The sequence below is a fragment of the Patella vulgata genome, chromosome 4 (assembly GCF_932274485.2).
Source record: "Patella vulgata chromosome 4, xgPatVulg1.2, whole genome shotgun sequence".
Taxonomy (NCBI): Eukaryota; Metazoa; Mollusca; class Gastropoda; family Patellidae; genus Patella; species Patella vulgata.
Window position 1 is genome coordinate 79,129,687 of NC_065882.2, and position 144,179 is coordinate 79,273,865.

Below are 144,179 nucleotides of genomic sequence, written 5' to 3' on the forward strand. Positions count from 1 at the left end.
CCTCTTATTGTCTCAGCCAGGTTAAAAAAAATAAAGTATTTTCATCCCGTATGAATACAGTTCTTACTTTATAGCTTTTTATACGTACTTATGGCTTTATACACTTCCTCCCATTGACGCTATAAACTTACTTACGTTATGGCTTTATAAACTTTCTTGTGGCTTTATAAATTTCTTTCTTGTGGCCTTATAACTTCTTGCTTGTGGCGTTATAAATTTCTTACTTATGACTTTATAAACTTACTTATGACTTTATAAACCTCTTCCCTAAGGCGTTATAAACTTCTCACTTATGACTTTATAAACTTACTTATGATTTTATAAACTTCTCACTTATGACTTTATAAACTTACTTATGACTTTATAAACTTACGTATGACTTTATAAACTTCTTACTGATGGCTTTCTAAACATCTTACTTATGACTTTATACACTTCGTCCCAATGGCGTTATAAATTCCCGGCCAACACAGGTATAGCAACAGGGAACCTCCAGATTAGCGAGCCAACGTCTTACTCGCTGACCATAACGCTGACCATTTCGTTTCGTTTTTCTCATCCTTTTGATGGTCTACACTACATGAAGATCTGATCGGTTGTAGACAAAGGTCGCGTCAGCGGTCGTTCGAACGGCTTTTGACCAGTGACATCAGACATTGCTTAATCAATCAGCGTTGACGTTTCTAGTGGATTATCCACAGTTCAATGCATCGCACGCCAAGAAGTCGCCGTAACAGATGGTTTCATTGGCTAATCCCTCACGCCATCCAGAACGCAGGTTATATAACAACTCTTCCAGATCCTAGTGTAGTACAGACAAATAAAACGAAATATTGAACTATAAAAAACGAAACGAAATAGGGTCTGTGTTTTAATCAGATTGGGAAAAACTCTACTCCTTGACAGACCTTAAGATTTGATGCGCACGTGTTTAACCACTAGACCCCGCCCCCTTCAATATGAACAAAGACTCGATATTGTCCAATGTCATCTGGTATTTGTGTGTGTTTTTTACGAGAATAATTAACTAAAGTGGAGATAAGAACAATAGTAAGAGATAAAATACAGACAAAAACCGTATTGTAAATATTAACAGGGAAATATCGGCACGATTCAAGCTATATGGTTGTTTTAGACGCTTGGATAAATATGGAGAAAAATCGATTATTAGTACATTGTCTGTCACGATCATCAACTCGGTAAGTCTTAAATGATGTATCGTAGGTAAATATCGCCTCTTTTAGTTTTCACCGGACATCAATTGTATTTACACGGTATATTATTTCAAGGTAAGATCTAGTATTCAAGGTATCAAGTTTCATACCATTAGTTAAAAAAACACGGCATCTTTGATTTGGGTAAAATAGGAAATAGACGACCTCATTAAATTCGATATGCTGATTAGTTTCTTGGGGTTGTTTTCAAATTTGTCATTCCGTGCACTTTTATTAAAATTGTTCTGGAATTTACAACAAATATATTAGCTTTGTGATATTTTAATGTTTTATTTATTATAATTATGTATAGTATGTCAATATAATATTGACTCAGGACACCTGTGTAGTTTTTCGAATGAGACGTAAAATCGAGGTCCCCTGTAGACATGCGTGCACGTATATAATAAAAAAAAAACCTTGGCAGTTGGAATTCGGCATAAGATTAGGTGGTAGGGCCGCAGCCTGGGTAAAATTTCCGTCATATCACAGAATATGCCGTATGCCCGTCTTCATTAGCCCAGTTGGTGCAGAAAAGTAAGACGTTAAACCCTATTTCATTTCATTTGTACAGCGCCTTACAGGTTTAAGAAGACGCATGTTGTCTGACAAATACTTACCACAGGAAATATGACAAAATGAGTGATATACATCTATTCAGTTCCAGTCTCTAATTTCAGATTGTAATTCTATATACATGTATATAATATATTTAATCTGAACTTAGAGATTACGATTTAATATCAACATGTCGCTCTTATTGTCATATATCATATCACTAGATGGAATAGATACGCCCCTCGGCGTATATATAATATTTATAATCTGAAATTAGAGATTCCTATTTTATATCTTTATATAAACATATCGTCCATATTGTCATACGTCACTAGATTGAATAGATACGCCGCTTGGACTTTATTTAAAATATCATATAATACTAGAAGACTTATTATGGATACAATCACTTGGTTTATTATATTGCAACGTTTCAATAAGATTTCACAAGTCGTTTTCAAGTAAATACCTAATGTACAAATGAGAAACATCATGGGTGATATAAATAAAATTAATAAATAGACAAAAAAATTCGTCCAGGTAAAAACGTCTCCACTTTATTTTATTCTTAAATACATAAAATCATATAAGCTAGCTGTCTGCCTTCTACAGACGTCTTCAGATATTCAAGTCTCAATACCACTCTTATTGTAACTGAATAATATGTCCCAATCTTTATTCTGGTCAACAAATTGTACTATTTTACAATATTCCAATTAATTGATGATACACATTTCATCTTAACACACCTAATTTAAAAAATTGGAAAAATTCAACTAAATGATTTGAAAAGCCTGACGTAAAGCTTTTCAAATATGACTTGGATTTAAAAATATATTTGAACCCTCTGGACAAGTAAAATAGGATTTAATGGATAGTTTACAAAACAGGTAAGACACTAACACATCTAGTACTTAGAATAAGGCTATTTTTGTTATTTTCTGGAGCTGTCAAGCCAGCAAGAATGTTATTGTCCCTTTAATAATGTATGCAAAATAATATATTCTTAATAATACAGTATATACATGTACAATCAACAATATCGTTAATTTAATGAGCTGTATAGACAGGTGACAAAGATTACTTTACAGGTTTAATAAGATTATAAGTCTACTTGGAATTCCTGCTAATAACTGAATTGGTGATCATAACCCTTAAACCTTTTGTTATAATATTAGTGGGCGTGTCTACATCTCATTAGTTACTAAATGCCTGTCAAGAATTAAATTATCATCCCTACTTTCTTTTACAATATGGTTTGTTGCCTGCACTGTAGATCATAAGGTTTGTCATTGATTCAAATGACATGTTTTTCACAGCTTGTACGCGCCCCCTACGTGCTAGTGGATTATTGAACTAAAACTGAACCATGTGTTCCTCCCGAAATGACCTAGTTTATGACAAGTGGACGTTAAAACCCATTTCTCTCTCCCTCTCTCCACCACCGACGCTGCAGAGGCTAGTTTGTGGGAACATGCGGTAAAAGAAAGACAATCTGCAAATCGGCTAATCTTTGCAATAATTAATATTTTTCAATTAATTAGGTATTATGGGGGATTAGATAAAGAGTTGACTGTTTTCGCTATAGTATAGTTAAAAACTAGATATCGTTAATAGAATATGCTGAAAATCTCTGCCAAATTGCTCCACTCTGAACCGAGATATTAGCTTTTGAATTTTAAGCTCAGGCTCGATCATCTTGTTTGGATTTAATCAAAATTGGGCGTTGGGCAGCAGATCGGATTCAATTCTAGTGAAAATCCGACACATAAGATGATATCGATAGTTGACGGGATTTATTCATCTATCGACATGTCAATTTTAATTACAATATTACTTTTAATACTTGATTTTTCACAAATGTAAAGAAATTGTCCATTTATAAAGAAAAATGTTCATAGGATCCCTTCCTATGTGCCGTAGCTGGCTTGCCAGTAGGCCTAGTGCATGACGATATGTATATTCATGTTTCGGTATATTAAAGAATACTCCGAAGTCAGGTAGATTTGAAGATAATATAAAGCTTTATTTTATAATCAGTAGTGGAATACCGCGTTTTATCAGTGAAATAAAAGTGTTAATGTTCTGGCTAAAGTAGTCCATGTTGTTTTTACCTAAAATGATTGTAAAATCATAACATAAATAGAACATTTGTCGTTTTGTCGTGAATAACATATTTTATTTCATCTCTAAGCAAGAAAACGTTTATATTTTCACTCATGCTAAGCATTCGTGAAAATATAAGTTTTCTTGCTTCTCGATGAAATAAAATATGTTATTCACTCTAAAATGACAAATATCCTCTATATAAGATACGGTGAGCTTTATGAAACAGAAATAATGACGTCACAGAATGTTTCAACGTTCATTCAATATTATCCACTTTAGAGTTGCCGTAAGAAATTACAAAATGGTTCAAATTAACTAATTGACACGCCGCTGCACCCCCACCCCCCACACACGTCTCAAAACTTACATATCCGCCATTATATATGATGAGGTCAATTTGTATGGAGAAGGTTAATTGATATAAAATTGTCCTTTGTAAATAATAAGCATTTCTAAGTGTAAAAAAGTTATTATGAATTATTGATGGGAGTTTAATCCCTATTTCATTACAGCATTGAAAGCTCACGTGGTTTTAATTACTACTGAACAATCAACAGGTTATTCTATTTCACTATAATATGTTACTTACATCCGCAACTGGATATCAAATGAAATGAAATCCGGGTTAAAGATCCTACTGTTCTGCTCCTACTGGGCTAATGAAGACCGGCATACGCCATACATTGTGCTATGAGGGAAAATGTGCCCGAGCAGCGGCATTGTGACCTACTCTTGTGTCGAATTCCATCTGCCAAGGACTCTTTAACGTGCACGCCAATGTATTCACGGGTCCTCGATTTTTCGTTCCATCCAAACGACTAGGCCCTCCGTTCAGCACCACAGACAAGTGGAAAGCACGCTGGAAAATTCCGATGAACTTTCTCGGCCAATGCAAGGATAGAACACGCAACCTCTGGACTAGCGAGCCAGCGTCTTACCAACTATGTCACGCAACCGTAATCTTATCCTTATATATATACATTGTTCCGTCTTCATTAGCCCAGTCGTAGCCGAACAGTAGGACGTTAAACCCAATTTCATTTCATTTATTTCATATAGTCAGCCATTAAATTGACGGGGTGTTGAATGGCCGAATGGTTAGCACGTGCGCGCTGTATCATAAATATAACACCTGTCACTGAGTCAAATGGCGTGGTTTCGAATCCCCGGTTGTACGTAACAAGGAGTTGGGTCACCTGTCCAACCTCGCGGGTTTTCTCCGGGTTCTCCGTTTTCCCCCCACTGCAAAAAACCCCTACGCGCAAGCGAATTATTGAAATAAAATTAAACCATATGTTAATCCAGAAATGACCTAGCTTGTGTCGAGTGGGCGTTATCTCTCTCTCTCTCTCCCTCTCTCTCTCTCACTTTAAATTGACCGTCCTAAATGTCGAGTGGGCGTTATCTCTCTCTCTCTCTCTCTTTCTCTCTCTCTCTCTCCCTCTCTCTCTTTCTCTCTCTCTCACTTTAAATTGACCATCCTAAATGATACGCATTAATTGTTAAGAGTCAAAATGATATTCTGAATTATAGACGAGAGCCCACATTGTTCAAACACACGGGGTATTTTATTTCAATATAATATTGTGTTACTTGCTTTCAACATTCTTTATTTGTATTTCAGAACACAGCTACATTTACAGTGTTTAGGTCAAAGGTCATAGTCGATTTATCAACAATCAAAACGTCATAGATTTAGACAGTCGACCTTTGAGAATACCGTAAGAAAGACGTTATGGTAGAAGGAAGGAAAGAGTGTATCTATGAATAAGTCATTTAACAGGCCGCACTGTTCATTAACAGGTGCATACATATATATACTCGTCAGCGTGATAAACTCGGTGAACAAGGAAAGGGGACGTAATTATGTTGTGAAATAGTGTCGTATTGTTACAAGGCTGTATATATATATCGGAATGTGAGATTTCAACATACATGTAATGCAGTATACATATCACTGAATTGATAACTGTGTGTATTGCGAAATATAAGGTGTATAATTAGCTGTATAGGGCAGTTAGCAAACAGTTAGTGTTGTATACTAGCAAAGACTGTTATTTGATCGATCAACGTAAACAGTATAAAACTACTAAACCTACCAACATGGGAAAGTTAAATATATTTGAAATAACGTTCGCTAACCCCCAGGGGGTTTTCTATGGGGGACAACTAATACAAGGTCATGTGACAGTGGAATTAAATGCTGAAATTAAAATGAGAGGTAAGCTCGACGATATTTAGTAGAATTTCAACACCTTTTCTTTATTAGATAGACCATTCATCGTGTTATTTTATGTCTATTTGTGAAGTGTAAAGGTCGTAAAGGGATATCGGAAAACATCCTAGAAAAATGGGTATAGCTCTTTCAACCAAGGAAATGTTGACTGTTAATAGTCGGTGTCTTGTCAAGCAAAATGGTTAATATCATTAGAGACGCAGTGAAGCCGTGAATGTAATAATCTATCGTGTGATATTAGTATACGCATGTGTAGTTAAGACCGTGGGAGTCTAATTAAGTATTTTTGATTTAACTTATTGCATGGAATTATCCTTGTGGGGGAACATGCAGTATTAAATATAGATATATTCCTGAACAAAGCATTGTAATAACAATTGTTAAAATTCTAACAAAGTGTGTAATACATGAAATAGGGTTTAACGTTCTAATTTCCTGCACCGACAGTCTCATACTAAGTCCCGTACTTAAATCTTGGGGTCATACAATAAGAAAGTTTTCCTCGGGCATCACCAATCCTCTGCTGACAAGGACAGCAGCTGTCTATAATCGTTCGGATGGGCCGAACAATAGAGGTCCTGTGTACCATTGGCGTGCTCGTAAAAGCTCCCTTGGCAGTTGGAATTCGATACAAGAGTAGGCTGTAGCGCCGCTGTATGGCGTATGCCGGCTGTGCCCGTCTTCATGAACACAGTAAAGACCCCTACGAGCTAGAGAATCATTGAAATAAAATTGAACCATACGTAGTTAGCCCTGAAATGACATAGTTTGACATAGTGGACGTTAAAGCCCATCTCTCTCTTTATCTCTTATTAGTCCAGTCGGAGCAGAACAGTAGGACGTTAAACCCCATTTCATTTCGTTTCCCAGACCTCTGCACTACACTGTATCTGTTCCAGATATAGACATATATATTACTAAACATTCTGCACGCAGAGAACTATCTACTTCATACTTCGAGAAAAGATCCCTGCCCTAATATAAATGGCCGCCATATCCAAAAATTAGCATACTGTTTTGTAATGTCATACACACAATTAGCATACTGTTTTGTAATGTCATACACACAATTAGTATACTGTTTTGTAATGTCATACACACAATTAGTATACTGTTTTGTAATGTCATACACACAATTAGTATACTGCTTTGTAATGTCATACACACAATTAGTATACTGTTTTGCAACGCAGCCCTAAAATCATTAGTGATCTGTGGCCTTATGGCCGACACTCGTAACCATCTTTCAGTGTATTATTTATAGATGGTTAAATGGTCATAGTTTATTACTACTCGGGTTCACATCAGTTATACGCATAAAGACTAATTAAACCTTTTTAATTTTATTAAATGGAAGCAGAATATATAATTTTAATATTCGCAAAATATACTTAGTGTTTTCGACTAAAATGTAAAATGAAATGAAATGGGGTTTAACGTCCTACTGTTCTGCTTCTAACCTGGGCTAATGAAGACGGGCATACGCCATACAGTGTGCTATGAGGGAAATTTTGCCCGGGCAGCGGCACTATCGCCTACTCTTATATCGAATTCCAACTGCCAAGGGATATTTTACGTGCATTCCAATGTATACACGTGACCTCGGTTTTTCGTCTCATCCGAAGGACTAGACAGCTGTCCTTGCCAGGCCCTCCATCCTGCATCACTGACAAGGGGGAACAAATTAAAATGTCGGTCAAGTAGCTTAGTGTCTGTTCTCAAGCGGGGCTAATTGTTGACAGGCTGCGTAAGTTTAGTATGATTAATATATGTGTATATAGAAATATATTAGCCATGTGTTTGTCTGATAAACAAAACAATTGGGATAAAATATAAAACGCTATATATAAATCTTTGTACAGGGTCATGGCTCGGGGAAGTGAGTAGACCGTCTACAATAACCTACTTACGGGATTTGTATAAAAGATCTGTTTACGTTGAACATAGGAATGCCAAATATCTCAGACATACTCTATACTATCATCAGCTTCGTCCTGGACAATATCAATCATGAATGAAAACAATCATAAGAAAGGCTCTTCACATAAGTTTGTATAAACATCCTAGACATCAAACAACATATCAAACATTTTTCTTTATCGACCCACATTGAAATGTGCTCGTATACTGCCGTCGCCCCGTCCGTCGGTCCGTCGTCGATAATAGCTTGGGGGCGCTCTAGACGCTACAGCTACTAGACTTTAATTGATACACAGGGTTAACGGCCATGAGACGAAGAAGCCTGGATTTTCAACGATGTCCGATAATTACTGCCAGAGTTATGGCCCTTGATCATTTTGAACAATCTTGCGGACGCTCTTGAGGCTAGAGTTAATATCCAAGCGACTGTCAATTTATACACATTGTTACAGGCCATGAGTAGAAGAAGACTAGTGATTTTCAACGATTTTCGATAATTACTGCCCTTGATCACCCTGAAAAATTTTGTGGACGCTCTGGAAGCTAAAGTTAATAACTGATTACTTCCAAAGTTGTGACCCTTGATAAAAAATCTTTTGTTTACTTAACGTTAGTACAGGACATTATAAGCCGAACAAATTCTAATGATTTCTGATAGTTATACTTAATGGGTTGCTACTCAGAGTATTGTATTGTAAATGTTTTCATCACTGACAAAAGACAAAAATATGCGACAACCGTTGTTGACTGCTGCGGGGGGTATGTTTGGTTGCCTGACAACCTATTGTTTTATAAATGAAATATTAAAGATGTATAATGTAAGATTTAGATAAAAGAGCTGACCGTTCTTGCTATTATAGATCAAAATTAGATCCCTGCATTGGCCGAGAAAGTTCATCCAGATTTTCCGGCGTGGTTCTCCCTTGTCAGTGATGCAGGACGGAGGGGCTGACACGGAAAGCTGTCTAGTCGTTCGGATGGGACGAAAAACCGAGGTCCCGTGTACAAATTGGCGTGCACGTAAAAGATCCCTTGGCAGTTGGAATTCGATATAAGAGTAGGCCGTAGTGCCGGTGTCCGGGCAAAATTTCCCTCGTAGCACACTGTATGGCGTATGCCCGTCTTCATTAGCCCAGGTTAGGAGCAGAACAGTAGGACATTAAACTCCATTTCATTTCATTTCATTTCAGATCAAAATTATACAATGAAAAATGAATATATTGAAGTTTTCATTCAAATTACTTTATTTCCGATGGAAGTTATAACACTGTTTGAAGATATATTGTAAATCGTAGCAACGGTACTTGACAACTGAGATTAAACCTTGATTGTCAACGTTATCTTTAAATTTGCAAATCTCGCACGTGTTCAAATCCATTTGCACTTCGACCTCTCTATGTCCAGAGATTTGATTATATAATAATTTAATATAACATTTGAAGCCAGAAGAATTGAAGACCTACAATAGGCAGGGTTAGCTCTCCAATTGCATCTTTAAGTAGAATGTGCCAACGCTTAATCAAATTATGCTGGTTACTCTACTAAATAATAGTCGGTATGATTAGGGCCAATTATATCATTACGCACAAATTATGATGTGATCTTATTACTAATCCATTAATCTAAATTTCCGCTTAAAGTAGATAAATCTCTAATTCAGTATTATCTATAATCTTCGACGTTACAAAAACACGAATTAATATTGGCCCATTTCAAGCAATAGGACCCATTGGTGTTGTTATCGTACCGTAAAGATATGGGCCCCCGATATCCAATATTTAAGACATAATACACATCTGCGACGTAATTTTTGAGTGCTCTGGAGCGCCAATTGTAATGACCGGGCCCCTTGATGCGTTAATGAAATGTCAAACCGTGCTCCCGGTGTAGATTGGACTAACCAACCGCAAGCGACAGTCATTCAATTTGGACTGCTCGCGTATTGCGACAAACATAACTCATTAGAAATTACAATAAAAATATTTTAAGAATGAATGTAATTCAGTTTATATACACACTATTTACAACAATGTGTGCCCTTTGACCCATTTTCGGGAATTTTAGGTTCAAAAGAATAGAGATTTTGTTCCTTTAACATGACACTGAAATATAATACTACAATTGTCATGATCTATTTGTACGACACCAATATTTTGTGCATTGGCTATGTTAACATTTAACATTTGAGTGCTCGGGTAATTATTATATTATTACAAGCAAACATTTTCCATGTTACTAACATTACACATTTGATTGTTCGGGGAATTATATTATTGCAAGCAAACATTTAAAACCATTGTCAAATACTTCACTTTATGTCAAAACTAACCAGAATTACATATTTATGTACATGGGTATGGGTGTGTGGGTGTGGGTGTGTGGATGGTGGTGGTGGTGGTGTGTGTGTGTGTGTGTGTGGGGGGGGGGGGGGTCACGGTGGCTAAGTGACATTTGATTGCTTGAGGAATTATTAGATTATTGTAAACACACATTTGAAACCATTGCCAAATACTTTACTCCATGTTTAAAACTAACCATCATTACATGTAAATGGGCATCACTGTATGAGATATCACTGTATCGGGGATGGGGTCCAACGCGTGCGTTTTATATCACACGGTCTGTAAGAGTAGGGTCGCCTGCCTAATATCGTATGTTTTCTTTTACTGCTAAAGAGTCTTGCTCACAAGAGAATTATTAAAATCAAATTGTTTCAAAATGACTTATTTTTAGTCGAGGAGATATCTAAAATCTTTTGTGTATTAATGTTTTTCTCACGTTAATGTCATGTCTGGGTATTAGGATATGTTTCTAAAAGCATTTTCTTATATTGCTTTCAGGAATAAGACTGCATTTTGAAGGTGGAGCACGAGTTCACTGGTCAGAACAACACAGTACAGGTAGCGGTAAAAATAGAAGAACAGTCACCAGACATTATTCATCCAGTGAAACATATTTTAATCATATACTCGTTTTATTTGGTAAAGGTAAGTAATAGAGGTTTCGAAACCTTACATTTAAACTTACATTTACATTTAGCCATTAAACGTCATCGGTTTTTGTGAAGTATGACGTGAAGCCTACGCCATAAAACGTGTGTCCGACGGATAGCAGCTTCCATAACTGTAAGTTCACAACACTTAGCTAATTCTTGTTTAATTTCTATAATCCAGTCCATAATTTTCCCCTGAATCCTGGTTTTCATGAACTAATTCCACAGAGAAGACTTTCTCCTTCATGTAGACAAAATAAGAAGAGGCTGAGACAAAACACGTGCGTGCTTTAGTAATTTCATCTTTAACAATCTATCCATGATGAAAATTAATCGAGATCATGGACACGTTTGTGTCGCCACCTACTAAGTGTGAATTTTGCGAAACGTCATAATGTACAGTTTCCATTTACAATTATTTAAATGTAAATGTAAGTGTAACTGTTAAGTTGCCAAACCTCTGTATTAGCTTTTTGGGAGCGGTATTTGTCATTATAGGTTTGCACAGTGTGTGTTAAAGAAAACATCATATTTAACTGAATATAATTTGAATATTTCTTGCAATTGCTTTATGTTATCAGGTCCAGGGCAGAGGGGAGACGACCCAGTTTTACAAGCAGGGAGATATGTGTATCCATTTAGTTTCCAGTTGCCCACAGGAATACCATCATCTTATGAAAGTTTTACTGGGCGGGTTCGATATTCAGTAGCCGGTGTCATCGATCGTCCCTGGAAGTTTGATCATACAACGAGACGAGCGTTTACAATAGTCGATCCTCTAGATCTGAACCTTGAACCACAAGCCATGGTAAATATGTTAGAGTCTTTTACATTTGATATTCCTCTTGATCTTAAAGGGACATAAGGTGAGATTGGATAAAGAGCTGACAGTTCTCTTATAATAGTTAGAAAATAAATAGATAATGAAAACAAAATATGCTGAAAATTTCAGTCAAAATGCTTTACTCTCACCCGAGATATTAGTCACAGAATTTTAGACTAGTCTCGGTCTTCATTACTGACGTTGGTATATGATAACAAACAAAGTCTCGATTATCCATTTTTACGTTAAATTGTATCTATCACAAATATATATTCAAATTCAGCAAATACCCCAGGCTGATGATGGCATCGAGCGTTAAATACGGTCTGGATAAGTTAATTAATGTCTAATTAATAATTTAGATAACATTTCAGGGCAACAGACAAGACCTGTAATAGGCAAATTTAGCTCTTGCATAATACATGCTTAATCTAGAATCAGTTTAAAGTTCTGTTTTAGCTCCGCACGAGTTGTCTTTAGTTTTTGAAAGTAGATATTTAATCACGAAAACGGTAGCAGAATTTGTGGCAATGAAATGACGTTAAGCGGCTTATGGGTCTGCATCAACTTGAATAATGAAAACTGACATGCATCATGTAATGCGCTATAAGGGTAATAATTTCTGTTCACACCAAATTGAGCAAACATTTCTTTAGTAGAAAGAATTAAAGCACAAAGATTAAGGCTATCAACGACAACGAAACGTGTGGATGACTGACCACTATCTATCTATCTATATATTGAAATAAAATTGAACCATGTGTTAGTCCCGAAAGGACCTAGTATGTGTCGAGTCAACGTTAAACCCCATTTCTCTCTCTCTCTCTCTCTCTCTTCTCTCTCTCTCTCTTATATATATAATTTTATTTCAATAATTCGCTTGCGCGTAGGGGTCTTTAGCAGTGGGAGGAAACCGAAGGACCTGGTGAAAACCCATGGGATTGGACAGGCGACCCTGCTCCTTGTTACGTACAACCGGGGAATCGAAATCCCGCCAGTTGACTCAATGACAGACCGTATGATACAGCGCGCGCGTGCTAACCATTCGGCCATCCAACCCCCTATCTATATAGAGAATTATTAATGGCATTTGTCGTCAAATGAATATATAGTTACCATTAATCCTTGTATTTTTCAGCAAGGTGCCACAGGAAATGGCCAGAAGACATTATGCTGTCTATGCTGTGAGTCCGGACCAATTAGTGCAGTGTTGCGGCTTGACAGATTAGGTTATGTACCTGGAGAGGCCATCGCCATTAGTGGTGAAATAAATAATGGCAGTCGAAGAAAAATGACCAGTTCGTTCGCTGACATTAGAATGGTAAGTATTGACCAAGATCTTGATATTAGGGTCCTAATTGCTGTTCGGTTAAAGATAAACCTTATCAAATTCCACTGAATTGCCAAGAACTTAAAATTGAGGTGACAGCTTCCATTGATTGTACATGATCAAGGATTACCTATCTGAATATGCGACTGCTCATCCAAAAGCGAAATATTAAGATAACGACCAACCCTTATGTTAGTGTAGAGGATGGGCTAAATTAACTGGAATTGATATTATATATGGACACTTTGTAGATATACCAAACAATGAAAGGATGATCCCAAAAATTTCGAGACAAGATTTACTAGTTTATAAAATTACAGCACAAAGTTATGCTCATTCATAAAACTTTGGATCATGGCTGCCGGTCTTTGGAGTAGGGTTTCTCTTAAACATTGGCGACTTGATGCTTGTCTGAAGTTGTACAATGTGAAGGGAAATGACAAAAATAGCATTTATCTCACAATTTGGGACTTTCCAGTACCACCCCCCCTCCCAATCTGATTAAAACACAGATCCTATTTCGTTTCGTTTTTTTATAGTTCGTTTTATTTGGCTTTACTACACTAGGATCTGGAATAGTTGTTATAATACCGGCGTTCTGGTTGAAGTGAGGGATAAGCCAATGACACAGTCTGTTACGGCGACTTCTTGGTGTGCCATGCACAGAACTGTGGGTATACCACTACAAACGCCAACGTTGATTGATTAATCAATGTCTGACGTTATAGGGTCAAAATCCGCTTGTATGACCCGTGATACGACCTTCGAGAACAACTTGTCTGATCTTCATGTAGTGTGGGTCATCGAAAGTATAAAAAAACGAAACGAAATATAGATCTGTATTTTAATCAGATTGCAGTACTTTGTTTTAATGATGTCATTCAGTACATCCAACACCACCAGAAGCCATCATAAAAACTTTTCTTGCGAGGTTTTGGGTGTTGACATTGTTTTTTCAAATATCGCCCAGTTTCAATCAGGCGATATCCTGGCGGTATTATCATACATTTCGAAAATCATGTACTATAATCGTTTTCTTCCAGACCATTCAATATCACGCTACAACAAAGACTAAAACAGTTTGTAATACTGTGTCTAAAATCAGCCATGGGCCCATTCTACCCGGTGATGGTGATATTTGGAACGGCGATCAACTACATATACCCCCGTTACCGCCTTCTCGTTTACGTGGATGTCGTATTATAGATATAACTTATACAGTAACGGTAAGATAAATATGTTTAATTTTTTCCCCATTATTTTCTCTAATATTATATATGGCTGTACATCTATTCATGATCATATATGAACCATGTCGTCAGTAGTAAGGGAATCACTTACAAAAGGGCTACTAGTAAGAGGGACAACAACAGCTGATCTCCGTGGTGAAATGAAATGACATGGGGTTTGACGTCCTACTGGTCTGGCCCGACTGGGCTAATGAAGACGAGCATACGCCAGACAGCGGCGATAGGCGTACTCTTATATCGAATGCCAACTGCCAAGGAATCGTTAACGTACACGTCAATTTGTACACGGGATCTCGGTTTGTCGTTCCATCCGGACGACTAGACAGCTGTCCTTCCTTGTCAGACCCTCCGTCTTGCACCACTGACTAGGGAAAACCTCTTCGGAAAATCCCAATGAACTTTCTCGGCCAACAACGAGATCTAACATGCGTCCTACAGTCAAGCGAGCCATAGTGTCTTAGCCACCATGGCTCCAGATCCCCATGGTGCATCTGCGATAACATTAATGCCATTTGTTTTCCCCATTACTCTGAATTCTGATATTTGTGCTATGTAAATTTTCAGTTAAACGTTGACCCGTCTGGAATAGGATTTGACTTGGTGGTACCAATAAATATTTTAATAGGCTCCATACCTCTCCAGTCAGTAGCAAGACAGTATGGTCCACCACCACCTCTCCCTCTGCCTCCGACAGATTATACTAACACGGGACCTAATGATATTCAACTTCAACCTACCATGCCATCAGCGCCTTCCAATATGGATATGCGTAAGTAAATCAAGATCAGATATTTAAACTAATATATTATTCACACCTATACTTACACAAACACGTTTGTGCGTACGATCGACACCTCTGTCGTATGTTTTACATATCTTTTAACGTCAACATAAATTCGGTTGTTGCACATCCAACCTCGTGGGATTTCTCCGGGCTCCCCCCCCCCCATCCCGGTTTCCTCCCACTGCTAAAGACCCCTACGCGCAAGCAAATTATTGAATTAAAACCATATGTTAGTGCCGAAATGACCTAGTTTGTGTCGAGTGGACGTTACCCCTCTCTCTCTCTCTCTCTCTCTCTCTCTCTCTCTCTCTCTCGGTTGTACCACCAGGCAAATTACATGCCAGTATGACGGGCTGTTTTTTTTAGACTTGTTTTATTATTATTATTATTATTACAGCATATTTATAGTGCACCCTTTCATATAACATGTTCAGAGGCACTTTACAAAGTGACAATGTAAATCACACATAAACAACAAGATTATGGGCATGTTAACGATTGTACTGAAATACAAATCATTCATGGTGTCAAACCAACGGAAATTCCAATTGTTCTAGATCGAGTTATACGTATTTTGTTTATTTAAGTGTCGTTGAAAAATATTTATAGATGAAGTTAATCCACCTTTGACTTGTAGCAATCTGAAATCGATTTGTCGGTTGAGAAGGGAGATAACTGCGTATATATTTCAATTTTTTGTAAATTATCGACTAGTCGTTTCAGTAATTATAGAAATATGGTGTTATTTGGAGATATTAGGTTGTTAATTGATACCAGTGTGTAGTATTTGATACGTGTTTGGTAGTATTGGGTTATTATGTTATGTGCTAGTTTTAGATGATATAAGGAGGCAAATTGAACAGTCAGGCATCGGCAATCGCATTTGAAGTAATTTTCCCACGATATTACATACTACTTTTGAAAAACTTCAAGTAATATGCACATTTTGCATTATTATGTTGTAGTATTGGGTAGTATGTGGTGATATTGGGGTGGTATTGGAGTGGTATTGGGTGGTATTGGGTAAATCCTCCTACCCTTTTACAATAGATTTTTATCTTCTTGGAAAGTTTCCCTGGCAACGTTATCTATAGTATTTATATACAATATGGTAGCTTTGTTTCGGGACACCTACATTTTTATTTTTTAAAAATACAAAATCTACATTTTTTGGTTTTCAATTTTTCAGCTCCACCATCCTATGCTGAATGTGTTTTTGGTAAAGTTAATATACGTGAAGAGAATGATAATGAACACATACGAGGCAATATGGATTATGCCCCTGTTTATACCTATTATAACTGGAATCAACATAACGCTAATACATTTGTGCCTGTAGCTGAACAACAATAAAACAGACTATAATATCTTCGTGTCTGTATACGAACGGAAAAATACCCCTACAACATTCCATCTAAATCCGTATACTATACAGGATTAATGCAACACATTTAAAGACAACCCTGCCTTAGCTGAACGAATATCAATATTGTTATTTGGACCTAAAATTTAAAAACTTGTTATTGGTGTGATAGTTTGTTTAAAGTCCATATTGTACATTGAAATTTTTCAAGAAGTAAAACCTTCTCTACTCTAGCCTAGAGTCCGGAAATCAACATCGTACACAGTATAGACTTTTGGCAAGCGTAAATTCCTGGTCCGCATTGTGTATCCGTATTTATTTTGCGTGTGACGTCATCAATGTGTGTGTGTATTGTTCACACGTGATACGGCACACGGCATACGGTATCATGTATCGAACAGCTTTCATACGGAAACGATCCATATACCTTTGTCGTCTTTTACAATTTTTTTTTGCTCCGTTTAGACGCTGAAATATTGCATCATGGCGTTTTTATGAATCTAAGTGTATCCTAGAACACGATGATGTATATTTGATGCGATTTTAACCATGATAAAGACTAGAATTTAATCATTATTTTTGATGGGTTTTTCTCGGAATTTTCATACTTTTCCAGTCTGTCTGTGTGCATGCTGGTTGATCTACGTGCTAAATTTATTGAGGTGAGGCCTTGCAAATCTGTAAATGATTTTAGTTTATGATAAAGGGGTATGAACTTTCTGAAATAATACATTAGTGAATCCATTAATTGCTGTCGAGTCAAGTCGAAGATTTTTTGATAAGATTGGACATTATTTTTAATAGCCCAGCCACTGTCGAGCGACCTCAACCCCTCCGGGAAATTGTAGACTAGGAATTTGACGAGTACTGACGGTGAACTTGGTAGATATCTGCCATCATGCTGTAATAGAACAAAGCTCAGCTCAATGATGCATACGTACGCGACACGAAAATCAGTCAAAACTCAAACACTTCATTGACGCAAAGTATCACATATACGATACGGATACGTGATACGGATGGGGAAAATTCCATTTGCCAAAAATCTCTAGCCTGTCTTAAAATATACGGCTTATATGAACGGCGTATTCCCCGGGTGGTCAGAGTATTTGGTCCGTTGATAAAAGCCTTCTTGTCCGAAATTCAACAACCCATACAGTCTGTCTTGGTGCTCATACTTAGAGATTTGAGATACGAGCTCATACACAAATTCATTTATGGTGTTGCATCATTACAAAAAATGTATTTTCTTCATTGGTTAGAATGTAAGAAAACATGGTCTATACCTGACCTTTCTGTGTGAAATATTTTATAACATCTCATTTTGATGTATATATAACATAGTACATTTTACAACAAAGAGCAGTTCGTTCATAAGATCAAGTCTAAAATGGATATGGTATTATGTTGTTGTTATTGTTATTTATGATGATATTTGATTAACCAGTCCATTATGTCATTTATGTATTTAGTATATATGGCTATCATTCCTTCACTGATCTGCCTATAAAACTATGATGATTTTTGATTAACCAGTCTATTATGTCATTTATGTATTTAGTATATATGGCTACCACGCCTTCACTGATCTGCCTTAAAAACTATTTTTGGAAAATAGCCAAATATAAATATTCACTTTCACTTATAGTTTTAGTGTCAATTATTTTCGTATAATTGATATTAGATATTTATCCAGCCATCCTGAAGTGCCTGTACAAATAACGATAATACTATATTAGTTTATTTATACTGTTTTTTAAAAGAATGTATTGGCATAACATGATGTTATTATTTGTTATATTTGTATTAATTTGTTTTGCAATGAATTATATATTATTACAGAACGATCGTCAAACGTTTTATATTTGGATTTCTGCACCACAATCCTCGTTCCTCGGCCCGCTACCGCCAAGCTACCTATTGAAGACACTCGACATTTTATTGGCCTCAAATCGCAATAAAGCTGTCGGTCATACAGTCATTTGAATTAAAAATGGTAGCAGACCCCATGGGCAAATTGTTGTGTCGGCAAAGCAATCCCCCGAGTGCGGTGCCTCCAATAGGCTCTGTAAAGCTGGTGAATTGGAAAACCCATAGGGCATAATGTGGACACTAACAGATTTCCCAATTATGTTGTCCATGAACAAGTAAACATCTCCCCTTCCCCTAATTGCAAACAACTGGACGTGTCCATCGTTAATCTCTTGAAAGATGTTGGTGCATTGACTAACCCAAAAGGTTTAACGTCGACACTAAACGATTCCACAATTATATCATCCACGAAAATATATATGGACATAGCTGTTTTCCCCATAAGTCTATAATATGTACCATTACCCAGGACGATGATGTGGTGGTCATTTCTAGTGTTTCTGCACGTCTACCTCAAAGATTCTGCTGTTCATATTATTATGTTGTCGCTAAGAATTACATCGCGGTCACCATAGTTGATTTAAAGTATCGTGGTTGTGCCACACTGCTCCAACGGAAAGCCTCTTCATTCCGGTGTGGTTTTTGACAAGGGTGTCGTATTTTTCTATCGGCGGTTATACAAAATAAGCAAACGCTACACGCACTATTCTTATGTAGATGATCTGGAAAACTCCCTCGGGATCATTGTTGCCAAGGATAAATTGGCGCTTTGGGCAAGCGTTAATATTAATTCCTTCGGGATCATTGTTGCCAAGGATAAATTGGCGCTTTGGGCAAGCGTTAATATTATCGACAGAGGTGACGATTGTATCGTGTTGTTGTCATTGCCTTTAGTCAAGACGGACAAGCCTTAAACGTCGTTATGGTTCACCCCCAAACCTAATAATGAAAGAAATGGCGATCTTTCCCTGGTTCTGCACAGTTCTGAAATAGGTATTCTTTACAATCTGAGGTATCGTCATTGGAGTCTTTTCTCTCGTTTATTGGGATGTTTTTTTTTTAAAAATAATTTCATTTGTCCAAGGCTAACATAACAGCCCCGCGGACTTGACAAATCATAGCGCTGCGCTATCGATACTGATCGGACTGTACTGGGCGAACATACGTAGGTCAAGTAGACAAAATAATGTCAAAAACTGTTTGAAAAAATAAAAAAAATTGCAAGTTGAAAACTCAGTAAGCAGATATAAAAAAAATATGTGACTCGCCACACTTTTCAAAGGAGGGCAACTGCTGCGGGATGACCTGGCGCCTGGTACGTTCGGGCATTTTTATGCGCGAACTCTTAGGTTATTTTTTACTGGCATGCGCACAGGTACTATTTCTTTTTCTTTTAACAAGTACCCAAATCGGGGATTTCGTGCGGAGGTAGTTCGGAGGTAAACAGTCTGTGAAGTACAACACTTGCCACTGTACCTGTGTATCGCTAATTATAAACCGAATGTGTGAAGACAGTTCATACATATCACTCAAAAATTTTTCAGTACAAACTCAGTTGATTCACGCTCGATTTGCTACTAAACAAACCCATCGGTTTATTTTCTCAACAGTGTGACCCGAAGAGACCGCGGATTTATTGACCTTGTATGAACTTATCCATAGCTATATCCTTACACCGAGAGAAATTATCTAGTCTCGGTGAAAAGAACCATGGTCATCTGGTAGAAAATTACTTTTGTATTTTTTGGAACGGAAAACAGTGTTTGTAGAAGCAAACTAACCTGCCGCACATGAGGAAGTCATTATACTAATAATAAAAGGCGAGACCTCTTTTTGCGGCGCAGGCTTATCACTGAGTAGTAAACCGTCCACAAACAATAATAAAGGAAGCCTAGTGACGAGTGTAGTAAGTAGGCTATAGACTATAGGTTTGAGTCGAGATTACTCGCTTTCAGTATACTCTGTTTTTGCGATAACCAATTATGTGAGAAATACCATACTGACATTCGGTTTTTAAAAGTTGTACGCGAACTAAATGCGCTTGTTAGATACTGACAGAGCAGCCCCGAGTCGAACAATCGCCGCCCGAGCTGTCTTCGTCAGCTAGTTTCACAATATTGTGCAATAGGTGTATTAATGTGATTTTTAGGTTTAACCCCGCAAACAATGCCAAAATAGTGTTTTCACTGCTTACAGAAAACTGAAATTTAAAAAAAAATTTTTTATGAGGGTGACCCTCCCACACACTCCCTATCGAGCTGCCGCTCGGTCTGCGCAGCCTCATGCCTGGCACATACTGTCAACATTGTATATTTTTCCGTTTCCGCCCTCCCCCCCCCCACAATATATATTTCACGGCTACGTTGCGACGGTACCAGCATACCCAGTTGTTGACACCCATTACATCACTCCTGTCTAACAAATCATAAAGCTGTGGTGTTACGGTGGCGGCATAGTATTTCACCGTAACACCACAGCCACTCTAACCATTCATAATACATCTAACTATCCCTTTACAGCACTTCACTCCCTACACATTTCCCCTCGTCCTACTTTCCCAAACGTCAACAACACATCTCATACATCCAGTTCGCTGATTAACCCTTGTACCACGTCTACTGGATATTGGGTTGCTAGTTTTTATCGTTTATAAAGGTAGTAGTATATTACTGTTTTATTGACCTTCCTAAATAATAAGTTAATCCTTCTATTCCCGCATAGAAAGCCAACATAGTAATACATTCTACCGTATGATAAGGTACTCATCTATAGCATTATTTTTCTTTATTTGAGAAGAAAACTTGATTTATAAAGGTGTGTGTTTAGATAGTCGGGGTCAAAGTTATAAACGATTAATCAACAAACAAAATGTTGTCCTGGGTTACTGTAGGGCCTTCACAATATCATTAGAAAAAAAGTCATAGTATTTTACCCATAAAGGGCAAGGAAGTGTGTTCATAAATGTACATTTAATTGTTTATTACAATATGCAGCTATTGTAAGACTTGCAATAAGGAAATAGTGGCGAAGGAAAGACGACACAAGTGTGTGGTTAAAAGTGGCGTGTTCTTAATATACTGTGTATCTAAGTGGTATGATTTCAACGTGGGTGTAATATAGCCTCTGTATATAACTTATACCTCAATGGATTGCGAAATAAAAAGGTGTCCATTAGCTGTATAGGCCAGTTATCAAAAATTAAATACAGTTATTGGTTTAAACTACACGTGGTATAGACTGTTATTTCATTGATCATCGTAAACAGTATAAAACTACTAAACCTATCAATATGGGAAAGTTAAATATATTTGAAATAACATTCTCTAACCCCCAGGCGGTGTACTATGGAGGGCAATTAATACAAGGCCATGTTACAGTGGAATTAAATGATGAAATAAAAATGAGAGGTAATTTCTGTTTTATGTTTCTCTATGTTTATTGGGTTTGGGGGCCACGGTTGATGAGTGAGTTAGGCGCTGGTTCTGGCGTGATTTCCTAATGTCAGTGGAAAGGTGTTAACAAGAGAGAGAGAGAGAGAGAGGGGGGGGTTAAAGTCCACTCGACACAAACTAGGTCATTTCGGGACTAACACTTGGTTTAATTTTATTTCAATAATTCGCTTGTGCGTAGGGGTCTTTTCTTTACCAGTGGGAGGAAACCGGATGACCCGGAGAAAACCCACGAGGTTGGACAGGTAACCCTACTCCTTGTCACGTACAACCGGCGATTCGAAACCCCGCCAGTTGACTCAGTGACACGCCTTATGATGCAGCGCGCCCGTGCTAACCATTCGTCCACCCAACCCCAAGGTCCCGTGTACACGTTGGCGTAACAAAGTACCTTGGAAATCTTATAATTCGAAGAGCCGGCGGAAACGGATGTCCGGGCAAACGTTTCCTCATTGGACATTACATGGTATGTGTTACTTTTCATTAGCCTGATTGGTGAAGAAAAGTTGGACCTTAAACCCAATTTCATTAAATTTCATGTTTTTCATAGCGTATAGGATGACGTTCAATAATATTTCAAGGCTTTTCCTTGTTAATCACCTGTCATATTTTATGCCAGTGTTGTCAACCATAAAGATCATAGAGGGTCTCGTTCTTTAAAAAGATACATTATATAAGGTTAGATAAAGAGCTGGCAGTTCTCACTATAATAGTTAAAAACTAGATAATGTAAAGGGAATTTGCTGAAAATTTCAGTCAAATTAATCCACTCTGAAACAGGAATTAAGCAATTGAATTTTGGGTCTAGCCTCGATCATCATTACTAAAGTCGGTACGATAAAATACATAGTCTCGATTATCTACTTCCTGATTTCGAAATGAGAGTTGAGCAGCAGATCGGATTCTAATCCAGTACATATCGCAGTCTAGTAATAACACCGAGAGTTAATTATGGTCTGGATAAGTTAATCAATGTCTAATTAATAATTTAAATCGTTCGTTTGTTCCTAAAGCCTAAAGTGTTACATCCACTTCTACCATAGGTGATATCGTAGACAAGTAATCTAGATAACATTTTCAGACCTAAATAGGCAGATTTAGCTCTTGCATAATCTATGTTTAAATAAAAAATTTGCTGACTCCATCTCTGCTTAGTTTACCAGAACCTAATTTACACCGGTTCTAACACGTTCCAACATTGATATCCGTAGACCTGCGCAGTAAAGCCCTGGATACAATGTAACAGATATCTATCGTGTTGACTGAACTAGATAATGGTCTACATATTAGTAAAATCGTGTGTAGTCAAGACCCAATAAACCCCATTATGTTCTTCTGATTGAATACATTGTACGTAAATCACATTGGGGAGTACACATTATTATAGTATTTATATTTCTGAACATATGAATGTATTTAAATATTATATTCACTCCCCAAGGCCACTAACGTATACTGTATTGAATTAAAAGTACATAATGGGGCTTGAACGGTGTCTTAGCTAAGATGATATTAGTTTTTCTTTCTATAAACCTCATATTTCTATATACTTTTACCTGAGAGTATAATATTTTATATATTTTATATATAAATATATATTTCCGAACAGTAAAATGAAAAAATAATGCGATTGTTAATAAATATTACACAAAACAAAAGCTTCCGTTGAAACAATAACATATTCTTTAAGATTTTTCACCGTAGGTAATAATATATTATCTATTTGGTGGGCCGACACAGCACCGATGAGCAAAGCGCGTTTTGGAATGGGAATTACGAGAAGGTCGTAGCGTCGTTGCCCTCGTAGCGAGAGAGAGAGAGAGATAGAGAGAGAGAGAGACTAACGCATGGCGCATGGTTCAATTTTATTTCAATTATTCGCTTGCGCGTAGGGGTCTTTAGCTGTGGGAGGAAAGCGAAGGACCCGGAGAAAATCCACGAGGTTGAACAGGTGACCCTACTCCTTGTCACGTACAACCGGGAAATAGAAACCACGCCAGTCGATTCAATGACAGACCTTTTGATACAGCATACACACGCTAACCATTCACCCATATTAAAAGATCCTGCAAGTATGTAGTCCATGAAAAGTAAACATTCCTGCGCGTAAAAGAAAAACAAACGTAACAGAAGGAATTCGAAATAAAGAGTAGGTCATACCGCCGCTGTCCATGTATTAATTTGCCTCATTAGCCCAGTCGGTGCAGAAACGTAAGATGTTACAGCGCACGTGCTAACCATTCGGCCATCCAATCCCCCTTTGTCCCGTATGACGTAAAACAGTCTTCATTAGCCCAGTTTATGCAGAAAAGTAAGACGTTAAACCCCATTTCATATCATTTCATATCATTTCTCAAAATTATCAAAGACATTTATGATTATCATAAACAAACGTTGTCCAAACACATAACCCTGCTAAGCAAATATGTCAGCATAGGATTGTTCCTTTGCTCGTGATCTATGACGAAAAATTGAGCTGGCCTTATCATTTAGCACTAACCCACTGTCATGACGATTTTTTGAGGATTGTGCGATAATTAAAATATTAGGCATCAGACCAGTAATAATCCCCCTCCCATTAACTTCAACTTTAAATCCACGACATTTCTTAGCCTGTAATATTTTTTTAACATTACGACGAATCTATAAGCAGTGACGCTATATTAGTAGGAGATCACAAATATTCGTGCCTCTTTACTTCCTAATCCTGCCTCCTCAACCCTGGCAGAAAATATAAATTATAAACTGAAACACTCTTTTACAATTCTATGCGAATTTAACACCGTGGTTTTTTTCCTTAAGTGGCTATATATCAAAAAAACAAAACAAAAAAAAACAATCCCCCCCCCCAAAAAAAATAAAAAAAACAACAATAGTATGAATTGAACAACTATATCATTATTAATTGTTTAATCACTGTCTAATATTTTACTCATCATCAACAGTCACATTGTGCTTGAAGTAAACAGTCGCGTTTTTTAACAGTACTGCATCATCTTACTTTAAGTAAACATTTTCTTTGACAGCACAGTACCGTGATTTTGTTGACTGTACAATCACATTTTGTTTTGACTACACAGTTACATAGTGCATGTTCAAATAAATGAAATAAAATGGTGTTTAAGGTCCTATTGTTCTGCTCCGACTGGAATAATTGCGACACTACAGGTAGGGTTGCGTCGTGATTATCCTTCGTCTCGGCACTAAAAAACATTAGATCTCTAAAGAATGATGTGACACTATGACCAATTAACTCTGACGACTTCCACTTTGTGTATACGGCCGGTGACACTAGGGTAACACTTATCCAGTAGACGTGGTACAAGGGTTAATCAGCGAACTGGATGTATGAGATGTGTTGTTCACGTTTGGGAAAGTAGGACGAGGGGAAATGTGTAGGGAGTGAAGTGCTGTAAAGGGATAGTTAGATGTATTATGAATGGTTAGAGTGGCTGTGGTGTTACGGTGAAATACTATGCCGCCACCGTAACACCACAGCTTTATGATTTGTTAGACAGGAGTGATGTAATGGGTGTCAACAACTGGGTATGCTGGTACCGTCGCAATGTAGCCGTGAAATATATATTGTGGGGGGGGGCGGAAACGGGAAAATATACAATTGTACTGAAAAATTTTTGAGTGATATGTATGAACTGTCTTCACACATTTGGTTTATAATTAGCGATACACAGGTACAGTGGCAAGTGTTGTACTTCACAGACTGTTTACCTCCGAACTACCTCCGCACGAAATCCCCGATTTGGGTACTTGTAAAAGAAAAAGAAATAGTACCTGTGCGCGTGCCAGTAAAAAAAAAACCTAAGAGTTCGCGCATAAAAATGCCCGAACGTACCAGGCGCCAGGCCATCCAGTAGACGTGGTACAAGGGTTAATCAGCGAACTGGATGTATGAGATGTGTTGTTGACGTTTGGGAAAGTAGGACGAGGGGAAATGTGTAGGGAGTGCTGTAAAGGGATAGTTAGATGTATTATGAATGGTTAGAGTGGCTGTGGTGTTACGGTGAAATACTATGCCGCCACCGTAACACCACAGCTTTATGATTTGTTAGACAGGAGTGATGTAATGGGTGTCAACAACTGGGTATGCTGGTACCGTCGCAACGTAGCCGTGAAATATATATTGTGGGGGGGGGGGGGCGGAAACGGAAAAATATACAATGTTGACAGTATGTGCCAGGCATGAGGCTGCGCAGACCGAGCGGCAGCTCGATAGGGAGTGTGTGGGAGGGTCACCCTCATAAAAAAATTTTTTTTGAATTTCAGTTTTCTGTAAGCAGTGAAAACACTATTTTGGCATTGTTTGCGGGGTTAAACCTAAAAATCACATTAATACACCTATTGCACGATATTGTGAAACTAGCTGACGAAGACAGCTCGGGCGGCGATTGTTCGACTCGGGGCTGCTCTGTCAGTATCTAACAAACGCATTTAGTTCGCGTACAACTTTTAAAAACCGAATGTCAGTATGGTATTTCTCACATAATTGGTTATCGCAAAAACAGAGTAAACTGAAAGCCAGTAATCTCGACTCAAACCTATAGTCTATAGCCCACTTACTACACTGTCACTAGGCTTCCTATATTATTGTTTGTGGACGGTTTACTACTCAGTGATAAGCCTGCGCCGCAAAAAGAGGTCTCGCCTTTTATTATTAGTATAATGACTTCCTCATGTGCGGCAGGTTAGTTTGCTTCTAAAAACACTGTTTTCCGTTCCAAAAAATACAAAAGTAATTTTCTACCAGATGACCATGGTTCTTTTCACCGAGACTAGATAATTTCTCTCGGTGTAAGGATATAGCTATGGATAAGTTCATACAAGGTCAATAAATCCGCGGTCACTTCGGGTCACACTGTTGAGAAAATAAACCGATGGGTTTGTTTAGTAGCAAATCGAGCGTGAATCAACTGAGTTTGTACTGAAAAATTTTTGAGTGATATGTATGAACTGTCTTCACACATTCGGTTTATAATTAGCGATACACAGGTACAGTGGCAAATGTTGTACTTCACAGACTGTTTACCTCCGAACTACCTCCGCACGAAATCCCCGATTTGGGTACTTGTTAAAAGAAAAAGAAATAGTACCTGTGCGCGTGCCAGTAAAAAAAACCCTAAGAGTTCGCGCATAAAAATGCCCGAACGTACCAGGCGCCAGGTCATCCAGTAGACGTGGTACAAGGGTTAATCAGCGAACTGGATGTATGAGATGTGTTGTTGACGTTTGGGAAAGTAGGACGAGGGGAAATGTGTAGGGAGTGAAGTGCTGTAAAGGGATAGTTAGATGTATTATGAATGGTTAGAGTGGCTGTGGTGTTACGGTGAAATACTATGCCGCCACCGTAACACCACAGCTTTATGATTTGTTAGACAGGAGTGATGTAATGGGTGTCAACAACTGGGTATGCTGATACCGTCGCAACGTAGCCGTGAAATATATATTGTGGGGGGGGGGGGGGAGGGCGGAAATGGAAAAATATACAATGTTGACAGTATGTGCCAGGCATGAGGCTGCGCAGACCGAGCGGCAGCTCGATAGGGAGTGTGTGGGAGTGTCACCCTCATAAAAAAAATCTTTTTTAAATTTCAGTTTTCTGTAAGCAGTGAAAACACTATTTTGGCATTGTTTGCGGGGTTAAACCTAAAAATCACATTAATACACCTATTGCACGATATTGTGATTGGACGTGTGAAAGGTTATTCGGGGTTAACGACGTATTGAATAACCAATGAAGTCGTGTTGAATCAACCGTGTTTTGACTCCGGGCTGCTCTGTCAGTATCTAACAAACGCATTTAGTGCGCGTACAACTTTTAAAAACCGAATGTCAGTATGGTATTTCTCACAGAATTGGTTATCGCAAAAACAGAGCAAACTGAAAGCGAGTAATCTCGACTCAAACCTATAGTCTATAGCCTACTTACTACACTCGTTTTTCTGGTGTTTACGTCCACTTCCACCTAAGGTGATATCGTAGACAAAAACTACACTCGTCACTAGGCTTCCTATATTATTGTTTGTGGACGGTTTACTACTCAGTGATAAGCCTGCGCCGCAAAAAGAGGTCTCGCCTTTTATTATTAGTATAATGACTTCCTCATGTGCGGCAGGTTAGTTTGCTTCTAAAAACACTGTTTTCCGTTCCAAAAAATACAAAAGTAATTTTCTACCAGATGACCATGGTTCTTTTCACCGAGACTAGATAATTTCTCTCGGTGTAATGATATAGCTATGGATAAGTTCATACAAGGTCAATAAATCCGCGGTCACACTGTTGAGAAAATAAACCGATGGGTTTGTTTAGTAGCAAATCGAGCGTGAATCAACTGAGTTTGTACTGAAAAATTTTTGAGTGATATGTATGAACTGTCTTCACACATTCGGTTTATAATTAGCGATACACAGGTAGAGTGGCAAGTATTGTACTTCACAGACTGTTTACCTCCGAACTACCTCCGCACGAAATCCCCGATTTGGGTACTTGTTAAAAGAAAAAGAAATAGTACCTGTGCGCGTGCCAGTAAAAAAAACCCTAAGAGTTCGCGCATAAAAATGCCCGAACGTACCAGGCGCCAGGTCATCCAGTAGACGTGGTACAAGGGTTAATCAGCGAACTGGATGTATGAGATGTGTTGTTGACGTTTGGGAAAGTAGGATGAGGGGAAATGTGTAGGGAGTGAAGTGCTGTAAAGGGATAGTTAGATGTATTATGAATGGTTAGAGTGGCTGTGGTGTTACGGTGAAATACTATGCCGCCACCGTAACACCACAGCTTTATGATTTGTTAGACAGGAGTGATGTAATGGGTGTCAACAACTGGGTATGCTGGTACCGTCGCAACGTAGCCGTGAAATATATATTGTGGGGGGGAAGGGCGGAAACGGAAAAATATACAACGTTGACAGTATGTGCCAGGCATGAGGCTGCGCAGACCGAGCGGCAGCTCGATAGGGAGTGTGTGGGAGGGTCACCCTCATAAAGATTTTTTTTTTTAAATTTCAGTTTTCTGTAAGCAGTGAAAACACTATTTTGGCATTGTTTTTGGGGTTAAACCTAAAAATCACATTAATACACCTATTGCACGATATTGTGAAACTAGCTGACGAAGACAGCTCGGGCGGCGATTGTTCGACTCGGGGCTGCTCTGTCAGTATCTAACAAACGCATTTAGTTCGTGTACAACTTTTAAAAACCGAATGTCAGTATGGTATTTCTCACATAATTGGTTATCGCAAAAACAGAGTAAACTGAAAGCGAGTAATCTCGACTCAAATCTATAGTCTATAGCCGACTTACAGTACTACACTCGTCACTAGGCTTCCTATATTATTGTTTGTGGACGGTTTACTACTCAGTGATAAGCCTGCGCCGCAAAAAGAGGTCTCGCCTTTTATTATTAGTATAATGACTTCCTCATGTGCGGCAGGTTAGTTTGCTTCTAAAAACACTGTTTTCCGTTCCAAAAAATACAAAAGTAATTTTCTACCAGATGACCATGGTTCTTTTCACCGAGACTAGATAATTTCTCTCGGTGTAAGGATATAGCTATGGATAAGTTCATACAAGGTCAATAAATCCGCGGTCACTTCGGGTCACACTGTTGAGAAAATAAACCGATGGGTTTGTTTAGTAGCAAATCGAGCGTGAATCAACTGAGTTTGTACTGACAAATTTTTGAGTGATATGTATGAACTGTCTTCACACATTCGGTTTATAATTAGCGATATACAGGTACAGTGGCATGGGTTGTACTTCACAGACTGTTTACCTCCGAACTACCTCCGCACGAAATCCCCGATTTGGGTACTTGTTAAAAGAAAAAGAAATAGTACCTGTGCGCATGCCAGTAAAAAAAAAAACCTAAGAGTTCGCGCATAAAAATGCCCGAACGTACCAGGCGCCAGGTCATCTAGTCAGGACTTTCACGCTGAGTATAGTGACACTGCAGTCAATTAGGAACTAACTTTGACTTCACGTTGTATATAAAACTTCAAGGATCAATTGACTCTGGAAAACTTTGTTGGTTAGCTATGTTTTTATATCTTTATAATATCCATAATGCAAACGTTGCATACAGGAAACTACACACACAGCTATGACATTAAATATAAGCTAAATATAAGTTCTCTATCAATTAGCGAGTGTTCTGAGGCGAGAGCCATTCCGGCCTCTAAGCCGAGGGGCTGTGGGTGTGATGTTCTCCTAGGAACTCCGAACGATATCTCTCCTATGATCTCTGAATGATGTCTTCAACCTAGCCTCTAAGCCGAGGAGGCTGTGGGTATGATGTTCCTCTGGAAACCCTGAATGATGTCGGTATACCGGTCTTTAAGCCGAGACGGCTAGCGGTATGTCTCACTAGGAAGCCCATCCGATGTCTCTCCTAAGATCTATAAATGATGTCCGAAGGGAAATTGAACCTCGCTCTTTCTTATATAGAAATATAGATGTGTCAGCTATTAGGGTAGGGCGGGCCATTTTGGGGTAAATGTTTCGTATGGGCACCGTTTTACGTCAACAGTAGTCAATTTAATTGGACTAATTTGTGCACGAGATGACTGGGCGATAGTACCCTACTTTCAGCAATGGATGGTGACAGGAAATGTCCTTGAGTTAGTCGAAGGAACTTGAATCTTGCAAAATATCTACTTTTTCGGTAATTAAATGAACGTCTCCGATTGCTTTGATATTATTCAAACTTAATGCTTGGAGGTTCTCATGTTCCACATGTTCCTAAAAAAAATAATCTTCTTGTTGCTTTCAGGAATAAGACTTCATTTTGATGGCGGTGCACGAGTTCACTGGACAGAACGACACAGCACAGGCAGTGGTAAAAGTAGACGCACAGTTACAAGACATTATTCATCCAGTGAAACATATTTTAATCATACGCTGGTGTTATTTGGCAAAGGTAAGATACATTTGTATTTGATTGGCCTTGCTGTAGGGACTTTGGGGGTTTTCACCTAAACTTGCAAAATTTGGTTCCATAGTGATCTCATATCTGGAAATAGTCAAAACCTATGTCAACATAAATATAAAATGAAAATATTGCTATCGGCCACAACCTTAATCAAAACAACTACTACCATATTGAGCATGCTCAACGGGTATGCTAACTAATGATAGAATACCGATGGATTGTGGGACCCACGGTGGCTAAGTGGGTAAGACGCTGGCTCGCGTGTTCGATCCCTGCATTGGCCGAGAATGTTCATAGGGATTTTACGACGTGGTTTCCCCTTGTCAGTGGAGCTGAACGGAGGGCCCGACAAAAAAAGAGAAAAATTGAGGTCCCGTTTATACCTTGATGTAAAAGATCCCTTGGCAGTTGGAATTCGATATAAGAGTGGACCATATAATTATATATATTGCCGTTGCCCGGGCAAAAGCTCCTGTATGGCGTATGCCCGTCTTTATTAGCCCAGTCGGAGCAGAACAGTAGGACGTTAAGCCCCCATTTTTTCTACTTCCGATGGATAATTGATAAACGCTTAGTAGTTTTAACATTAAAATGATCGGTTAAGAATAAACATTATTACATCAATTTTATTTCAATAATTCACTTGCGCCTACGGGTTCTTTAACAGTGGGGGGAAATCGGAGGATACGGAGAAAACCCACAAGAGGCGAGTCGAAACCATTCGGCATCCACCCCCACCCCCTAAAAAACAACTTGGTTTCCGTAATTTATGCTAAAGAAATTATAGGTTCACATCTAGTTGCACCCATTATTTAATATATGCGTCAATTGATTTATGTTATCAGGTCCAGGACAGAAGGGAGACGACCCAGTTTTAAAAGCAGGAAGATATACATATCCATTTAGTTTCCAGTTGCCCACAGGAATACCATCATCTTATGAAAGTTTTACTGGGCGGGTTCGATATTCAGTGGGTGGTGTAATCGATCGTCCCTGGAAGTTTGATCATACGACGAGGCGGGCTTTTACAATTGTCGATCCTCTTGATCTTAATCTGGAGCCAATGGCCACGGTAAATATGTTTTGTCAAATAAAAAGATTCGCGTTTTGATTCACTGTCGTCTGATTTTCATACACTCACATTTCAGTGTGGAAGTATAATGTCAGTCCGACAGCTGTTGACCTCATTAGGAGATAAACCTTATCGATATTATGCGTGCCCCGATCTTCCGTTAAAGAGTTACGTCCCCTTTTCATTTTCGAAGGGATGTTTTTTTTTTTAAATTTCGTAAGAAGCAATGGGGTAATAACAAAACAAATCCTGTCGATTTTCCGAGTCACGCATGTCCGACAGCTTTGTGAGTCCAACGATTTTGTTTTCAAATTTGGTTTGAATCATTGGGGCCTTGTGTCAATGAACACCTATCAATGTTTTCTCGACCTTCCGTTGCAGAGTTTTTCGCAAACCCTGTGAGCTCAATATATTCTACAGTTCTTTTCTTAAATTTGTTGTAACGTACCGGTGTTATTAGAGAAGAACCCTATCCATTTTAAGTTGGAGGACGAACCCTGTTAATTTCACTGTGAGCGCAATAGATGATAAAGTCTTTACCAGATTTTTCTCAATTATTTAGAGCACGAACCCTACCGATTATCCTATTGATGAATTCTACTGACTTTCAAATTGTTTTCCTTCGGAAAAACTGTTGTCCATATGATCTTCTTCGGGACATGGCTGCTGTGTGGGCGTTGGGCGTATTTCCACGCATTTTGCATATTATTAGGCTATAGCTATGTAATTGGAAACTGTGTCTAACAAATAGAGGAGCAACAGATAATTAATTTAAGCATACTTTATTGTAAATTATATGCAAAGTTATTAATTGTGAATATAATGAGAGGGCCGTTTTATTGGGGTTTTTTTTAGCACATTTCACCATTTTTTCCCAAAATTGATCTCGCACTAATACGGGACCCACCAACCTACTTAAAAAAAATTGCCAGGGTGTGGCTATTTTCAGGTATTAATGAATTACTAATTGTGAAGTAAAGATTAGTAGGTCTTAAATATGAATGAATATAGGCTTAGTTAAAATTTTGTATACAATTGCCAGGTTGAGCCATAGTTCTACCGGACTACTAACAATAATAGAAAGCATACCGTGAACGCAGTATAGGTCCGTCAGCTCAATGAGACAACGTCCCATAATAGCATCCATACCGTGAACAGAGTATAGGTCCCTCAACTGAATGAGACAATGTCCCATAATAGCAAGCATACCCTGAACAGAGTATAGGTCCCTCAACTGAATGAGACAATGTCCCATAATAAAAAGCATACCGTGAACACTGCGTAAGTCCTTCAAAAGAATGCTTAGATCAATGATCACAAATCATTTAAATTAATTGTATTTGCTGATAATCTCTGTGTTTTTTCAGCAAGGTGCCTCAGCAAATGATGATAAAACGTTGTGTTGTTTGTGCTGTAAATCCGGGCCAATTAGTTGTATGTTCAAACTTGATAGATTGGGTTACGTACCCGGTGAGGTCATTCCCATCACCGGTGAGATAAATAATGGCAGTCGACGAAAGATGACCAGTTCTTTCGCTGACATTAGAATGGTGAGTCGGGATTAAGATTAATCTTGATAGTAACACATATAATCCTTTAGTGGCATTTAGCAATTGGAAACATAACAAACACATAGTATAACTCTATTATTTGGAACCCTAACAGATATACCGTTCAGGCGCTTATTTTTAAACCAGTTCAAAATCGCCGGGGATTTTAAGGCAGACAGACAGGGTCGTGTTGCGTTCACACTTACTATAAGCCAAACCAGTTTAACTATTCTGACTAGGGCGATTGGGGTGGCCTAGTGGTCTAGAGTGTCACGCTTCGACCTCTAGTTGGCCGGTCACCTCTGACTTGCGGTTGTGGTTTAGATCCCTGGTATAAGCGTGTGTGACTTGGAGATAGGGGGTGCCTGCTCAACCTCGTGGGTTTACTCCGGGTACTCCGGTTTCCTTCCACAGCAAAGACCCCTGCGCGTGCGCTAAGATCATTAAAATAGAAATAAGACAAATTTGTGTGCGATATCACCTTCTGTGGAAGCGGACGTTAAAATAACACTAAGTACAACAAGTGTTCTGATTTCTTCGGTGGGAGGTTAGAGTTTACTCCGTATTGGTAGCTTCATATTCTTTATTCGGTTCTTGCACGCTATCGATAACAATGGCACTGCATTACGCGGCTAGTTGCCATGAATGTAACTTACCGCGCGTGTCCAAAGCCAGCTGGGGTCGGGGTTTTTAAGACGATTCGTTCAGACGGCCAATATGAACCAGTTTAAAATAAAAATACTCGCACGATGCGGTTTTTAAACTAGTTTATTTGCACTACATTTACGTTCAAACGACAAAGTTATACTGGTTTAACGACCCCCGTGGTTTTTAAACCTGTTCAACTTAAGTGTCTGACCGGGATAAAAGACGAACATGGGTCTAAAAGCACATTAATGTACGAGTGTGTAATGAAGTGATTTACGTTCAGTTTTTAAAAAAAAAAATCATTTAAGTTTCAATCAAGTATGTTGGGTTCAACGAACATCAGTTGTTTACGTTTGCTTTGTCTATTCTACACGGGATGCTTTGAAGTTATCATTTTGTCGTTTGTGAATCAGTCATTTTTGGGTACTTCTCAGTCGTGTATATATTATCGACTGATAGAGAATCTGTTTCAGAAGAGTAATTTGCCCCTGAATTTGATAATTAGGAGATAAACACTTTCTTTTTCGCATTTAAAGGGGTGTTATTGTGGAAAATCTCAGGACATGTCTATTGCACATTAACCCCCCCCCCCCTATAAATACGAAACAGGAAGTGTTTATCGACATTGTAACATGCTATTTTAAGATTTTAAAAGAAATTACTAAACAGAATGGTGTTATTGTCCAATAGACAGTGTCTAATAATAATTGACCAATCAATGCAAGATTCACCCTTAAGCATGTTACAATATCGCTTACAAACGTAATAGACTTTAGGCATATTTTGCTTACTGACATTTTAATGTTATATTTAAAAGAGATTTCCAGCATTACATGGCGCGTTTGAGATACAGTTTTATAAAATGTTATTCCCCAACTCTCTTGTTATCAACTGATGACGTTTTCATACATTTCGACATTCATGTACCATTACGTCATCATTACTTTCAGACTGTTCAATATCACGCCAGAACAAAAACTAGAACAAGATGTAATATTGTGTCTAAAATCTGGCATGGTGCCATTGAACCAGGTGATAGTGATATTTGGAACGGAGATCATCTGCCTGTACCTCCGTTACCCCCGTCTGGTTTACGAGGATGTCGAATTATAGATATCAAATATACAGCAGTGGTAAGATACATACATTTATGTTTTATTTCCTATTTATGGATATGGAATGAAATGAAATGAAATGGGGTTTAACGTCCTGCTGTTCTACTTCGAACTGCGCTAATAAAGACGAGCATACGCCATACAGTGTGCTGAGGGAATTTTTGCCTACGGCCTACTCTTATTTCGACTTCCAACTGTCAAAGGATCTTTTACGCGCATTCCTATGTGTACACGGGACCTCCGTTTTTCGTCCCACCCGAACGACTAAACAACAGTCCTTGGCATGCCCCTTGTTATGCATTTATGACAAGTGGGGAACCACGCCGGAAAATTTGGGTGAACTTTCTCGGTCAATGCAGGGATCGAACACCCGACTTCCAGGCTAGCGAGCCAGGGTCTTACCCACTTAGCCACCGTGAACCCCTCCTATGTATGGCTGTAATGTATTCATAATAGTGGCTTTAAAAGCCTGGTTAGAATTAAAATATATTATGATTTATGTATGCATCTCCTCTATCATATTGAGTACATGTATCAGCACCATGTCATGAGTAGTAACAGAGAGAGAGAGAGAGCGTTTAACGTCCACTCGACACAAACTAGGTCATTTCGGGACTAACACATGGTTCAATTTTATTTCAATAATTCGCTTGCGCGTAGGGGTCTTTAGCAGTGGGAGGAAACCGGAGGACCCGGAGAAAACCCACGAGGTTGGACAGTCGACCCTATTCCTTGTCACGTACAACCGAGGATTCGAAACGAGTAGTAACGGGTTATTAATACGTGAGTCAACACCTGCGATACATTAATATCAGTTGTTTTCTCCGATTTTTGTTCTCTGTTTTCCCTCATAATCTAGCAATATGCTAGGTGGGTGGTGGGCCCTTGGGGAAGTTTGTCCCCCCCCCCCGTGAAAAAATTGTCGACCATAAAAACGATAGATATACATTGTTCGTAATTTTACAGCACCCCTGAGAACACTTCCCGCCCCCTCGTTGCTCTGAGCTGGTTACGGACCTGGGTTTAACTGTCTGTAATCTATATATTTAAAATATTGGCATCCATGTTTATATCGTGTTTAGTGAGAAAGGGTTATTAATTGATCCCCGTGGATGCATCTGAGATAGCACTGATGTCAACTTTTGTCATTTGTTTTCCTCGTGACTATGAATTCTGATATTTCCTTTGTATATTGTTTTCAGTTAAATGTTGTTCCGTCTGGTTTAGCTTTTGACTTGGTGGTGCCAATTGATATCATATTAGGCTCAATACCTCTCCAGAGAGTAGCACAACAGTATGGTCTACCACCACCTCTTCCAGGGACTAATGCAATACCAATGCAACCATCAGCTCCTTCCAATATGGGTTTGCGTAAGTAAACCTGGTTTTATTATTTAAAATGATGTATTTGTCCACCGTAAACATTGTTGCTTATCATAGACCGTTAGGGCCAAGTCCGACGGATGTCTGCTTTACCTATACTCTATTGGCCGTCAGGAAACTACATGTAAAGATTGATGTTTTTCAATGTGATTAAAATACAGATCTATATTTCGTTTCGTTTCTTTATACTTTTGATGCCCTCTACCAGATGTAGTAGGAGGTCGCGTCAGAGGTCATGCGAGCAGCTTTTGGCCCTATGACGTCAGATATTTGATTAACCAATCAGCGTTGATGTTTCTAGTGGGTTACCCACAGTTCCGTGCAGCCCAGGCCGTTTCATTGGCTAATCCCTCACATCATTACAACTCTTTCAGATGCTAGTGTAGTAAAGACAAGTAAAACGAAATTTTGTACTATAAACAAAGGAAACGAAATAGGATCTGTGTTTTAATCACATTGAACATTTTTTTATGGGAGACAAGCACTGGTTTTATTCTAAAAGCACAACGTTTCGACAAATATTCCCAATCGCTAAATGCTACTTAAAGATTATTCTGTTGATTCTTTTAGAATTTGTCATAAAAAGTTGCATTTGTAACTGTAGTTAATGTGCCTATCAAATGTAACGATTTATCCATAATTGACAGGGCTGCTGATGAGCGTATATTTTTTGAAATAATTTCGGAAATGTGACGATTTTGGAAATGTAAATGTAATTATTTTGTAGATCTTTTACACTACAACCTTCACAAACAAAGCTATGGTGAGCTTATATTAGTTGCCTGGCAATGGGTTGTTTTAAGAAAATGGCACGTTTTGTTTCTTATTTTCGTTTAAAAATAAGCCTTGTTTTTTTTTCAGCTCCGCCATCCTATGCTGAATGTGCCTTTGGTAAGGTTAATATACGCGAAGAGAGTGATAATGAACACACACGTGGGAATATGGACTATGCTCCTGTTTACTCATATTATAATTGGAATCAACATGAAGCTAATACATTTATGCCTGTAACTGAGCAAGAGACTGAGTAAAACAAGCTATGATCATACTATAATCCTACAATATTCCGTCCAAATGCATGTATTATAACTATTTGATGTTATATAACGAATACTGTACGAGGTTTATATACTATAATCCTACAATATTCCGTCCAAATGCATGTATTATAACTATTTGATGTTATATAACGAATACTGTACGGGGTTTATATACTATAATCCTACAATATTCCGTCCAAATGCATGTATTATAACTATTTGATGTGATATAACGAATACTGTACGGGGTTTATATACTATACTTAAAGGCACTCATGTCTGTAGCTCAGCGAATAGAGGAAAATATAATATCTCAAATTTGACCATTTACAACTGTCTGATTCGTAGGACTCAAATAACATTGCTTCACATTTGGGTGATATTTGGTGCTAACATAACAAACACCGCTCTAGCCTTGGTGCTTGAAATTTAACATCGCACATACAGTAGTCTGTTTTAGGAGTGATATCTTCTAATGTGAAATGTCATCATATAACCAGATGCATCTTCGGTGGTGAATTATTTAAAACAACCAATCGGATTAAAAAACAAGATCTATATTTCGTTTCGTTTTTTATCCTTTCGATGGCCTACACTACATGAAGATCTGACCAGTTGTAGTGGAAGGTCGCGTCAGATGTCAGACACTGATTAATCAATCAGCGTTAACGTTTCTAGTGGTTTACCCAAAGTTCCGTGCACCTCATGTCAAAAACTCACCGTAGCAGATTGTTTCCTTGGCTAATATAACAACTCTTCCAGACCTTAGTGTAGTAAAGACAGGTAAACGAAATTTTGAACTATAAAAAACGAAACGAAATAGGATCTATGTTTTAATCAGATTGTAAAACCACACGCTTTGTTCACTTTGCGCTGTGAGCACGTTTTGTGGATTTGGTGCTATATAAATGAACATATATAGAGCATCTCCTACTCGTCTTTTTTTATATCAAAAAATATTAACACAAGTCGATAAAGTAAAAAAAAAACGAGGCTCTTATTTATCACTGAATCCTTCCTTACATGCATAAATAAATAAATCTAATTCTTTGCTATAGATTTCACTTTTATTGAACCTGGTTACATTACGGCATAGTGATACATCATTTGTGACAGCAATTCAATCATTAGAAAGGCCTTTGTATTGACCCAGTGTTTCCATGAAAGTCAATTAAATAAAAATAGTTTCTTTTTAATAAGAAAGAAGTTATTTTTAATAAAAATGAACTGTTCTTTGAAAATAAAAAAAAGTAGTTCCTTTTTAATTGACCAATCAAGTTCATGTAAAGCGATATCTACTGTAGAATGTATTATTGGGTGACAATATTATTTATTATTGGTCACGATGGACGGTATCGTCTTTTCACTATTTAGCCAGGCAGTGGTCTATACATGGCATTTCTGCTAAAACAACAAAATTACTTTAAATGACATTTTGTGGCATGACATATTGCACAAATCTCAGCCATACACCCGGACAAAAAATTTTGTTTGAAAATTGCCAAATATAACTCATAACTTCAGTGTTAATTGTTTTCCTATAATTGATAATATATATTTATCCTACCAACACGAAGTATGTGTAAATATAAATATGCAACCATAATATGTATTAATTTATAATGATTTATTATCCTTTTTTGAGGAGTTTGGTTTTCTCTGCTATCAATGAAGCAAATCTGAAGTGCCTATACAAATAAATATATAAAAATAAACCTATTATATCTACTATATCATAATATGTGTTATTGTTACTTTTATGTTCCACTTTGTTTTTCTCTACTATTTATCCGGCCAACTTGAAATGTCATTTAATATAAAAAAAAAAGACATCCACTAGTTTATAATAAGTTTTATTATGCCATTTTGTCTCACTTTATTTTTCTCCACAATTTATCCGACCAACATGTTATTTAATATAAAAAAAAGATATCCACTAGTTCATAAAATGTTTTATTATACCTTTATGATCCACTTTGTTTTTTCTCTTCTATTTATCCGTCTAACTTGAAGTGCTGTTTAATATATAAAAAAATATCCACTAGATCATAATATGTTTTATTATACTTTTTTGTGAAGAGGTTTTTTTCTTCTATTTATGCGACCAACTTGAAGTGTCATTTAATATAAAAAAAAACATCCACTATTTTATAATATGTTTTATTATACCTTTTGTGTGAAGAATTGTTTATCCAACTATTTATCCGGCCAACTTAAAGTGTCATTTAAGAAAAAAAAAAGATACCCACTAGATTATAAGATGTTTTATTATACCTTTTCGTTCGCCTTGTTTTTTCTCCACTATTTATCTGGTGCTATTTAATATATAGAAAGATATTTACTAGTCCATATAATATTTTATTATAATTTTTTGTGAAGAATTTGTTTTTTTCCTACCATTTATTTGGCCAGCTTGGAGTATCGTTTAAGTATTGTTTAATGGTCGAGAGAGAGATATTAAGTTAACGGCCCTCGTATTGTTTTAATATATTACGCAATGTCTTATAAGCTCGAGACCATTAAAAAACGTAAAATACAGACACTTCGCACGTGCTTCTACAGTGAAATGTCACGCGAGTCCAATATTTCACTAGCATAAAAATGTACGATCGGCAAGTTGTCCGTACGATTATTTGAAATAATGATACGCCAACATTAAAGGGTGACGTCACATCTGTATTTTAATATATAAAAAGATATCCACTAGTTTAGAGTATGTTTTATTTATACCGTATGGTGTTCAACATTTGAGTTTGATTTGTCAACTATTTATCAAGCCATATTAAAGTGTCATTAGTCCCGCGGTGCCCCCAGATGAATTTATTCCCCCTTTCAGTAAGCCGATAAGAAGTTCTAACGATTGCTTTTTGGAAGTTGAGTTATATGTCATTGGCTTGTTTCTGTATCCCTTAAAGTTGTAAGGATATGTGTATTGATTTTTTCCTAAAGTTTTAAATTCATTGTAAATTTATACATACGTGTATTGTCTAATTGCTCAGTAGCAGTTGGATGGGTCTGGTTGATATTTATTAATCCAGGCCATTCAAATGGATTTTTGTCTTCAAAAGTGGACCAGAAATCGACCAAGAGAAATTTAAAACAGTACAAAATAAGCAGATTTCCCACAGTGTGAAATAGGCAAGGAGTTGTTTTCATTATGGGTAATTCGTTTAAGGATTTGCCGGAATAGCAAAATACATAAATGATAAACATATATTATGATCAATATATATATGTATACAGGGTACATTAAGATTACAGAAAGAATATAATCAAGTGTTGGCTACCATCAATACCAAGAAAGGATCGATACTCGACTGCTTAGTTTAAATTCATAACTTCAAAATCTCTGGCGACTATTGAAACCTGTAACCGATGTGGGGGTGTACGTGTGGCTAGGGATCCAATGTACAAAGGACTGCAATAAAAATGTAATACCCGTCATAAATTTAGAATATACTATATCGAAATACTAGTAGACGGGGTGACCCCTCCCCCCATCTTTTGAAGTAGGTAGTTATTTTACAAATGGCAAACCGCTTGGTTAGTTTAATACAATCATCAACTAGCCTACACACACGATATTTTTTTTAGTTGATTTGTCGGAACAGTTATCTCAATGACGTAAAATTATCGTTAAAAAGATGAACAAAATGATGGTAAACTGACTGAGAATTTTTACGTAAATTTTACGTTACGTAAATATAACATCATGTTGTTATGTGGATAGTACGACGCGAATAGCCTACCTTGTTTACTTGAATAATTTGGTTTTTTTTAATTTATGCACCTCATCTGAATTAAAAATAATTAATGCGGTATTAGGTAAGATTATATAATGGGTTATTTGACAGTAGGCTATATATTATAGTTAGGCTATAAAATAGCCAAGCTATCGGGGATACAATTAGTGTCTAGCCTCGATTGTCATTACCCATTTCATTTTATTTCGTTTCATGTCTAAAAACAATCTGTTTGAAAAAGGATCACGAAATAGTCTACTTTCAATTTATCTAAGGTGGGGCTTATAGCCATGCCAATCACGTGATTTGATTGTAGTCAAAATCGTCCAGCAAATTTGGGTGAATTGATTTTCGCTTTTTGTTTATCGTTGATAACTTACAAAATATTATTTTTCGTAACCAGGAATAGACAGGTGATTTGCAAGGAAGGTTATCAATGAGTGAGCCAATTAATTAGCTGGATTGTTTTATTACAATGTGAAATACGTGTCAGTTTACCATAACATAGCTGGAATTTCAAGATAGCTATTAAAGGGAAATAATCCATGTAATGGAAAACATAAAGACAGTTGTACACTGTTTTTGATATCGTAGGCCAATGTGACATCACTCCATCGGAAAACAGGAGTTAAACAACCAGCTACTACCAGTGTTTTATTCTTGTCCTTTATATGGTATGCGATAACACCACTGTGGGAAGCAGACGTTAACCCACAAGCTACTACTAGTGTTTTAATAGTTTGATCATTGATCAACTTTATTTACTGTTTGTTCAATGTTGGGGGGTTTTTTGTTTTGTTTTTTTAATTTGAAAATATTCTAACAGTAACATGGGGAAATTAAATATATTTGAAATAACATTCTCTAACCCCCAGGGGGTGTTCTATGGGGGACAACTAATACAAGGTCATGTGACAGTGGAATTAAATGCTGAAATGAAAATGAGAGGTAAGAAGATCTCTTTTTATGTTTGATTGTTTGCACAGGAAGTAAGATCACAAAATCAACAGGGCTACATAAATATAACCTCTCTGCACTGTTTAGACCAGTGATTCTCAACCAGTGTGGTGCGGCAAAACTTTGAACGGCACACTAAGTAGGCCTAAGCAAATGCGAAAAACACAGGTGATCCCAATTTAGTATTCACTGGTGACTACTGCCGTACTGGTAAGTTCATGGCTGTGGTTTTGTTTATTTAGTTTGAGTCATTCTATGTGTCAAGGGGTATAGTTGATTGAGTGTTCTGAAATTGTATATAATGCACCGTCTGAATTAGATAACAAACCTTATCCCTCAACCCTCTGTGTTTCGAGATAAGAGTTGGTGCCATTAACTTCAACGTAGCACATGCGGGAGCGATTCGCACCAGCATTTGAAAACAAAATTGACAATATTTTTAATCAAAACAACGATTGATTATTGATAATATTTGTGCCACACCCAACTACAATTAAGCATATAATCCTACCTGAAACGGGTACAAATCGTTGTATTTAAAATCGAGGCGTTAAGCCAGTACTAAGACCGCCATCTTTTTAAACGGGATACGTATGACACTGTCATCATGAAGGCGGGGCTAAAAATAAGGATTTTATAACAGCCATTCAAAAAGGCAATCCAAAGCACTGTAACTATGAATGGATTTCGATGGCGGTGAATGTCAGACAAAAACAACGCTTCATTAATTTAAATGCGAATATTTGGAGTTAGGCACTAGTTGTGCCACGACATTGACCTCTGTAAGTTTAATTAGTCATTAACATAAACTTATCTTATTTTAAATATATTACATGCATTAATAAAGAAATTGAGTTTGCCACTTGGAACTAAAGGCATCCAATCGTAGCTAAAAACAAACACATCGGTACATGTAGCTACGTCTGGATAAGAAAATACCTCAACCGGCTGAAACATATTTGTTGTGTTTATACGTCAAGAATCTACTCACACCACTTTCGTTTTCTGGACTGACAGAACTGTGACAAGGCTGAATTTCACCTCACTCGATTGCAATTCTGTCTATTTCGGACACTCAGGACTGGCAATCGAGCATCCTCTATGACTAGTCTGTGTCTACGGCTGTCTATGACTTGCCATGATACTATTTGCAAAATTCAAATATTTTTCATATATATATTTAGCCAGGTGAGCCGCTATTTTTTCTTGTGTTCCAAGGTGTGCCATTGGCAAAAAAAGGTTGAGAACCACTGGGTAGACCTAGATATAATACAAGAGATACATGTACGTCTTGTGTAAGCTATGATATTCATATCATGGGAGCAGGGAGACATGGTGGTCTCATGTTCTGAGAAAGAAAGTTCCTTAGATTTTCCCTTGTCAGTGGTGCAGGACGGAGGGCCTAGCACAGAGAGTGTCCAGTTGTTCGGATGAGAAGGAAAACTGATGTCCTCATAGGCTACATATCAGTAAAATTCAAAGGATTTTATATAGGATTGTACCTTTGGTCCATGGACCTTTTTTTTCTAGAATTTTCTTCATTTGGTGAATATACATGTATTTCTGCAAAAAGGATTTAAAAAGTTTCCAATCTGATTAAAACACAGGTCCTACTGGTACTTCATTTTGATTTTTATAGTTCAAAATTTCGTTTTACTTGGCTTTACTACACTGGGATCGGGACGAGCTGTTATACAACCCCTATTCTGGCTGATGTGCGCGATAACACTATGAAACGGTCTGTTGCGATGAGTTTTTGATGTGCGGTTCATGGAACTGTGGGTGTCCCACTAAAAACGATCAACGCTTATTGGTTAATCAAATGTATGACATCAAAAGGTCAGAAACCGCTCGTATGACCCCTGACACAATCTCCCACTAAAACCGGTCAGAGCTCCATGTAGTTGAGGCCATCGAAAGTACAAAAAACAAAATATAGATCTGTATTTTAATCAAATTGAAGATTTACAAACAAGTTAGTGGCTCAGTGAGTAAGGCGTGGCTTGCTGTAGGTCCTGGTTCAAACTCAGTGTTGGCAAAGAAAATTCCTTAGGGTTATTCAACATGGTTTCCCCTTGTCAATTTTTCAGGAAATTTAGTCTCAAGTTCTTGGAATGAGATGACAATAAAATATGGTCCCATGTTCAGATGGGGGGTTGGATGGCCGAATGGTTAACACGTGCGCGTTGTATCAATAAGGCCTGTGGCGTGGTATTGATTACCCAGTTGTACATGGCAAGGAGTACAGTCGCCTGTCAAACCTCATGGGTTTTCTCTGGGTCGTCCCACTGCTCAAGACCGCTACGCGCAAGTGAATTATTGAAATAAAATTGAATAATATGTTAGTCCCGAAATGACCTAGTTTGTGTTGAGTGGACTTTAAACCCCCTCTCTTTCTCTCTCTCTTTCTCTCACAATATCAATACAAGCAAAAATGGTATCCCTTACACCAAACATGCTATAACACAAAACCCACATGACAAGGTCCTATTCGTAGATAGTGTTTGAAAAGATAGGTTTTGAGCTACATGTTTTAAATGTGTATTTGGGTGTCGGAAGCAGATTTGTCAGTGTATCATATGGGTGAACAATATCCTGTAGATACATTTATTATGGAGCAAAGTTTGACACAGTTTGATATGTTGAAGAGATTTGACCGTTCCTGAATGCTAAGCCAATGCAAAAAGAGTTTAGATTATGTGAGAAAGCAGTTTATTCCTGGCATGATTCTGAATGTGCTGAAGCTGATATACATACCAATTCTAACATACCAATTCCATAATAAAGTCTTGACATCGTGATCTTACAGTATACAAGGGTGACAGCGGTATCCATAGTAATGAGGTGCCTTGTCAATTCTATGTTTCGAAAGTGATAATATGAAACCTGAAGCTTGTCAGTATGTAACCCTTTTGAAACCTATAAGCGGGCGGGTGGGGGGGGCAATGTTCAGGGGTGCTGGAACCCGGGTACCAGGGTATACAAATGGTACCCTGCCCTTTTCTGGGGTATACATGTATACCCATGCCCTAATGATGAAAGTTTTCAACAATTTGCTCATGAAACAAAAATTGTGAATAATCAGGCTTTTAAAGGGTTTTATGTTGGAATTTGGAATGCTAGAGGCGCTCTAAACAGCGTTCTTGGAATCGACAAATTTCAAAATTTTCTAGAGGCCGGGGGTAGGTCCAGGGGGTCTTTTGGTACTCTGCCCCTCGCACCATTCCGACGCCCCTGATTTGGATCATCTCAGGGCCAAAATCATTTGTTAAAGACCATTTCGTACTCAGTGGGATGTGCACTGTCATTTATAATTAGTTTCAACTGGTAAATCACATGTACCGGTATGAATATAACCTTTTTATTAAGCCCCGGGGGTCCATATTTAGGGTGTCACTTTGGACAATTTCGTACTCAGTGAGATGTGCATGTATTCTTTCATTTGAAATTGGTTTCGACTGGTACCATGAATGTATAGTATATAACCCATTTTTGCTCTGCCAGTTCGACTTTGGGGTGTCTCAATCATTTAGAAAGTTTGACAAACAAGATATTCCTAGGTTCATATATAAGCACAGACCAACATTTTGTTTTTTGACCACAATTTTGTTGGAGAACTGGAGGTTTTTAGAGAATTTGAACTTTTAGATAAAATTGAGTGAACTAACGATATTACACGTATTATTTAAATTTTCTGATGCAAAAGACATTTAAATATTTTCAACAAATGTTGAGAATTAAGTTTTCACTGAAAATCCCAAATTTGAACTAAAATGATAGTGTTAGTGGTCCCTCACAAATTTGGAAAATATTTTGAAATTTTACTCTCTTTTTTTTAAACTCTAGTCATAATAATCCCAGTTTCTGACAATTGAATGATCATACCGTACCTTCAAATTGAGAACTCTTGTTCTTTTCCCTGCTAGGTGGGAGCTACCTTGGCTAGGTGGTTAAGACGCTGGCTCTCTAGTCTGGAGGTCGGATGTTCTATCCCCTCATTGGCCGAGAAAGTTTATCGGGATTTCCGACGTGGTTTCCCCTAGTCAGTGGGGCAGAACGGAGGGCCTTACAAGGACAGCTGTCTAGTTCTTCGGATGAAACGAAAAACCGAGGTCCCGTGTATATATTGGAATGCACGTAAAAGATCCCCTGGCAGTTGGAATTCGATATACTGGGCAAAATTTCCCTCATAGCACACTGTATGGCGTATGCCCGTCTTCATTAGCCCAGTATAGGAGCAGAACAGTAGGATGTTAAACCCCATTTCATTTCATTTCCCTGCTAGGTCGTAGGTTCGCTCCCGGTGTTGGGGGAGAAATTTCATTATGATTTTTTGGTATGGTTTCCCCTTGTCAGTTGTCAGTTGGAATTTGACGTACCGTACATGTAAGAGTAGGCCATTAGCGTCCAGATAAGAATATGTTGTCATTGTTTGACATGACTTGCGGAATATATCTAGTCTCGTTCTTCGAGTCCCTTTTTCCAAATGGCGCTGAAACGCATTCTGGTACACAATTTGTGTACTAATGGTGAAATGTCTATTTTGTCTTAAATATTGGATATCAGAAGCCTACCTTTTCCTGGTAATATCAAAACATCAATGTTAATTTAAATTGACAAATAATTTGTGTTGTCAATGTTGAAGACTTTGGATGATATTGAGTTAGAGACTTAGCTGTACTTTAAATAATACATAATCAAAATAATTGCAAAAATGTTGTACATGTACATTTTCATGTGGACGTATTTTGTCTTCGTCCCAGTTAGTCTGGACAATTTGTTTGTTCTATTTGATATTGGCATATATATCAGGGGATCACGTGGGTAAGACGCTGGCTCGCTAGCCTGGAGGTCGGGTGTTGGATCCCTGCATTGGCCGAGAAAGTTCATCCTGATTTTCCGGCGTGGTTTTCCCTTGTCATTGATGCAGGACGGAGGGCCTGACAAGGACAGCTGTCTAGTCGTTCGGATGGCACGAAAAACCGAGGTCCCATGTACACATTGGCGTGCATGTAAAAGATCCCTTGGCAGTTGGAATTCGATATAAGAGTAGGCCATAGCCCCGCTGCCTGGGCAATATTTTTTCTCATAGCACACTGTATGGCGCATGCCCGCTTCATATGCCCAGGTTAGGAGCAGAACAGTAGGATGTTAAACCCCATTTCATTTCATGTCATTTGGCATATATCAGACCGTAACATCATGGATTACATGTATGGCCCCTGAATGTACAAAAAATTAAGTTTTTAGTTTGAATCCTTGTCAAAAAACTTTTGAACCCCAGTCAGTTTTACTTGGCAACTTTTTACGTAAATTTTGTTTCGTCTTAAATGGCCGAGTTACGTAAATTTGTGTGTTACCCTTTATATGAATTTAGATTTTAATGGCTTCCGCCAAGCCGTTTAGCAGAAGGGGACGTATTTTTACTAACTCTAGCGAGGTAAGCAAGGCCTTATTTTCTCACTAAAATGTTCCTTTACATTGTACATGCGTTCGCAGGGACTGACACACGACTGTTTAGCATTAAAAAGTTGCCCACTAAAATTGACTGGGGTGCGAAAATTTTTCGACAAGGACTACTATGTACCTAGACATGGTTACACCGGGTAGACTAATCACCGGAATTCACCGGAATTCATTTACAATCACCGGAATTCACCGGAATTCACTTCTAAAATCCCTGATTCCTCCCACAAAACCGAATTTCTGTTCACTAATAATTCTTTCGAAGACCAAAAGTTGTTGTTATATGAGACTGTAAGAGTATATCTGACAATTCAAAAAAGTAATTGAATGTCATTAGATAAGAGAACGTGTGACGGACATTTTCTATTTTTCTTTCATGTTCTCTTATCTAGTGACAGTCAATTTTTCTTAAGAATTGTCAAGATATCTTTTCACAGTCTCACTCAATAGCTTTTCGTCTTCGAATGAATAATTAGTAAGCAAAAATTCGTCCATGTATCTGTTATCGCCCGTCACTTCAGTCAGTTATATAGAGGGATAACTCGTGTTTTCCTTTTGCGTTCATCCCTTCGGATTGTTCAAGCATTGATTACGCATCTATCGTAGCAATGATCTCTGTGATAAAATAATATTTGGAACATGTTTAACCAGTTCTATCACATATGTGATAATGACTGGCACCAATATTGTCCTTTAACTTACAATGCGTAAAAGGTTTAACCGCTCTACAGAAAATTAAACATAATATGTTCATGTTTCTTTTAGGAATAAGACTGCATTTTGAAGGCGGTGCACGAGTTCACTGGTCAGAAGAACACAGTACAGGTACAGGTAAAGATAGAAGAACCACCACCACACATTATTCATCTAATGAAACATATTTCAACCATATACTCGTTTTATTTGGCAAAGGTGAGATACATGTACATGGGTTTTCTTAGATCATCGGGATTTTTCATGTAAGCCTGCAAAACATGCAATCTGATTAAAACACAGATCCTATTTCGTTTCTTTTTTATAGTTCAAAATTTTGTTTTATTTGTCTTTACTACAATAGAATCTGGAAGAGTAGTTATATTACCGGGATAAGCCAATGAAACGGTCTGTTACGGAGACTTCTTGGCGTGCCATGCACAAAACTGTGGGTAAACCACTAGAAACGTCAACGCTGATTGATTAATCATTGTCTGACATCATAGGGACAAAAGCCGCTCGCACGACCCCTGACACGACCTTCAAGTACAACTCAGATCTTCATGTAGTTTAGGCCATTGAAAGTATAAAAAAAAAACAACCGAAAAATAAATCTGTATTTTAATCAGATTGGCAAAACTTGTTAGATTAGTGAACACGTTATATAAATATATACAATAGTAGTTTCTAAAAATCATTTCCAGTAACAGGAAAGCGAGGTAACCTTCATAAATGTAATCAACGAGGAGATCAACTACCGGTAAGTGTAGTTAGGATTGGGTGATTACAGGTTCCATAAGTCATTTGTATTTTTGCTAAAATAGCAAATTTCCCATGGCTTTATATACACACTAAATATGTATCCAGATCGATTATTTAACATTTAATTAATTAAGAAAACAAAATCAAAATATGAACTGCGATTCAATCTGTTTTAAACTAGACCCACTAGGTTTCTCCGCTACCAATAAAAGATGGCAGCACCTGGTTGCGCTCGTTCAAATTTCATTATATCATAACTTTGTAAATACTGAACGGAATTGATCCATTTTGTACTGATATTCGTATTAGAACGGAATTGATCCATTTTGTACTGATATTCGTATTAGAGATTAAACTTCCACAATATCGTAGTTTCCATGAGACGCACCAAGCATTAAATGACGCACCAAGCCTTTACACATTTAGGAGCAATACTTTGTGATACTTCATGGATTTACTTAATTTATGTTAAAGGAAACATAATTTCACGTCATTCAATTATTTTATGTTATCAGGTCCAGGACAGAAGGGAGACGACCCAGTTTTACAAGCAGGAAGATATGTATATCCATTTAATTTCCAGTTGCCCACAGGAATACCATCATCTTATGAAAGTCATACAGGGCGGGTTCGATATTCAGTGGGTGGTGTCATCGATCGTCCCTGGAAGTTTGATCATACAACAAAACGAGCTTTTACAATCGTCGATCCTTTAGATCTGAATCTAGATCCACAAGCCAGGGTAAATATATCGTAATATTTTACAGATGTCAATCTATTAGACCCGAACTGTCTTCATAAGATTAGATTGTGCAGAAAAGTAGGAAGTTAAAACCCATTTCATTCCATGTTATTTCTCTATAAATCTAGTTGCATTATATTATACTTGAAGAATACAACGTGAAGTTTCTTCTTTGATATCTTCTATAATTAATTTTAGAACATTTTACTATGAATTATCGGAAAAATAATTCAGACAATTTCTATAAATTATGAACGTTCACCTAGTGAATAAAGTAATATATATTTTCCTAACGTCATAAAACCATTTAAAGAAAAGAGGAAAGTTACTAGAAAGCAGACTAAATGACAACGTAGAAATTGGTATTTACTGATAACCCTTTGTTTTTCAGCAAGGTGCCACAGCAAATGGCCAGAAGACGTTATGCTGTTTGTGCTGTAAATCGGGACCAATTAGTGCTGTGTTGAGACTTGATAGATTAGGTTATGTACCTGGTGAGGCCATTCCCATTTCTTGTGAAATACATAATGGTAGTCGACGAAGTATGAGCAGTTCGTTCGTTCAACTTAAACAAGTGAGTCTTGGCTAAGATTTTGAAAATAACTGATAATTGTTGAAAGGGAATCCTCGTCCCAATTCTTGACTCGTCTAGGTCGATGGGGTTTCATCCGTGCATTGTTTGTACATAATGAAGGGTTGTTTCTGGGTTGGCAGACTTCAAATTCTAGTATGCCCCCACTCCAACCCCTGACCCCCACACGACTTTTAGAAAATTTATTTAAATTGATGAATCCTTGCGTAAGTTTCTAGAAATATACATGACTGCACATTGTATATGCGTTCATTGCTGGAGACTACTCGCATAGATAGTTCTATTTTGTGAATGCCAGAAAAGTGGGTTGGCAAAATATAACCTTTGAAGTCTACCTGTAAAAACTGGATTCTCTCGGGCTTCAGAAGAAAAGCAAAAAATTGAACTAACGATAAAGTACTATGCTAGTCTAGGGAATGGGCAATAATTTTACATATTGGCACTCTGTACATACTTGGGGGGTTGGATGGCCGAATAGTTAGCACATGCCCGCTGTATCATAAGGCCTGTCATTGAATCAACTGGCATGGTTTCGATTCCCTGGTTGTACGTGACAAGCAGCAGGGTCGCCTGTCCAACCTCTTGGGTTTTCTCTGGGTCCCCCGGTTTCCTCCCACTGCTAAAGACCCCTACGCTCAAGCGAATTATTGAAATAAAATTAAACCAAATGTTAGTCTCAAAATGACCTAGTTTTTGTCGAGTGGGCGTAAAACCCCATTTCTCTCTCTCTATGTACATACATGTACTTTTAAATGATTTCTACCCCAGGGCTATTTTCACCCAAGTTGCATAAGGTATTATAAGGTCCATGGTGATATTATCATACTTTTGTTCAGCCGTGGATTATATTGCCTTACGATTTGCTTCCAGACCGTGCTGTATCACGCCACATCAAAGACTAAAACAATGTGTAATACTGTGTCTAAAATTAGCCATGGCTCCATTCAACCTGGCGATGATGATATTTGGAATGGAGATCTACTGTCTATACCACCATTACCGCCTTCTGGTTTACGAGGATGTCAAATTATAGATATAACATATACAGTGACGGTAAGATAAGTATGTTTCATGGATGCCTCCTAAAGAGGCTCGAATATCATTCATAATGTTTTCAATGTCTAAACTTTCTAGAATTCATGAATATTTATCATGATTATATGCCCCATGTCGTGAGTAGTAATGGTCAACGATTATTTCTAATACTTAAGGCAAAGGGGGGTTGGATGACCAAATGGTTAACGAGTGCGTGCGCGTTGGATCATAAGGTCTGTCAAGAACTTTCTAGAATTCATGAATATTTATCATGATTATATGCCCCATGTCGTGAGTAGTAATGGTCAACGATTATTTCTAATACTTAAGGCAAAGGGGGGTTGGATGACCAAATGGTTAACGAGTGCGTGCGCGTTGGATCATAAGGTCTGTCAAGTGGCATGGTTTTGATTCCCCGCTTGTACGTGACAAGGAGTAGGGTTGCCTGTCCAACCTCGTGGGTTTTCTCCGGGATCTCCAGTTTCCTCCTACTGCTGAAAGACCTCTACGCGCACGCGAATTATTGAAATAAAGCTGAACCATGTGTTGGTCCCGAAATGAACTAATTTGTGTCAAAGTGGACCTTGAATTAATTTTTAAAGGCAAAGTATTTGAAAGAGTAGCCAAGTGGGACAAAGAATTGATCTTTTAATGGAAACCTAATCACTACCTGGCCATTTTCTTTCTCATGACTAATTTTCTGATTTTGCTGTTTATTATGTTTTCAGTTAAATGTTGATCCGTCTGGAGTAGGGACGGACCTAGTGGTGCCGATGAATATTTTAATAGGCTCCATACCACTCCAGTCAGTAGCAAGACAGTATGGTCCACCACCACCTCTCCCTCTACCTCCAGCAGGGAGTGATATACCAATTCAACCTATCACACCATCAGCACCTTCTAATATAGATATACGTAAGTAGACCTAGATTCAGTATTTCACATCAATACCTTAAAGCTCTACGTTGATTATTTTGTCAGCCTGTCAGCATGTCCGACTGGTATATTATTAAACATGGTTCAGATATTGAGTTACATAAACTGAAAGTAGCATGCTATAATATATTTAGCTATTTAAAAATTCGCATACATATCACTCTATCTTTACCACCTTATCCTTTACCAAAATATAAATTCAAAACATCTTCTGGATCTGTCGGATTGATCTGTTTTCATCAGTATCGTATTCAGAGGGCACTCGATATTTGTTGTGATTGTTCGGATAATAGTAATGACATACACAATAAGGTTTTATGGTGATCAGTTGAGTGGATTGTTGGTGGGCATACTTTCATGATTAGTGCTGTATCTATTTTTAATTTAATTGACTGTTTTGTTTTTCAATTTTCCAGCTCCACCATCCTATGCAGAATGTGCCTTTGGAAAGGTTAATATCCGTGAGGAGAATGATAATGAACATACACGAGGCAATATGGATTATGCTCCGGTTTATACGTATTATAACTGGAATCAACATGACGCTAATACATTTGTGCCGGTAACTGAAGAACAAAACAAACTATAACAAGCGTGTTGATCCAAAGAATAATGAAACAGGCTTTACAATAAGCATTTCTATCACAAGAATAATGAAACGGACTATAATCTTCCTTCGGTATGCATGTATCATATATCTGCTTGCTGTACTATAACGATATACTTACACTGTAAAGTATTAACGCATCATATTGAAAACACTTGTGTCATACATGTAGCTCAAAAGGTTGCTCAAAATAACAGAATCTCTATAATCTTACTCATCTTTATCAAAAGCATTTTGCTCCAATTAAGCGGTAGACACATTAGCTGAATCTTTCGGACGAATCAATCGCAAGCGGTAGCGAATTTTATTCGGCCGAATGGGTGGACACACTAGAAGAATCTTTTTTTTTCCCTTTCACCAGTCGATTGCATCACCTTCACGTCACATGATTAAACATGGCGGCGACTATGTCTTCAAACACTCAGCAAACCCCAGCAGATTCCAGTACCCTACATCTAGCCTCGGCTAGCCATGACGACGCCTTTGAAGACTGTTTTATCTTACAACTATTTCAAAGTCTGAAGCTGTTTTTTCTGTCAAGTTTATCCGATTTTCTTCAAACAAGGACAACTTTGCGCTGAAAATTTTAAACGCAATTTTGATAACTTCTATTTTAAAAGCGACAAGTTTTCCTAATAAGTAAACCGGTGCCGCAACACAATTGTATAGGCGTAGAGGTATATATCACTTATCGTCATACAGCTGAGGCTAGATGTAGAGTAATGGAATTTTGCCGATTGTGTCTTCAAACAATCACGTGACTTCTCGATATGAGTGAATGCTGAGTTGTTATTGGCTAATAAATTCTACAATCGGGCGAATGCTTCGGCGAAGCTAGTGTGTCCACCGCTTAAGACATTATTCAGATTGTAATCTGGTTCTTGGACCTAAAATACAATAACATTATTGAAATGATATAATAGATCAAATAGAAAACACTACTACCTAAAGTTTAAAACAAGTGGTTGTTATTTTAAGTAAAACTTAATTTCATTGCACAAATAAATTTTCCTTGTCAGAGGATGTTCGGTGCTGATGAAATGAACACAATTCGTTCGTTCGTTCCTAGAAGTTTACTCCCACTTCCACCATGGGGTGATATCGTAAACACAACTCTGAAGTACAACAGTCTTATATTGCTTATGGATTATAATGATAATTAAATTTTAAATGAAATACTAATGTCCATTTCTTGACCGCCAAATCCATCCATAAGCATGCCCAACGAGCATTCAAAGCCATAAACTGTCTACATGTCTATACAATGTAACTTACAAATGAGGTTTTGAAACAAACTTGTAAGAGTTTTGCTGTAGCGAATATTTTGAGGTAAATTGTTTCACAGTTTAGTGTAGAAGTAGCAAAGCTTCTATCTCCGAACTGTTTTAATTTTGATTATGGAATGAACAAAACAATATTTATTTCTATCCATGAGCAAATGGGACCAACACGATAATTATTTCTATCCTTGAGCAAATATAATGGGTCCAAAATGACATTTGGTTTTATTCGCCTAGATTACAGTAGAATCTGCATTAAGCAGCCACCCAAGGGAATTTTCACAACTGACCGCTTAACGGGAGTGGCCTCTTAATAAAATCTCGTTGCTTTTTGTGCTGACATAAATTAAATATTACGCTTGGATGCATTGGAAGCGGTAAATTTGTCTGTCGCTGAATCTTGCGCCGAACGAAAATTCTTTACTCAAATCTCGGACATAATTTACCGGGAGTGGCCTCTTAATAAAATCTTGGTGCTTTTTGTGCCGACATAAATTAAATATTACGCTTGAATGCATTGGAAGCGGTAAATTTGACCGTCGCTGAATCTTGCGCCGAACGAAAATTCTTTACTCAAATCTCGGACATTACTTCTGTAAACTTGTCATTTTGTACCAACCTTCGATACTACTGTGATGCATTCGATAATATTTATCCATTTTTGTGAAGAAAATCGATGAATTCATTTTATTTTATCAAAAAAGCACATGATCAAAAAAACATCGCTAATTTTATCACCTATTTACAGGGGGTGTAACTCTGTATGTAATATTATAGGAGGCGCTAAGAGAGATACTAGATGATCGTGACTGTATATAAAAAATGAAATAGAACCTTTAGTCCAGTAACAGCAGAAAATATCTACATTTACATAATTACTACATGTATAATAAGTGAAATAGAGTCTTGTATCCAGTATAATGAAATGAAATGAAATGAAATGGAGTTTAACTCCTACTGTTCTGCTCCTAACCTGGGCTAATGAAGACGGGCATACGCCATACAGTGTGCTATATTTCATTTATTATAAACCATTACGTACATGTATATATTTCTGATGATATTTAATTAGAAATTATATTTCATTTATTATAGCCATTATTTAATAATTATATTTCATTTATTATAGCTATTAATTAAAAATTATATTTCTTTTATTATAGCTATTAATTGAGAATTATATTTCATTTATTATAGCCATTACGTACATGTACTGTATATATTTCTGTTGATATTTAATTAACAATTATATTTCATTGATTATAGCCATTACTTACATATACATATATATATATTTCTGACGATATTTAATTAAATATTATATGAAAAGCGTTTCATACAGCCTTTCCGCCATTCATCAGCCTAATAATGTAAGTTATAATCTTGCTTCCTGTTTTAAATATTTTTTTTTTAAAATGTATCCAGCAAACCTGAAGTGTTTGTATTTATATAAAGATATACAAGTTTATAATAATATGTTTTATTTTACTGTGTTCAGAAGAATTTGTTTTTCTCTTTCTTTTTTATTAAGAATTTGTTTTCTCTATTTTCGTGTATTCTATATACAATGTTCAATATGATGTTATCATTTGTATAGGTTCTTTGTGTAACCAATTATGTATTCTTAAAGATACATTATGCAAGAGCTAAATCTGCCTATTGGAGGTCTTTCTTTTGGCCTGAAATGTTATATAAACTATTAATTAGACATAATTTATTAACATGAAAAGACCTTAATCATCTCTCGATATGTTGTCATCTTATGAGTCGGATGTTCACTGGATTTGAATCCGATTTACTGCTTAACGCTCATTGATGATTTAATCCTAAAAATGCATAATCGAAACTATTTTTTTTATCGTACCGACTTAAGTAATGATGATCGAGGCTAGGCTTTAAATTCAAACAATACTATATCGGTTCCGAATTGAGCAATTTGACTACAATTTTCGGCATATTCCCTTTACATTATCTAGTTTTTAACTATTATAGTGGGAACTGCCAGCTATTTATCTAATCTTACATAATGTATCGTTAAGAATTTGTTTTTCTTTTGTTATTAAGTATTTGATATTCTTTTTTTTTTTTTTATTAAGAATATGGTTCCTCTATTTTTATTTATTCTATATACAATGCTCAATCTAATGTTGTCATTTGTTATCATTTTATAAATTATGTATTCTTAAACAACGATCGTCAAACGTCTTATTTCGACATCGCTACCGTTCTGTATCCTTAGTAATAGTCACCTTTTCTATTGAAGTTGTGGTCAAACCGGATATTTGATTGACTTCAGATCGGAAGTCAATAGACTTGGTCCCGTGTTCGATCCCCGAGTTGGCTGAGAAAGTTCATCGAGATTTCCGGCGTGCCCCCACCCCACCCCACCTTGTTTGTGGTCAAGATATGAGGGCCTGGCAAGGGACAACGTATAGTCGTACACATTGGCGTGCCCACATTGGTGTGCACGTCAAAGACCCATTGGCAGGCGGAATTTGATATTAGAGTACGGACGTCATCATCAGACCAGTCGGTGTAGCGGGACATTACACCATTTTATTTCATTTTATTTCTATCAAAACAAACTGTTTAGCGTGAAGAATTATTAACCTAGATATATTAAAATAGTATTGTACGTCTAATTTAAAATAGATATTTCCAGTATATAATCAAAGCAAACAGTATGGATCTATGTGTTTATTTGAATACAAATTTAAATTAAAACTGTCAACACAGGCAAATTAAATATATTCGCAATAACGATCTCTGCTGATTAGATTTGTAGCAATATCCTGATTATGTTACGGGTTCGATTACGTGCACGAGAACGTGTTTACGTGATATATGTTTGACGTCCCATCCGAACGACTACACCGGGATCGATCAGGGGACCTCCTGGCTAAAGAACCAATGTCCTACTGAGTCATTGTAGCTCCCGAGGGACGTTGAGGCAATACGGGGGGTTGGATGGCCCAATGGTTAGCACGTGCGCGCTGTATCTTAAGGCCTGTCATTGAGTCAACTGGCGTGGTTTCACATCCCCGGTTGTACGTGACAAGGAGTAGGTTTGCCTGTCCAACCTCGTGGGTTTTCTCCGGGTCCTCCGGTTTCCTCCCACTGCTAAAGACCCCTACGCACACGCGAATTATTGAAATAAAATTAAACCATATGTGAGTCCCGAAATGACCTTGTCTGCGTCCGGTGGACGTTAACCCCCCCCCCCCCCTCTCTCTCTCTCTCTCTCTCTCTCTCTCGCAATACTATACACTATGATAAATCTTCAGTTGGGGGAAAATATGTGTACTCTCACTACCAGAGTAGGGTATCGGCGGGAGATTCGGGACTCTATAACACGAATACAGGCTATATCGATGTAAAAATAAATAGATAAATAAGTATGTTTTAGTGATGTACCGACGGCAATCCCCTCTCTTTTAGCCTGATACAAAGTATTAATAGTATTTTACAAACCAATGAATGAACAGACCACGTGATTTACACGGATATATTGTATCAGTGTGTGAAAGTTGGTCAATGTTACTATATATAGTACAACTGAGACGTCAACTATAATGGAAATTACCTCCACATTGCGCAATACCGGAGCCTAAATTTCATTGCTCAGCTTTAGAATATTTTATAGAATTGTGTAGTCATTGATCATAGCAAACATTATTGATATATTTGTTTATTTGAAAACATTTTGAATTAAAACTATCAACATGGGCAAATTAAATATGTTCGCAATAACTTTCTCAAACCCCCAAGGGGTGTTCTATGGTGGCCAACTAATACAGGGTCATGTTACAGTGGAATTAAATGCTGAAATAAAAATGAGAGGTAAGTTCTGTTTTCTCTTTCTCCGTGTTTTGTATTGTAATGATGGATTTCAATATTTTTTCCTTGTCAGACCGATAGACAATGTAAGAGATGTCGACAAAACTCGTACAGAGTGTTCGTCCTGGAAAGCTTTGAGAAACTATCAACACTGTAAAATTGTGTAACGTCTTTCTCAATAAATTTGTACACAAATTGGGGCCACAATTTACTTATATGCGCTTATACAATAACGCCCTGTGTACAAATCACTTTCATGTAGACTGAAAGGAGCTAAATCGCTAATATTTAGGACGGAAAAATTGACTCACATGGGTCGCAACGCAAATAATTATTATGAATGTATATAAACTGATATACGTTCAATCATTCTCTTTTTACTGTAATTTCTCAATCGAATGGCAATCTCTAGAGTCTGGTTATACCAGTCTACACCGATAGTATTTATTGCGCATGTTCTCCAGATAAGAATATGACGTCACCGTTTGACATGAATTGTGGAATGTGTCTAGCCTCGTTCTTCGAGTCCCTTATTACAAATGGCGCTGAAACGTATGATGGTACACCAATGGTATAATGTTTATCTTGTCTTAAATATTGGAAATCAGAAGCCCATATTTTCCCGGTAAGATCTCAACATCAATGTTGATTTAAATTGACAAATAATTCGTGTTTTCAATGTCGAAGACTTTGGGTGATATTGAGTTAGAGACTTAGCTACTTGAACTAAAGGAAGTAACATCAGACATGTCAAGCCTTATTAAGTGCTTTTGGTGTAATAATACGCACCTTGATCTTGAGAGGATACATACACTATTCAATCTATTCCTGGACGAAACACAATAAAATTTAGATGAATGGAACTAATGCGTAGTAAGTTGTGCCTACGGGACGCTTCGTCGAATTCCAACTTTCAAGAGTTCTTTTATATGCACGCACACGAATTTACGATCGGGTCTTGGTTTTTCATACCATCCGATCGACTATATGCTTTTGTCATTGCTTAACTCTCCAAACGGCCTGCACCACTGACAAAGGGAAGCAGACTGAAATACCCAGGACATCAGGCTTACTGAGCCTGTGTCGTACTCACTGAGCCACCGTGGCTTCCAAGGTCTTAATATAGGTACCGTAGATCTAGTAGATCTATTATAGGATTTAAAGGATTATTCTTTAACAAGGTAGGACTGTTTATAAATACCATCAATTTTAAGGCTTTATTTTAATACATTTGAAAAATATAACTTAAAAATATGAAATTATCGCTTTAAATGTACAATAAGTGACGCCCGTGTTATTTGTTTAGTTTGGTTAAATGACATTCCATTTCTATCACCTTTAGAAATGTTATCTGGTTATCATGAGATTCGATCGGCTATCCTATCATTTATTTATCTTGCATCTTAATTTAGCAATGACAAGTTGACAAATGGCCCATATAATGATACAAGATAAGATACGTTGTATTGCATCAAATAAACCCAGAGAGTAGGACGTTAAGAGGTCACTCCTATATTGTCACGCAGTGCATATTTTTACATTTTCTGTAGTACAATTTTCATTGCAGTTAAATACTCCGGATTTCATTTTACATTACAGTTACATACTCAAGATTACAATTTACGTTACAGTTATATATCCCACATTACAATTTACGTTACAGTTATATATTCCAGATTATAATTTACGTTACCTGCCCCAGATTAGAATTTACGTTACAGTTACATACTCCAAATAACAACTTACGTTACAGTTACATATTCCAGATTACAATTTAAGTTACAGCTATATACCCAAGATTACAATTCACGTTACAGTTACATATTCCAGATTATGATTTACGTTACATTTACGTATTCCAGATTATAATTTACGTTACAGTTACATAATCTAGATTAGTATGTACGTTACAGTTACATACTCCACATTACAATTTAACATTACAGTTAATCCAAAGCTTTTATAAATTTAGACCGATTATTATATATCAGGATGCATATACACACTGTTTAATATATATATATATTTTAAATCCAACTCCTTTTTAGAAGTTTCCCGTTTTTAATTCAACCGGCTAACAACTAGGTTCAGGACCTGTAAAAATAAATCATGGCGTGTTCATTTTTGCTTTCAGGAATAAGACTACATTTTGAAGGTGGCGCACGAGTTCATTGGACAGAAACAAAATCTGAGGGTACTGGTAAAGACAGTCGAACAGTCACCGAACACTATTCATCTAGTGAAACATATTTCAAGCATATACTGGTCTTATTTGGCAAAGGTAAGAAGTTTTTATTATTATTATTATTATTATATACATCCAATGGGCCAATGGGTTCGCTCCGGGTGTTTGTTTTGCGAAGCGGTTTCCTCTTGGTGGTGCAGTACGGATGACCTGGTAATGAGAATGTCTAGTCGTTAGGATACAACAAAAACCCGAGTACACATTGGTATGCATGTACACCCTATCAGCAGTACTGCTGTCCAGGCAAACATTTCCTAATAGCATTCTGTAGTCAGGACACAACACCCAGGTTGAAGTAGGGATAAGCACTCTGTTGAAGTGGGCAAATAATTGGGTTGAAGTGAGAAAACACTGGGTTGAAGTGAGTAAAACAACTTCTAAGCGCCGGGTTGAAGTGAGAAAAACACCCTATAAGCACTGGGTTGAAATGTGGATACGCACTTTGTTGAAGTGAGAAAAGAACTGGGTTGAAATGAACACTTGGCGGAAGCCTAATTTGCATATTTGATATGGCTTCATCCTCACTTCATTATCATTGCTGCCTTCTATATTTCATTGTACATTTGAAGTTTGATTATCAAGGTTTCGTAGAAAAGAATACTTCAGATATCAAATTTATCATTTCGAACACGTTTCAGTCTTGTGCCATCCACACTTCATATGGATGGCGTCATCACTTCATGGCATACAAGATGGAGCACTGTCACGACTTCAGATCTACACATGTAATAATAACTATTATAAATATTCCAGACATCCATGAATCTTATCCTTCATACATTACAGCTATCATAATATATTGTAATATAGTCGCGAGTCTCAGAATTTTGAGTCATCTGTCGGAATTTCGCACTCAAATTGAGAAGTATTGTTAATTCGGAAGTTATCGACGAAACGGTTGTTTAAACTCCTAAAATAAAAATACTTCTCAATCTGATTGTGCAAGTCCTACGGATGACTGACTCAAAATACATGTTTCTGTGATTTCCGGCGGAATACATTAATGCATGAAGGATAAAATTCACGGATGTCTGAAACAATTTATGATAGTTATTATTAGATATGTAGTCGCCAAAATGCAGATGGCATATTCGTGTTTCACGTCCCCAACAACACATGTATGATGTTATTGGTACTGAGATAATACTTTTCTCGCCAATTTCAGTCGCCATTTTGGATTTTGGCCGCCAAAATGAATCGGAAACCTATAATGATACATTACACGGGTCATTTCGTCAACACTGCTTGTCAAGCTCTATTTCATACCATTTGTGGCCGCCATCTTGGATTTTCGGCTCTCCTGGAATTATCCCGTGGTGTCAGAGGAAGTAACTACAAATATTTCACTAAGGTCAAAACTTATTTCATGGCAAATGGTCACTGACCTTGGGGTTGTGTGCCGACTAGTATGCCCGTCTTCACTGGCTCTGTCGGTACATAAAAATAGAACGTGAAATCCTATTCCATTTTAATATTTCCATCAATTGTTTTATTCTGTAGGGCCAGGACAAAAGGGGACCGACCCCGTCTTACAAGCAGGGAGATATGTATATCCATTTAGTTACCAGTTGCCCTCAGGAATACCATCATCTTATGAAAGTTCGGACGGACAGGTTCGATATTCAGTGACTGGTGTTATCGACCGTCCCTGGAAGTTTGATCATAAAACGAAACGGGCGTATACAGTTGTCGACCCTCTAGATCTTAATCAAGAACCCCAGGCCAAGGTAAGTATCTTGAAGCATGCTACAGTTGTCAGCCTTTATCTTACACCAAAGGCGACTTTTAGTTTGTATAGACATTTAATCAAGAATAACGTTTAACTTTGAATGGACAAAATAAAGCAACATATTTTATTGAAATTGGTTTGTAAATAGTCAATAAATTATAATATCTTAAATTATGCTTAACATTAGTGAGCGAAACGTCTCATGAATAGAGAGCAGGGCATACACTGTTGGGCCCAAAAACCTAATATGTTGATGCATGGCCACTGTCCAATTACAATTTCTAGAAGTAACATTTCCAGTACTAGAAAACAGACTGTAGAAGTAGTGTATAAGGCAAAACAACGAAAGCCATTAGTGAATGACCACTGTTAACACTATAGAAATGACATTTGTCGTGAAATGAAGTATTGGTCGATGTGTTTCAGCAAGGTGAGATTAGAAATGGTCAGAAGACATTGTGTTGTCTGTGTTGTAAATCCGGACCAATTAGTTGTATGTTGAGACTTGATAGATTAGGCTATGTACCCGGTGAGGCCATCCCCATCACTGGTGAAATAATTAATGGTAGTCGACGAAACATGACGTGTTCTTTTGCTGATATTAAAATGGTGAGTTACCTGATAGTCGTACGACTCTATTTTTGGAAGCTTGCGATAGACAAAAATGGTTCTAAAAGCACATGTTAATGCAATAATATTGTAAAGTGCTTTATGTTTGATTTATATTCAAATTTTGAAAACATAATATCGTAATTTCTAATCAATTATGTTCTGTGAAATACGTGAACAGTTCAAATTGAACGACAGTCGATTACGTCGTTTTAGTACATTTTACACATTTTTAAAATTATTAATTTGTCGTTTGCGAACCAGCCTTTATTAATAACTTCCACATTGTGTTGTAGGATATATTTTTATTTGTTCATTACAAAATGACACCCAAAACAATGAAAATACGACTCGTGCAGTGATTATAAAATGTTATTTGTTTCTTAAATATCAGATATATAGTTTTACGGCAAGATAACAACATCAAAATTGGTTGACATTGATCAATATTGAAATTTTATTTCGTGTTTTTAATTTCGAATATAATGAAAAATATTGAATTAGAGACTTAGCTCCATCAAAGTGATCCTCGATTATAATGAAAAATATTGAGTTAGAGACTTAGCTCCCCTGAATAGCCTACAGCGCTAATTTGAGGTTTCAGGATCCAGTGAACGTATATACGTGGGCTAATCAAAGTACATCTATCTCAAACCCAGCTTCACCACACAGGGAAAAATGCTAAATCATATTTTGTCTCGAAACAATTCTAAATGATATTAGTCTTGAGAATTGGCGGAATTGATTAGGATTAAAAACTCATGTATATTGTCACGTTGTACAATCGGACTGTCATGTGCCATTTCTTCCAGATCGTTAAGTACCACGCTACGTCTAAGACTAAAACTGAAAATAAAATTGTGTCAAAAATCAGCCATGGCCCCATTCTACCGGGTGATAGTGATACATGGAATGGGGATCTACTGCCTATACCACCGTTACCTCCTTCTGGTTTACGAGGATGCCGTATTATAGATATAACCTACAGATTAGCGGTAAGAATAATATATGTGTTAAATAGATTAGCGGTAAGGTATCAGTATGTTTTATTGTTCATTCATTTCTCTCAAATATGCATTATGTAATGTATGTCTTTTATTTATTGACATGCCAAGACTGCCCAAGCCTCCGAGGGACTTAGATATTGAATGGATTAGAACAGTCGCGTCAACTGATAATTTAATGATATAGATAATCGAGACTTTGTTTTTCTTAATTGTGAAATCAGCAGTAATTGGCGATCGAGACTATCAAGGCCCTTATAGCATCACTCACAAAAAGTAATATAAATGGCATTTTTAAATAATGCGTCTTTTAAGAGACAATAAAAAAACACATTAACTGAGAGAAACAATCTACGGCATGTAATTTATTCAAAAGAAAAATAAAAAACTTTCGAATGTCTATCATCGTCGTAAACAGTTAATAATTTAATCACTGGGGCAAGACTGTGATAACGCCAAATTCACTGTGTATGATTGAAATATGTATGGCCCTAAGAATTGATCCTTGGGTACTCCATTGGCTTTCTCTTGAATTCTTATTTTCTATTTTTCAGTTAAATGTTGATCCGTCTGGAATAGCATTTGATCTAGTGGTTCCAATAAATATTTTAATAGGCTCCATACCTCTCCGGTCCGTAGCAAGACAGTATGGTCCACCACGACCTCTCCCTCTACCACCCTTAGGGTCTAATGAAATGCCCCTTCAACCTACCATGCCGTCAGCGCCTTCCAATATGGATATTCGTAAGTAAACATTTATACCTATTCCATAGACGTTTAGTTTACTGTTGACAACTTGTGGGGAAGTACCCCCCCCCCCCCTCCCGCATTTAGAATAAAGCTGGAAACTATTAGAATTGTTTTTTCCGTCGTTACATCTTTTGGGATGTAATAACACTTCTTGAACTATGAGTATGCTCTGCTTTGGTGAGCTAAGATAACCTTTATTCTGATTGAGTGATGCGTCCAGTTTAACTTCATCAATACATTAACTTAGTTCAATAACTAACACTTTCTGGTCCGTAGCATACAACTTTATTGGTCATAACTTTTTTTTTCATATATATTCATTCAGTGCCGGACTGGTGGGCCGAAGGCCCACCTGTCAGGTCATTAACCAAGGCCCACACAAGTACGCGCCAAAGGCGCGCGAGCATCCGATGGGGTCGGGGGTCGGGGGGGGGGCTCTCCCCCCCACGAAAATTTTGAAAATTGACAACCGCAAACCCATTTTCCAAGCATTTCAGGCCAAAGCCGAAGAAGGCAAATTTTTGATTTCCTGATACAATTAGATAACAGAATGAACTAAGAGCACTATCATTAGATGAATTTGAGAATTCTCTTCAGTGTCAAAAACGAAAAACCTTTTATTCTCAGTTTTTGGCGATTATTTCGGCGATAATGACTTAAGAAGAACTAAGTAGAGGTTAAAAGATGAATTACACGGTTCTCTCTCCTGTCCTGTGCCTTGTCCTCCCCTTCCTTCTTTCTTTTCTTTCCTCCCCCTCACCTTTCTTTCTCTTTTCTTTTTTTTCTTTTTTCTTTATAAGCTTAGGCCCACGAACAGGTGGACAGGTGGGCCCAGTCCGGCATTGTACTCATTGCGTCAATACCTCGGTACGTTCAAGGTTGGGTTACACATACTTTGCTTGAACAATAAACATGTATTTAAAATAATATGCCTTTGACTTTGGCAATAGGCCAAGGTGATCTCTATCTCCTTCTCAGAGTTGCTGGTAGGAGTATGTTCGCTGCCTTGCAATGCAATGTATATTTTTATATAGAGCGTGTTCCATTTTTGTTTTGAGACAGCTACATTTGGATTATTTTTATTTCAATCGCAAAATTTCTATTTTCAATTTTCCAGCTCCACCATCCTATGCTGAATGTGTTTTTGGTAAAGTTAATATACGTGATGAGAATGATGATGAACATACACGTGGTAATATGAACTATGCTCCTGTTTACTCATATTATAATTGGAATCAACATGAAGCTAATACATTTGTGCCGGTAACTGAACAACAACAAAACAGACATTAATGTAATCGGGTGTGTATCGAAATAAATCTAAAAGTTGACTATAATCCAACAAACTTGCTGCTATACCACGAATACTGCACGGGATTGATATAACAAATTCAAAGATGACATTTGCTGAGACTAACAGAATATAAAACAATGTCTCTAACTTTCGCCATCATCTGATTCTAAGACCTTAAATAGATAAGCTCCAAACAGATCAAAATGCAAAGGATGGCACCATGATCAATTCCAATAGTTGGCAACAAGTGGTTTAAAAATGTGCCTTTGACAAACACTACAACATGTCAAGGTGATTTGCTATAATGAACTAGTAGAATGATACTCACCATAAAGAAGTTTACGTTCATCAAATGGTCATCTCCTCAAACGTCGGAGATTATCGGCAAATGGAGAAAGATCCTTCTCGTACCCAGGCCCATTTCTCTGGAATGGACTTCTGGTCAGTATTTTCAGGTGACACACCGTATTAATTGTTAAATCACTTCTTTAGACTCTCCTATTCTTACAAGTATTTACATAATGTATCTATGTTTTTATAATTTTATACAGGTTCCATGTTTTTATAAACAATTTATTTTGGAATAATTTTATTCATTATAGATTTATTTATATGGTATTATTTATTTCATTTTGGTGTGATTTTATATTATTATTGTTAAGCTCATTCGAACACTTTATAGTGGAATCTGCGCTAAATAAATTTTGTAATAATAATAATAATTTATTGTCACGCATTGCCAAGGCATTTGTGGATCTGATAAAACAACATACAATTAAACCATATACACAGTCTAATAATATACGGCTCGCGGGTGCGCGCTTTATGATAAGGACTGTCATTGAGTCAACTGGCATGGCTTCGATTTCCCAGTTGGACGTGACAAGGATTCCGGTCGCCTGTCCAACCTCGTGGGTTTTCTCCGGGTCCTCCGCTTTTCCCCCAATGCTAAAGAACCCTACGCGCAAGCGAATTATTGAAACAAAATTTAGCCATATGTTAGTCCCGAAATGACGTTAAACCCCACTGCCTATCTACTTCCGGAATAGGTCTTTGCCCCGAATGCTGCAATGAGGTTCAGATCCGTTTTACATCTTTCATACACACAAATACTAAATAATAATGGAAGCGGAATAAATACTACTTAAACTTCTTGATTTAGCAATTAAAATATCGGTCAATTTGTTTCCATTTCTTAAGTGGAGCTAATTGTTGCCGGTAGACAGCGTAACTTTCGTGTACGCGAACCATAGTAAAGTATTTACTTGCATACCAAATTACTTTAACTTTATTACGGTTATTAATTACATGTAGGTAAGTCTATTTCGATTAGAAAAGTCAGTTATTCATTTAGCATAAAACACCCATATTATCTTCATTCGTCTGCCAGGTCCAATATGACGTTGGACACACGCCCGTATGCTTTGTTTTAAAGCATTTCTAGGTAGTGTTTCTCTATTTTATTATGGTTCCAGTATAATTGAGCATAACATTTTATTATTCGTTACACTGATATCTGCGAAGCTCCCCTCCTACCAAAACAAACAAACCACAAGCTAATTGGATCGTGTTGACCACATTCCACACCAGAGACCAGAAACCGTGGTAGTTTTATTATGTAACTTTATCAATAGTTATATCCTGATTATTGACAACCGTAAAAGAACCAAGAGAACGGCCAACAAGATATAACTTACCTACATATATTATACATCATACACTATGTTTACCCACCTGTTTATATTTTGTATCTGTTTAAAGTTTTAATAAAAAAAACAACCAGGGTAATCTATTATTGTTTATTTAGTTATTATACATTTCTACGCCATACTAATCCTGAAAACATTCCTGTTGCAATTGATGGTCCCAAATCGATATTTTGCAGTATTTCGAGGGTTTTTCTTAAATCCCTATCCAGATTGTTTGGCTAATCGGAAAGGGAAAGTCCACCAAAATGCAGATTCGTCTAATAATTGTTGTTGCCTTAAGCGATTAAATCTGAAATTCATCCACCAAAATGATGATACTTTATCGGTTTGCTACTTTATCCATCGGTTGGTTGTGGAATTATTCTCCCATATTTAAATGGACTGTATATTGCCTTCGCTCATATCCGTCCATCATCCGTTAACATCTTGTAAACAGCCTACAGTCTCCGAATTATCATGTTGTTTTTAATTTGTGATATGTTGAAAGCCTATAGATACGGCTCGTGATAAATGTAGAGTTTTTAAGAACAAAGAAAGGGAAACCAGGTTGCAAGATCCCGATCAACACCGGGATTGAACCAGGGAACCTTTGGTTAGTTAGTAAAAGAACGATGACCTTGGAAAGAACTGAAATCAAAACAATAAAGAGCTATACGTTTTGAAAACACCCCATTGGGTTTTCTTCATATCTAGGGGATAAACATTTTTAAATTAAAACAGTGCATAATCGTCCACAATCTGCCCCTCCCCCGCCCCAAAGGGGTTTCTAGCACATGAAGAGTCACTTAGAAATTATATAATCAGTGTGAATAAATCAACTAATTGGCCAACCCTTGATACTGTCTATAACATGAAACACTTTGGATGTCTCGGGATCGATGCCAGTGTTGCCCTGGCTGACACTGACCATTTGTGCAAGACCGCAAGCATGGGAAAGAACAACATCTAGTCGTTTAGGTGGAAAGAAACACCCAGGTTATTGGCATGTAGACGATACCTTGGTAGTTAGAAGATGAGTAGATCTTAGCAAACCGCATCATGATGTATGCCCACCTTCAATCGCCCTGTTGATGCATGATGTTAAGCCCCATTGTATTTATTTCTATTCATTACATTTCAGTCTTACACGCCCTGGGTGTTTTAGCAAGCTATAAGTAAAGGCGCATCAACTTTAGATGTCAATTGTTACAGCTGGTCCACGACTATAAGAACAGACAAAAGGACAGTGCCTGTGATTTGCATGGAAAGTCAGAAGAAAGGCGAGTTCACGTGTGAGCAAAGTGTGAATCTGGGAAGAGGAATTATTTTTGTGAAGTTGTAATAACATTTAACGAACCGATGAATGAGCAGACCACATGAATTACAAGGAACGTTATAAATAGTTGATCAATGCTACGATAGAAATATTAATATGTCTATGATAATAATAATCTATATTTCATGTATGAAAGACCACAGGTCCATAGTACAATTCATCATGAAAATTTTGAACATCAATAAGATGAATTCAAATTACCGTAAGAAGTTTAAACAAGAAGAATAACTCTAATAATTAGTAAAACTTGTCTGTTAGAAAGAATAATAATATGATTGTACTATACAAAACAACGATTTGACTGACATATATTAGTTATATCATTCATTGAGAGATATCATATTACGAGTATGAATTTAGCCAGTACTCATCTGAGTAAAGATCAACTAAGATTAAACATCTTCAAGACCTGATCACATAAACAAGCCCACTAGCTCTAAAACCCCATTTCAAAACTTCAACAACTTTTCAAAAGACTCTTGTGTCGATAAGTACCCATTATGTTTCGACAAAGATAATCTACCAGAGGTTTTCTCTGACTTTGCATAAGTGAAACCAAACAATCTATCCACCCTGCACGTTTCAAGTCAGTAGCTTGAAGCGTATATATGGTATTAGTGTCAGTGGCTTGTGGCACGAAGTAACAGTATATTGTCGCATACATAATATATTATGTCAACGCTTGGGCGACATAATATATTGTGTTGACGCTCCAAGCGTGTTAGCATATTAGACCTGTAGACTCAGTGGAATGTACGCGTCATCAGAGCGGATCCAGGGGTTGGACCATGGGGACCGGTCCACCCCCTTAACAATAGAAAGTGTCCCTGTAAATAAAAGAGGGCATCCTTATCAGAAAAAGGGCACCTGTGATGTCAGAATTTCAAAAAAGGGCACTTTTCTTTCGGGTTAGGGTTAGGGTTAGGGTTAGGACACAGAAAAGAGAGAAAAAACAGAAAAGAAAAAAACAATCGAAACTTACCGATTCCATGATGGAAAATACCGCCAAAATATGTCTCCAAAGCATTCATTGGTTATCAAAGCGCCAATTAAATCTATCGTTGCAAGTTCATGCCTAGTCACCTCCATCCTAGTTCCAAGCGTTGACATAATATATTATATCGCCCAAGCGTTGACATAATATATTATGTATGCGACAACATACTGTTACTTCGTGCCACAGGCCACTGACACTAATACCATATATACGCTTCAAGCTACTGACTTGAAACGTATCGCCTGATCTATCTCATCACTTGACAGTGTAGATGATTCAGTCGATTGACGTTTAATCCAATTTCTCTAATAGTTCTCGAGATGATTATTCGAAATGCTCACACAAAATCATGAGATCTGGACGCTATACCGACATGGCTTTTAAACATATGTTTAGCAAACTTGCTTCAGATATTATTCACGGTAATAAATGATTGCATCTCTAGCTGCCAGTTTCCGATACAGATACAGATACTATACTATGTTTCATTCTGTAACATTTGACCTACATATTTATATTCCGTATCGTTATTTAAGGTTTAATAATAAAAAAAAGCCCAGGAGAATATATTATTCTTTATTTAAATTACTTTTGACTCAAAACTAATGAAATAATCCTGAGAAATTCCCTATTACAATTAATGTCTCAATTTGACAGAAATACTGCGCACGTCTGAAACCACTGTAACGTATCTTACACCCCTATTGTAATAAGTGCAAAGGGGGTGGGACGCACCACACTCAAACAATTATACAAGACCAACGTACGGACGTCCAGTGTTGTCCAGATTGTCGGGCTATTCGGAAAGAGAGTCTGTCCAAATGTAGAATAGCCTATTAATTTGTATTGCCTTTGAAAACTATGACAGCTGAGAAGAACACTTTCACCCCTTCCTGTCGAAGGTGAAGCCGTAATAAATGGACCTATGAGTAACAGCGCGAACTCATGAAGGCGAGAAATAATCAGCCAAGACGTCCAGCCTATTCTTAGCCTCGCCTTGTTTATTTCTTACCTTCTTGGCTTCAAACAAATCACATCAAAAGATCACTCGGACCAAGACAAGGCGGATCAACGACCAGACAACTGGGACCAAGACAGAAGACCAATATTTTGCTTTACTAATTCGCTTCATAATTAAAATAAAGGACTGCTTAATATATTGTTCTGTATTAACGTATAAGACCACACGACCGAGATGAGTGTTGATTGACTCTCTGATTGCGTACGCTCATGTCTTTTGTGTGAAACCGAATAATTGCAATCAGTTGGTATAAACAGTATTTATTGAACATATTAATACACACAATATATATATAATACATTATAAATTATATGGATTCGGAAACAAGATATAAAGCTTACATTATTTTTATTATCTTTTCATTTATATAGCGCTACATTATATACTCTTCAGAAAAAAGTAGGGGATATTCAGAAACGATACAAAACTGCGGAAATGCACTGCTGCTTGTATTAGAGGTAACCAGTTGATGTTAATAACAGGTCAATTGCCTACACGTGAACATAAACAGTTATCTGACGGCCCCATTTCATTCGCAAAGAGATACACCGTCAAAAGTGAAAATGGACGTTTTTGATTTTTGTCTTAATAATGAGTAATTGCTCCATCAATGCCAAGTCGCTGTGGCATGCTCCTAATCAACCGTCCAATCACGATTTGGGGCGATCTGACCCACTCCTCTTGCAGTGCCACGATCAATTCTTGCAGTGTTGTCGGTTGACGTTGACGTCGACGAACACATCTCCCGATCACATTAAAAGTAACACACTAAAGCAAAGATACGCTAAACAGTAAATCTTATGCAAGAACCGATAGGAAAGCAAACATGGATAGATAAACCAGCACGCGGCAGTTTTCATCAACCCTTCCTTGAAGTGTCAAATTTGATAATGAACCCCTCCCTCCTGTATGGCGCTATTGCGTGTCGCATGTGCAGTTCAGTGGTTCTTCATCTGTGAACATACGCTCAAAGCATGCCAAGTGTCCATGACTATTTATCATATCAGAACCTGCATAGGTATTTGCATTTCAATATCCCCTTCTTTTTTTGGAATAGTATATATCAAGATGTTCCTAAGCGCTTCACAAGACTAATCATAACACTGTCCGAAAAGATGAGTTTTCAGTTTACGCTTAAATATGTAATATGAATTTGATTGTCTAATAGTTACAAGAAGATTGTTCCAGAGTTTTGCAGAATTACCGGGTAGGAGAATTGGCCAACTCGTTTGTTAAATTTTGGAATCGAAAGGCGAGTTCTGTCATCGGCTGATTTTAGATTAGATCGTTGGTTGGAATATGTGTGAAGTTCTTTCAGATAGACTGGATGGGAATCGGAGTATAGCGAATTGTATGTGTTGCACAGTATTTTAAAAACAAATATGAGATTTCACTGGTAGCCAATGAAGATCTTTCATATAGGGTGCGATGTTTTCCCTTTTTCGATCTCCACATATAATCCGAGCAGCATTATATGCGGTGCAACCGACAGCCTTTGTTAATCTGAGTCCGGTGTTCCAGCTAATAATGAATTAGCGTAGTCTAGATGCAAGGTTACATTTAAATACAGTTAGGTAAAGAGTGTAATTTTTACAACAATCAATATGAGGACATTAAACATATACGAAATAACGTTCTCTAACCCTCCGAGGTGTTCTATGAGTGCCAGCTAATACAAGGCCAAGTTATAGTGGAATAAAATGATAAAATGAAATTGAGAGCGGATTTATGTTTTGTGTTTCGCTATGTTTTGTCCACCCGTCTTCATATAATCCAGTCGGATCAGAAAAGTAGGACTTTAAACCTCATTTCATTGCGATGTTTTCTCCGGTGTATGCGGTGATTTTCAGTAGATATTTTGCAAGTTCTCCACGAATTAATTCAATGTTCTTTTATATTATTGAAGTATTTTATCAGTTTGTTCACAATAATGAGGTAGTATGTGGTGGTATTTGGTAGGTCTAGCATTGGGTCGTATTGGATACTATTGAGTAAATCGCCCTGTTCCCTTTTCCTTGTTACACACTAGTTCAGTTTTAGGTCGAATTGTCAATTGCCAAGGATGTCAGCAGAAGGCCTACAGTGTGAAATGTAATGGGGTTTAACGTCCTACAGTTCTGCATCGACAGGGCTAATGAATACGTCAGACAGTGTGCTATGAGGGAAATAACGATTGAACACGTTAGCGAGTGTTATTATTCACTGAGCCCCCCTTCCCTTACACCATGCAGTGTGAATTGTCCAGTGTGTATAATGATTGGTATTTGCAGAGTCAGTATGTAAAATGGCCGATACCCACAGCCAGGCAATGTTCCAACTGAATGACATTATTGACAGGATATGCGCACAAATTGGAAGACATGACTTGTGAAATGGATAGAGATTCCCTAATCATAGAAACGATCTTTGTTGACAAGTACTTGTACTGACTGGAGAGGCGGTGGTGGACCATACTGTCTTGCTACTGACTGGAGAGGTATAGAACCGATTAAAATATTAATTGGAACCACCAGGTCAAATCCTATACCAGATGGTTCAACAGTTAACTGAAAATATAGAAAGTAAGGATTCAACAGAAAGCAAATGGAGTAACTCAAGGATCAGTTCTTGGGCCCACTCGTATACCTGTACGTATTCCAATTGTACACAGTCGTACCCCGTCGGTTAAATCATTTACGATTTTATTAAAAATCTTCTTTCTAATCAGAAATTCTGCTTAATGACAAAGTCGCAGAACTGTTAAAACGAACATGCTTTGTTACTGTCGCTTTAAGAATAGATGAATAATATGTTTAAAGACACATCAGCCCTAATCGGGCTATAGTGCATGAAACATGTGGTGATGTTACACGAAACGAACTAGAAACAAAAAATCACAATATATTTGTCTCTTAAAGATACATTATGTAAAACCAGCAGGATACCCGACTGCGCCCATCGCCCAAATTCACTGGGGTCCAATCCACCCTGGACCCATACTCTCTTAGGGGCAAATTCGCCTAGGGCCGACTTTCGCCCGGGGCCCAAATTCGGTGGCCTAAAACATTTCCGGGGTCATGCTGGTCAATGTGGGAGTGGAGCTCGGCGTCGAAGCGATATACCCCCGGGACCAGGCCCTATTAGCCCGGTGTCAACATTTGATGGTCTAAAACATTCACGGGGTCATTCTGGTTAATTTAATACCACATATGTGGAGGTAGATCGAAGCGTGATGGACACACCCATACATAAACACTTCGATTTTATTTATATAGATAGATGTGTCTTCGCCACCATGAATCGCATGGGCCCAAATCCATTTATCGATATTAGTTTACGGATTGAAGATCCATATAATACCTACAAATCTACACAACAACTGATTTAATAATATATACAAAACTGACAGGATGAATCAATCTCGGCCTCCAGACAGAAGGGACCCACTAGTCCGCCGCTAACAAATACTATAAATATGGGTATCAAAAAACCACAACAAAACAGCAGGACCTATTGATGGTTTTAGGATATTTTTTGCATGGCCAAGATCAGACAGGGAAGTCACGAGTCAAAATATTGTTACATGGGTATCAAAATAACCAACGACCTCATGACCTCTTGACGGGATCATGCTGGTTAATGTATGCCTCATATGAGGGGTGGAGCGCGGCGACGAAGTGTGATTCAGCCGGGGCCCAGAGCCAATTCCTCCGGGGCCCAGAGCCAATTCCTCCGGGGCCCAAATTATATGGCCTAAAACATCATGGGCTCAAACTGGTTAATTTGATGCCAAATATCGGGGCTGGAGCGACGAAGCGTGATAGGCGAACATACACACATACACACACACATCATTCATTTTATTTATGTAAAGAACCGGTCGTTCTTGCTATAATAAATCAGAATTACTTCCTGAGCAAGGAATATACTCAGCGAAGTTAAGGGTATTGGAAGCTTTTACGAGATAGTCTCGATTGTCAAGCACCGCTGGTATGATAATAAACAAAGTCTCCATTATCACTATTTTCTCGTAGGCCTTAAAGGCCGGACATTGTACACTTTTATTTTTTTAAATTGTATTTTTATAGTTATTGTACAATAAATAAAATAATTCTTCTTCTTCTATAACTGACCGATGATATGAGCGTTAACTGATACACGGTCGATTTTTTCAGCTCACTGCTGGTCATTCCTTTGAAGACGAGATGTTGTTATATGAGACTCTGGAGGGATATCGGACAATTCATTAAAAGAATTGACTGTCACTAGATACGCGAAAACAAGAAAAATAGACTGTGCATTCGCCTGTTTTTATCCAATCTCTACTTAAACATGCATTATGCAAGAGCAAAATCTGCTTATTACAAGTCTTTCTTTAGGCCTGAAATGTTATCTAAATTATCAATTAGACATTAATCAACTTATCCAGACCATAATAAACTCTTGATGTCAAGGCTAGCCTTCGATGTTGACTGGATTATAGATTCATATATGCCGCTTAACGGCCATTGATAATTAAATCAAAACAAGTGGATAATCGAGACTATGCTGTTTATATTAATGATTTTAGTAATGATGACCGAGACTATGCGAAAATTTCACCCGCTTCGTTCTCGGCTCATAGTGGATCAATTTGACTGAAATTTTCAGCAAATTACCTTTACACTATCTAGTTTTTAACTATACTATTCAAAAAAAGTAGGGGATATTTGATTTTGGGGGCATAATACTAAAATATGCAAATGACTACGAAAAAAGTCACTATAGAACCTAACAGAAGAAACATTTCCAGTTACATGTGACGCCCAAACGCACCAATAGCTACCGCATGGAATGCAGGTGATGCTTGGGATCATCATGGGGGTCCAACCCAAGATCTGCACGACTCTGACTTTGAATGTTACAGTCATTGTGGCATTGAATTCCAGGGTGGAAACATCAGTTTAATTGTTTTAGTGACCAGAAAACAAATTTTGATATGCGTCGGCTTACCCAATATGAAAGGTTACGTGCCCTTGGCATGCTACAGATCGGCACAACACAGGCGGTTGTGGCGCGGACGATGAATGTTTCTCAGTCTGTCATAAGCAGGCTATGGTCCAGATACCGTGATACACAATCTGTACAGGACAGACCACGCTCAGGTCGACAACTCAAGCCCAGGACCGATTTATCCGTACCTTGGCCTTGAGAAATCGTGTCATCACAGCAAATCAGATCAGCGCTCGTCTTCAAACAGACACTGGTGTGAGAGTGAGTGGCCAGACGATTCGGAATCGACTGCATAGGGGTCACCTTCGCGCCCGACGTCCTCGCGTGATCCCTTGTTTGAGAGATCATCACATTCAGGCAAGACGTCGTTGGTGTAGGGATCGTCAACACTGGGATAATCGACGCTGGAGCAATGTGATGTTTTCAGATGAGTCAAGGTTCACTGTTGATTTTTTGGACAGACGTAGGAGGGTGTGGCGTCGTCGAAACGAGCGCTTCCAAGACGTTAACGTCATCAGACATGATCGATTTGGGGGTGGTTCTGTTATGGTGTGGGGAGGCATCACTGTTGCTGGAGGAACGGCTTTACATGTTGTTGCAGGGCGTGTTACAGGCCAGTACTACCGGGACAACATCTTGGCAGTCCATGTTGTGCCGTTCGCACGACGTCATGGCCGCCGTTTCATCTTCCAGTATGACAACGCAAGATGTCACAGGGCCAGGATCGTTACAGGTTACCTCCAACAACAGAACATCACCACATTACCTTGGCCAGCACTGAGTCCCGACCTCTCCCCCATCGAGCATGTCTGGGACATGCTTGGACAGAGGTTACGTCAACGTCAACAACGTCCTGCCAATGTCCAAGAACTTGCTGCTGCGTTGCAACAGGAATGGGACAATCTGGACCAAAATGACCTTAGACGTCTCATAAGGAGTATGCCACGTCGGATCAATGCTTGTTTGGCAAACAGAGGAGGATTTACCCGTTACTGACTTGGTTGTGATGCTGTGGTAACTTTGCTGTTTGACCCCGGGTATCATTTTACCCTTATAATGGCCAGTCTGTGCCTTACTTAGTCTAACGATCATTTGGAATAAATCGATGAATGTGAACTTCATTTCATTTTGTCATTTGTTTCTTCGTCAGTTTCATTAGGTGACTTTAATAACACTTAAAAATCAAATATCCCCTACTTTTTTGGAATAGTATATTATAGCGCGAACTGCCATCTCTTTATCTTATCTCCCATAATGTGTCTATAATATCAGGGTTTTTGCGATTATGCCTAATCTGAAAGTGTAGATTACTTTTAATATAAACAACAACCCCATCCCATGCCTGATCTGTTTGTATCGAATCTAACAGGACTTCTATAACCGGGCAGTAAAATCGATGAATCTTTAGTAGTGTTGTTTGGATGGGATTCGGTAATATACATTATATCATGGTTAAAGAATTCAGCTTCAATTATATCTAATTGTAGCAATAGTCTACAAACGGAAATGTTACATGAACTTAATGTATTTAACGGAACAGGGTGTTGTTCTATGCAACCGACAATTAGCGAAGTAATTCTATCATTTCTGGTAATTTTGTCGTATCTTCCTGTTTCGTTTAGCAAGTTATGCGATACACATCTAAATTTGGATAGAGATACACAGTAATTATGAATTAAAATATTTGATAAATATTCTTATTGTTATAATAATTAAGTTTGAATATTTCGACCGATCTTCATTTCATACTGATCGTTTGTTCTAAGTTTAAGTTCATCAGATACAGGTAATCTCTAAGTGGCATTTAGCGATTTGGAAACACATTAATATACAGATAAAACAACATATTGATCATCGAAAACTGAGATTCCAATAAACATTTTATATTGTACGCCCAATTAAGGCCCTTATTTTATTCATCATGGATACATCGTGATATAATAGACATGTTTTAAATGAAACAATATGTATCCAACCTTTAATTATAAGTTAAAATCGTGTAATTCGAAGCTGTGTGTCTGAACCCGCTGAAGTCGGATTTAACGGTCACGGCGTGTTTAACGTATGTGTTTACGGACTCTTTGGTCTGAGATCCTACGCCGTCCAGGAATTACTGCTGCAGCAGAGATCGCTGTTATGAACCGTTTCCGCAAATGGCGCAATCGGATGTGACGACCCAGAACAGGTGGGGGTCAATCTTGTTTGACCTGATCTTCGCTGTCGGTACCTATCCCAAAGGCGAGAAATGGTTCTCCGGGAAACATTTAGCAGTCTGACCACATCTGTCTGGGATTCACCTACTTGTGACCCACCGATAGGGTTGTTGCGTTGATCGTCCTTCAGATTTGGTATCACTTGGCTCGTTGAGTGCTTACATGTGCAACTGATTTTGAAACCGAGAACCCCCGGGATTTTAAAAGCCTTAGATTTGCGTTTTAGCGAAAAGCTTGCGAAGTTGTTAAAGGTGTGTGTCTTGGTGCAATCAAGCGAAAACAAATTTTGGCAAAAATGATGACCAGTCACAATAAGTGACCCTTCATTTCAAACCAATCAGGAATTTCCATTATCCTTACATAATGACATTAAAACAAGTAAGATTTATGGAAACAATGACCCCGTGCAAATAAAAAAAAACCCCGATGAAAATGAGCTATAGGTTTCTTTTTTTGAATATTAAATATCCCCTATTAACAATTTGTTTTGTTGGACATGAATGAAACTGTTCACCGAGAGCTACTCGTCGTGTTCTTGTTGATCGTCTTGGGGGTCACGCTTTTCGAAAATACACTCGGCTCCGCCAATTGCAGTTCCACCAGCATTAAGCTTGGCATGCTTGTTACTAGGCCAATTGTGCATCGATTTACGGAGTTTTGATATTACGCCACAAGTCAAAGGTGGCAAGGATCACGACATGCTCGGTTTCTGCAAGGACGGATCCGCTTTTTATGAGAAAAGTGTCACTACCGTGTGCTTTATCCTTTATACTCGGCTTTATTCAATTATAATAAAAATTGACGTCAAACGGGTTGTTGGAATTCTCTGTTTAAAAAGCTCAGTGGGTATGAATATACGCCAAAATAACGATAGAGACCATGTATTTCTCAAAATATTTCAAGGGGCGGGGGGGGGGGGTATGGAAGCCTATTGCGGCCATTTCAGAATCTCGTCCCCTCGCCGCGAGAAGTCGAGGGCGAGAACACGAGAAGACGAGAAGTCGAGGGCGAGGGAGCGAGAACGCGAGAACGCGAGGGAGCGAGAAGTCGAGAACGCGAGGGAGCGAGAAGTCGAGGGCGAGGGAGCGAGAGAGCGAGAACGCGAGGAAAAAGGGCGAGAATACGAGGATCTCGCCTCGAGAACACGAGATTACTTTCACCTCGACTTCTCGTCCTTTGTCCCTCGACTTCTCGCTCCCTCGTGTTCTCGCCTTTGAAAAACCTCGTGTTCTCGCTCCCTCGCCCTCGACTTCTCGCTCCCTCGCGTTCTCGCCCTCGACTTCTCGCCCTCGACTTCTCGCTCCCTCGTGTTCTCGCCTTTGAAAAACCTCGACTTCTCGCTCCCTCGCTCCCTCGCCTTTGGGTCAATCTCGTCCTCTCGTGTTCTCGCTCCCTCGCTTCGTCACAATCTCGTCTTCTCGTGTTCTCGCCTCGGAAGTGCAAGTATTAATTTTCGTGCGCAACAAAAAATCTTTCAACAATATCTATCAAAATGCAAATTTCATTTGATCAATTTCTGCATATGAAATTTACGTTTGTCCAGATTTTTGAATAACTATTTGTTACACACGAAATTAACTAATTATAGGATAAAAAAATTTGAAAAAAAGGAAAGTTTTGAGAGTAATTATTAAACAATGCATCTTGGTCGTATAGTCGGAATGGGGTTCATCCAACACGTAGGCCTACATTTTTGTCACTGGTTATAAAGTCGCAAAACTTGTATTTTAATTGTTTAATCTCATTTTTATATTAATCATGTTTTACATTTTAGTCAAAACGTGTGTTTTTGAGCCACGAGCAGACATTTGATTTTCCTATCTATGCTTATTATTATTACAGGTGATGAGCTCATTCGTGAATTTTTGGCGGATACACCAATATTGAAGTCTCTATATTATTATTTCTAAGACACACTATATCAATAAGGTAGGCCTTTCTTGGTGTGATTGTGTGGTATGGTGTGTGTGGTATGGTGTGTGTCATTGATTTTATGGAAATTTATAATGAATATTGAATCACAAAAGCAAAGAAATATGTTCTTCTAGAAAATGACTAAAAACATTTATTTTCGTTTGTTTATTATTAATTCAGTGAAAGGCAAATAAGAAGAATTCTTAAAAAATATGGTCATAGGCGAAGAGGTGGAAATGACGAAGAGTCTATAACAGCTGCTATAAGAGTAGGTGTGAAGCCTACGTAATAGCCTAAATTTTTCCCTCCGAAACCTTACATATCTTGTGAAGAAATGACCCCGGTTTACAGAAAGTGGGAATAACGAGAATCAACAGCAATATCCCACACCCCACGGTACAGTCTGTAGTTACTGTTATATAATCACTAGGGTCGTATTAAGGGTGGTAGAGAGCGGAGCACAGTGGGCATGATTTCTTTTTTTTAGTAAATTGACCAGAAGTGAAATTCTACAGAGAATCAAACTATGTACTCAGTTGAAGCCAGTCATATGTTTGATTTAATAGTGCTGTTAAAAAGTTAATAAATTGAAACTATTTCTGTGTAGATCATTGTAAAACCAAAATTTTTTTTGACCCAATGTGCCCCGTATGTGGGGTACACTGGGTCACACTATGGGACACAGTTGGCCATCAAGTATGTTTCTTAAAAAAAAATGCATAGAAAACACACTGAATTGACTGAAACTCATAAGGACTGTAAAAACTAATCTTTTAGTTCAAAATATGAATTTGTTTTAAGACTTGAACACAGATGCACATCTGAAAATTAAAAAATCCCAACATAACATTGAATAAAAAATTCTTTAACAGAAGAAAAAAAAATCCTTTATGCGAAAAATTCCTATGACTTGTAAGTCAGTAACGATTCGTATCCTAGGTCCAATATTTCTTTAAAAACAGCTCAAATACCCAGATTCTTTCTAAAATGGACAGATGATATTTAGCTAAACTCGAAATGCTTATGCCCAGTGTGCCCCTCTGAAGTGTGTCCCACTGTGCCCCGTCATCAACCATGACAGAAAATCGAAAATGGCAGGAAGACATGTGATAGTATTATGAAACAAAATATTTCTAATGAGAGTCAATCACTGTCTACTTCACCTGGAATATCAAGTTTGTGGGCTCTAACAAAATCTGGAGTAGCCAAGCAGTTTAACCAGTCCACTAAAAATTCACTTTTGCGTCACAAAAACGGTTAATGGCTGATAAATATCAATCAGTTTACATGAATTTATTGAATTTAGGAGGACAAATGGGGGCTATAAAGGGCAATTCCTCAGTGATGTCACAATTGAATTTTGCCAAAACAGTGTAAAATTACAAAGCCTGGCTTACTGTGCCCCATAGCCCACTGAGCCCCGCTCTCCCCTACTTTAGACTTATGGTCGCTTACTGAAGAAGTACCCAATTTTGGGAACAAAATGACAATACATAGTCATAAGACAGTTATTATGTAGCACGTTGCGTTTTTCGATGGCTTTTGCAATGAAAATATTAACAACAGAGTTTTTAGGCAATGATTGAGATATCCATGGCGATTTTAGTTGTGTCAGATAGCTAAGACTATTCAACATTTGCTGATATTTTCAATGGTATCTTTAGAAAATTTAGTCGACCCCCAGCCAGATCTGTAGGCCTAAATATTTTTAAAGGGCTTGCGTTATAGCCTTATTAGCCTAATGGTTAACCCTGCCTTGATAATGACCAATGCTTTAGATATAGGCTTCTAAATCCAACGGGGGGGGGGGGGGGTTGGGATGGCCTAGAGGTCTGGAGTGCCGCGCTTCAACCCCTAGCTGGCCGGTCACCTCTGGCTTGCGGCTGTGGTTTCGATCCCTGGTGTGAGCGTATGTGGCATGGAGATAGGGGCGCCTTCTCAACCTCGTGGGTTTCCTCCGGGCACTCCGGTTTCCTCCCACTGCTAAAGACCCCTACGCGCAAGCGAATTATTGAAATTAAATTGAAACCATATGTTAGTCCTGAAATGACCTAGTTTGTGTCGAGTGGACGTTAAACCCCATTTCTCTCTCTCTCTAAATCCAACTACTTTAATGGTTTGGCATGGAAATGAAAAAAATTTTCTTTTATTTCAGGAGCAATTGACTGGAAGTGGACGGTGCCTTGGTTACAGGGCTTTAGCGAAAAGACTCCTGTCAAAATATGGCCTACGTGTTGCTAGGTATTTCTATCATGTTCTGCAATGCAACTGCGTGTTAATGAAACTTGGCATTCTTGAACTTAGTAGTGTCTTAATCATAAAATGAAGGTCAAGCAGAGTTAGGCAATTTCATCGAAAGTTGATTACATTTGTCGCAAACATTTGAAAGCAGCCTCACCCCTACAGATTTGAACTGATAACAATAACACTTGGTATACATGTCCTCAAACGAAAATAAATTTAAATGTTAAACTATTTAACTTTTACATTCCAGTGTATAACTTGTTTCGCAACTTCCTGGACAGCATAGTACTTAAAAGCTTGACCACATTGCCAGCTTTAGTTAGTATCACCAGGAAACAATTAAGTAAGCATGTGATTCAGGTAGTCCCTGACAATTCACGGCTGCTTATGAAAGAGTGGAGGGCTATGTGCCCCGCCCCCTCCCCGCACCACTACACACACACACACACACAAAAAGTTCTTTATGATAGCATTTACTTACATCGGTGCATACATTGTTTCTTGTGTGTGTGTGAAATAGCTTTATTTAAAGTGATATTGCAGACAATTACATGTTATATTATGAAAAATGAAATATTTCTGAGTGGAATGTGGAAGGATTGATAAAATATCTATTTTGTTTCTAGTAATACGCTTGTATTACTTACAGGGACAAGGTTTACACTTTATTAAAGTTAATGGACCCCGAAGGGGTGAACCTTCGCAAGAAACACCAACTGTCAAGGAGAATATATGTCAACAAAGGTCCAAACTATTTAATCCACATAGATGGGTATGACAAGTTGAAGGCCTATGGCTTTGCGATACATGGTGGAATATGTGGGTAAGAAAAACTGTATTATAATATGACTTCTTTGATAGGCACTTATAGTTATGGAACATATTAACACAAGGTACAATTTTATGGATGCTTAGTATTAAACTCAATAATTATGATTCCATGAAATTGTAGCTAGTGTTATTATGATATGCCTTTTTATCCTAATGAAACCACCTGCCAGAATTAAATAAAGTTTACTTAATAGATTATTATTAGTTTTTATTTTAATGTTATATTTCTCTATGTCCTCAGATTTCCTCGCACTGCTAAAGATCTCTCCGCACAAGGAAATTATTGAAATGAAATTGAAAATTATTATGTTAGTCCCGAAATGATTTAGTTTGTGTTGAATGGACGATAAACCATATTTTTCTGTCGCTCTATTATTATTATACAACATTTATATAGAGCTATATTTCATATGAGTGTTCCGGTGCGCTACAATAAATGTAGAAAATATAAATCTATAAAATCAGTAAAAAATAAATAATATCTATAGAAAGATTAATTGGACTTAAAAGCTAATTTACAGAAAACTGTAGAGCTAACAAGAAGCAACCAGGAGCGCTTCGCCTGCGCTTTTATTAGTTTTATTTACATTTGTTTGGACTACTCAATAATAAAACAAGTTTTATAAAGCTTTACCAAAAAGAGAATAATGTCAACTTGAAATAATGAACCTTACAGCTTCACTAATAAGTTTATTTTGCCTGTTTTCAGTTTCTGAGAGATTGAAAATATTGTTAACAGCTCAGCATATCACAATAAGTTGTATTACAGATTAAGATTAACTATTTTCAGATATTCTAGACGAATTTTATGGCTTCGTGTTGGTAGAACCAACAATGATCCAGAGGTGGTTGCAGGCTATTTTTTAGAATATTTGCTTGGAATTGAAGGTGAGAGTAGAAGCATAATGTGAAATTTCTCACGAAACATTGAAATGTGCATCGATACAGAGAGAGAGGGAGGCATAGAATGCGACACTTGTGGCTATTGTACTACGCTGTTGTTATTGTGTTCCCAAATATTGTAGCATTCCAGTTTTTTCGTATGGTATTATTGACGAGGGCGAACCACGTGGTATCTTAAGAGATCTGTCCCTTTCAATGGCAAAATGATGCGTACATAATCGTAGGTTGTTAATCGCATATGATTATATTGCCCCCCCGCCTTGCACGATGCTTTATGAAAGCACACACACACAAGAAACAATGTATGCACCGATGTAAGTAAATGCAATTAATTAATATGTCCCATCTATTTATTATAATCCCATATAATAATACCCATTTTAAACTTATAGGAGTTCCTCGATGTATTAGAGCCGATAAAGGCACAGAGAACAAAATAATTGAGAATATCCAGAAGTCACTAAGATGGTATCATGGAGATGACATGGCTGGTGAAAAAAGCTTTTTGTATGGACCATCACCGGCAAATCAGGTAATTTTCTTTTATTAAAAAAATTCAAACTTTAGAATACCAAATACATTTTCAATTTAGTCCCTTTTATTCGCCCTTTGTCTGTCCGCCTTTCCTCAGACAGTCTGGCATCCACATATGCGTGTAAATGCTCTAGAGTTATGACCCATGGTCACTTTTTAAAATTTTGTGGTTGCTAAAGTTGTTATCCGATTCTCTTGAAATTTACGATCATTGATCACCCTTAATCAATCTGAACCTCTTGTGGACTCTTTACAAGCGTAAGTGATTAACCGATTGACTATAGTATTTATGTACATGAGATGAAGTGGCTGATAATTACTTTCAGAGTTATTGCCATTTATCACTTCGAAGACTGGTTTCAGTGGGGTACATCCCTAATCTGCCCAATCTGCCACGCCTACAAAAATGTCAAAATTGACATCGAATCCATTCACTCTTTTTGAATTGTTTGTTTAATTGTGGTTTCTGGGTATGATGTCTTGTCCATATATTTGTTTTTATGTAAATTATGTGTGGTGTAATCCCCCTGCAATTACTATATAAGTAATACGATCAGAAATAGTTTTGAAATGTTGCGATGCTATGTCTGAATCTTAAAATGCAAAATCTGACCGCAAAAAATGGGGCCACACCACAAATTCGGATCTACGCAAAAAACTTGTTGAGAAAAACTCGGTCTCATAAATTCACAGGTCGGGTGACGATTCCCCCTCCCCCTTTAACCACCGAACTAGTAGTGTCTTGTGAATGCTATCATTACCTTTGAAAGAATAAATAAATGTGACACCCTCTGTGGACTGCTCGGGTGAATTGTATGCTGTGGGTGTATGTTTCGTTGTCTAGCAATTTATCTTTGTTGAAGTTGTTACATGTTTAGTATATACCAATGATCGTCTCTTGTAGCGGATAGAAAGATTCTGGCGGTCTGCAAAACAGGGTGGTTGTCAGTTCTGGATGGATTTATTTAAGGATTTAGAAGCTTCAGGAGAGATTAATACCGAAAATGGCCAAAACAAGTGTGTATACATCATTTCAACATTTTTAGATCCATATACTGTTATGTGGACATGTGTTGTCATCATAGTGACCACCACTCTAGCAAGTGATGATATGTGTGGTTATTTTGATATGATATTGGATGATGAATATTGACAATTTTATACAAAAGGGTTGTTTTGTTATTCCAAAATACTGTATCGAAATAAACTTTAAATTGAATCTGAATGAAATTTAAATATGCAATATGTAAGATTTAGATAAAGATCTCGCCTGTCTATAATAGTTTAAAAATAGATAATGCAAAATGAATATATCGAAAATGTCAGTCAAATTACTTTATTATGAGCGAAATTATGAATGTCTTCTTGCCTACCCATTGTCACTATCTATAATTAAATCTACAAACTTTCCACTAATATACTAGAGGTTACTTGAGGTAACAATAAGCAATACAGAATAATTATATTCTTGACTTAACTTTTAATTGTTCTTAAGGGATAATTTTTAATTGTTCTTAAGGGGTAGTATTTAAGTGACACCCATTCATTCATTCATTCATTCATTCATTTAGATGACTTCTTGGGGCCTTGTTTATGTAATGTTTATAGTTAGATTATCGGTAGTCAAACTTAGGTGCCAAGTTATAAAGAAAGGCTACTTGGCATATATTTATGATAGAGCCTCCATTATTAAGGTCCCTACAATGTAATACATTCTATAGGTATTGGTATTGTTTACCTTTTTTGATATGCTTGAATTAACTAATACTAATATAATATAATATGTTTACAGCAAAGTTAACAAGCATACATATTAGTTTTCATATTGATAATGCAGTATTGGTATCATTATGTCTTACAGAGAATGTTTCAGGTTTTGCTTCACAAATCTCATTCAAAAAGACTTAGACCAAATCCGTAAAGACTGGAATCAACATAAGATGAGACCAACTAAAGGGGCAGAGTGTCCTGCAGGCAAACCAGACTTGTTATATTTTACTCCACAATTGTTTGGTAAGGCGACAATCACAAGATTTAATATGAGAAATTATTTTCACCATATGGGGGTAGAAACTATTTGGTCATTATTTGATCATTAAATGAAAACTAAGCTGCTTTTATGTCATATATCAGATATTTTTGTGTGATTTTTTTTTTCATTTTAATATTCAGATACAGTTGATTACAAGACCGAAGTTGCTGTTGAAGATCTTGATAGTTTTAGTCAGTTTTGTAAATTTTATGGACCCAACGGTTGTTTAAGAGAATTTGAAAATGTATGCTCAGAATTGTTAGTGCAGGCCGGAAAAGAGATGCCAAATGATCCAGAAGAGGCATTAGAATTATATAGTTGGCTAAAAATGAGAAGTGACTAATTAAACATACAGTGTTTGTGGACCCTCTGGAGGGTACAATTTTTATATGATTTTGATGAAACTTGAAATGTATGGTTATAGAATATAACCCAAAGATCTTGATTTCTTTCGATGTGGTCCCTCTAGAGGTCACAATTATTATCCGATTTACAAAACCGTTCCACTGTATATTTCACTGTTACATAGTTATGATGGTTGAGCTCGAATTTCATAAAAATTGGACTGATAGTGTAAAAGTAGGTTATGTAATACCATGGTTGTTAATCATCTGGAGGTCACAATTTTTTTTATCAAATTTTGATGAAAATAAAAATATGTTTTTATCCTATAGATCTTGGTTCCTTTTGATATATCGGAATGGTAATTTCCTGGATTATGACCCCTGAATGTCTGAAAATCCGTGTTGGCCAATTGTTGTTCATCTAGAGGATAGACTTTTTGCCTGATTTGGAATAAATGTTTAAATTTATCACCGTTACACAATAATGTCAGCTGATTTTGAATTTCATAAAAATCGGACTGAAACTGCTTGACAAACTAGCCACTCCCCGTACGCAATAAGGTTATGACCCTGTAGATGTCACAATTTTCTTTTTATCCGATCCAATTTCAGTGAAACTTAATTTTATTTCCTATAGATATGCTTTCATATTGATACTTGAGCGTATCGAATCGTAACATGCCCGATTATGGCTCTTGATATTCCTTAAAACACATCTTATATTAGCTTGTTATCTGTCCATCTCTTGCAAAATGTGGGTGTATCTTGCCTGGCAACCGCTGGTCAAACAGTTTGGAAGACAAAGCTTTTATTGAAGGCCAAGGGTGTATATTAACCTATTATTCATCAGCCTGAACTAAGGTTTTGGGGGGGTTGGATGGTCGAATGGTTAGCGTGCACACTGTATTGTTCAGCCTGCTATTGAGTCAACTGGCATGGTTTCAAATCCCCAGTTGTACGTGACAAGGAGCAGGGTCGTCTGTCCAACCTCATGGGTTTTCTCCCACTGCTAAAGACCCCTACGCGCAAGCGAATTATGGAAATACAATTAAACCATATGTTAGTCCAGAAAGGACCTAGTTTGTGTCAAGTGGACGTTAAACCCCATTTCTCTCTCTCTCTATAAGGTTTTGCCAGAATACCCTAAATGGTGTTTGATTAGTTGCTGGGAAAGGCTTTACCCATAAGGCCTTATTAACAGATATAGGCCTGAAATGCAAAGTATGTTATTTTCTCTTCTATTTGTCACAATCACCTCTCGGGATAAGCACTGTAATCCATCGAAGGCATAAGCTAAACAGTTAAGGAGCACCAGTGAGGTGGTGGGGGTGGTGGTACTGTATTGTCAGCACCTTCATGATACCTGGTGCAATTAAGCTATTGGCCTCAAATTTCAATATTAGATACAATCTTACTTATTAATTTAACCAGGTCTAGGATCCTGTAATATGTAACCCTCCCAAAAAAATCATGACAGTATGTCTGAACTGTGGGACTTCGTAAATAGGGGAAGGGTGAAAGGGTTTTAGTTATTGCCCATCCGGACATGGAATGATCTTGTAGATGTATTAAATACATATTTGTCTTACACTGTTGTTTTTTAGTCAAATGTGTAAGCGGTTTCTACCCATCAATGAAAAATCTTCAAGACTTTCCTTTGACCACCCTATCCCGTCCCTTTCAAAAATCCTGTATCTAGCCTACATTTTAAAAACAGCAATAAATCTAGAATCTTAAAATGGTAGAAGGCCTAGTCTTTATGGGATGTAGTCAGTACATACACAGAAAAAATTTATGAATATTTAATAACTTAACAAGATACAATAACAGTTTCTTAATAAAAGGATTTTTTAAGAAATTAAAATTATGACATTAACTATGCCTAAAGGTACAAAATCATGTTTAACCCAAAATTTACATGGAACAGTTGATCATCAAACTTAACCAATTTAATATGGAACCTAATTAAGGCAACATCATTAAACATATTCATCAACAATAATAAAACACATGGCAGTACACTAATCCATATTTAAGGATAGGTTGCCTCTCAACAAAAATATCCCCCACAGCAGCTAAATCGACTGGACAGTTGCATATTTTTTTTTTGTCGTTAATGAAACATTTATAATGCACATAAATCGGATTAAGAGTAACAACTCATTAAGTAATTAACAGAAAATCATTAGAATTTGTTTGGCTCATGCTAAAGTTTAATATACAAAACATTTAATATCATGGATTTAGCTGTTTAAGTTCATCAAAAATCATTGAAAATCAATAAGATCTCATAACCTTCAACTCTGTTTTAGTGAATATAATATCAAATCAGATGATAACTTTGGTCGGAGCATCCACAGGATTTTAAAAGTGATCAAGGGCCATAATGTTGACAGTAATTATCAGAAATTGTTGAAAATCAAAAAGTGTCTTTAACTTAATCTTTGAGTGGCATTTATTGATTGGGAAACAAATTACCAGAACAAAATTTTTATGGGAAACAATCACTGGTTTTATTTGATGTTTCGACAACTATCCTCTTATCGAAACGTGGTGCTTTTAGAATAAAACCGGTGATTGTTTCCCATAAAAATTGTGTTCTGTTGATGCGTCTTTAACTGATGACCTTAAACACTGTGTATAAATTTAAAGTCAATTGGATATTAACTTTAGCCACTAGAGCATCCACAAGAATTTTCAAAGTAATCATAGGCCATGACTGTGGCAGTAAACATCGAAAATCATTCATGACCTTAAACACTTAATAAATTTAATGTGAATCGGATATTGACTTTAGCCTCAAGAGCATCTGCAATGTTTTTCAAAGTGATTAAAGGCCATGACTGTGGCAGTAAATATTAGAAATGGTTGAAAATCAGTCTGATGACCTTAAACACTGTGTATAAATCTTAAGTCAATCAGATATTAACAGAGCTAACCAAGGTAACGACAAAATTTACAACCACATTTCAATGTGGGAGTATAAAAATTAATGTAAGAATTTTAATCTTAAAAAGGTTTGTTGTGATTGCAATGAAGACATTCAAATTAACTTTATATGCAAAAGCCTGTATATTAATCATTATTTCTACCCATTGTCAAATAAGAAATTCCCTATGAAATTAAAACAATTTAATTCTCCTTTTCAAATAATAGAAAACCAGTTTCTTGTAGGAAATTTACATGTACAAAATGTTCAGGCATAGGATTTGGTACAAAAAGTCTTGCAAAGGGAAGTAGTTTGTGTTTTACTGATACCGGTACTGCAATTCTGACAACAAAGAAATTAAGTTACAAAGAGCATATTAAATAGGTAAACGATAAAAAAATATAAAGGTAATATTTGTCGGACTTTATCTGTTTGCAGGTGTAAAAAATACTGCTTCATTACTACTATACATCTTTTAACATAAAATTTTATGTTAAAAATTATAAATAACTCAGACTGCAAAAATTGATAATGCAAAATTTATACATTGCATATTTTCTTAGATTGTTGCAGCTTTACACAGAAATAAATAAAAACTGAATCAAAGAACATAAAATATATCACAAAGAAATAAATTTAAAACGGGTTACCCCCAAAGGTAAATAAGAAATTATTACACAAACAAACATAAGCAATACTTTAAATTTAACTATCTTAAAAACTATCAAATTGATTGGATAAAACAGACTAAGTTGTATCACAAAAAAGTGTTTTTAAATATAACTATCTTAAAAATTATCAAATTGATTGGATAAAACAGACTAAGTTGTATCACAAAAAAGCGTTTTTAAATATAACTATCTTAAGAACTATCAAACTGATTGGATAAAACAGATTTAAGTTGTATCACAAAAAGGGCAATTTTAAATTAACTATCTTAAAAACTATCAAATTGATTGGATAAAACAGACTACGTTGTATGACCAAAAAGTGTTTTTAAATATAACTATATTAAAAACTTTCAAACTGACTGGGTAAAACAGAAAAAGGCAAGTTAATATTTTAAGCGTCAGTAAAAATATTGCCAATTCTTAAAGACATGGCCATTGCAGTTTTGAATGCATCATAATCTTTTAACACTGGAATGTTAAGGGTATTAGCACAAGTATTTGCAAACGGGGCAATGTCCCATTCAAAAGATGGGTGTCTAAACAGTAGCTTTAGTGGTGGGTTGAATCCCAGTGGAGGTATGTCCTTTAAACCAGTCACAAAAGATAACAAACTACCCAGTTCATCTGTTTCTGAAATTTAAGAGGATAAATAAAAATTGAGTTTCATCCACATCTATTGTAAGCCTGCAGTTGTCAAGAAATTAAAAGTACATTATGAAAGCGCTAAATCTGCCTTTTGCAGATCTTTTTTTGGGCCTGAAATCTTATCTAAATTATCCAGGCCATTATCAACTCTGGATGCCATTGGATATCTATATATTTTACTTAAAAGTAGATAAGAACGGTGGTTGCAAATAATGCAAATATCCTATCCAACCTTTAAAAGTTAATATCTTTGCTCGCAATGGAACAATATTTGGAGACAAGAAATACCTATGGACTGTCAGATGGACATGGGCAACCATACCATTTGTCCCATGGTATTATTAAAAATTTACACTGTACTGTTGTGTGGTTCACTATTCTAACATGATAAAGGTGGGACAGAACTAATAGACAATGAAAAACAGAAAAATATACTTGAGGATGATTACCTTCAAGATCCAGAAGAAAATCTCTCCAATGAGCATGGCTGTTTAATTCCTGTTCAAGCGAAAAGCTGTTTTCGCTAAAAACCGGAGTAAACAGGTGATCAATATTAATGGACGACAATTTTTCATACGAGAAAACAAAAAGTTCTCTCATGACTTCTGGATTTTTAATTATTTCCTTTCTCAAACCTAAAGAATCCATCCCTTCACAGAACCTAAAATAAAGTTAAAATTAGTTGTTTAGGGATATTTATTGATGAAATATGTTCATATTTCTATAATAAGTCATTCAATGTGGAAGTTTAACAAATTTCTCAGGCAAACCGCATTTCCTTCTACTTTTTTTCCTGATTGCCTATGGATTAACATGCATTGACTTATGGAGGACATCATTTTTTTTTATCTCCCCATTAAAAACTTGTAGCTTTTCTACGTCCAGGAACACCAATTTTTCAGATAAACAGTGATCAAAAAACATTCACTTACTGATTCAGTACTCCTTTTACCCTGTCCACAACAAAATACCGTGTTAATAATGTGACTAGACTTTCTTTATTTTTTACATCGAATATAAGAGGTATAGCTCCTAAAAAGTCTATATGGCCAATAAGAGGCTGAGCAGCCTCTTGTAACATTATTACATCATCTGCCCTTGACAACTGTTAAAAAACGAAAAAAAAAAAAATATTCATCAATATAATCATACAACAAAACACCAGCTTTTATATGCATTTTATAATACAATTAAATTGGAACCAGATTCGGCACCCACCGTATGATACAATCACTTTGACAAACAGAAAAGATCCTGCATTTGAATTTTACTACTGAACAAATCTATATCTAATACACTAGCATTCGAAATACCTCTTTAATTTGTTCTCTGATTTGATAATCTACTATGTCATCCAATTTTGGTTCACAAGAGCCAAAAGCTATCAGATCATAAAGGATTCCAGAAAAGAATCTTGGCACTGGACCTTTACATTGAAAAAATAGAAACAATTATGTTAAGATTAAATGAGTCAATTTATCTTTGATCCTTAAATATAAATTATGAAATGGAGTTTAAAATCCTTCTTTTCTGCTCCAGATCAATTATGTAAGAATCAGATAAAGAGCTGGCTTCTGCTATAATAGTTCAAAAATAAATATTTGAAAAGTAATATATTGAAAATTTCCTCAAATTAAGTTATTCTTAGAGATGTTGTCACTGTTTGAAGTTCTGACAAATTTTTTATTATCACTGCAACATTACTTGTCTTGTTTATCAAGACTCTCTCACGTCTCCACGTTTGAATTAAATCATTAAATGGCAATCGTATTGCATCCATTTACATCTGCTGGAGAGTTGATTATAGGCTTGTCAAGTAATAAGTAAATATCTAAATAATAGTTTTTATAACATTTGAGGCCTAAATAAAAACCCACATTAGGCAGATTTAGCTCTTATATAATGTATCTTTAAAGGTTGTTTAAAATTAAAACACCAATTAAAGGTTGCAAACATCTGCAGTCTAATAAAGTAAGCTAAATAAAACAGATTGATTAAATCTGTAGAAACATAATAAAAGAAATTTAATAATTTTGTTTTAGGTTTTTAGTTTTAATTTACATCAATCTGGAAGGAAAATCACTCAGAAATTTGTTTGTATGATAAGGATAAATATCAAGACAGAATATAGGTAGCTGGTATATGCATAATATCAGTTAAATATCTATATATACTTGAAATGACACTGTATTACTACAATGATACAATATTGCTTTCAAAAGTTCAACAATAACTGCAGATACCTATGCTGTTTGTTAATTTCAAAATCTCTCTAGGCTTAAATGTAGATAAAGCGATAGATTATTGTTCAAAATTCATCTTAAGTGGTGTCTAATGACATTTTTATGCCCAGACATACTACAGACATCCAAGTTGATAACATCCAGAAATTCAATTGTAACTGCAGCTACTTGCATCACTATATACTTAATGTTAAAAGGAATGAATATCAAAATACTTACCACGGTGAATTACTGAATATGATATGATTTTTCCAAACAGTCTGTAATCATCTCTTTCTTCACCTGAAAAATAATTTAAATCGTGCAGTTAAGCTAATAGATATCCCCGCACTGAGCCTCCAGTGGGTAAGACGCTGGCTCGCTAGTCTGGAGCTCAGGTGTTCGATCCCTGCATTGGTTGAGAAAGTGCATCCAGATTTACCGGTGTGGTTCCCCCTTGTCAGTGATGCCGGACCGAGGGCCCGACAAGGACAGCTGTCTAGTTGTTCGGATCGGATGGAAAACCAATGTCTGATGACAACATTGGCATGCGTATATAAGTCAGTGAGCGTATTCCCATCTTCATTAGTTCAGTTCAGCGCCGAACAATAGAACATTAAAACCCCAGACTATAAAGCCACTAAGACCACAAGATATATATAGCAAAAGGAAATAACTTGAAGATATCCGTAAAATAGCATTTTTCCCTTCAATCGAATAGGCAACCAAATTGGCTCAGATATAATCAAAACTAAAAACCTCCATGGTGTTAACAAGATATTATGACAAACCGGAATAATGACAATATATAACCATACTAAAATGTGAGCATATAACAAGATAATGTCAGTAAGTCTGACTGGTTACTTGGGAGCAAGTGGAAGCATGGTCACAAAGGTTGATTTCAGTTGACAATGCTGATTTTATTAGTATGATTCACCTGTGCATTTGATACTTACTGGGGATATCAGGACAGAGCATTTTACACTCTGACCCTTGAAACACTTGTGAATCTTTTATAGAGCTCATTAGAAGTTGTAAAAGTTCTCTGGATATTATCGATACCATTTTCCCCTGAAAATTTGACGCTTAAACCGAATTCGGGCCTGAAGGTTTTTCTGGAAAACGCTCTCCTTGTTCCAGACAAAACATCACCTCGGCTTACATTGATGATGTTTTTCTCATTTTTTATCTGACTATTCAAGCGAACTAGAATCTCTTCCAAGCTCTCAGCTCTGAAAATAAAATTAAGATAGTTTTAACTACCTGATATATTGTGCCTGTCTAAATTTTTTCTGGCCTTTATTGGCCTAGATATCAGTGCTTAAGAGTAAGGCATAAATCTAAATATATGCATTTGGTAAACTGGATATTAGACTTGGACGATAACTCTAGAATACATGCTTGTTAAATCACTCAAATGAAATTTGATCTACCGGTATACCTTATGCTCATAACAATTGCATAAAGAACAGTCTGTCATTACGAACACATCACATAAAAATTATCAGTTCATACCAGAATGAATCAACTACAGTCACACCACTTCCATGCATGTGAAGAAAGCATTAATCTAATCAAATGGGCAAAATCTTTGCTGATGAGAGTCATTTACCCTTTAAAACCAATTGACTCTGGTTTACCAGGCCTTATCTAAAGCCTGAATTAAAGATATGCCTATGAATATGATGATATAAATTTGTCCCCTTCTGGGTGAGTGTTTTAATCTAGCCTAAAAGTTTTGTGAGGATCATTTCAAAATATGGAGCATATGCCCAACAAAAGTATCATTTATTAAAGACAATTTACTTACTTTTTACTTTTCTTGAAGGTTATCTGCAAGTAAAAAGATCGCTTATTTCATAAGATGGCATACACGTACACACAATAATGAAGACTGCTGTGCCAATTTTAAATAATAAAGAAAGATCATTGGGTGGCCTGAAAAGAGGGCTAAAAAATTGAGTATTTCTGACAAATTTAACTTTTACTTTTGGATTTGATATCAGTCTGATTACTGGAGCAGACTGAAGGTGGTTGCGTCTTATTCTTCAAAATAAATCGGTAGCCATTCTATGATTAATGGACTTTAAAATATTGGCCAAGGTCCTTTGGTGAGTGAGGGCTCAACTGAATAGAGTTAAAGGCCCAACTTTGTCCTAAATTTTCAATAGTCTTTTTTGTATTTTTTGTACCCTCAACATCATTTTAAATTGCATCTTGATTATAAATTATTCTATTTATATACTTACAGTTGGTGTTCCTGAATAAAATGAGATATCCGGTAGTTCATCATCTGTGTCATCATTGATGATATTTGTTGCATAATTTACAGCATTAATTGCTAGTTGTGGTTGAGTACAAGTAGCTGAAGTTTGTTGATTTAATGTGGTAGATGAAGTTGATGATGATGGTGGTTGAGTACATGTGGCTGAAGTTTGTTGATTTAATGTGGTAGATGAAGTTGATGATGATGGTGGTTGAGTACAGATCCCCCTCCTTGAGATAGTGGAACTAGTTTAAAACTCTGTCCTGTAGATAACTTCCACCCAGTATATAATCTACCATTGGACTTGAACTTGTTGTTATTCTGTGTTTTTTTCTTTTCTGATAGCTCTTTGAATTTCTTTAAAGATGGCGATTCACACTGACCTAGAAAATTTGAATTTGTGAAGTCAAAACCAATGAATGGAAAATGCATTTGCCATACAAGAACCAGATTAAATCAGCCAGATTAAATCTGCCAAGCAAGGGCAATATGCCAGTCATCCATATATAGCATTCATAGTACAGTGAGAACACTTATTTGATTTTAAAAATACCTGTATCTGATTTTGAAAATCTTCAAAATGATAAACTGAGCATATTGAGGTATGCATTATATATGAAAGATCTGCAGCCATTTCAAAGACAAATCTAGACCACGAAATTTAACTAAACACAAGGAATTAATACCCAATATTCCTTAAAGTTAAGTTCTAGTTTCAATGAGAACATACATGCTAGTTGGTGTGAAAAGCAGTTAACCAAACATGTTCCCCTTCGCAGCTAAATTTACCAGCAGTTATTCAGATTACAGGATAAAAATTTCAAAAAGACATAATTAAACTGCAGATATATGACAATTGCATATATTACTGAAATATTATAAACATAGCCTTGCAGAGTGTGTAATTACGCCTACACAGCAGCTCTGCCTCGACAGCAGCACATCTGAAACAGAAGGATGCAGAAATAGGGTTCATCCTCTCATGACCCCAATTCATCACACCCAATTTGAAAAAACACTGTAGCAGTTATCATATTCCAGAAAACAAATTTGAAAAAAAAATCTGTTAAAAACTGTATCCACAATAGCATTAACAAGTCAATTATTGACAGGCGGACCGACAGACAGACATTGGTGACAACGTATTTCATATGTGGGCATATAAAAATAAGTTAATAAATGCAGCATATAAATTATAAAGTTCTAACTCTGGGGCATAACTCTAGTGGTCTTTATCGAAAATAAACGGCGCTTATTTCGATTTAAAAAAAATATGGATTGTAGTTAACTCTGGGGGTTAAAATTGGCTAAAGATTTTCGATAACTTCCGTCTGTCATTGACATTTCTTGTTTGTACACATGAGTTAACTACAATCCATACTTTTAACAGTATTTCGGTTTTGCCAACATCTACTATCGCTATCCCCAGACTTTGCACATGCTACTTACCATTCAAATATGTTCTACATCTCTGTCTCAACCTAGCACGGTCCCCAATAGCACTCACACCAAGGAAATTAAATTCTGAATCGGTTAATGTTAGAACTTCTGGAGGGCCAACCTGTTAAATAAACATATATTAATTAAGAAAACCAGCGGCTGCTAGACACGATATGCCCACATTTTGCAAGAGATGGTTAGAGAACAAGCTGGAACAAAAGTGATTTTCCATGCGATCAGGGGCTATAATCCAGAAAGTTATGATCTGAATTGCGCAAATATCAAAAGGGACTGACATCTTTGTGATATAAAGATATATTTTAAGTTTCGTTAAAATCTGATAATCAGCAGCTGCCAGGCAGGAAACTCCCACATTTTGCAAGGGATGAAAAGAGAATAAGCTAAAAAAAACAAAAAATTTTGGTACAATCAGGGGCCATAATCCAAAAAGTAACGCTCTGAAATACACAAATATCAAAAGGGACTAAGATTTTTTTAATATATGAAGATATGGTCTAAGCTTAATTAAAATCGGATCACAATTGTGACCCCTAGAGGGTATCCATAACCTTTGTATTACTTATATACACAATTTGCAGACAAAGAGCGGCCATTTTGTCTGACAGTTTTGGTCCGATTTTCACAAAATTCAAACATCATTAGGGTGTAATGGTGATAAACTTTTTAAATCAAAAAATAGGTTGCCAGGCAACGAAACATACGCCCACACATACGGATTATAATGAAATAAAATAAATTGGGGTTTAACATCCTACAGTCTTGCTCCGACCGGGCAAAATGAAGATGGGCTTGACATGCAGTATGTTATTACAAAATTCCAACTGTCAAGGGATCATTTCCGTGCACACCAATGTATATACAGATCCCTGTTTTTCATCCCATCTGAACGACTACCGCTATGCATTGTCCCTCCATCCTACATCACTGACAGGGGGAACTACGAACCAGACGGGAAAATTCCAATGAACTTTAACTTTAACAAAACCTTTGTAAAAAAAATAGAAGATAGGTTGCCACTCTTGCCAGGCAACAAAACATACACCATACGCCCAAAGCATATTTTTTCTTTAGTCAGTAATGAGAACATTTACAACACATGAAAATCTGATTACAAGTAATAACCCATGATGTATAAATCATCAGAAACCAATTGTTTTGATTTAAACAATTTATATCAACTTTGGCCTTTAGAGTGAATGAATGCATGAATTGATTTTTGGCCTCTAGAGCGTCCACACTCCACCTTAAATCTGGCAGTAATTATCAGAAATCTTTGAAAATGAATAGGATTCTTTGTCTCATGATAGTAATCTCTATTTAAAGTCAATCAGATATTAACTTTAGCCACAAGAGTCTACAAAATTTTTGAAAGAGGTCACGCGCTACAGTATGGCAGTAATTGTTGAAATCAATAATCTTCTGTGTCTCGTGAATTTAAACAGTGCATATAAATCTAAAATCAATCAGATGTTTATTAACTTTAGCGTCTAGAATGTCAACCAGATATTTTGAAGCGATAAAGGGCCATAACTCTAGCAGTAATTATTGGAAATAGGCTAATGTGTCTTGTGGCCTAAAACACTCTTTAAAGTTACATAATGGGAGATAAGATAAAGAGATGGCAGTTCTCACTATAATAGTTAAAAACTAGATAGTGTAAAGGTAATTTGCTGAAAATTTCAGTCAAATTGATCAACTATTAGCCGAGAAAAAAGCGTTTCCAATATTCACATAGCCTTGGTCATCATTACTCAAATCATTAATATAAACAGTATAGTCTCGATTATCCACTTGATTGATTTAATTATCAACGGCCATTAAGCTGCATATAGGAATTTAATCCGCCAACATCGAAGGCTAGCCTTGACATAAAGAGTTTATTATGGTCTGGATATGTTAATTAATGTCTAATTGATTATTTAGATAACATTTCAGGCCTAAAGAAAGACCTGTAATAAGCAGATTTTTCTCTTGCATAATGCTATTTTAAATTTAAAAGTCAATTGATATTAAGTTTATAAATATTGTCTATACAGCGTCAACAAGATATCTTAAAGAGATCAAGGGCCATAACTCTGGCAGTAACTATTGGAAAATGTTGAAAATCAATAGGATTCTTCATCTCATGACCTTTAAACTGTGTGTAAATTTAGAGTCAATTCGATATTAACTTTAACCTCTAGATCTTGAGCATCAACACAACTTTTCAAAGGGGATCAAGCATCATGGGCCATATTTATCATAGTTTTTCAACATGAGATGCTAGGGAACTAGTGCTACTAGCCCTAACCCCACAAATCCTCCACAACAATCACATGCCCTAATTAAAAGCCTAATTATAATTAACGCTGTTTACATCTTAAAGTGACCTTGATGACATCTGCACAGGTGGCTTAAACCCTAGTCACTGACAGATCAACAGCTACTAGAATAGAAAGTAGAAAAATGTACATACAGACTTACTGGAAGTTTTATAGGACTTTATAAATAGGCTACTTGTTTAGTTGTTATAGTTTTTCAAATGACAATATAAGATGGGCATGTGGACGAATAGAAACGAAGTTTTCACAACCAAATATTATTGTAATACTAATAATAGGCCTAGTTCTAATGACAAGACCTAAATTTCCCCGGAATGATAATAATGTATTATAATTATATTCACATCCAATTAAAATATTAGAGTTGCAGTCAGATTTAGAAGCCGCATTTAATCACATCCACATCCAATAATTATAAAATAGTAATATGGCAACGTTCGGTCAATTATAGGACTACGCCTCCAGAACACGGAAATCTATAGGGCACCTAACTGTACCGAGTGACCTAGCTATTACTGTTAAAGGGACAATAACACCCTTGCTGGCTTGGCAGCTCTAGAAAATAATTAATAGTCTTATTCTAAGTACCAGATGTTTATGTGTCCTACCTGTTGTGTAAATTATCCATTACAACCTATTTTACTTGTCCAGAGGGTTCGAAAATATTTTAAAATCCAAGTCACATTTGAAAAGGTCTACGTTAACCTTTTCAAATCATGTAGTTGAATTTTTCCAATTTTTTAAATTAGGTGTGTTACGATGAATTTGTATCATAAATTTATTTGAATATTGTAAAATAATACACTTTGTTGACCAGAATAAAAATTGGGACATATTATTCAATTACAACAAGAGTGTTATTGGGGCTTTAAGCAACCAAATTGTATGATCAATGCCAATGGAATTAGCACGTGCAAGTTATGCAACCTTGCCAAATTAACCCAGCAAACGACCGATTTGTCACGTATTGAATTTATAAATAGAATACGATTATGGTATATTAACAAAAAACATATTTAAACTGGTATCGGTAACCTGTGAAAATATCCAATATCTAGGCCTAACATTTAAATAAAATGAAGTAAATATAGGCTACACGTCACGGGCCTAAAGATGTGCGTTTTCGCTTAATAATAATATTGATTGAGACTACACAAAAGGGTAATTCAATTCTGAGACAAAATTTAAACTTAACAATCCAAACAAAACTTGTAGTCGTATCTATCTACAGGATAGGCTACTTTAGTACTTACGGAATTGTCAGTAAATACATCTAAGAGATGGATTAAGCCCAAATCATTGAGAATTTTGTTGATCGCTAGAGCTTCCATCGGCTTTGACTTTGAATGAAAATACCAGACTGAATACAAATGCCGATACGGTAGTCAGTGGACATGCGTTATAAACTGCACTTCCGAGGCGAGAACACGAGAGGACGAGAAGTCGAGATTGTGACGAAGCGAGGGAGCGAGAACACGAGAGGACGAGATTGACCCAAAGGCGAGGGAGCGAGGGAGCGAGAAGTCGAGGTTTTTCAAAGGCGAGAACACGAGGGAGCGAGAAGTCGAGGGCGAGAAGTCGAGGGCGAGAACGCGAGGGCGAGGGAGCGAGAAGTCGAGGGACGAGAAGACGAGAAGTCGAGGTGAAAGTAATCTCGTGTTCTCGAGGCGAGATCCTCGTATTCTCGCCCTTTTTCCTCGCGTTCTCGCTCTCTCGCTCCCTCGCCCTCGACTTCTCGCTCCCTCGCGTTCTCGCTCCCTCGCCCTCGACTTCTCGTCTTCCGTGTTCTCGCCCTCGACTTCTCGCGGCGAGGGGACGAGATTCTGAAATGGCCGCAATAGGCTTCCATAGGGGGGGATATATTGTCTCGGCAACCTGGCAAACACCCTCCTGCAAAAATTACTGGATCTGTCCCTATACTGGTTTACAAAATGATACAAAATGAAATTATTCGTCTATCCAGTATTGGAACAGATGATTTGGAGTCTATCTTTTGTTGTGATGTTCATGGTGAACAAGGAAGAAAGAATTACAAAAAGTTCGTGAACACCATGATAAATCTCAAGAGGCTTAAACATTTTTACAGTATTAATCAAGAGCGGGTTTCCGTTATACGCATTATCCTGGTGTACAGGATATACTATCATCTGTTTAGTCACGCACTCTATTCTGATATAAAATATGAATTGTTAACATCTAATGTCAGGATCGTCCTAATAGCAATATACACAGAAGTGCACTGGCCCCCTCCCCACCCCCACCCCAACTCTACCTACATAAGCACACAGGAATAAAAATGTAAATCTATATAAAAAAAATGAAAGATGTCTGTATGTATGTATGTGTGTATGTTCGCCCATCACGCTTCGTCGCCACGATCTACCCCACGTATGTGGAATCAAATTAACCAGCACGCGCCCGTGAATGTTTTATGACATCGAATTAGGGATCCCGGGATAAATTGGCCCGTTTGACTTTGTGCCCCGGGCGAGTTTGGCCCCGGATGAATTTGGGTCCCGGGCGAAGCCAGATATCCTGCTAGTGGTGGATAAAATTAAACATATTATTTATTGTATTGGTACTTGCAACTCATTTAGTGTTTAAACAGCAAGACACAGCCAGTGACGGCACCAGCCGCCAGTTGTTGGTGGGGCAAAGTCCAAGGTTAAGGCGGTAAAAGTGCGAGTTTCAGCTAAGGGTATGGGATATCTCCCCGAGAAATTTTTGAAAAACGACTGCAGGAAATGCAGCCTGGCAGTATTTCAGGCAACGATTGTCGAGATAAACAGAGCCGATCGTATATTGTCTGTCGCCAAATCACCAGAGAGGAAAGTGTCAAACGAACGGACTGAGTGAATCAAAGTCAATGAATATTTTCACTACGATATTTTGAGAAATATACTGCCGGAAATCCATCCTGTCAGTATTTCAGACACTGGTAGTCGAGATAAACAGTTGACCAGATACTGTCTGTCGCCCAATTCCTAGCATATCCTAACAGAGAGGGCAAGTGAATCAATCGAACGGAGTGGGTAAATCAAAGTGAATGGATATTTTTGCGGCGTTCAAGTTCAACCTATGCCCGTAAAAAGCATTTTAAATTATTCAAAAAGTAAAATGGCATTCAAAAATAACCTGAGATGCAAGGAAATCGATTTCAAACATTCAAAATCTTCTGCGGGGGTGGGGGGACCCCATACCCATCAGTCATATTGCCCCTCCCCCGCCATCCAAATTTTTTGTTACGCATGCCCCTGTTAACGGACTGCGATTTAAAACCGAGGGAATAAATAAAAAAAAGAGTATAAGCCTGATCGATACCCATCATATACAAATACGTCACGCAATTGTTTCATGCCTGTCCAATGACATAGTTGTCTACCCGTTTTAAAATTGCCTCATAGTACACTGTATGGCGTATACCCGTCTTCATTAGTCGTCTCAATGAACAATAGAATTTTAAATTAGTTCCCGGTTTCTCAAGATGTTTATTTGTGTCAACAATGTTCCGGATATATATTTCCTATTTGAACTATGTATTTGTTTATTGAAATATATGAGTAATGTTATAAGATTAATGTTAATATAGCGGTATACATGCATTGTATTACAGACTATATAATCACTCGTAACGTTTAAAGATGCATTATATAAGAGCTAAATTTGCCTATTGCAGGTCTTTCTTTAGACGGATTAAAATGTATTTGTAGCCCAAAATGGAAATTCTTAGATTCTGATTGGCCGAAAAGCGACCTCGAATGATATAACAATCCTCTAAAATTTTTCATTAGAGGCGCTCAATCGCTACGCGATTTCCACCTCTAATGATTTAAGCGTTATCAAATGGATAATAACAGTCCGATAAATTCTAAATAGTCGGGGTTTATCGCCTCTATAAATTGTTAATTAAACATTTATTGACATGCCTAACCCATAATCAATTCGATAGACTCTCTGGTGGTTGTGCATTGGAATGGATTCAAACATTTAATAATTTAATTTAAAATGGATAATTACTTTGTTTATTATCGTACCATGGACTTGGCTCATATCACAATAATCTGCCTGAAATTTTTAATATACCCCTTTTCCATTATCTATTTTTAAACCATGAGAGCTGTAATCTTACATAATTCATCTTTAAACATTTACCAAACCGAAAATCCATATACAACAAATTTTACACGGAAATGGAAATCTAAATTGATCTTAAACCGGAGGTTGTGTACTTAATGTCATATGAAAATGACTTCATTTCAAATCTTAAATGCGTTAACACACCACACATAAACGGTTAGGTCTAAATATTAAGGTCACCTGCAGATTTCGTCAAGATCAATAGATGTAAACGGGGCTAGCGCTAACCCTAGTCCTAACCCACAATCACGCGCCCTATCCTTATTTACATTTCGCGACCGTGACAAAATCTGCAGGTGGCCTTAATATTTAGACCTGACAACACATAAACCCATAAGTCACTCACGCGGACAATACGCACATCAAACAACAAACGTGTATGCATCCAATCAAGTGAATGGATGCGGTGGCCAGCCAAAAGCACCCATTGCATTGTAACGGTATCCTAATCGAAGACTGTGATTTCCTCCACATTCTTCTGAAAATGAATAAGCGGGTCCCTAAATCGAACCCCAGATTCTGATATAGAGAACTATGGCTGGTTAAGACATTTGAGCTGTTATATTTATATGCGATATAATACCCCCACACCCACGCTCACACTACCCTCTCAACGAAAAAGATATATTTCAGGTTCTAATAGACTAGGGAAAATGTATCCATTGCGGTATATTAGCCAATGCCCCCACCCCCACAGATACACACGTCCCCTCCCCCAATGATAGAGATAGACTTCTGGTAAACATAGGCAAGTGAAAATTTAGGAAATTGTTAAATAAATTATGGCTTGCTAAGACATTTGACACATCACCATCACCACACGCCATCGTCCAAATGATAGAGGTATATGTCAGGAGCACATAGACAAATAACTGACTTGTCTGTGAAAGAGTCAGACTTATTTGTTTCTGGGATTAGTCTACCTTGTTAATGATGCTGGACAGGAAGCCTGGCAATGGACAACGTATAGTCGTTCTGATGGGACGAACAACCGAGGTCCCTTGTACACATTGCACACATGTAAAAGAACCCTTGACGGTTGGAAATCGATATATGAGTAGACCACGTCACACTGTAGGGTGTACGCCCGTCTTCTTTAACCCAGTCGGAGACGAATAGCAACACGATAAACTCACACAAGCGTACGAGCCAGGAAGGCGGGGGAAGGGGGGGGGGGCCGCAGCTTCAGACGGGTAAAATGAAAACAAAAATTATTAACTGATTTAGCAGGCAATATATAGTGCCCGAAATCTAATAAAACACAAATTTTACTTGTCTTTTAATTGAATACCACGAGTATGTACCGAACTGACTATGTATTAAAACATTTTGTCAGGCGCCACTCTACTTTGTGCGACATTTTCGGGCTTCGATTATTATTTGTCAATGCGGATGCACCAGCCTGACTTTTGGGTGATTGGAATTCAGGTCGGCATAGAGTGGGATTTCGGTTGCAAAATGATTTGACAACACTGAAGTTGCTTAACTCACGGGACAGAATAGAAGACAATGCATTCAATTTTTACAATTTTCTCGGAGAGGACGAGGCACTGTACCCCGAAACGATTGATTATCAGCTACCTAAGGTAGGGTATATTGGACCACATTTAAGATGCTGTATTCACGTCTGGGTTAGCAGGAAAACGAGTTTGCGTCAGTCAAATTTTTCCCCGACGGTCCCGTCCCCGTGCACTGTGAACGATTGATTGGAATTCGAGTCATCCACCTAAGTTTGGGTATATTAGATCACTTTGAAGTTGCTCTATTCATGGGCTGGGAAAGCTAGAACACGTATTTGTGGCCGTCAAATGTTCGAAATTTTCTTGGGGAAGAAGTGAAGACAACCGGTGCTACTCCCTGTGATTCGAAATGTTTTCAGGCATTTCCGGTTTTGCCCCCTCCCCCCTTACATTCATCGAGCCAGTACGCCTATGGAAACCCCATGACGTTTCAGTGCAGACATATTGGACTAATATTAATATAATAGCGGTTTTCTTGGAAACGCCCAACTGATATAATATATATATATATATATATATATATATATAATATATATATATATATATATATATATACCCGGATATATATTATAGTGTCTTGTACGATCATCGAGTAGTGAAGTTGGGTAAGTTATTTTGTTATAAATGGAGTTTAACTATCACTTAACACAAATAAGGTTATTTTGGAACTAACATAATAGAGTATATTGGGTTTTTTTTCCAATAATTCGCTTACTGGTAGAGTCGTTAGCTTTCTCGACTCGCGGTCAAACCTGTGCCTTATAACATACAGACTGGGAAACGTAAGACTGCCCGGCATCCTACTCAGAACTATGATTTGTTATGAGCTCTGTTTTAATACTTTTACATGTACATGTAATATAGGAATATTGTAAAACGGGACGTTAAACCGCATTTCATTTCATTTATATATTAATCTATATAAATAAACTCAAAGATGTATGTGTATGTGTATGTTCACCCATTATGGTTCGTCGACACGCTCCACCCCCCACATATGTGGTATCAAATTAACCAGCATGGGCCCGTGAAACTGAAAAACTAGGGACCCCATTCGGTTCCCTGTCTTTCCAAACCGCTCCTGTATTGGCTCATGTGGTCGCCTATCGTCCATGTCATAATAAAAGCCGTCTTCATTAGCAGCGAACAGTAGGACGTTAAACCCCATTTCATTTCATAATAATAGTTTTAAAGAAAACCTAAGTATGGTCAATTTAAAGCGGGTGCCAGAAAATTAGACAAGTAACATTGTTTTTTATTCCATGAATTTTCAAAAGAAAGTAGATTGGTAATTTTAACCTGGGCTTCAAAAAATCAGAGAGCGAGAGAGAAATGGGGTTTAACGTCCACTCGACACAAACTAGGAAATTTCTGGACTAAATGGTTTATTTTTTTTTATTATGTCAATAATTCGCTTGCGTGTAGGGGTCTTCTTAGCAGTGGGGGGAAACCGGGAGCCCCGGAGAAAACCCTCGAGGTTGGACAGGTGACCCTACTCCATGTCACGTACAACCGGGGATTCGAAACAACGTCACATGCTAACCATTCGCCCCCCCCCCATTTTAGCAGTGGGGGGAAACCGGGAGCCCCGGAGAAAACCCTCGAGGTTGGACAGGTGAACCTACTCCTTGTCACGTACAACCGGGGATTCGAAACAACGTCACATGCATTTGCCCCCCCCCTCCCCCCTTCAGAAAAAGAGAAAAATAACACTGCTTTTTAAATTTTACCCGGGTTTCAGAAAATTAGACAGTTTTTGTTTGAGTTTCTTGAAGTATAAATAATATTTTTTTTATTCATGATAAAAGTTTTAAAGAAACCGCGGAAGGGTCGTTTTAGCCCGGGTGTCAGGAAATTAGATAAGTTTTGTGTGGGTGGTAGAACATATAATATTTTTTTATTCTGACCTGTTATAATACTGATTTTAAAGAAAAACACGATTGAAGGGTAAATTTATTCTGGTGTCAGAAAATTAGATGTCTTTAGTGTTTCGACGACTGGATCTTTTCTACGATTAATCATCAAAAATTTCCACAGATGTATAAAATCTGCCAGTCTGGATTCAATTGGAATTATCAAAAGGTTTAACCAACATAGCAGTGACTGCACATATGTCGAATGTTACACAATGTCCATAATATATTTGTAAAAACTGAACAGAATTGAGAGAGAGAGAGAGAGAGAGAGAGAGAGGGAGAGAGATTATGTGCCCACTTGACACAAACTAGGTCATTTCGGGACTAACACATGGTTTAATTTTATTTCAATAATTCGCTTGCGCGTAGGAGTCTTTTAGCAGTGGGAGGAAGCCGGAGAAACCGGAGAAAACCCACGAGGTTGGACAGGCCACCCTACTCCTTGTCACGTAAAACCGGGGATTCGAAACCACGCCATCCAATCCCCCTGAACAGAATTGATCCATTTTGGACTGATGTTCCGTTTAATGACCGAATTTTCACAATATTGTAATTTGCAAATAATAGAAAACTACCCGTCAAATATTTATCATAATAAAATACCCTTCAAATAAATATCAGCAACTTTATTTAAATAAAAGTTCGTATCTAACATATATTCCCATGTTAACTTCTTCCACTGTTTTGTCCATTTGACTTCCTGTAAAGGACGATTTTCTCTTTCAAAAACTAATTAAAGATTATGTCACACTGATCATCCCTGATCACTAATAGGGATGACATCGATGCGAATTAATGAGCCCCAAATATTAACCTTTTACCTCTGACAAATTAAATTGCAAAACATTTTTTTTTATTTATTACAAAAATAAATAAAGACGTTTGAAGTATTTTTAGGTGAAATTATTTCCTGTTTTAGTGTATTTAATTGGTATTAAAATGAGTAAAGGGCGCGTTTCTGCTCGAATCAGTAACGTCTTATGTAAACAATGCACGCGCCATTGAGCCAATGATTGACGCCGCGTGATATGATGTAATGTTTTGAAGGCAGTCATCTTTTACAGAGATATTTCATAATACTCTGTGAAACAGATTGACATTATGTAAGAGCTATATTTGCCATTTGCAGGTCTTTCTGTTGGCTCCATGGATTATTACATTTATTCACATGACAAGTCTATAAAATAAACCCTATAGCATTGGGTGCTCGTGATTTTCAATGGATTGAAATGCGATTTAATTTAAAACTTAGTTTATTATCGTAACAATGGTAGCAATGCAAATCGAAACATCTCTATTCTTATCAACATTCATAATGTCGCTCAGAATAACGTAATTTGACTAATATTTTCCAATGAACCCCCTTTTCAACATGTATTTTTAAACTATTACAGCGAGATTTGCCAGCTATTTATCTAATTCTTACAAAATCCACCTTTAAAGGGATATTGCCATGTGTTTAAAATTGCCTGGGAAAATTTTCAAAATATCAGGCATTTTCTGGCATTTGAGGTTATTGCTAGGAGCAAATTCAGGTCTTCATACGAAATTCCTGATGATTTTTCATTTACTACAGGAAAGTATTTTTATTGTTCTTTTCAAAATTGTAAATTATTTTCTGGCACATTAACGTACGGTACCTTGAACAGATACAATTCATATCGCACTGAACACTATTCAGTGTGTGTGTGTGGGGGGGGGGGTAAAAGTTAAAATACAGGTAATCGTTTAATTCATCGCATGAAATTATTTTTCTATCGCCCTTTCAATATATTAGTTATTCCCTGGCACATTCATGATTAATGACAGGATTCTCTTCAACAAATCTTTGAGGTCACATTCCCAAACTTGAAGAAATCTGGCTGATTTCTAGTTGGTCTTAAGACTGTTAAGGGAATACGTGTATAGAAATTAAAGTGGAATGATGCCAAAACCGTAACTTTGCTTCCCAAATTCTCCTCGAGAGAGAGAGAGAGAGAGAGAGAGAGAGGGGGGGAATGGGGTTTAACGTCCACTCGAAACAAACTAGGCCATTTCGAGACTAACATAGGGTTCAATTTTATTTCAATAATTCGCTTTTTTTATGGGAAACAATCACTGGTTTTATTCTAAAAGCACGACGTTTCGACAAGTATCCTCTTATCATTACCAAGCACGTCTAATTTTCTGACACCAGAATAAATTCACAATTGTGCTCGATAACGATAAGAGAATACTTGTCGAAACGTCGTGCTTTTAGAATAAAACCAGTGTTTGTTTCACATAAAAAATTTTTTCTGTTTATGTGTTTCCCAATCGCTAAATGCCACTTAAAGATGTATAATCTGCAAGCTTGGATTCAAATCGAATTAAAAAAAGGACCACTAAAAGTTTTTTTACAAACATTTATAGATAGCAGTGGCTTATTTACATCGTCTGCTTAGATTGTCGAATGTTACACGATGTCCATAATATAAGTTTGTCAATGTGTCAACTGGCGTGGTTTCGATTCACCAGTAGTGCGTGACAAGGAGTATGGTCGCTTGTCCATCTTCGTGGGTTTTCTTCGGGTCATCCGGTTTCCTCTCATTACTAATGACCTCTATACTCACGCGAAGTACGGAAATAAAATAAATTGAACCATGTTAGTCCCGATATAACCTAGTTTGTGTCGAGTGGACGAAAAGAAATAGCTCTTTGAAGATTGACATACAAATATAATTTTCATGTTTAATATAATAACGGATATGAAAGGGCGGATATAGGAATTTTGAAAGGGTCGGGTGCAAATTAGATTTTTTTAAACTTTTTTTTCGAGAAAGAGCCCATTACATTGTGGATAAAAAGTGCGATTTCACAATATCTTCATTGGCGTAGTTTTAATTGCATATCCTTTGTGGAAACATCATTCATTCCAGGCAAAGTGGGGGTCATGGTCGGTAAGACGCTGGCTCGCTAGCCTGGAGGTCGAGAGTTCGAATCCTGCATTGGCCGAGAAATTTCATCCAGATTTTCCAGCGTGGTCCCACCTTGTCAGTGATTCAGGATGGAGGGCCTGACAAGAACAGCTGTCTAGTCATTCGGAGCAAAACAGTAGGACGTTAAACCCCATTTCATTTCATTTCATTCCAGACAAAGCGATGAAAAAAAAAAAAAAAACTCTAGCAGGCTCAGCCAAATACTTTTATTCTACTTCTTTGACGCTTTATATACAAACATTATTTTACATTTTTATTTTATAAACAACATGTTAATTGTGCGTTTTGAGATTTTATAACATATATAATATTTTGGCCCATCAGAAGTATTGCATATTTCTTCTGCACTAAAGGGCCGAGAATAGTTAGTCAAATAAATGATGCCAAACAATTTTATTAATTATTGTTGTATATATATATATATATATATATATATATATAGATATAGATAGATAGATAGATAGATAGATATAGATATATATATAAATAAATCCAAATAATTGTTCGACGCCCAAAGTCATTTTTGCGTCGTACTTAACATCCACACAAACCGGACAAAAACTAGATAAATAATTACGGAATAAGGATATTGAAAGCTAATTAATGAGGATGTACGTGTATCGTAAACAATGTTAATCCCTGTATTGTGTATGTATGTGAGAGAGATAGAGAGAGAGAGAGAGAGAGATGGGGTTTAAAGTCCACTCGAAACAAACTAGGTCATTTCGGGACTAACATATGGTTTAATTTTATTTCAATAATTCGCTTGCGCGTAGGGGTCTTTAGCAGTGGGAGGAAACCGGAGGACCCGGAGAAAACCCACGAGATTGAACAGGCGACCCTACTCCTTGTCACGTACAACCGGGGATTCGAAACCACGCCAGTTGACTCAATGACAGGCCGTATGATACAGCACGCACGTGCTAACCATTCGTCCATTCAACCCCCCGTATGAGTTGAGACGAATGGTAAAGGAGCTAAGTCGCTAATATTTGGGATCTAGAAATTGACACAAATGGGTCGCAACAAATATGATAATTATAATATGAATGTATATAAACTGATTTAAATTCAATCGTTTCTGTTTTCACTGTAATTTCTAATCAGTTATATTCGGCGAAATACGTCACAAGTCTCGATCGAATGGCAATCTCTAGCGTCTTGTTACTCGATTCTACACCGATAGTATTTATTGCGCATGCTCTCCAGATAAGAATATGACGTCACCGTTTGACATGAATTGTGGAATATGTCTAGCCTCGTTCTTCGAGTCCCTTGTTTCAAATGACGCTGAAACGCATTGTTGTACACGATTCGTGTACCAATGGTGAAATGTTTATTTTGTCTTAGATATTGGATATCAGAAGCCCATCTTTTCCCGGTAAGATCACAACATCAATGTTGATTTAAATTGACAAATAATTTGTGTTTTCAATGTCGAAGACTTTGGATGATATTGAGTTCAGTTAGAGACTTGGCTACTTTAATGCGCGCGCGTTTGAACAAAAGGTCTGTCATTGATTCAGGTGGCGTGGTTCCTATTCCCGGTTGTACGTGACAAGGTGTATGGTTGCCTGTCTAGCCTCGTGGGTTTTCTCCTGGTCCTCAGGTTTCCTCCTACTCCTAAAGGCCCCTACTCGCTAGCGAATTATAGAAATGAAATTGAACCATGTTAGTACCGAAATGACCTAGTTTGTGTCAAGTGAACGTTAAATCCCATTTCACCTTCTCTGGCGATTAAGCTTTTAGACCTGTTGAAATTCAAAATAAGACTTGGCCGTAGCGCCGTTGTCCAAGGAATTCTTTCAACCATAACACGCTGCATGACGTATGCTCGTCTTCATTAGCCCAGAAAAGTAGGACGTTAAATCCCATTTCATACCATAAAGAATTGTTTGGAAAAGCAATGATCATTTTGTAAACAGTTAATGCTAATCCCAATCTTAATCCTGAAAGGCGTTCCCATTTTATAGAAGGCATGGTGATATTACAAGTTTATGAGTACAATAATATTACTATTATGATAATTTCGTGAAAATTTATTGCTAATCCCAATGTTAAGTTTCGAAAGGCGTCCCCCATTCCAGTGGAGACATATACATTTACTCCTCCCCCCTCCCTCTCCCTCCCTCCCTCCAACCCTAAGCCAACCTACCAAAACGAGAAGAAATTGCTAATTGCAAAGAAAGAACACTGTTTATATTAAACCTACTTCTTTTTTTCAGGACTGTAAAATGTTGTTCAATATGAAAATCATTCAGTTGTCAATTATATCATCGTTGATAAATAGTATTTATGGTATGTATACAATTATAATAGTATTTTACTTATGTATGGAATATACAATTCTAACAATATTATAGGTATGGACGGTGTAATACAATTCTAACAATATTCTAGGTATGGACGGTGTAATACAATTATAACAATATTCTAGGTATGGACGGTGTAATACAATTATAATAGTATTCTAGGTATGGACGGTGTAATACAAATATAATAGTATTCTATGTATGGACGGCGTAATACAATTATAATAATATTCTGGATATGGACGGTGTAATACAATTATAAAAGAAACCTAGGTTTGTATATATGCCCCATTAGATACACAGCATATTGCATTGATTATAACATTCTAGATATGGGTCGTATATACAGAGCCACTCATTATTATTAGTCTATAAGAATTTAAAACTATTTAGATTTAAAACGCTGTGTATGTAGGGTTTATAGGATCTTCTGATGTTGGCCTGTAATTGATTTCTGGGTAAGACGCTGGCTCGCTAGCCTGGAGGTCGGGTGTTCGATCCCTGCAATGGCCGAGAAAGTTCATCCAGATTTTCCGGCGTGATTCTCCCTTGTCAGTGATGCAGGACAGAGGGCCTGACAAGGACAGCTTTCTAGTCGTTCGAATGGGACGGAAAACCGAGGTCCCGTGTACACATTGGCGTGCACGTAAAACGCGCTGTCCGGGAAACATTTGCCTCATAGCACACTGTATGGCGTATGCCCGTCTTCATTAGCCCAGTTAGGAGCAGAACAGTAGGACGTTAAACCCCATTTCATTTAATTTCATTTTGTAATTGATTCCTATAGTCTTAAGAAGGGCTGTGTTGTTTTAAACAATATTTTATTTCTATTAACCATGATTATTTACAATACTGATATTGTGGATCTGAAAACAAGACATAGCTTATATAAATTCATTTCCGTGTAAATTGTAAATTTCCATAATGTACAAATTTCAAAGATATTATATCTTACATTTTTACAAATAAATAAATAAATAAATAAATTTTCATGGTCATCATCATCGTCATCATCACCATCATCATCATCATTTAACATCAATAAAGGGCTGTGTTTATTGATTAAATTATGTAGTCGAGTGCAAACTATTGATATTATTGCTCGTGATTTGAGTTACTTATATATCCTATTTCCCGTCAGTAAATAGGAAACGTATCTATTATTATTGTTTCTGTGTACTGTAGGCTATATATAGATACAAATACTGTGGCAGCCCTCAATATTCTATACAAGCATATTGCGTATAACAATGTATCTATTATTATTGTTGATATATACAAAAGTAGATACTATTGTAGATTCTGTGACGGTACTAACTATCATATACAAGTATATATATCGACTAATAAATGAAATGAAATGAAATGGGGTTTAACGTCCTACTGTTATGCTCCTATACTGGCTAATGAAGACGGGCATACGCCATACAGTGTGCTATGAGGGAAATTTTGCCCGGGCAGCGGCACCATCGCCTACTCTTATATCGAATTCCAACTGCCAGGGGATCTTTTACGTGCATTCTAATATATACACGGGACCTCGGTTTTTCGTCTCATCCAAAGGACTAGACAGCTGTCCTTGTCAGGCCCTCTGTTCTGCACCACTGCACCACGTCGGAAAATCTGGATGTACTTTCTCGGCCAATGCAGGGATCGAACACCCGACCTCCAGGCTAGCGAGCCAGCGTCTTAACCAACTAGCCACCGTGGCTCCTGTATGACGTATAATAATGTATATGTTAATATTGTTATATTTACAGCACTCGATACATGTAACGATGTTTCACCTGGTTGTAGAAACTGTCCCAGGAGTAACTACTATCCTGTATCAGAATACTATTTAAAGAACTGTATGCTATCATGTGGTGTTTGTAAACGTAAGAAACCATTCTTTTCTTCTGTAAATTCATTGCAAGTATTAATTCTAACTCTGAAATCCAGATATGATCAGTTGAATAGTTAATGTGAAAAATCTACAAAAATTAACAACCAAAAGTCTCACCCCTATATAATTTTGTGAACCGCTAAATGGTCTGGAATAAATACCCGAAATATATATATTGTTAATTGAATTATTGTTTAATAAATCCCTGAAGAGCCGCTATCGCGGTGAAAACGTTAGCATAAAAATGTAGTTTTATTTTGCCATCTTTAATTTCAATTATATATTACCAAAGAGCAGCTTTAATTAACTATTTTATCTTTGTATTTAACAGATTGAAACTTATAAACTTATTATTTAGTAATATTTTTTTGTTTAAGGCAAAAAAATATTTGGCAGTGGCTATTTGCCACATGTGGTAAGCAAGAATTTCAAAATAGCCTTACGACTAAAGACCGCAATTGTCACCCGATTTTAATGAAACTTACAGATTATGATGACATTGATAACATCGCTGAGTGGCAAAACTTTAGGCCACAATTATCAACCGATTTCAATGAAACTTACAGAATATGACAACATTAATAATATCTCAGAGTAGCCAAAATTTCGGCCACTTCCGGTTAACGGTTTCCGAGATATCAGGTTACCACACATTTCATGTGGCACGGCTACAGACCACAATTATCAACCGATTTCCATGAAACTTACAGAATATGGTAACAGTAATAATATCTCAGAGTAGGCAAAATTTCGACCACTTCCGGTTAGCAGTTTCGGAGATATCAGGTTACAACACATTTCATGTGGCACGGCTACAGACCACAATTATCAACCGATTTCCATGAAACTTACAGAATATGATAACATTAATAATATCTTAGAGTAGGCAAAATGACTTGAATAATATCTCAGAGTAGACAAAATTTCGGCCACTTCCGGTTAGCGGTTTCCGAGATATCAGGTTACCACACATTTCATGTGGCACGGCTACAGACAACAATTATAAACCGATTTCCATGAAATTTACAGAACATGATAACATTAATAATATCTCAGAGTAGGCAAAATTTCGACCACTTCCGGTTAGCGGTCTCGGAGATATCAGGTTATCACACATTTCATGTGGCACGGCTACAGACCACAATTATCAACCGATTTCAATGAAACTTACAGAATGTGACAACATTAATAATATCTCAGAGTAGCCAAAATTTCGGCCACTTCCGTTTAGCGGTTTCCGAGATATCAGGTTACCACTCATTTCATGTGGCACGGCTACAGACCAAAATTATCAACCGATTTCCATGAAACTTACAGAATATGGCAACATTAATAATATCCCAGAGTAGGCAAAATTTCGACCACTTCCGGTTAGCAGTTTCGGAGATATCAGGTTACCACACATTTCATGTGGCACGGCAACAGATCACAATTATCAACCGATTTCCATGAAACTTACAGAATATGATAACATTAATAATATCTCAGAGTAGGCAAAATTTCGACCACTTCCGGTTAGCGGTTTCGGAGATATCAGGTTACCACACATTTCATGTGGCACGGCTACAGACCACAATTATCAACCGATTTCAATGAAACTTGCAGATTATAATGACTTTAATAATATCTCAGAGTAGACAAAATTTCGGCTACTTCCGGTTAGCGGTTTCCGAGATATCAGGTTACCACACATTTCATGTGGCACGGCTACAGACCACAATTATCAACCGATACCCATGAAACTTACAGAATATGATACCTTTAATAATAACTCAGAGTAGGAAAAGTTTCGGCAACTTCCGGTTAGCGGTTTCCGAGATATCAGGTAACCACACATTTCATGTGGCACGGCTACAGACCACAATTATCAACCGATTTCCATGAAACTTACAGAATATGACAAAATTAATAATATCTCAGCGTAGCCAGAATTTCGGCCACTTCCGGTTAACGGTTTCCGAGATATCAGGTTACCACACATTTCATGTGGCATGGCTACAGACCACAATTATCAACCCATTTCCATGAAACTTACAGAATATGGTAACAGTAATAATATCTCAGAGTAGGCAAAATTTCGACCACTTCCGGTTAGCAGTTTCGGAGATATCAGGTTACAACACATTTCATGTGGCACGGCTACAGACCACAATTATTAACCGATTTCCATGAAACTTACGGCATATGACAACATTAATAATATCTCAGAGTAGCCAAAATTTTGGCCACTTCCGGTTACCGGTTTCCGAGATATCAGATATCAGGTTACCACACATTTCATGTGGCACGGCTACAGATCACAATTAATAACAGATTTCAATGAAACTTGCAGATTATAATTAAGCCGTGCCACATGAAATGTGTGGTAACCTGATAGCTCGGAAACCGCTACCCGGAAGTGGCCGAAATTTTGGCTTCTCTGGGATATTATTAAAGTAATTATAATCGGCAAGTTTAATTGAAATCGGTTGATAATTATGGTCTGTAGCCGTGCCACATGAAATGTGTGGTAACCTGATATTTTCGAAACCGCTAACCGGAAGTGGTCGAAATTTTACCCACGCTCAGATATTATTAATGTGATCGTTATCTGTAAGTTTCATTGAAAACGGTTGATAATTGCGGTACGGAGACTTGCCACATGTGGCAAATAGTCTCCGGATTGTCTTACCACATGTGGCAAATAGCCCCAGCCAAAATATTTTTTGGGAGATCCCCAAACTCATTTGGAAGAAATCACTTAAAATACATCTATGATGATATTATCTAAATATTTCACACACTATCATTTTTTGTTAGTTTGTTTTAAGCAATATTCCCAATATATTACAATCATAAACTTGGTGTTTTACATGTTATTTACAGGGGTTAACGTTGCTCTAAATAAACCAACCAAACAGAGTTCTATCTATTCTGATTCTAATGCTGGACACAATGAATCTCTGTCACGTTCATCTAATGCTGTGGATGGTTATACTGATAGTAACTGGGACAACGGACACTGTTCACATACACGTATTGATAAACCCAGTTGGTGGTGTGTTAATCTACAACAGATATATAATATTTCATATATCAGACTACTCAATAGAGATCGTAGTAAGTGTATTCAATCACTGTTATTTGTGACAGTATTGTCTTTAAGACTATAGTCATTTATATTCCCTTTTCATGCCATCGAATACAAAAATTGCTTATTACATCAAGCTGCAGTGGGTTGGGTGGTCGAACGATTTAGGGGCGCGGAATGACTAGGCCCGTAACTAAAGGCGAAGCCCCCCCCCCCTTGCAAAATGTTGTCGACCATCGAAATACACGGTGCGTCAATTTTACAGCACCCCTAAGAACGCTTCCCACTCCCTCGTTGCGCTGAGCTAGTTACGGCCCTGTGAATGACGCGGCTATTAAATGAAGCTAAAACTAAAAACGTACCGTATTATGATATCATGATACTTGTATCGACAATAGACCTTTCTAAAGATCACGCTCTAAACAGTTCGATCACCCAACCCACTGCAGCTTGGTGAAATAAACAATCTTTGTTGATCTACGATTCAAGATATTGCAAATATACGTTAGTGACATTCAACATTAACTAATTATTTAATATCACCAACTAGTTATAAGCACACTAATCAAGCAAGATCTTAGGCAAAACATAAATTCCTGCTTGTATCCCCTCTGCATCTTTTAACATGACTGCAATGGCTACTTTATAATTAAGTTTAAATGTATTTTATTTTATTGTATATTTAAGATCGAGAAAGATTACGTGGATTTGAGATAAAGACAAGTTCTAGTGGTCAGTGTAGTAATGAAGAATTTCAATCAGCTACAACATGCTATACAGATAGAACACGGACTACTCTTTATTATGTAAATAGATGTAATCAACCTACATCAACTAGTATATCTGCTAGAACAGTCTATGTCAGTGTTTCAAGTCAAGTACTTACTTTATGTGAAGTTCAGATATATTCCGGTAAGAACATATATTAAAACATATAAAAGTAGTCTGTGGCTAGTAGTTAATACTATTTTTATTTTTGATTAGTTGTCTAGTTCTACGTGATAAAACCAGACAAGGTCCAAATTAGTTTAAAGTGAATAGACAATTATACAAACTGTTGGCAAGGTCTCACACATTTGACAACTATTAGTAATTAAAATTTTGTCCCCAAAACACCTCTCATATATGGTGTTAATTACCTTTAAAACTATATCTCAAGACCCTTGGATTTCAAAATTACCGCTATAACGCCATTCATGGTAATCGGTTTAATATTATTTTTCACATGCCGCAATTGTAAATTATATGGCCAAACATATCAAATAAAATTTTCTTGATGATTTTGGATCAGAAAACAGGTTGACCCGAAGCATATCTTTATAGATATTAAAATTCCATTATTTCCTAATGAGTGCCAGGCTTTGGACTTGATAGATAGATAAATTAATTACTGCTCCACTGTGGCGTATATTACAAGCCGTATTAATGCTCTTGGCGTGAAAACTATGTTTATAAAAAAATTACAAGATTTTTTCGAAAACACGAATATTCAAAACTTTGTTGAAAGTAAATCACACCCATTTGAATCTCCAATCAAAATTGAAAATGATTAGGTCTTTGCTAACCTGACGAAATTTAACTCTGATTTAAGTCTTTATTCAACCCTGATTCATGTTTTAGAAGTCTTTTTTGCCGAGTTTAGAAAGAACATCGCAAAAATTTGACTTGTGTATCGTGATGACTTCAATCTTGCATGTTCGAGTTCTGCCATGCCCCACAACGAATTACCAGAAGCTAAATTTTCTTTATAAAATGAATAAATCTGGCGAATGGCTTAAATTTTGTTAACCTGATCAACGTAATTTGGTCTTAATGAATGCTCACACGATAACTGAAATTGACTCTCTAAATTTAAGAAAAAGGCTGAGAGAAATCGAAAAGAAAAGGCAAGCTCTTCTTTTGGCGAAAAAGAATGGATTTATAGAATTGGGGAAACGTGGGATTAGGGAAAAGAGCGCCTAACAACAGAAATTAGCGGAGTGGGTCTTTGGAAAAGTAAGGAGGGTATGGAATGAAAGGGGACGTAAAGAGGGTATGGAATGAAAGAGGCACGAAAAGTAACAACACCGTTGTCTTAAATCAGCAAGTTTCGAATAAGTCTATATTTCATTTCTCTGTCGCTGGTAAGGAACACTCGTTTCCAGTCTTAAAAGAACATTTACAAAAATTAATTGACCTGCCTGATCCTACCTAACCGGAAGAAACCTTCAATGCCCCTTTTTAGCGGTTATAAAAAACAATTTCCTCATTTCTTCATTTCTAAAACCATTGTATTTGTCATCCCAGACGTCCCAGTCGACCGACTTTCCAACACTTTTGCCAGTATTTTAAAGAATTATTATTTAATAGCTGGTCACGATGAGATATGTTTTTGTTAATGTTATCGATCGCTTTCAGTCCCTATATCGAGTTATAGAAAATACATATTTAAAATTATCAGCATATTTATTCTGGTGTAAATACTATCATACATGAAGGAACGTGATCCAAAATTTGACTTTGTTCTTAGTTATGTATCTTCTAGTTCGTATTCACCAATTCACACCCTACTTCAATGGGGATCACGGTGGCTAATAGCGCCATAATAGAACTATATTAAGGTAATAGTGTGCAGAGAAAATGTTATATACATGTTAAGAATCAAACATTATCAATTCATAATATCCTTGGAGTGACAATTGTGCACATGAACATAGGCTTCAAACTTAAATGACAAACCTCTATGTCCCAAAATTTACTATATTTAGTGACTAACAAACAAAACAATAAAGATGTAGGTAAGATAGTTGTGTTAAATTATTTATCTCCAGAGAATTCTGCCTTAAAAGGTTTACAGTAGCCCTTTTCAGTGTTAAATTGTAAGAGCACTGGAAGGACAAGACTTCTATGATGTATAGTGTTAAAATAGAACTGGAAAGTAAAGGCTTGCATACCTGGCACAGTCTATAGTTAAGGTCATTTCACTGGGACACACCGTCGCGCAGACGGCAGAAATCAAGTCTGCTACTTATTGTGTAAAATCTTATCAGCTCGTAAATATAAGCTAAGCTTTGTAATTGTTAAAACACCATGCATCCACTATTAAATATAAATGATTAGAAAACGATAAAGTAACTAATTTTTGATTTTTAATTATGAATTGTAGTATTCGTATTGACTTAGATTACCCTTACTGAATATCAGATTAGCAACAATAGCTTTAACATCATATGTGCATACTATGTAAATTTGTGTAATTATATCTTGATTGAATTTTCAAATTGAATAGCACAACCTTTTAATACATATTTTAATTAACCTAATATAAATATATTTATGAATTAATATATTGATCCATTGATTTATTGATTTATTATTTCATCAATGTGTTAATGTGTCAATGGTTCTGTATTTTGATTCAGGAGGGGGGTTGGGTGGCTGAATGGTTAGCGTGCGCGCGCTGTATCATAAAGTCTGTCATTGAGTCGACTGGCGTGGTTTCGAATCCCCGGTTGTACGTGACAAGGAGTAGGGGCGCCTGTCCAACCTCGTGGGTTTTCTCCGGGTCCTCCGGTTTCCTCCCACTGCTAAAGACCCCTATGCGTAAGCGAATTATTGAAATAAAATTAAACCATATGTTAGTCCCGAAATGACCTAGTTTGTGTCGAGTGGACGTTAAACCCCATTTTTCTCTCTCTCTCTTTGATTCAGGAATTTATTTCTTGTCTTTTCCTTTTTCTTGTTTTTAAAAAATAAATAAATAAAATCAAATAAACAAAAATAATGCTTTTAATTAACTAAGAATGTTTTGTGCTGTTCCATGATTAAAATGTATGTACAGTGTATTATGATTATATATTTATTGAATAAACATATTTACAAGAAAAAAAAAAAGAAAAAAAAGACGCTGGCTCGCTAGCTTGGAGGTCGGGTGTTCGATCCCTGCATTGGCCGAGAAAGTTCATCCAGATTTTCCGGCGTGTTTCTCCCTTGTCAGTGTCTCCCTTGTCAAACTGTGCTAATGAAGACGAGCATACGCCATACAGTGTGCTATGAGGGAAATTTTGCCCTGACAGCGGCACTATGGCCTACTCTCATATCGAATTCCAACTCTCAAGGGATCTTTTACGTGCACGCCAATGTGTACACGGGTCCTCGGTTGTTCGTCTCATCCGAAGGATTAGACAGCTGTCCTTGTCAGGCCCTCCGTTCTGCACCACGTCGGAAAATCCCGATGAACTTTCTCGGCCAATGCAGGAAATGTCTGATCAGACACGCATTTCAATTCAGGTCCCATTTGAACGACTATACGTTGTCCCTTGCCGGGAAACCTCGATAAACTTTCTCGGCCATCGCAGGAAATGTCTGATCAGACACGCATTTCAATTCAGGTCCCATTTGAACGACTATACGTTGTCCCTTGCCGGGAAACCTCGATGAACTTTCTCGGCCATCGCAGGTATTGGACACGGAACCTCCAGTATAGCGAATCACAGTCTTACTCACAGTGACTCCCTCCAAAGAAACACAAATGCATTCGAAGGATAAACCGAACGGATATGTAGCCTCCTTTCGGGCATTTAATAATGTGGGATTGCCCTTCCAGCGAAGATTTGGTTAATGTAATAAAATCTAATTTATTAGAAACGATTTGCATGGATATAAGGCAAATGACAACAGCGTCGTATTCCATCAGGAGTCACCAATCAGTGTGTCAAAACGGGTCATAGTTCAATTAGGTCAATTCTGCCACGCTGCAAAGCTATATGTGGTATTATAATAGCGATAGGCTGCTAAAAAAAATTTTCATTTACTTTTCATTTGATTCAGATTTTAACTTTCATTTAATTTCACTTTTCATATTGAATTCATTTTAATTTTGATTTGAATTTGGACATACATAGCACAATGTAATACTGAATTACATGTCAACCATATAATATAATCTATATGTCATATATATTACAGATTATCAGTGTAATACTGGATACTACAGTACATCAAGTTCTACATGTCAACCTTGTAATACCTGCCTTAATGATAAATGTAATCCTGGTACTGGTTATTGTACTGATGGATGTAAAGACGGTTATTATGGTAGTAAATGTGAAGACCGATGTAGTGATGGGTGTTTAAACAATCAGTGTAATCAGATAGGCGGTACCTGCACATGTATGGACGATTATTACGGTGATACATGTCAACAGCCCTGTAGTCCTAACTGTATAAACAGTAAATGTTCCACTACATTTTCATCACCAAAATGTACAGATGGTTGTATTGATGGTTATCAAGATTCTTATTGTCAATCACCATGTCCTGTTAACTGTAAAACATGTCAACAAGATGGATCATCATGTATTGCATGTAATCCAGGATGGTTTGGTACAAACTGTTTTTCACCATGTTCTAGTAATTGTGTCGGAGGATGTAATAAGTTAGATGGTAGATGTAATGACTGTAAACCTGATACAGTTGGTCCATACTGTAACCTTACATGTGGTCCAGAATGTCAACCAATAACACACCAGACCAGTGTCACTTGTGATAGAACTGGTAGATGTACTGACTGTCTTATAGGAATATATGGTAAAGGATGTAATATAAGCTGTAGTACAGGATGTAATGGTGGATGTGGAAGAGATGATGGTAAATGTACTAACTGTATTATAGGAAGGTATGGTGATAAATGTGATAAGAAGTGTAGTACAGGATGTGATGGTGGATGTAGAGGAGATAATGGTAGATGCACTGACTGCATTGTAGGAAGATATGACGATAGATGTGATAAGAACTGTAGTACAGGATGTGATGGTGGATGTAGCAGACGTATTGGTAGATGTAGGAACTGTATTATAGGGAGATATGGTCATTATTGTGATAAAAACTGTAGTACAGGATGTGATGGTGGCTGTGATAGAAATAATGGAGAATGTACTAGCTGTATAGAAAGCAGATATGGTAAAGAATGTTATAAGAGTTGTAGTACAGGATGTGATGGTGGCTGTGGTAGAAATTATGGAGAATGCACTAGCTGTATAGGAGGCAGATATGGTAAAGACTGTTATAAGAGTTGTAGTACAGGATGTGATGGTGGATGTAATAGAAGTGATGGTAAATGTACATCTTGTATTAAAGGTAAAACTGGAGACATGTGTGACATTGACTGTAATAATAATTGTACTGTTTGTAATCAGGGTAATCCCAACTCTTGTACTGAATGTAAAGATGGAAGATGGGGATCATCATGTAATAAACTATGTAATATTAACTGTAAACCAGTAGTTGGTACAACTGTTGGTAAATGTAATATAACAAGTGGATTATGTACTGATGGATGTAAAACGGGATTATATGGTATAGATTGTAATAATGATTGTCGGTCTAACTGTAAAGATGGTTTATGTGATCAGATGACAGGAAATTGTATCATTGGATGTTTACCTGGTAAAATAGGGTCTAACTGTACAACAGGTAGATTTTATTTTTTCTTACTTTTATTTTAATATAATTCGTATAATGTTATATGTTTATAAAATTAGGTCTACCCATTGCTCAAGGTATTTTTATTGTGGTATAAGGTGTGTGCTTTAGATCATAAGGCCTGTTACTGTGTCAACCGTTGTGGTTTTAATTCCATGCTTTTATATGACAACCTCTGGATTCTGCAAGTTCGGCGTGGTTTCTCCTTGTCAGTGGTGCAGCTGTATAGTCGTTCGGATGGGACGAAACAGCAAGGACCAGTGTATACATTGGCGTGCATGTTAAAATTCGATATATGAGTAGGCCATAGTGCCGCTGCCCGGGCAAAATTTTCCTCATAGCATACTGTATTGGTATACCCGTCTTCATTAGCCCAGTAGGAACAGAACAGTAAACCCAATTTCATTCCATTTCAATTCATTCTCCAAGTTCCTCCCACTGCCAAAAGCCCCTTTGCACTAACAAATTATTGTATGAAAATTTACTTATTTTTGTGTTGTATAGATGATACGAAAAAAATACCAATTGTCTTGTATTGACAGCTTGTTCATAAGGAAGTTATGTTTGTCTTGTATTAACAGACTGTGAAGCTGGTAGTTATGGTGACAACTGTACGAGACAATGTGGCAATTGTGGTAATAAAAGACCATGTGATGTAACTACTGGTAGTTGTGGACTTGTCGGATGCGCTGATGGGTTTCAAGGTCCAACTTGTCAGGGTAAGCTAGTATTTATTTAGTTAGTGCTGGTTCAGGTTGTGTTGCTTTGGATGTTTAATATCCACAATTTAGTTCCTGTCGGCCACTTTTTGAAATACACTGCGTTAATGACAAAAGAAACGCCCTAGTCGGTTCCTGCCGGTTATGGACCCAAATAGTAAACAGCTGTAATATTATACATTTTGCATAGATAGTTCAAGCATGTGATCACCATGGTAATTACAAATCAACATTTTATTTACTATTTATATTTTGGGTTTTTAAGTGATTATACATCTACTTTGAGTTAAGTATCTTATATCAAGGTATTATCTAGATGTTGAATTGGAAGAAAAACTTTTATTAATAGTTGTATGGTGGTTGCAATCAGGGCGACAAAACAGCGGCCCACCCCCATCTCCCCTTTTAATTAAATTGTCGATCAGAAGTTAAACTCATTACGTACCTATGTTCAAAGAAGACGAATATTGTCATACCAGGGACGAACAAATACCTATATTATTAACCATTTATTTTGCTCTGTATTCTAAATGTCGGAAACATCCTTGTCCGTAACAGTAAAAATACTCAATTCCAAGATGACCATTTATCCCGGAACGTTCCGAACCGCTGTTACATAAAAAGGCGTAAGTTAACGTAAAGTGACATTACAAATACATAACTGTATGGTGGACAGTTAAGGCCATAATACATTGAATACCAAAACACTTAAAATAATAAACCCGAATTATACAATATTATCTTTAATAGAACGTGTACCTGTTTCTACAAGTACCACATTAGGTCCTGTGGTTTATGTTGTGATTGGTGTTATATGTGGTATATTTGGCAATGTAGTTGTTTTCCTCTCGTATCATTTCTACAAGAAAAGGTAAAATTTATTATTCACGTCATAAGGAAATATTTAGTCTCATGTCAAAAGGAAGTGGTGTGTCCTAGGGTTTTGGACTCCGAATTGCTCGCTCAACGCATATTAACGTTTTCTACACTCATCGAAAATAAAGTCGAACAAACAAACGCGCTAATTAACCTTCGTTTTGGCCCCGTTGCACCCTAGACATGTACATGTATACCAGTATGCATTTAAATGAGCAGATATGTTTACTCACAGCCTGCGATTTGATAAAATCCCCGGGTAGGCCTGCTGGACCTCAAGCCACACTTGAATTAGCTCGATCTGGGCCCCCGGACTACCCAAAATCATGAACACGCCTGTTATTTCATTAATAATAAACTCCGAATTCTTTCTAAAGGTGATATAAAAAACAAGTTATGGCTGAATGATTATAAAATATGTACAAAGTGTGACGTGGTCTTCCTACGCTTTATATCATAATTCTGCCATTATTCGTGGTATCGATCTCAAACTTGCAATGGCAAGAAGGTGACCTGGTCATGGGTTTCCACTCGCTGCTAAGGATGCCCATGCGCAAGCGAGCTTCTGCAATTTACCAACGGGCGGGCCTATTGAAATCAAATTGTACCATATATTTGGTCTCGAAATGAGATAGTTTTGTGGAGTAGACGTTAAACCCCATTCTCTCTTTCTATGGATGAACTTTGACAGGGCCAAGTTATATGATCTGGAACATTTAAACCAAGTTTACAAATTTCCATCCGGAAGTTTTTTTCATTACGCCCCAAGTATAAGTCACCAGCAGGATACAATAATGATATTCTTTATTTCATGTATGAAAGGTCCATATTACAATTTGTCATCACATTTGTGAGAATAATCAAGATGAATTCAAATTATCTTAAGTAATGGCTCTAATAATTAGAAAAGTGTGACTGTTAGAAGGAATATTAATATAATTGAAAGATACAAAACAATGATTTGGAGAAAACTAGTTATATTATTCATTGACTGATAGATAGAATATACCCAGTCTGAATTCAATATTATAGACAGGATATACAACCTATATTATAGCAGGATGGAGTATAAATTCTTAACTTATATGACTGTATTTCAGACGCCAGTCAAGTCCAAGTCCACAAAATGATGAAATTATTCCCGATTACATTTACACCTCTAGTAATTTAAACCCGACTAGTTCTACAACAGATGAAATTATTCCCGATTACATTTACACCCCTAGTAATTTAAACCCGACTAGTTCTACAACAGATGATACATTAACCACTGGACGTAAAAATATTCCAACTAATACACGTAATGTAGTGTATGAAAACCAGTCGTTTAATACAGAAGACGATGTGAGAAATATGTATGATACATTAGATGACACAGTAGATGATACGCCCAATACGTATACGTCTATAGAATAAAAATAATACTGTATATGGTATATAAGACATATGTATGGTATATTAGATAACACATTTGATAATACATCTACAGATATAATCAAATAGATGTAATACTGTAGATTGTATATAAGAAAAACTTTAATATAAAGCATGCCATATAGATGTAATACCGTAGGTTGTATATTAGAAATACTTTTATATAAAGCATGACATCTAGATGTAATAATGTTGGTTTTATATAAGAAATACTTTAATAAAGCATGATATATAGATGGAATAATGTTGGTTTTATATAAGAAATACTTTAATAAAGCATGCTATATAGATGTAATAATGTTGGTTTATATAAGAAATACTTTAATAAAGCATGCTATATAGATGTAATAATGTTGTTTTTTTATAAGAAATACTTTAATAAAGCATGATATACTGTATATTTTATACAAGAAATGTTTTAATACAAAGCGTGACATAAATTTAATACAAAGCGTGACATAAATTTAATACAAAGCGTGACATAAATTTAATACTTTGGATTTTATATAGAAATATTTTAATGAAGCATGATATATATATAATACTATAGATTTTATATAAAGCATTATACATGTAATACATGTGGAATTGATATAGGAAATATGTACAATATCTAGCAAAACATTTGATGAATTCCTTCTCTAAACCATTTAGTATAATATATCCTCATTTGAATAATTATTATTGGTATCGGCGAATCGCACATTGGACGGGTTATGCTTATTCTTTGTAAAACAGTTCATGTCACTGGGTCCAATAGTTTATAATATAGTTTATTAATAATTCAATGTTAAGTATGCGTAATCCTGTACTGTTATATAATTTATATAGATAGGTTTTAGCTGATAGATGTAGGTTACATGTAAGGATTTCAAATATACATCATACCAACCCGTCGATGTATTTCATTTATATCTTATAAGATTACTTTATTATGTTCAGAAATCTTTTGGGTATTTCTATTGGAGGTCATTACCCATCTTCATTAGCCCAGCCGGGGCAGAACATTTGGAAGTTAAACCTCATTTCATTTATGACATATTATGTTTTTGTATTATTCTCGTCATGCAGAATGGAGAAATGTAATGTGCAAAATAACCTTTATACTATATTTTGTATTATTGAAAAGTGTATTATGTATTAGTTTTAGTACACTTTCCGAGGTGTATCGGTGAATATCAGGACAGTTTTGGTCGAGGGGCCCAGCCGAGGCGGCTCCCGACCAAAACTGTCCTGATATTCACCGATACACCGAGGAAAAGTGCTAATAAGTTACTTACATCACATTTCGATCGAGTATTGTGAAGCAAAATGTGAAAAATAGTATTTATTATCGAGTCGTTTCAACCGAAAAGTGACAAACACTTTCTGCTCTTTCATTTATCCCTTTCTGAGCCTCACGTTACATTTCATGGTAGAATGATTTCGCAGTGGAGAGACGACCTGAGTAGTATTTACACGTGCGTATTGCTATGATACTATGATCGTAAAACAATCACGTGTTTGTTTAGACCACATCGTCAAAACAACTTGTCTATGGCGTAGAGGACTGCGATATTATTAAATGTAGTGTAAAGGAAATGCGAAACGTGGGTCATTCCTGGTGAAAGTATGCATCGGCGGATGGTTCTTCCATTGAAATTCATTTGTAATAAAGTTTATGACTTTCTAGGCGTTTTTTTTTCATTCTGCTTATTTTCAATGCCTGTGAAGTGTCCAGCAAGAGAACTGCGCCTTCTATCATCACAATTAATTAAAATAATTATTCAATATTCTAATTTATATATTTTGCATATTAATATAAATCAAACCAAATTATGAAATAGATGCCAATTGATATGTATAATAATTGATTTTTGTAATATGTTGTTATGTTAATTTAATGGCATTGTATATGTTTTTGAACTGCCATGTAGTTCCGCCGGTTTGTTTTGTTAATATGATTTTGACTAGTTGTTTCATGTACATTATCCTTGTGCATTGTATAGAGCCATCGTTATCAATTGCGATCTGGGTCGGACTAAACGTCCGCTACTTATTGCTTGATAGGTATCTAAAACAGTATAAAAGTATCCGTGTATCAAAAATGAACAGTACTCTTTTCTGTATATTTCTGATACACGGATACTTTTAAGCATGTATTGAAAATAAACAGGACAGTTTTATCAAAGGTTGCCAGTGGCAACGAGTAGAAGTGGGATGTAAATATTTTAACACTAGACAATGGTATTGTGGAGCAATGGAAATTGCAAAATTGTAAAACTAAAATAAGTATTGTATTTTGAACTGCTGACATATACGTATACGTGACAACTGAATTATGGGATGTATAGAGATTACACATTTTTAAACCGGGGATGTATATATCCATGTCCTTGACTACTAGACATAAATTATATAAGTATACATATTAATTTAAATAGTTTAACTAGTAATTATTGTATTTTTTTTATCACGCTTCACTTGGTAGTGTATTATTATATTGGTAGTAGAATGATCGAATTAGCCCAAAAATATGTATAAGTTTCGTTCTTGTGCAGCAGATATTTCATGTTGGTCTCAAAGCAGATGATTTGATTTATTAGCCAGACAGCATGAATAATAATTTGCATGATAAGTTGAGATATTTTATATAGACTGCTGTGTCGACCAAGGCACGTTTTAGCAAATTGTGTCTTATTTTTGTACTTTTTTTTATATTTTTAAAGGATATAATGTATTTTAGATTGTATAACTGTTTATTATAACATTAACAATAATCTCGCCTTTTTAATACTGTGCTATTTCAATACTTTTATATCTATTTATGAATGTTAACATTATGCTTTATAACATAGTTCATAATAATCAATAAACAATATTTACTCTCTCAAATGTCCAGAAATTCCCTAACAATTATTTAACTTTTCTGACATAGGAGTCAGTGCTGTGACACGTCTAATCTACATGACTATTTAGTCTTGTAATAGTGACTGTTTGTTTTAATTTAATGGAAGCAGCTCCTCAATGTGGAAAATAAAACACCATTGTTTTTTTGAATAATGGACAGATGTATCCATGTCCACAGATGGACTAAGACTAGTAATTATTTCCCTTTATTTCATGATAAATGTAGTTCGAGTTATTAATAGACATTTTTTCCCTTAATCCCCCCCCCCCTTTCCTGCATTTTTGGGATGGTTTGTTGGTCTAGAATTGGAGAAAAGGGATCAAATTTGCAATTTCCTAGCAGTTTTTGGTAATACTGATGATATTACAGCAGAGGATTAGGGGGTGTAAAGTGTCTTTTTGCGAAGCAATCATTGTGTCGGAAGTGAGATTTTCACCCCAGTCAAAATCAAATCCTCGTAGGAAAAAATCTAAATGATCAACCCCTACAAGATTGCCAAATGTGGTCCCCTATGTGCCTATAAAGATTGGAATCAACGGAATGTTGGTAAAAAGCTACATCCTGTGATGTTACAGCCATTTAACATTGAAGTCAATGGGCAAATAATTGGGGTCATTTCCGAGTGTCACTAAACCTGTATTGGTTTTCTTTCTGTGGATTTTTCGGTAATCAGGAATATATCTATGAAAATATTGTCGCCATTTAAACCTTCTGAAAACGTTAAAGATTTGCCCGTTTAAACGGTTTTAAAATCTTTAAAGATGTGCACTTTTACATGGAGATATTCGATCTTACATCACAACATACAATTATTGATAAGTCTTTCCATTGTTGTTTTATAATGTCCAAGGGCGGGTCCAGGGACAGGCGGCGAAGCTACCGAACATTATTATCTTATATCTATATCTAACGAACAATTGCAGGATATGAAATCAAACTGTTTAGGTAATGGGCGGAGTGTGGTTGGAATATATAACACGTTCAATTTGAGTTAATGTTTTGTAACCGTATCGTCATATAAAAACCAAGCTGTAAGTAATCGAGAAACGAATGAACACCCCATAATGTTTGGACCCATGTCAATGCTCCACTGGGATGTTGAAACATCAACCTATCATTATTTCTTTTCTCATCTTCCTTCCCAGTTAAGTAGTGATAAAATAATATTTGGTACGGACGAGGCCACATCTTTGTATGAAATATTCGAAAATTCAAATTTCTTACTTTCTACAAAGCACATTAAACATACATTATGCAAAAGCTAAATCTGCCTATTTCAAGTCTTTCCTTAGGCCTGAAATGTTAGCTAAATTATTAATTAGACATTAATGAACTTATCCAGACCATAACGAAATCTCGATGTCATAGCTAGCCTGCGATATTTACTGGATTTTAATCCGATTTGCTGCTTAATGCTCATTGATGATTTAATCCAAAAATGGATAATCGAGACTGTTTTTATCGTACCGACTTTAGTAATGATGATCGAGGCTAATTTTCAGCAAATTCCCTTTACATTATCTCTAGCTTTTAACTATTATAGTGAGAACTGGTGGCTTTTTATCTAATCTCCCACAATTCCCCTTTAAGAAAACTTTTTGTCGATATTTAGAGAAATCAGGAGCATTACAAAAAAAGCGCTCAGCTCAGTCATAAGAAATTTAATTTTTTGTAAGAAAGTAATTGTATATTTGAAAAACGACATCGATGTCGAAATGAAAAAAGATGATTTGTATGTTTCTTTTGAACAAATTCCTAGATTTGAACATTATTGGGAAAGATATTTAAAACATAAATTGTTATTTAAGCCTCTCCAAAATACACTGATCTCAGAATCATGGGCTAATAACAACCCAGAATCAATTAATAATAAACTAAAACAAGAAACCGATTGGCATATTTAAAATTTACCTGTCCTTGTGCCAAAAATACAAATTCCCAGCTGCTTTGATAAAATTGCACTGATCAGGGTATAGGATGAAAATGCACCATGCCAGTCGAAGAGTTTATATGCGATAACCGGCTTCAAATTACAATGAATACAAACGTTTATATCGGCTTTCACGTTTTAGTCCATCGATTTACAATTAGACAAACGCTGTCTGAATCCCCCCCCCCCCCCCCGATGTCCATTTGACAACTTCGATCCCCATTTTCTACCAAACACATTGTTTCCACCGAAACCAAAGGTATGAAACTCCGATTTTGGCACAAAGAAATAGATTAAAACACAACTCATAACATTTGACACCATTTATGTTCATAAAATACAACATATCAGTAATTAATTCGATATGACACCCAACCCCGCAACACGAAATGGATGTGACAAGAAACTAATGGGAATAGTTGTTTGAATGAATTTAGACGAACTTCATATCTTTTTAATGTCTTCCCAACCCCGTTATAGCCGTACAACTTTACGCCAGTTAATTCACAAAGTCTATCCATTCATAACGACACTGACTTCATTCTTAAATGAAGTCTTCACCCATTGGTCGATAGAAACAAGTGCGCTGTTGTTCCCTGTACTGGCTGGATTTATGAATGAATTTTCTACAGTTAAGGAGATATAAACAGGACTGGTTTACAACTTGATATATAAATGCATCCATCTGGCAACACAACTGAAATGGATTTAACGGCCTACTTTTCTGTAGTAACCAGTGCGCTTACACCGATGATTTCACAGAATCATTCACTTTTCCTGCACGTACAACACGTAAATTTAGCATTCGATGAAGATCAGGTGGAAACACCATGCTGTTCGGGCGAAATGTCACCCGTATAGCCACCTTGATACAGAGAAGTACGACGTAAAGCCATATTTTCAAAATAACAACACCAACAACCTTAAGAATATCCAGTCGTCCCCATCTTGTTCACGGTGAATAGTCTATTACTGTAGTCCCAAAATGACAACACTATAAACCTTGATCTCATCTTGTTTACAGTGAACTACGTGTGATAAATATCAAACAACAGCTAGTTAACTGTAGATGAAGGTTATTTAAGCAGCGTGTACACCATCAACAAAGTGTTGTAGTGAACGGAAGCTCTTCTTGTGTCTGTCTTAATGTGTATAGGATATTAACTTACACGAGGTTGATATGATAAGAGAACACGCAGGCAAAGCCCAAGTGTTCTCTATCATATCAATCCGAGGGAGAGTAGGTTTATATCCGACTTAAATTTAATGGGCACTTCTATTAAACGCCAGAAATGATTAGACAATTGCCCGATAGTCCGCCAAATAGCAAAAATTACCGAAGTAATCACGTGATATACGTGCATTTTTTTGTTTATACGTCGCCATTTTAGAGTTCATGAAATGAAAGAAAAAAAACAAAATGGATCGTAATACGAAGTCAGACGAATAATCAATCCTTTTTAGCCAACATATTGACGATGAAATTAAGATCAAAAGGCATCGTTCAGGATAATTCTGATAGCTGTGAACCGTGATTTAAGGTTTTCGGTTATGTTCAGAGAAGGACTGTACCCAAAAATACTTTACAAAGGGCTCTTTGACGATAAATACTTTCAAGTGTGTGGAGAAATAATTGAAATGTGGACGGAAAGAAAATTCTGAAAGATATCTTAGACATGGAGTATGGATAACCGATTTAAATATTCCGATAAGTACGCCTTCTATTTCGCTCCCGAATGCTACAAACTGTACTATAACATTTTTTAATTTTCAAAAGAATAAAAATTTATTTCTGTGTTCTTTGTATTATTTCGATCATCAACGTCATCAACGGTTGATATGAGCCGAATATATCGACCTGAGATGACGTCATTTAGCGGTTGATATGAAATAACAACCTGTCATGACGTCATCAGCGGTTAATATGAACCGAATATATCTACCTACCTATGTCTACCTATGTCTGTTCCAAACGCAGGAGTCAACTTTCTCCTCTGTATTTGGCTCTATTTCGTCATCTATTTGAGTTACTTGTCTTCTCCCGGTTGCCTTTCCTTCACAATATGAATATGAGTAGTCCACCCGATTAGATTTTATTACATACTTCGAGAAGGTATTTGTTGAGTAATAAAAACTTCTAGTAGTTTATCGAGGGCTGGCCGTCCTTACCGCACGGTACAAATATTATCACCACTAGAAGGAACAAATTCCAGAACAAGCCAGAACTCATACCAAAATGGCCGCTTTATACAAATGAGTATTTAGGGGAATACTAACCCGAACCCTAACCCTAACCCTTTTAAAAGAAGTAAAAACTAAATTAGACCCAAGTTCAGTCTTTTAAAAAAGGTTAGGTTTAGGGTTCGGGTTAGTTATCCCCCAAATTCTCATTTATATAAAGCGGTCATTTTGGACTCCGGAAGCACCCGAACCTCGATAAACTATCCATTCCATATCCACCTATTTGTATCATGTCAAGCTGAGTGAGGGAAGTGGGTTTAACGTCAACTTGACACGAACTAGGTCATTCTGGACTAATATACGGTTCCATTTTATATCAATTATTTTCTTGCCCGTAGAAGTCTTTACCTATGCGAGGACCAGGAGGAAACCCATGAGGTTGGAGAGGCGACCCTACTCCTTGTCAGATATAATCGGGGAATTGGTAAATATAGTGTTGTGTTTCAAATGTTGGTCAGTGTGAACAGAATTTTACTTTTAATATACATGATCTAGGTAATAATATAATACATGTCACATGATCTGAGCTATAATCTAATAGTAACCTATGTCTATTTATAACTCGCAGTACATAAGGGGAAATAATTACTAGTCTTAATCCTATATGGATTATTTGCACATTGACTTCAATGTTAAATGGCTGTCACATCACAGACTGTAGCTTTTTGCTCAACATTCCGTTGGTTCCAATCTTTATAGGCACAATGGGGACTACATTTGACAATCTTCTCATCATAACTTTGCAGAGGGTTGACAGTTAAGATTTTTTGCTGCGGGGATTTGATGTTGACTGGGGTGAAAATCACACTTCCGACACGATGATTGCTCTGCAGGAAGACACTTTACACCTCCTATCCCTCCGCTGTAATATCATCAATATTAGCCAAACCTGCTATGAAATTGCAAATTTGATCCCTTCTCTCCAATTCTAGACCAATGATTTCTCCGTTGACTTTAATGTTAATTCTCGCCTCTTAGACCGGCTCTAACCCTTTCCCAAATTTTCAGTGTGGGATAGAGCACGAGACTGGGGTTATGCTGGGGAAAGAATAACCTGTAACGGGTTTAAAGAAAGACTTTCAAAAGAATAACTCAAAATTCTCATGTATATATAATAGAATAGTTAATTAAAGCTGCTCTTTGGTAATATATAATTGAAATTAAAGATGGTTATTTTGCCATCTTTAATTTCAATTATATATTACCAAAGAGCAGCTTTAATTAACTAGAAGAACTCGATACAAGAACCAACGAATGTAGATCCTGTTGTCATAAACCTAAGCAGCGTGAAACTCACCTCGGATCATATTCGTTTTTTTAAAAGGGACTTAAAATTTACACCAACACCTCGAAGTGATAACTGTATTTTACGTTCTGAGATTTCCCAATTCTGCAGGAAGTTAAGACTCCAATATCATTTTCATAAAGATGATGAGGATGATCTGAATGAAACTATCACTGAATCGGAGTGTCTAGTTAAAAATAAATCAAACTTTACACCAAGATTAGGAAAAGATGCACATCTAGATAACTTCATTACTTCTATGGCATCTCACAAAATTCAACCAAGACTCTACAAACAAAATTTAAGTAAGGGTGTGCTAAAGGTAATAAATGAGATGAAGAACAATCCAAATATAATTGTCAAACAAGCTGACAAGGGAGGGGCTATAGTAATGATGGACAGCTTATTCTATGAACGGAACATTGTAAAAATGCTGAATGACACTGAATACTACCAACTATCGAGCATCGAAGATAACAATGCCGTAAAGAAAAAGATAGTGAAATTTATCACTAAAAACGCCAAGCCTCTACATAAAGGAGAAGAGGAATATTTAGAGGATAAAGAACCTACCACGGCTTACTTATATGGTCTACCAAAAGTGCACAAGAGTAAGCTGATAGAAGAAGCTGTCAAACAATCTAATAATGAAGTTGTTGAAGTACTTAGTCCAGAAGACCTAAAAAATCGACCAATCGTAGGCTGGCCCAACAGCAGTACCCAACGACTCAGCAAATTTATAGACATCATCTTAAAACCATTATGTTCTCGCGTTAAAAGCTTTCTTCGCGATGATATAGATTTTCTACATCAACTACCTGCACAGGTAGAACCTGGTAGTACACTTATTAGCTTTGATGTAGTTAATTTATATAACAATATACACAAAGATCTGGGACTAAAAGCTGTCGAATATTGGCTAATTAACCACGCAGACCTCATACCAGACCGGTTTTCAAATTCATTTATCCTCAGTGCATTAGATCTTGTGATATCAAATAACATATTTTCTTCAATAGCCTATATTATACACAAATCAAGGGAGTCGCTATGGGTACGAAAGTTGGCCCTACCTATGCTACTTTAACTTTAGGTTATCTTGAGGAAATATGGTATGAGAGGGTGACAACAACGTTTGGCAATGAATTCGGTGATTTAATTAAGACTTCATGGAAACGGTTCTTAGATGATTGTTCTGTGATACTCAGAGTATCTCAAGAAATCATCTCAGAGCTTCATAAAATGTTAAATAGTTTAGATGACAGTATTCAGTTTACAATTGAGCAGAGTCAATCCACATTAAATTTTCTGGATGTGACAGTTAAGCTACACGCAAACGGCTCTATTGAAACTGATGTGTATTACAAAAAAACCGATCCACATCAATATCTAAATTTTAATTCTTGTCACCCACCTCATACGAAACGAAACATCCCATATAACTTAGCTAGACGAATTTGTACAATTGTGTCCAATCAAGATGTCAAAGTTCAGAGACTACACGAACTAAAAGGTTTCTTATTAAAACAACACTATCCAGGTAAATTAATAGACGATGCTAACCAAAGAGCATTGAGTCTTGACCAAAGCGTTTTAAGACAACCTAAAGTTCCTGTAGACTCTGATAAAAGGAACGTTGCTTTAGTTACTACATTCAATCCGTCCCAGGAAAATGGGAAGTCTATCATTGAAAATTACATCCATATCCTTAAAAATAGCCAAACGATGGATATAATATTGAGAAAAATAAATATAATCAACAGTCTAAAGCAACCTTCCAATCTAGCTAGGATTATAACATTTTCTAAATATGATTCAGTCGCTTCAATTCCAGTAGTTTCGAAATCTGGTAATTCAAAGTGTAAAACCTGTGACATTATTATTGAGGGATCATCCATAAAAATTAATGATGATAATACATTCTATATCAAACAGGCAATGAATTGCCAATCGATCTATGTAATTTACCTTATAGCGTGTCCGGGATGCAAGGGAAGGTATATAGGAAAGACCCAAATGATGCTTAGGTTGAGAATGAACCTCAATCGACAACACATACTTCAACCAAAATACAGGATGATCCCGCTCAGTGAGCATCTTGAAGTATGTGGTGGGGGTAAATTTAGTGTTTTTCCTTTATATAGACTTAATAGCAAAAACAACGACCTCTTGGACGCAAAAGAAAGCTATTTTATTGAGAAGTACCACCCGAAACCTAATTCTAAATAAGAGAATAATTAAATTAAATTAAATAAAATAAAGACCGTGGTGGGGTTGAATATTTGTAGTCTGTAGGCTAAGAAATTACTACCCTTGCCTGTATAATAATGTAACTATGACATTGTGACGTCATAGACTATTGTTAATTGAATTATTGTTTAATAAATGCCTGAAGAGCCGCTATCGCGGTGAAAACGTTAGCATAAAAATGTAGTTTTATTTTGCCATCTTTAATTTCAATTATATATAAAGCCGCTCCCCGACTTTCAGACTGCAAGGTATTCCGGGTATAGAATGTACCCTAAAGGTCAAAGAGATTTATCGTTGTAGGTTTATAATTGGGTAGAACGCTTTCTACCACAGATGGACCAACATGTGGCAACCTCTTGCTCAAAAGCACGTATGCGGTTCATCATGGAAAACTTGAGATACACAAACAAGAACTAAAGACAAGTCTTATTAAAATTTGTCCCCTCCCCCCGCCTTTAATCCCTTGCCCCAGTTACATTCAGACAAGACATGTGGTATGACTTATTAAAACAATATAAAGTAATCATGAAATTGTAATTTAATATGAATAAAATTATGGAAAGACTATCATTTAGTATGCTACCCAATGACGCTATTAATCGCGAAAGATTCATGAATAGAATGGAGTTTAACATGTTTTCAACAAATGCAATAGCCTACTTCAATATTTATTCTATGACGGTGTGTGAAATGCAAGGAAGAAACTTTAGCCAGCGCAGGATCCATGGCAACGCCTCTGTAGTAAGGTCTGGAGGGTCGCACTACACGCAAAACAAAACCTGCGCACAAGACATTGCAAGAAAAAATATCAAATATCAAATCAAGTAAATTGATCCGGAAGTCAGCCGTAAGCGTTCGATGCGCCGTACATACCCGGGCCTGTAATAATAATGATCTTGAACTTCTGTTACGTACCGATCAATGAATTTGCGGCATGACCTATGTTTTTATGTTTCAAATTGTCTGATATGGGCCGAAATGCTTGATTCTTCCAGTTGAATAATATCAAAATATCATAAATCTTTCTTTGTGACATAAAGCTTTTTGTAACAGCTTTTTGTTCTTTATGGGGGTGCATGTATGTAGCAGCAGTGGCCGATCTAAAATCAAAATACGTAATAAAATGCATAAAATAACACCGAGCGCCCTGGTAGAAAATATATCGTATTGCCTGCCTGTATAGTTGTTTGCCGATCGTTATCTCGCTGGAAACCAGTTTTATACAAGTACAGAGTTTAAATAGGTATTATCACTTTCATAAAGAAAATTAATAAGTTTTTGTTTTGTCATGTTATCTCTATTAATATTTGTGACTGTCGTTTGTATGTGGGTTTGTCTGTCTGTCTGTTGACAGGGTTGTCCCGAGTCTGAAATTCGGAGTTATACTAGTTTCAATCCGTGCACCATCGGGTCATCCGCTAGTAGGCTATAATCTTACGAGTCAGGTCATTGAACCTATATAGCTTAGTTCTACCTAATATTAAAATTCCATTTGGAGGACAGTTAATTCAAATTTAACTCCAATCCTCTTTTTTTAGTACTTATTTTTATAAATTATAGCAATTTGAAATTTACAAAATGCCTAGACAGTTTATTAAAGTAGAAATTTGTATATGGAATTTCCGTATAATCTTAACTGACACTTGGGTAGCTTTTCGAAATTTTAAAGAATTGTAAAATAAGTTATCAAAGAGTTTTATTTTTTTAGGGCCTGGGCGTATACCTTTTTTAAAGATGAATTGTTTTTTGTTTTTCTTTGTCCTAAAATTATCTAGCTTTTATTAGGTTAGACGAAAAATTATTCAAGGTAAAAACAAATTAGGTTTAATAAATTATAAAAACAAATTAGGTATAATAAATTATAAAAACAAATTAGGTTTAATAAATTATAAAAACAAATTAGGTATAATAAATTCAAATACTTATTACTTTTCCTACTGTTTAGTCACGAACGATAAAATGCTTATAGCCTATTATACGAACGAAATATTTACTGTAAGCTAATCGTATTTATTAAAAAAAAAATAGTAACACAACTTTTAAATATTGATTTCAGATATATTTTGGCAATTGTGCAGGAGAAGTTTTGATTTTTATATTATTCCAAAACTCACAACACTGTCGCACAGATAGCAGGCATTTTAGCTTTCTTCCCTCAACGGAAGTCACAACGAATATAGTACTTATGGGGTATTTTTTTTTGCATTTCGTATTTCAATTATATTTTGGATTTGGAATGTTTGTAGGCCAGTCATTCTAATTCTGCGCATCCAACAGATAGAAGTCTGTTTCACAATAATACCGTTTTATTATTACTATCTCGTGGTTTTCTTTAAATAGGTTATTTTCCGATAGATCTATTTTGTAAACATAAAAAATCACACATTGTTGCTTATTCGGAGAATTTTTTTGAGGTAACAAGAGTAACCCAACTAAACCTAAAACGGTTAAAATAAACATTTGTTTTTCTACGCCTGATAAAAAAAAATCTGAGACTCTTATTGTTTTATAATTTTCTGCCGTTATTTCAAAATAGATAGACGATAACAATAAAACGCAATGGGTCTCCTTCACGGTAAAGAATTTTTGTAGAATAAGAAATCGAAACTACCAACATTAAACTATCCTATGCTCTACTCACAGATCATCATTTTTTCTCTTCGGATTTCGATCAATATATTTTTCGATCAGAGGATGCGAAGATGAATTTTATTTATATTGAAAATAAATAATATAAGTCATGAGTGACCTTGTCCGCCCCTATATTATATGAAGCATTAAACTTTCACTGTGACAATCCTTTGTTCAAGGCCCGTTTAACATAATGTACGCGTTTTCGCTGGTTACATGGAAACGGCCCATTACAATAACATAGACAGACTGTTTCGTCGACAGTAATGCCTCGAATACGCGTACATGGCAAATGGGTCTTAAACCGACTTTTTCTCCGGCGAAAACGCTTACATTGGCAGCGGCCGCAACACTGACACAACGAGATTGATCTTTATGTAAGAATTAGATAAAGGGCTGACAGGTCTCGCTATAATAGTCAAAAATAGATAATAGAATGATTGAAAAATTCAGACAAAATACTTTATTCTGAGCGAAGTTTGAAGTGTTGATAAGAATGCATATTCTCGATTTTCATTGCTAACATTATTACGATGATAAATTAAGTCTCGATTATCTATTTTGGAATCAAATTACTAATTAGCGATTCAATCAGCAACATGGAACTCGAAAGATTTTGGGGTCATTTCTATAGAATTAAAACAATTTCTAAACATTTGATATTTAGAGAAAGAAAGATTACACATATTGTCCATGTATATCACAAAATATACATTATCTATATATTTTAATATTATAACAAGAGGAATAGACCCTGCCTATGTTAAAATGTCAGTAATATGATCTAATTTGTCAGTAAACTATTGTATATATGATGACTAAAACATCCTCTTTGTGCATTCTACATCTTTGTAAGTTAATCACTTGTATCAAATAATGTAACTTTAAGTGGGTCATACACATCAAAGAAGTTACAATTTACAATATGTATATATAATCAAGGAACAATTATTAAAGATGCATTATGTAAGATTTAGATAAAGAGCTATCCGTTCTTGCTATAATAGTTCAAAAATAGATAATGGAAAGTGAATATATTGAAATTTCGTTCAAAATGCTATATTCGGAGCGAAGTTATGAGTGTTGAAAGATGTAGCGATAATTGTTTATTAACGTAGAAACGGTACTGGGCAAAGTCTTGGTTTTCCATTTTATCATTAATTAGTTTTTAATCTCGCGGACGATCTAATCTATTTAAACCTCAACCATCCGCTTTCCTAGAGAGTTGATTATGGGCTTGTTATGTTAATAAATGCCTCAATAAAAGTTTATATAACATTTGACGCCAAAATATAACTCTACAGTAGACCGAATGAACTCTTGCATAATGTATCTTTAATGATGCTTCAGGTGAGAGCTCAATTAGAGAATGAGAAACAAATTAACAGATTTAATCCTTATATGGCATATAGAAGTAGATTTCATAAATTACAGACACTTATATGGGTACTTTACTTCTGAATGTATTAACACGCTACGTTTCGATACACATGCAGATATCGTTATCAAGTAAATAATGATATTTAACACAAATGGGGTGCAATATATATATATAACATTTGGAAACCATTTAACAGATTAATCATTAATTACAAAGAATTAACAAGATGAAAAAAGTAACCTGAGACCAGATTATTAATGGAGTTATTTCCGATTGTCGCTAAACCTCGTAAATTAAATTGTTTTTTTTTTCTATGGATTCGTCGGTAATCAGGAATATATCTATGAAAATTTTGTCGCCATTTAAACCTTCTGAAACCGTCAAAGATTAGCTGGTTTAAACAGTTTTAAAATCTTTAAAGATGTGCACTTTTACATGGAGATATTCGATCTTACATCACAACATACAATTGTTGATAAGTCTTTCCATTGTTGTTTTATAATGTTCAAGGGCGGGTCCAAGGACAGGCGGCGAAGCTACCGAACATTATTATCTTATATCTATCTAACGAACAATTGCAGGATATGAAATCAAACTGTTTAGGTAATGGGCGGAGTGTGGTTGACACGTTCAATTTGAGTAAATGTTTTGTAACCGTATGGTCATATAAAAACCAAGTTGTAAGTAATAGAGAAACGAATGAACACCCCATAATGCTTGGACGCATGTCGATCCTCCACTGGGATGTTGAAACATCAACCTATCATTATTTCTTTTCTCATCTTCCTTCCCAGTTAGGTAGTGATAAAATAATATTCACGTTTTAGTCCATCAATTTACAACTAGACAAACGCTGTCTGAATCCCCCCCCCCCCCCCGCCCGATGTCCATTTGACAACCTCGATTCACATTTTCTACCGAACACATTGTTTCCACCGAAACCAAAGGTATGAAACTCCGATTTTGGTACAAAGAAATAGTTTAAAAACAAAACTCATAACATCTGACACCATTTATGTTCATAAAATACAACATATCAGTAATTAATTCGATATGACTTCAAATATTGACAGATATATGCTACAAAACCTCATTAACTAAATTTTCAAACTGGCTTTTTCTTTGGCTCCAAAGTCTGCAATTTTGAGTTATTGTGTGTTAACGTCCCGAGATAATGAAGAAGGGCATACGCCATGCTATGTGCTGTGGGAAAATTTTGCCCGGACAGTGGCGCTACTCCATAGAGTTATGAAACTAGAACGTTAAAGACCCCTTAGCAGTTGAAATTCGATACGATTAGGCCGTAGTGCCGCTGTCCGGGCACTATGACCGCCACAGCACACTGTATGGCGTATGCCCGTCTTCATTAGCCCAGAACAGTAGGACGTTAAAACCCATTTCATTTTATGTTGGCCGAGAAAGTTCAGCCATGCAGGACGGGGTGGGGTGAGGGGCTTCAAGAAACCGCGTTTACACTATGAACGACAGAGGCTCCGTCATACTGAATAAAGATGAAAACAGAAACATTTCGTGAATAAATCTGAAAAATAAAAGAGAACACGAAATGGGGGAGAGAGAGAAATGGGGTTGAACGTCCTCTCGACACAAACTAGGCCATTTTAGGATTAACATATGGTTCAATTTTATTTCAATAATTCGCTTGCGCGTAAGGGTCTTTAGCAGTGGGAGGAAACCGGAGGACCTGAAGATAACCCACGAGGTCTGACAGGCGACCCTACGCTAGGCTAATAAGCACGTTTCTCTCTTGTAGAGACGAGCGATATGATCTAAAGAGTGGACTCTAAACCGTTGGACCACGCAACCCACTGCCCACATGGTGTAATGACCTAGTTTGTGTCGAGTGGACGTTAAACCCCATTCCCCTCTCTCTCTCTATCTTTATCTCTCTCTCTCTCCATCTCTCTCTCTCTCTCTCATGAGGTGAAACTAGAGGACGAAGTTGGGCAGGCGACCCTAATCCTTGTCGCATACCAGCAGGGAATCAAAACCCCGAGAACTGACTCAATGACAGACCTCATGACCCAACGTGCACGACAACGTTTGAGGACCCTTGTTAAGGCTAACATAATTATATGTTAAAGATCACAAGAGCTTTGAAGATCATCGGAGTTATGCCGCCTTTTGTAGACTGATCTATTATCAACGTACCGCGACTTTTATGTCTGAGTTATGCAGAGTCAGCCGAAAACTTGGTGAATGCGATAGAGATCACAGTTTTTAACATACCCTTTTTTCGAATTTTGATAGGGTCCATGAGAGGAAAACTCTACCGAGTTCCGCAACCATCCGTTCCGGGGCTACTCCACTTAGTAGAAAACCTTCAAAACGTAGACCCTCAGTTATTAACGAGTGTATGTCGAATTTGCATGGCGTGAAGCGTCGAGGTCCTGAGAATTCCTACAGTTTTTTTTTTCAAATTCAATGTCTTAATCATCCATCGTCATCCTAGGCTTTGCTGAGTAGGGTTTGTCTTTATATTATCAAGATATTTTGCTTACAAGAGCAGCTATTATCTTATTTGTCTCGGGCTGGAGGGTGACGTGGTCTAGTGGCCTAGTGGCCTAATGCGTGCGCTTTATATTATAAGGTCTGCCATTATTCGTGGTATCGATCCCAAATTTGTACGTGCCATGAAATATGGTGGTCTGCTAAAGATCATGGGTGTTTCTCTCACTGTCAATAAGCATGTCCATGCGCATCAATTTATGAGACACCAAAGGTATATATAACCTCTACTATAGTAGCATGTAGTATAGTGTGTTCTTTACTTATATGTATTTCAGA

At 36.8% G+C, this 144,179-nt stretch overlaps 7 protein-coding genes and 1 long non-coding RNA gene across 12 annotated transcripts; 6 read left to right on the forward strand and 2 right to left on the reverse strand.

Annotated features, from left to right (window-relative positions):
• The first annotated feature begins 5,580 nt into the window (after window positions 1-5,580).
• On the forward strand, window positions 5,581-18,423 carry LOC130010227 (arrestin domain-containing protein 3-like). The gene is made up of 7 exons (XM_050547372.2): window positions 5,581-6,102; window positions 10,878-11,024; window positions 11,611-11,837; window positions 12,991-13,173; window positions 14,226-14,408; window positions 14,997-15,201; window positions 16,406-18,423. Exons 1-7 carry the CDS (start codon window positions 5,985-5,987, stop codon window positions 16,567-16,569), a joined length of 1,227 nt encoding a protein of 408 aa, XP_050403329.2. The 5' UTR covers window positions 5,581-5,984; the 3' UTR covers window positions 16,570-18,423.
• Window positions 18,424-21,493: 3,070 nt separating this feature from the next.
• Window positions 21,494-40,330, forward strand: LOC126819367 (arrestin domain-containing protein 3). Its single transcript, XM_050547376.1, has 7 exons — window positions 21,494-21,858; window positions 30,685-30,831; window positions 31,689-31,915; window positions 33,283-33,465; window positions 35,064-35,246; window positions 36,431-36,599; window positions 37,473-40,330. Exons 1-7 carry the CDS (start codon window positions 21,741-21,743, stop codon window positions 37,640-37,642), a joined length of 1,197 nt encoding a protein of 398 aa, XP_050403333.1. The 5' UTR covers window positions 21,494-21,740; the 3' UTR covers window positions 37,643-40,330.
• Window positions 40,331-41,719: 1,389 nt separating this feature from the next.
• LOC130010228 (arrestin domain-containing protein 3-like) lies at window positions 41,720-57,143 on the forward strand. Of its 2 annotated transcripts, none has more exons than XM_050547374.2 (7): window positions 41,720-42,342; window positions 48,583-48,729; window positions 49,788-50,014; window positions 50,406-50,588; window positions 51,477-51,659; window positions 52,370-52,556; window positions 52,994-57,143. In XM_050547374.2, exons 1-7 carry the CDS (start codon window positions 42,225-42,227, stop codon window positions 53,164-53,166), a joined length of 1,218 nt encoding a protein of 405 aa, XP_050403331.1. In that variant the 5' UTR covers window positions 41,720-42,224; the 3' UTR covers window positions 53,167-57,143. The 2 variants fall into 2 exon arrangements, with proteins under 2 accessions (XP_050403331.1, XP_050403334.1); XM_050547377.2 differs by having other exon boundaries at window positions 48,583-48,648.
• A 644-nt stretch (window positions 57,144-57,787) lies between these two features.
• On the forward strand, window positions 57,788-69,052 carry LOC126819366 (arrestin domain-containing protein 3). Of its 2 annotated transcripts, XR_008787908.1 has the most exons (8): window positions 57,788-58,304; window positions 60,436-60,582; window positions 62,047-62,273; window positions 62,702-62,884; window positions 63,697-63,879; window positions 64,443-64,632; window positions 65,756-66,373; window positions 68,762-69,052. XR_008787908.1 is itself a non-coding variant. In XM_050547373.2 (7 exons), the coding sequence occupies exons 1-7, from the start codon at window positions 58,187-58,189 to the stop codon at window positions 65,929-65,931; spliced, it is 1,224 nt and encodes a 407-aa protein (XP_050403330.1). In that variant the 5' UTR covers window positions 57,788-58,186; the 3' UTR covers window positions 65,932-67,711. The 2 variants fall into 2 exon arrangements, 1 of the variants encoding a protein (XP_050403330.1); XM_050547373.2 differs by lacking the exon at window positions 68,762-69,052 and having other exon boundaries at window positions 65,756-67,711.
• Window positions 69,053-80,711: 11,659 nt separating this feature from the next.
• On the forward strand, window positions 80,712-87,254 carry LOC126818082 (uncharacterized). Its single transcript, XM_050545260.2, has 8 exons — window positions 80,712-80,720; window positions 82,228-82,313; window positions 82,966-83,139; window positions 83,938-84,035; window positions 84,443-84,582; window positions 85,489-85,601; window positions 86,446-86,597; window positions 86,757-87,254. The coding sequence occupies exons 1-8, from the start codon at window positions 80,712-80,714 to the stop codon at window positions 86,957-86,959; spliced, it is 975 nt and encodes a 324-aa protein (XP_050401217.1). The 3' UTR covers window positions 86,960-87,254.
• Window positions 87,255-90,906: 3,652 nt separating this feature from the next.
• On the reverse strand, window positions 90,907-95,910 carry LOC126819384 (G2/M phase-specific E3 ubiquitin-protein ligase). Of its 2 annotated transcripts, none has more exons than XM_050547407.2 (8): window positions 95,680-95,910; window positions 95,241-95,263; window positions 94,387-94,662; window positions 93,668-93,730; window positions 92,519-92,631; window positions 92,138-92,310; window positions 91,655-91,866; window positions 90,907-91,190 (listed from the first exon to the last, which is right to left on the reverse strand). In XM_050547407.2, the coding sequence occupies exons 3-8, from the start codon at window positions 94,493-94,495 to the stop codon at window positions 90,952-90,954; spliced, it is 909 nt and encodes a 302-aa protein (XP_050403364.1). In that variant the 5' UTR covers window positions 94,496-94,662; window positions 95,241-95,263; window positions 95,680-95,910; the 3' UTR covers window positions 90,907-90,951. The 2 variants fall into 2 exon arrangements, with proteins under 2 accessions (XP_050403364.1, XP_055956496.1); XM_056100521.1 differs by having other exon boundaries at window positions 95,241-95,324.
• Window positions 95,911-95,939: 29 nt separating this feature from the next.
• LOC126819396 (uncharacterized) lies at window positions 95,940-101,059 on the reverse strand. Of its 2 annotated transcripts, none has more exons than XR_007679603.2 (3): window positions 100,732-101,059; window positions 97,146-97,257; window positions 95,940-96,079 (listed from the first exon to the last, which is right to left on the reverse strand). It is a non-coding gene; the product is annotated as an uncharacterized LOC126819396 (long non-coding RNA). The 2 variants fall into 2 exon arrangements; XR_007679604.2 differs by lacking the exon at window positions 100,732-101,059 and adding an exon at window positions 99,823-99,975.
• A 17,019-nt stretch (window positions 101,060-118,078) lies between these two features.
• LOC126818083 (multiple epidermal growth factor-like domains protein 10) lies at window positions 118,079-129,627 on the forward strand (the record flags this gene model as incomplete). Its single annotated transcript, XM_050545261.2, has 5 exons — window positions 118,079-118,187; window positions 122,223-123,728; window positions 124,319-124,456; window positions 125,207-125,327; window positions 126,433-129,627. Coding segments are annotated over 5 exons (2,190 nt in total), but the record flags the coding sequence as incomplete, so codon positions are not given.
• Window positions 129,628-144,179: the final 14,552 nt, after the last annotated feature.

Bases quoted from the DNA above. Each gene is read 5' to 3' on its own strand.
- LOC126819366 (XM_050547373.2), top strand. From the start codon at position 58,187: ATGGGCAAATTAAATATGTTCGCAATAACTTTCTCAAACCCCCAAGGG. The intron at 62,274-62,701 runs GTAAGTATCTTG...GATGTGTTTCAG, and splicing joins ATCAAGAACCCCAGGCCAAG to CAAGGTGAGATTAGAAATGG. The intron at 62,885-63,696 runs GTGAGTTACCTG...CATTTCTTCCAG, and splicing joins CTTTTGCTGATATTAAAATG to ATCGTTAAGTACCACGCTAC.
- LOC126819384 (XM_050547407.2), bottom strand. From the start codon at position 94,495: ATGGTATCGATAATATCCAGAGAACTTTTACAACTTCTAATGAGCTCT. The intron at 93,731-94,386 runs GTAAGTATCAAA...ATTATTTTTCAG, and splicing joins GCTCTGTCCTGATATCCCCA to GTGAAGAAAGAGATGATTAC. The intron at 92,311-92,518 runs GTATTTCGAATG...GTTTTTTAACAG, and splicing joins TCAGAGAACAAATTAAAGAG to TTGTCAAGGGCAGATGATGT.
- LOC130010227 (XM_050547372.2), top strand. From the start codon at position 5,985: ATGGGAAAGTTAAATATATTTGAAATAACGTTCGCTAACCCCCAGGGG. The intron at 6,103-10,877 runs GTAAGCTCGACG...TATTGCTTTCAG, and splicing joins TGCTGAAATTAAAATGAGAG to GAATAAGACTGCATTTTGAA. The intron at 14,409-14,996 runs GTAAGATAAATA...GTAAATTTTCAG, and splicing joins ATATAACTTATACAGTAACG to TTAAACGTTGACCCGTCTGG.
- LOC126819367 (XM_050547376.1), top strand. From the start codon at position 21,741: ATGGGAAAGTTAAATATATTTGAAATAACATTCTCTAACCCCCAGGCG. The intron at 35,247-36,430 runs GTAAGATACATA...TATTGTTTTCAG, and splicing joins ATATCAAATATACAGCAGTG to TTAAATGTTGTTCCGTCTGG. The intron at 36,600-37,472 runs GTAAGTAAACCT...TTTTTTTTTCAG, and splicing joins TCCTTCCAATATGGGTTTGC to CTCCGCCATCCTATGCTGAA.
- LOC126818082 (XM_050545260.2), top strand. The intron at 84,036-84,442 runs GTGAGAGTAGAA...TTAAACTTATAG, and splicing joins ATATTTGCTTGGAATTGAAG to GAGTTCCTCGATGTATTAGA. The intron at 85,602-86,445 runs GTGTGTATACAT...TATGTCTTACAG, and splicing joins ACCGAAAATGGCCAAAACAA to AGAATGTTTCAGGTTTTGCT.
- LOC130010228 (XM_050547374.2), top strand. From the start codon at position 42,225: ATGGGGAAATTAAATATATTTGAAATAACATTCTCTAACCCCCAGGGG. The intron at 48,730-49,787 runs GTGAGATACATG...TTATGTTATCAG, and splicing joins ACTCGTTTTATTTGGCAAAG to GTCCAGGACAGAAGGGAGAC. The intron at 50,015-50,405 runs GTAAATATATCG...TTTGTTTTTCAG, and splicing joins ATCTAGATCCACAAGCCAGG to CAAGGTGCCACAGCAAATGG.